The 113,141-nt window shown below is 43.9% G+C and overlaps 1 protein-coding gene across 2 annotated transcripts; it reads left to right on the top strand.

The window, feature by feature from the left end:
* The first annotated feature begins 16,950 nt into the window (after positions 1-16,950).
* On the top strand, positions 16,951-109,220 carry IQSEC3 (IQ motif and Sec7 domain ArfGEF 3). Of its 2 annotated transcripts, XM_056510310.1 has the most exons (14): positions 16,951-17,447; positions 60,113-60,193; positions 76,037-76,325; positions 82,317-83,395; positions 87,379-87,540; positions 96,602-96,724; positions 97,317-97,483; positions 99,591-99,730; positions 100,543-100,668; positions 101,759-101,858; positions 103,759-103,920; positions 104,660-104,752; positions 105,211-105,254; positions 107,453-109,220. In XM_056510310.1, exons 1-14 carry the CDS (start codon positions 16,951-16,953, stop codon positions 107,888-107,890), a joined length of 3,501 nt encoding a protein of 1,166 aa, XP_056366285.1. In that variant the 3' UTR covers positions 107,891-109,220. The 2 variants fall into 2 exon arrangements, with proteins under 2 accessions (XP_056366285.1, XP_056366289.1); XM_056510314.1 differs by lacking the exons at positions 16,951-17,447; positions 60,113-60,193 and having other exon boundaries at positions 76,120-76,325; positions 107,470-108,005.
* Positions 109,221-113,141: the final 3,921 nt, after the last annotated feature.

Raw genomic sequence — 113,141 nt, 5'->3', positions numbered from 1 at the left:
CCACTGCTTATGTTTAGACACGGACAATTTAAAAGCTGACTTAACAAATATAGAATTTTAAACAATGTTGCACTAGCTTGTTACCATGCTGCTTTCACGCTTCCCTTTGTGCACACATTCCAGCAACCAAGGTCTCCCGCTACAAACGCTCATGAAAAATGAATTGTGAGAGCGCGTCTGTAAACATTAAATACACACTTTGAAGGGCTATGTGCTGCACATGACAGAGGTATTTGAATGCTTTTCCACTTCGGGAACAGAAACAATTTCTCAAAACTTATGTAAACAGCTACAACTTCACACCATTTGAATAGCAAATACCCGCTTTTGGATGCACCAGGGAACACTTGTGATTGATACACAGCACTAAAAACGGTGCATAGGAAAAAAATAAGGCAAGCCTCTCAAAACAAGGAATGCACTTGAAGACATCAGCATCCACTCATGCATATTCAGCTCAGGGGAAAAGGGTAAATTCATTACATATATTGCCTGTTGCAGATTGTTTGCTTGGTTCCACTCCTTTGCAGAGGGAAGCACAGACTGAAGTGGGGGAGTGATGTTGGACCCAGGGGAGTTGCAAAGGAGATCAGTAGCCAGCAGCAGCCATAGCAGCAGCTTCCCTGTTTCAGACCCTGCAGGAGGTGCAGTTCCTGCCCTTGTGATGTTTTAATGATGGGTCAGGTAAGACCCAAAGGTATGGAAAGCACAAGGGCACAAGGCCCGAGCACTAAGGACCAGGGTAGGAGCTACTGAAACTCACTCTGAGGAACAGAAAATCCTGCCAAAAACTCCAAGCAGATAAAAAAAAACAGTTCTATCCGAGTCTGAGCAAGGAGCATGTGTGTGGGTGTCAGGACCTGTCAAAAATAAAATGGGGTCATGGATGTAAGAAGCAACAATCCAATCTATTCTTATCCATTTTTATTTATATGCTCCTGATGGAAAGCCCTCCAAATGCTTTTTGCTACTTGGTGAAATCCAGTTCAACCCACGTACAAAATTCAAGAGGAAGTAAGAGGTGATGGTAGGCTGATGCAGTCCCTTCCCATGTCCCCCTCCCAGCCTGAGGAAGAGGAGCCAGCAGGTTTGCAAAATCCATCATTAAAGGACAAAAAGAGAGTTAACAGAGAGAGAGAAAAGGAAGACTGGATAGGCTGGGTGGGCAGACCAGCAGGGACAACACAGCAAGTCCTAGGGGAGAAGCAATAGCAGGGTAGCACTGGGCTGGATAAAGCACTAGGAAGACCCCAGTAGTGGGAGAGATGCTGTAAGTGGTTGTGAATTCCTGAGTAATGCTGTCATATATCAACCTTCTTTCCTGTGCAGACAAGATCTGTCTAACCAGGCACAAGCAGGTGTGGACAACAGCACAGAGTCTAGAGGCAAATCAGGAGAGCAGCTGCCTGACACTGTTTAATTCAACTGCAAAGGCACCAGTCTCCATCCGGCTGCATGGCTTGGCTCATGGAACTGGCTGGTGGAAATGGAGCAGCTCCATTCCCAGTCAGTGGAATACTGGACACAGTTTCTTCTCTCTCCAGAAAAATGTTTACTGGATACATTTCATAACCTTTCACTGGCTATTTTTGGTGTTCCTGAGGACAGGACCCTTTTAGTTCAGCAAAGGCCACTCTCAGGGAGCCGAGCGGCACCTCTGACCACCGAGCTCACCCTTGCATTGGCAGGTTCCAGCCACCAAAGAGTCACACACAGTATCTTTCTCCTCCAACAAAAGGAACACTACTGTTTAGAGTCTTCTTCTATCTGTTAGCTTTTCCATTTCTACAATATTCAAGTGCTTCCACCCTGTCCAGAACTCTTGAAAAACTGCATTTTTTTCCTGTAGGCTAGACCCATTGCAACTCTCTATACACAAACTGATCACTCATCTATTGTGTCACAGCCACAAATTCGTGTGCAGCAGTCAGCCTTTTTAGATTCACATTGTATTTGAACTCATTTTCACATTTCTGAAGCTGCATTTTCCCACCAGAGTGCTTTTTCTGAAGTTAAAAAAAAAAAAAAAAAGGGCAAATCAAAACACTCAACCTTCAAAACATTAAATTAACTTGCTCTTTCGTTATCTTTTACTGAGCGAAATCACCTTGGGCAGGTAATAAGTGCCTCATTTTCTTGCTAGAAAAAGGGAAATGATAGTATTTTTTTCCATCTTTGATATTTTTAGGATGGAAAATGTTGCTGCTTAATATTTATTATAATGTTTTATACTAAAATTTAATAACATAAAACTCAGAACCTGAAGGAAAAATATAAAAAGCAAAGGTGAGGAGAATACAGAGTGCTGCTGTGGTTGTGTTTTGAAGGTGCTGGAAATTCTTGTAGTCTGTTGAACAGTGTTTGTCAAACATTCAGGCAGAACTGTGTTGCTTTTGCACAAGGTCAGAACACAGATCAGCTCTTATTCCAGACATCCCTCTTGTTTTGTGGGTTTTCAGATCTGAGGAATGTTTTGCTATTGCAGTTGGATGTAGGGTTGAGCTCACCTAACCTTCAGAATTGTTTGGAGCTCAGATTTTGCTTCAGATCTGACTATAATGCTTTGCTTGTAGCAGTGCCTTAGAAGAATAGGCATGAAGGAACTCTGTCCCTTGATCTGTGTTTGGTGACAATTAGCACCTCGTCTGAGTGCACACTAACGATCAGTACGTGCTCGCTAGATGTTGAAAGGAGACAAAACTAAGCACTGTTTTGTCATTTGGGAGTGAAAAGTAAAAGGCAAAGTACATTTATTTACCTTTTTTCCCCCTAGGCATATAGATGCTCTAACTATAACATGAATACTTGTATTACCTCTGAGATATTCTCTCTGCAAGGGGATAAAATAAGGGCCAAGTGCACCGCCCCTTCCTTTTGCACAAGCTTTCTTCTGACTCAGGTATCTGGAGACACTTTTCCCACACACTTCCTCACAAACATGTGGCTTTCCTCTTTCCCTAGAAGTGGCCTTTGGGGTAAAATGGAGTGGAACAAACTAGAGCGAGCCCTTCTCGACCACTTTTGTTTCTCCTCCTAAACTCCCTCAGCTTCTACACTTTCTCCCCTGTCATCCAAGCCTACTGCTGAGCCCTGGAGTTACAGCTTTAAACATCACTCCCCAGCATCACATTAGTTATTCCTCATGAGTGCCAGAGTCCCTCTGATGCTCTGTGCCCATCAGACTGTAAGTTCCCCAGGGCACAACGTGCCACAGTGTTTCACATAGGGCTCAGGCTGAAGCACTGCTAGGAGCCACACCACCCCTCTGCCCCAATAAAAAATAAAAATGCAACTTCTTCAGTGTGCACACGAGTGTAAAATGACTCTGGTATTACTGGCACAGGGTAAAATGGTACATTTTTGTATGACTGCACTGAACTAGTGTCTCTGCCACACCTTGAACTGGTTGGTAAGGAAAGCTGGATTGCAAAGTTCTCTGTCTTAAGTGTCGCTGGGAAGACTCTTAGCTGTCAACTACCAAGTGCCATTTTTCACATTCCATCCACACAATTCTGCACGCTCACAGTAATAACCTTTGTTGACTTAAAAAAAAAGAAAAAAACCACGTTTCTGAAATAAAGGTATATCAGTGAAACAATAAAGAGTAGAAAGTCCCTGGAGAAGAGCACAGATGAGGACAGTGTTCCATGCATATTCTTTTATTCTGTGGCTCCTTTCCACACAGCCCTGAGAGTCCTGAGTGGGGCTGCCCTCGCTGCCCACGTGAGATCTGTGGGAGCACAGCACAGCAGTGTGGCTGCAGGCTAATGCTTTTATTTCTGTAATGTGTATTCCTCAGAGCATGGTTACAGGAGGTAGGGATCAAATCCATGCTTCTTGCATAACTGAACAGAGTATTCCCTCTAGGCTACCTGGCAAGAGATCAAACCTCCCATACCAGGCCTTTATAAAAAAATAAATGAAAAAGAGAAATACTAAGAACAGCATGGCTAAGAGAAAAGCAACAGGTATTCTAAGGTCATCCATTTAACCATGCTCCCAACAGGCCCAAATTGCTTGTTTAAAGTCACCAAATACGAGACTCACAGAATCTGCAACATTCTATTAGATCCTCACATTCTATACCAACCGTGCACACAATCCCATACTCACATTCTGTGACACCCATGCAATCCCAGCTACCATTTGGTGTTCAAGCCAGAAGCCAGCTCTCCAAAGCTTCTGCCCTCTGCTGCAGCCACGAGCCACTGCTGGCTGTCCCTCTGGTGCCATAACAAAGTCAGCAGTTCACAAATCCTCCATGAACCCAAGGAGGAAGGAGCCAGCCACAACTCCAGCTACCATGTTAGTGAGTCATTTTGAAGATCACTGTTCTTTTGATTCTGACATCCATTAGGTTTATTTAGAACAGTGTGGGTGTTAAATATTAGATGTTGCTTCCAAAAAAATGGAAGATTGATTTTTTTTTTCCATCCTGAAAGTCTCAAATAAAAATCAGCATTCTAATGAAAATTCACTGCACTCCCTCCCCAGCTTTGGACATTACTTTTTTTGTTGTTTTGTTTCTAAATTCTTCTGGACTTTTAATTCCTAACAGGAGAAGAAAAAAGATGGAATTCTCAAGAACATTTCTTCCTTTTTATAAAAATAGCTCTTTTAAAAATTCATAATTTCCAAATCACATTATATTTAAACTAGGAACTTTAATAGTATTTTATCAGTTTCCAACATTGACTTCAATGTTTTTAAATGTACATTTTAATGCTTCAATACATAAGTCATTGCTGGATACAAATTAAGGGATTTCTGAATATATTTGGAAAGTTAATAAAAAGAGAAGCATGAAAAGAGATGCAAGACCCTACATTAAAGATTAGGACTAAAAGGAACTGGAGAGAAAGATGTTCTATTAAAAGCCTACTGAAAATATTACTATGTATTAAGACATTCTGACAAATGCTTGTCTGAATACTGACAGCAGGACTCTCAAACTGTTTTAGGACAGTCTGTTTCCAAGCAGAATAATGAGAGGTAAAAGCAAAGGTGGAAAAAAAGAAAAAAATAAGCTTTCAGTAAATAATTAATTTTCATTATTGTCACCATCAATTAGGACTTAGTCCTGAACCATTTAATTGTACTTTTGATATTGCCTCCTAAAAACATATTTCAGAAAATTAAGTAATATGTGCTTAAGAAAAATTTGCACTTAAATGAAATTTGCACTTTAATAAAAGCATGTTCCTGCAGACTTAGTTTCAAGCTGGAAACAATTTTTCATCTTTTCAAACATAAAAACTAAATAACAGAAATGAAAATACCCTGGGAATAAGACTCACACCTGTGAAAAGTTCATCCAAATTCCCTGCTGTCAATAGCAAACTCCTGTTTTAGGATTTAAGGGGATGTTCAAATTGGTTGGTTTGTGCAAATAATTGATTATTTGGTTTAGTTGTTGTGGTGGTTTGAACCAAAAAATTAAACCCTGGGTTTTTTTCCAAAGACATGCCCAAAGCATTTTTTCAGTGTATTTGGAAAATAATAAAACTTCCATAGTTTCAGGGTAAGTTATCTGTTATTTTTTGTTTGGAACCAACATTAGTTCTTTTTGTAACCTTTTTGCAATTTAAGCAAAGGACTGGATTCATAGAAGAGCCTAGGCATTACATTCAGAGATTTTTTTCCCAATTTCTACTCCAATGGAAGTTCAGTGAAAATTCAAAACTCCTACCTGAAATATTTTCTTTCTGAATGAGCAGCAAAACGCATGTTAAACATGTCCAATGAAACTATCAGTTTTGCATTTCAGTCTTTCAGATGCTTTTTATTGCTCTTCAGTATTCACATCAAGGTTACTATATGAGGTTATTATAATATTTCACATCAAAGCTTACTGTATGAGGCTATTATAATCCCCCTGTGCTGCAGGCCAAATTTCCTGGTGGTCCTTAAAATTATGCCATATTAACAGCCTTGTAATAGCTGCATGCCAAGGTAACATGTTAATTCCACAGGATTTTTCTCTAGAAACATGACATTTTTTTGCATTTGTGTTATAACATCAGGTCTCTACTTAATTCTAAGACCTACAGATGTAATCTTTCTTTTCATTTACAAAGCAGTAGGATACATATCTCCCACTCCAGCCTTTAATTCCTCTTCCATTTTAGAGTGATGTAAAGAGGCCAAAATAATAGTGTGCAACACAACATGAATTTCAACAGCATTTTGTCATTGTTTCATAATAAAAGCAGTACCTTTGTTTATTAAGTACTTCTATTGGTATTTCTACATGCTAGTTAAACTGCATAGCTCATTTTAAAAAAAAATAGTAGACCTAATTATCTATAGATTACTCCAGGCTTAAATTTTTTACTGTCCCTGGGAGAAGAAAAAGGGCTTAGGAAAAAAAGCCCAACAAAATGTTATCCTCATTGTTTTAAATCTCAAAAATATTCAGTGAGTGCATCCCAAATTCAGAAATAATTTTTCGTTGTTTATTTTGACAAATAAACAATTTGGGACTACATCCATTTTATCATGGCCTTCAGTTGTAGGTGAGCACAGCCACTAAAATGAGCCAGAAACCAAGAATTTTCATCAGGAAGACATGGCCACAGCCCAGCTCCTAACCTCCCAGATCAGGCTGAGCTTCAATCAACAACAAAAGATGTGTTCTCAGAACTACACAGAACGTGAATATATGGCCTTGATTCTATCACTGAGTCCTGAGCATCAGGGTTGAGCCCAGAAATCCTGTAGGTTTGTTTGAGGAGGCCTCTTTGTCTATTTTTATCCAAGGATTTTGCTGCCAGGCAGAGGTGCTGAGCTGGATTGCTGAAGACAGGCTGCATCCTGCCCTGAACAGGGAGACAGCACCCGTGTCCTCTGCCTGCAAAGTCTTTGGGGCACTCCTGCCTTTAACACAGGGACTTGACCTTTCTGGCATGCAGAGAAATAGGTAAGCACAGAGATGGCCAGGACAGGCCGGTCCAACAGCATTAGGAGCAAGAATCTGGCTTGAGGAAAGAGTCACAGGACCTTCACAGAACAACTGCTGCAGGGGAGAAAGAAAATCTGAAATAATCCAATCATATAAACGTAAGGAAGAGAAGCATTTTGGAGTGTACTCAAAATGAGTATGCAGCACTTATCAGAAGGAAAATAAAAATATAAACCAGCTACAAGAATATCCCTTAAAATTCAAATTGGTCTAGTATAGGTGGCACTATATCTAGAGGACAGTTGGGGCAGCACCTACCTCTTATTATGCTGACTGGTATTTACAGTTGAGAGCTCCTGACTTTATTTTGGGCTTAATTCAGAGAATCACAGAATGGCTGGGGTTGATAGAATCTCTAGAGATCACCCAGCCCAACTTCCCTGCTAAAGCAGGTTGTACAGGATCACATCAAGTTGGGTTTTGAATATCTCCAGAGGAGACTCCACAGCCTCTCTGGAGATCCTATTCCAGTGCTCTGTCACTCTCAAAGTAAAAAGGTTTTTCCTCATATTCAGATAGAACTTCTTGTGTTTCTGTTTGTGCCCTGTGTACCTTATCCCGTGGCTGTGCACCTCTGAGGTGAGTCTGATCCCATCCTCTTGACTGCATCCCTGACAGTCATGCAAATGGTGGCACAGCATTCTACCTTGTCTTCATCATTGCAGAGAGGTCCATCTGGACCAGCACTAGCAATGATGAGGCAGTTTTGCTCCTTTTCCTCTTTGGAAATCCAACCTGGACAGACAGACTAGCACTTTAAGAGTTCCTCCCTTCCCCCTTTGAATATAGACAGCAAGAGCTTAGCCTTGAGTACGCACCATTACCTTCACAGAAGGGAAGGAAATACAAAAAAATTTATTCCATGCCCAATATTGTTTCAGTCACATTTGGTATTTTATAGACCTGTTTTGTTCAGTTTGGTATAGTACTGTTTATGTCCTGAAATCTACAGTCTGAAACACAGGAATGTATGTTATGGAAGAATTGCCCCTGCAGCAGAATCTCAGCCTCTCCATTTCCAGGAGCTCAGGACAACATGACAAACAAGTCCCAGGTTTGCACTAAGAACGACTGGTTTTATTTAAGTCCTCCTGAAAATTAATTTTGGCCTTTTTAAACTCACTGGCTTCATTCCACAACCACCAGAGTTAAAGAATAAATATAACATTTTTTTTTTCATGGTATCAAAACTCATGCCATATCAATAAAATGCTATCTGCATCTAAAAGACTGGCAGAAGGAGGGAAGTGGAAGCTGCCAGCTGATGCTTCGGCTAGACAGACTTTTGTGCTTGGCTTGAGCTCACTGATTTCAAAATGAGGCCTCATGCACCTGCTTGCCTGGAGCAGCTTATAGGATTGGGGTCAGAACTGCAGCTACCAGGGAAGCCTCTCCCTCAACCCTGCCTCCAATTTTTTCTTATCATTGTCATGCTTATATCATGTTTAGCAGCATTAATGCAGCCTGATCTCTATAAACTATGTCATACTATGGAAGATAAAAAAAATGCTTGTCTGCCCTCTCTTTCTCTGTACTCTCCTTCTTTTTATTTATTATTCTTGTTATTATTATTTTTAAAAATGATGACTCTGTGAGAATGCCAGATTTATTTTGGCAGATATGGCTGTTAATTCATATCTACTATAACTGAGAGACATGATCTGAATTTGGAATGTTTCTCTATTTATAATCCATTTGTTATCTTAATAAATATTTGTGATTTGTTTATCTGACACAGATGACATGTTTATTATTACAAATAAGCTTCTTGGTCATGATTCACATTGGTCTCTATTATTTTGGACTGTTTTCATTTATCTGTAGGCAGCTCATTCTGTTTTATATATTCTGTCACAGTTGGTTGTGTTTTGCCTTTTTGTGCTGATCTCTGTAAAAAAGGCCCAAAACATCACATAAAAAATTAAAACCCAATGAGAATGTGTCCACAATCACCACTCTATGACATCCATCCAGCAGTAATTTCAACGGGAAACAGAGTATAAACCTGAACAGATGGGAAGCTTTAAAACAAATCATAATTTAAGTCAGCAGCAAATAGCTCTGGCTCCTTTAGAATCCAGACAGATACGCTCTTCAAGTCTTACAAAGTGGACTTCAGCCCAGTTTTCAAGTTTTGAGTCTTCCTTTTGACTCTACTCAGCATGTCTTTATAACAAACATTCAGTAATTCTCTTCAGTTTACTGAGAGCACTAAAGGTACCCTTCTGCCCCCTTTTGCCCATTTGCTTTTCTTCCACAACCTCCACACCAGTCTTGGCTGCAGACAAACATCTGCCTTCCCCCTGCCTCAGTTCTGCCCAGCACAGTGACTGACAGCCTGTGCATCCTCAGTCCCTTCTGTCACTTCCACCAGTTTCCCTGTTTGTCATGTTGCCCAATTCACATGCACCCACTGTTACTGCTCGTGGCTTCTTAGCCCTCCCTCCTTCCAGGGACAAGACCCTTTGTCCTTTGCCACTTCTTTGCTTCCCAAGGTGAGCACTGCAGAGAGTGCTGCAGAGGGAATGAGTAACTGAACTGTTATCTCTGCGAGGGATGGAACGACAAAGCAGTGATGCTGTGAGCTCTGGGGATTGCTTTCTTTTTTCCATCTTTTAAAAATGAGTGTAGTGTTGTTTCAGAAGATACTTCTGCTCACTGTCTGAAAAGATCTCCTAGGCTGCTCTTACTTGAGAGGTGTACAAATAAGGTAGCTAGAAAATCAATGGGGAATTTCTCTCTGGCCAAGGTAAATATTGTAAGTTTTCAGCTGCTTGCCTTGTAACCGGATTGGCTTCAACCATTGCCAAAATCACATCAGTTGTGAAGAAATTCGCAAGACTGAATGGCTTGCACCCAGAGCTCTAACCTTATGTTAAGCTAATTCATGCAACACGAACACTAGACCTGTGATCTGCCACCATTTGATCTATCTCCTGCTCTTTACAGGTCTCCCAAAACAGAGGAGTCTTTTGTGTCCTTTGCATGAGGCAGAGGTTCTACCCTGTGGAGTCAGTTGCAGCTGTGTGGATGGTGGTGGATGTCTGAAACAATTCCCTTGTGTCCCTCAAAGAAAAGTCTGGAGCAAGTTCTTTCAGTTTTGAGTTTTGTCTCTTAATATGCTCCTTGAAATTCTTTCAGACATCAAAATAGAACACAGAAATATTTGTCACAAGTCAGCATGTCTGAGCAGAAGGAATCCTGTCTACAAGCATATTTGAAGGCAAAAGCTGACCTGAGCAAAAGCCTGATCCTATAAATAATGGGCAAGAAGAGATAGGAGCACATCTCAGCAAACATTTGGGCTGCCTCTAGAGTTAAACCATACTTTATAGCAGGAAGTCTGAAAGATTACCTCAAAAGCCAAAAAACCTCAAAGATTCAAGTTTTTGGAAAATTACATCATTTAAAGAGATCAATCCATTTATCTTGCTAAAAATAATATCATCAGGTGATTTGATCAGTCACCTTCAAGGAAAGAAAAAAAATTAGGACTAAGGAGCTCTTTACCCTGGTAGAGAATGGCATAATTACTCATATCTGGAAAATGAAAAGAATAACTTCACATAAGAAAAATATTCCAACTTGTCCACCATGACAGAGATTAACCACAGTGACAAAATATAATGGAATGAGACAAATTCTCTACCTTTTACTGTCTTCCCAGTGGTACTAGAAGCATTTCTGGAGATACATTTTTCTTAAACTCATGTTCCAAGCTGCATGAGATTATACAGTATGTAGCACATCAGGCCAGATGCTTTATTGATTTGTCCTGGCCTTAATTTCCCTGAGAAGTCAGCATCTGCTTACCTCTGTTATGAAACCTGTGCACAGACCAAGCAAGCCACACTGCCAAGGTGAAACAGGACTGCACTGAGGGTTTGTAATCAGAAAAGGCTCTCTCTGCTGCAGATGAGGATTGAGTAAAGGCAAGAAGAGTCCTCTGATATCTTCATCTCTGGTCCTGCAGCTAAAAGCTAGGTATTATCTTCTTTAAGCTGAATTCTGCAATAAGGTGAACTTTCTTGTGTTGAATTGTTAATTCACACTGATAGCACAAAATCAGAAGCAAAGGGAAAATGTCTTCTATATACCAAGCATAAAGAGTTGAAATGTGGTAAGGACAAATGCTGCTGCTTCTGTCAATTTTCTTTTCTCTTCAGTGGAACACAGCTAAGCTGACATAAATATTTTAAACAGCTGCTCGTCAGAAAAATGCTGTATTGTAGCCTGAGCTGAAATGCATCCTGTTCATGAATGTTTTTGTTTTCTTGACAGTATTTGATTTCTGCCACTGCAGAAAAACCTTCTAGTTGGAGTATGAGTACACTTAACATTACTCCATTTCTTTTTATGTTTTATCTTTTTTTTTTTCCCCTGTATATCTGGTGCAAGGTCAGGTCACACGAACTTGTCCCCTCTGAAAATCTCCATGTAATTTGGAGCCAGTGAGATGATATTGGGAGAATCAAGCTCATATTCTGGGTTGGTTGTTTTTTTGGTTTTTTTTTTTTTCATTTTACTGCAGTATTTACAAAAGATTGAACAACTGTCAGCTCAAACAAAAACCTGACTGACTCTGAAGAAAATGTCTCTGTGTAGCTTTTGCTCTCTAGAATTAATCAATTAAGTGGTCAAAGCTTAATTTCATGGAAAAGGCAGGAGATAATGTAAAGGGGAAGTGCTGTCTGAAAAGAGACCTTGATTCCTTTTAATTTGCAGTAAATAACAGAAGGCTGCAATAGCACAGTTCAAATACAGTCAATATTTTAAAATGTGTCAAAACCACACATCTCAACTAAGGCTACAATCCAGAATTTGTACCTTCTCCTGATGAGCAGCTGTTTAAAATATTTATATGGCAGTTTAGCTGTACTCAACAGAAGAGGCAAAAAACCCAACCAAAATTGAAAGAAACTGAAGTATTTGTCCTTACCACATCTCAGCTCTTTATATTTGATTTATAAATGGAGATGTTTACCAATGCTTCTGGCTTTATGGTACCAGTATGAATTAACAATTCAACAGCCTCAACAAAAGAGAGACAGAGATTTCACCTTGTTGCAAATGTCAGGACTGCAGACCACAACACCTGGCTTTTAGGTGCTGGACTAGAGGCTGCCAGAGAACTACTCCCACCTTTACTCAGTGTTCACCTGAAGCAGAGGAAATACTGCTGTTGATTCCAATGTTTTCTAATGACAGGCACTGAGTGGTGTCAGATAGTGACCTGGCTTGGACACAGGATGGTGAAACATCTTCTCATTGATCTGAATAGTTTTGGATGCAGCCTCAAATGAAAGAAGCCTGAGTGAAAGCAGCATTCAGGAGATGCACTTTTTTTTCCCCCACTGTCCATAAATTATGCATGAGAACATTATGATTGTCTTGATTCTATCCTCTATTTTGAAATTATTCATCTAATTCCTGCAGAATTTTTTTGGTCTGCAGGCTGTTTGCAAGCATTTCTGAGACTCCTACTTGAGCAGCTGCTAAATTCCAGGTGAGACTAGAAATGTCCCTGTCTTCCCCCAGAAATTGGAATAAAAGATGGAAATACAGGACCATGATTATTGCATCTCTTATCTCCCATATTTTACTCTACTTCTGTGGGTTTTATATGGTTTTTGCTCTGCTTCCTTGTGTGTTTGCCTTAAGAATTTACATCTGATGGGACATATAGCTGTGTGGATTTTACTTGCCTTTCTGACAGGAAGAAGGGGAGAAAATGATAGGTTAATTAAAGCAAGTTGGCCAACATCAAATATGCCTTTCCTTAAATACCAAGGACTTGGTCTTAAAAAGCAATAGTCTTTGTTGTATTCCGTGTCCTTGTATACACCTTCCTAAATTCTCTTTCTCCTCAAAGACAATGGAAATGCAGATCTTATAGAAGTATAAAAACCCTCATCATAAGCTTGTGATAATAAGTCCACAGAATCATAGCTGGGAACCTAAGCTATATGCTCTGCTTCTCCAACCAGAAGCACTTTGGATACTGAATTACCAGGGCTAAGTTGTTACCTTGCAAGGCTGAGGCATGGAAGGTGGAGGAAATTGGGATCAAATGCAAGAAATGAGGAAAAGACTGCCTGGGTTTGCTGTGATGACCTCCTGTCCAAGAGGAGATAGAGTGTAACTGAGAAGGAAATGCCTCAAACAGAATTTCAAATGGAAAAACATGGGAAGTCTCTACCTGTCAAAAAGGCTGGAGTGATTTGTTTGCATCAAGTTTCAGTGAGGTGCTGAAAATTAAAGTGAGATTAGGGGAAAATGTTACAAGAACGTTTTGCAGTGAAAGTTTTTCTGCAGTTGAAACACCTAAAGCTGTTACTATCCTCCCTATCATGTATTAGTATACCTTTATTTATGGATTAATTTTACTCTGAGTTAAAAAGCTAAAGAAATATAAAATTAAATCATGTAGTATTAGACCTTTCCATTAAATCCTGAGGCCTGACTCATTTGCATTTTGTTGTGGCTTTATAATGCATGCTTATTTTAATTACTACTGCTACACTTTATTTGTAATTGTCTGTGCAATGCCCAAGCACCTTGCTAAGTGGATAAGGAAAGCACTTTATTCCACAAGAACATAATTAATCCATTATTATTCATTACTATTTTTTCTAGAATGGACTGAAAATAATCAGTACTTTGAAAAATACAATACCAACAAATTATCTATGACAAAAATAATTTTAACAGAATTCAGGCTTTCCTTATCTTCACCATTGTTTCCTTCCAGATAGTATCTCTCCTAAAGAGAGAAGCAGCAGGATTTAATGACCTGAAGTTTGGGCTAAATGCCAAAGATGCTTGAAATCCGAGATCTGTTGTGGTGTGTGTGTGCGGTGTCATCATGTGTTCCCCCCCATCGTCCCTCCTGCTGCATCTTCTCTCCCCAGCTTCCTGCATGTCCTTGGACAAATCATTTAACCACTCTGTGTCTGCATTTTCCTTTTTCTGATGGCTACAATCCCACCATTCACCTACACAACAGCACTTCACCAGTGTGCAGAGCTTTGCAAATGATGTGTGCTCGGTATTGTGGCAGCATAATCAAAGGGCCACAATGATGGCTGGATAAAAGAGGAGGTGTTTTCTGGCTATGCAGGATCTTGCAGAGAGAAAGAAGACATTCAGTTTCTGGTGATGTGCTTGCAGATTCCTCTTGGATGGAGGAATTCCTCCCCATCTTTGCTGAATTTTCTTATTACAGAAGATTATGCAACTCTATTAACACTCGAAGTTTTGTAAGGAGATCCTTGCCTAGTCCCTCGTATTAGGCATAAAAGCATTCTGCATCTCCCTTGGCACAAAAGCATTCTGCATTTCCTTTGGCACGTGCTTTCTTTAGAAACCTGGAAGGTCAGGGCTGGTTGTAGCATTTTTGCCCACCAGTCACCACACCTGCACAGAAAACAGGTTTGTTTCTTATTCTCCTACTAATCTGCTTGGTTTTAGCTTACCAATACATGGCTGTAGATCTCTGTTTAATTTATGACAAAGATTCATTAATACAAATTAGGCTGGTCAAGCAACTTAAAGGTGCAGAAAGAATGAGTGAATACATCAGGTTCACTCTGTGCAGTAAAAGTCACATCTTCTGACAGGCATTGAAGCACCATGACAAAAGAATTCTAAGCTGTTTTGCCCCAGCCCAAATCATCCAAATTTGGACTATTTTTTTCTTTTTAGTTAGTATTTCCTTAAGAATACTTGCCACGACCTGGCTGACTTCACCTGGATAGGCCAGTGTGATGTCTATGACCCTTATTTCATCTCTTTTATCCAGCTGAGCTGCAAAGGAACGTGATGTCCACTGCAAAACCAGAACTCTGCACAGAGCTTGCCTTAAGATTTAAAACAGCCTCCTCTGTTCTGCCAAATGAGCAATCTGTGCTGAAGTCTCTCCTAACAATGCTGTGTGTACATACATGTATGAGTGTGCACACAGCCACCCCTGTTTGTATCCCAGAATCTACCAATGCCCAAAGCATGTTATTTCCACTGCTGTCCTGGACTCTGTTCCTGTGAGGCAAGGCTGAAATACTGCTGTTCAGTGCCTTTAAAAGCAGACAGCATGCCAGCACAATTTCTCAAACTATCACTTCCACTCTTCCCCAAATATAGCTTAGGTGTTTTCACCTACATGTGCCTTTTTCACATTCCCCTATAACCATCCCTTTCCTTGCTAAATAATGCCAGTTTCTTAATGCTCAATCTCCTGTCATAAAACATTAATGAAACACTAGGCAATGTGATGGAGAAAAGTTTCCTGTACAATTTTCCAATAAAATCCTAACTGTGTCAGATTCGAATGCTCATACTCCTTAGAGTTCACTCTGGAGTCTTCCCCCAGCACACAGGGGACATGTGGCAACATTTCGTGATACCGCAAAGCCACTTCTATGTGTTTGGAAGAGAACTGTGAATAGCAGCTCTGATTTAGGAGGAGTCTGTGAACAGTTTCTAATCCTGATTCTGTTTGCATCAGTTGCATTCCTAAGGCTATCTGTGAACAGAAGAGACTGGAAATACACCTTTCAGCTCATCTGAAACAGAGACTCTCTTTCACATTTCTTCTTTCCTCACTTTATGAAATCCTTGCTACAGTGCAGGTTTTACTGATCTGAAAAGGCAAAATGAGAGTAGCACTACACTCAAAATCACTTAAAACCAGTTGCTTTTCATTCTGTGGCCTTGCACTTTTTGTACAATGAGTCAAATCTATTGGCATGCTTGTCTAAAACCTGAATGCTTGTGATGCCTCTTGGATTTTCCACACTCACAGTGATTGGATAGGATTTTACCCATTACAGAAATAACCCCATGGATCTACACAGAAGTTCCTTAAAATAATTTTATTATCCTTAGCCAGGTTATTTACTGATTAATGTAATAGAAAGCACACAGCTAGTCTCTAAGACTTAAGGCTGTAAGTTTGCAAATACTTATGGCTATGAATAAACAAGGGCAAGAGAAGGTGTATCTTGAAAAATGAAGAAAACCTGCATGGAGTCTAACAGCAAAGGCCTGCCTGTGAGGTCTCACATCTACAGCACCTACACCACCAGCAAAAATCCACAATAAGCCCTAGGTTTCTTCCAAAGAACCTAAAGGACACCAGAAATTCCAAGCAAGTTCCTTTAACATCCATTTCCCTCAGAAACTGCTTCTGAGGGATTTGACCCTGCATTCAGATTACACGAAGGACATCGAGCTGCTGGAGCAAGTTCATAGAAGGGCAATGAAGGTGAAGGGTCCAGAGCTAAAGCCAAGTGAGAAGTGGCTGAGGGAGCTGGGGGTGTTTCACCTGGAGAGGCGAAGGCTCAAGGGAGACCTTACCACTCCCTACAACTCCCTGAAAGGAGGCTGTAGTGGGATGGGGATCAGGCAACCAGCAACAGGGCAAGGGAGAATGACGTCCAGCCACTCCAAGGGAGGTTGGATATTACAAACAAATCTATTCACTGTAAGAGTAGCTAAGCATCACCACAGGCTGCTCAGGAACTTTGGAAGTCCCAAATATCCCAAATACAAGCAGACATGGCTCTAAAGGCTATGGTGCTGTTTGGTCAAAGGTCGGACTTCATCATCTTGGAGAACGTTTCCAACCCTAATGACTGCATGTTTCTAACCAGGTAAGCTAAAATCAGTGACGTTATCATCACGGCTAGACACGACTAGACCCAACTAGACACACGGAACACACGGGACACACGGGACCCCCGCCCGGGGGCCCGGCGCCTCCCTCCCGCGCGTGCGCGGCGCGGCGGGGGCGGGCCCGCGCGGGGAGCCCCTCCCGCCCGCTCCCGATCCTGCCCCTCCGCGGGAGCGCGCGGCCGCCGGCGGCGCGGGTGCGCGTGCCCGTGCCCGTGCGCGCGGGGCGGCGAGGCGCGCTCCCGCATCCCGCACCGCTCTCGCCGGAGCGCCGGCGGGGCTGGCGTGCGGGCGGCGGGGCCCGCGCCGGCGGCCGGGGCATGGAGAGCCTGCTGGAGAACCCGGTGCGCGCCGTGCTCTACCTGAAGGAGCTCACCGCCATCGTGCAGAACCAGCAGAGCCTCATCCACACCCAGCGCCAGCGCATCGACGAGCTGGAGCGGCGGCTGGACGAGCTGAGCACCGAGAACCGCAGCCTCCGCGGGCAGCAGCAGCAGCAGCAGCAGCAGCAGCAGCCGGCCCCCGCCGAGCCGCCGGCAGCCCCCGCCGAGCCGCCCCAGGGCCCCCCGGCCGAGCAGCCCCAGCCGCCGCCGCCGCCGCCGGGCCAGTCCGAGCCGCTTCAGCACCACCAACAGCTCCCGGCTCAGCCGCCGCCGCCCGCGGGCAAAGCGGCAGCGGCGGGGCCCGGCGGCGGGCGGGCTGCCGGCCACCAGCACCCCGCCGAGAAGGACGGCAGGGACAAGGGCTGCTGCGCCGCGCTGCTCCAGCACAAGACACCCCAGGCCATCGGCAAAGGCGTCCTGAGCCGGAGAGCGGAGTAAGTGCCGAAGGGGAGAGGGGGCGGGCAGCGGTGGCGGCGAGCAGCGGGAGGGCAGCGGGCTCTCTGCGGGCCCGCACCCAGCAGGGCACTGGGCTGTACCCCCCTGCAGCCTTGCAAGGAGGGAGAGGCAGTGTGTGGGTGGGTGGGGAATCCCTCCCTCCATGCGTTCTCGGAGAGAGCAGGCAGAGTGCAAAGAGAAGCCAGTATGCTGCTTCCAAGATGCATCAGCCTCCCGGTTCACCGCGCTCATTCCTGGGGACAAGTGTCTGTAGCCCGTTCGGAGCCCCTCGGGCAGCTCACCCGCGGTGCTCACACACGGCATCGCGCCCTCATTGTCTGTCAGAAATAAGTAAGTCCGTGATCGACCATGAGTGCGGTTTCTCCGAGGCACGGAGAAGCCTCGCAAAGCACAGCAGCGTTGTGGTCGCTTCTGCTTCCCTTAAGTTGCTGGTGTCTGTCAAAAACCCCCATCATCCCCGGAGTGAGCTGGGGTTTTCCTGCCCTCACTGATGTAAGGGGTGCATTATATTGCACGTGATGTGTATAGGTTCATAGAGATACAGATGCTGTATTTAGATTTGACATTTAGAGTGCTTATCGCCCTCGTGTGTGGGTTGTGTTTTTTTCCTGTTTTGTTTTCTTATGGTTTTTTTTGTTTGTTTGTGTGTTTGTTTGAGTGGCACCTGACACTGATCCAGCTCTCCAAAAGGAAAAAGTATTTTTTGTTGATTTCTCATCTTCAGTGAAGAAAGCTTGACTGCTAGTACTGGATACTGAAATGCATTACGTGTGCATGAATGTATAGTAAACAAGGATCAGCATTCCACCACTATAGGTGGTGGAAAGGGCTACTATTGAAGAGCAACATTCTCTTGGATTATGTATTCAGTATATGCCATCAGTTCACCAGCTGGTAATTACAGCTGCAGTCAGTATTGTAATTTCCTTTGTTTAGGCACTTGGAAAGCAGGGGGATGTTTTCTGGTTGAAAGCCAGAGTTAGTAAAGTTAGAAGGACAAGGAACATAGTTTCTGCTGTGGCTTCTTTTAGATAAGAAAGAAACTAGTATAAGCAGTAAATCTAGATCAAATGTCTTTCCTAGAAATGTCTCTATCGTCTTGGTTATAGTGATGTCAAAACCATTGAAGTGCACAACATACAAGTACATACGAAGCACAGAAATGAATACACAAGCCCAAAACATCTTCCTTGTCTCTTCTGACAATTTAACTAAAGCCACCCTTCTCTTTCGTGATTGTTTGGAATACACAAGCAGAACTACAACATGGAGCTGCAGTAAGTAGAGTTACACCACTTTGTAACAGCTCAGCATCTATCATGCAGTTCTATGAAAACCAGTGAAAATATTGCTATTGAAAGAAATGCTATTAAAGGAATAGGTACAGTCAAGGCATGATTGAATCCCAAAAAGCATATGCTTGCTTCTAAAATACTGCACCGTAAGACTCAGTTTTGCAATCACAACTTAGAGGAAGTGAGTGGGCTCCTCAGAGTATTAATGCAGGTAGTAAGCCTTTGCAGGATCTGGCTCTTACTCATCATGAAATAGCTGGAGTCTAAAAATGAAGTGGGGCCAGATCCTGAACTCATGCCAATTGGTGTAAATCCAGAATAGCATGGTTTGAATCCCTCAAGTCAAACCAGTAAGAAACCGAAATAAAAATGCATAATCAACCTGACTGTATTTTCAGGAGTGACTCCCTGCAGTGAAGGCTCTGTAAGAAACATCATCTCGGCAAGGGCTTTCCTTGCTTCTGCAGAGAGTTTCTAACATACGTCATTACACAGACTGAAGAATCAATTTCTATGCATACGCCTAAATACTTCCTCCTTATCTGAGCTCTTTTTGCAGTGCAGTTTGACTGGGGGAAGAGCTATAGAGTTTTTTTCATGCCAAAATTTTTTCTTCATACAAAGAGAAATGCATTAAGAACACAACTGATTGCTGGTATATTGTATGATGATCTTTCTAATTTAGATAGATAGATAGAGAAGGTTGGATGGAGCCTTTTTTGTGGAAAGTCAGGGCTGCTGCTGGGGATAACAGAGCAATCCCTGCAGCATTCTTCACTCAGGAAGATTAAAATAGACTGCTTCTGTTTCCTTCTATAGCTTAGGCAAACTAAAATCTTTGTATAGAAAAGGAAATATGAGAGATGCCAAACAGTCTACATTTCTCACTCCTGCAGGTTCTTTTTTTTTTTCCCCCAACAGACTGTATATACTGAGTTTCATACTCTCTCATCTCTGACCGTTAGAGGGAAATCAAAGAGACTGCAAAATCTAACTTAAGGGCAATCTGGATGGAGGGTGATGGGTCTTTTACCACCTATTGACAGGATGCCCAATATACCTTATGATTCAGCTTGCCAACCTGCCAGTTGTATTTTTGCTTTTGTGTGACAGCAGGGAGCATATATGTTAATGCCTGTACAGACCAGGTATCTGCTCTCTCTTCCTTCCTCCCCCCCAAGTCTAAATTTCAGAGTTTGTAGCCAAGAGTAGAGGACTGACTGCTCACTACAGAAAATGGCCAAACAGAACAAAAAGGATATTTTAGCATGTTGGGATACAGTGGCTAAAAGCAGGGATTAAAGCAGCACCCAGGCAGTGCCCCACCGTCTCTGCCCTGTAATGGAATTTCCTCTGCTCTCACAAAACAGGAGGTTCTGGCAGCATGTTTAAGTGTGGACTCGGTCCTTCTCACCTCAGACACAGCCCAGGGATTTTGCTCATTTTGAGTTAGGTTTGAGGTTTTTTTGCAGTCCAGCTTATCTGAGGCTCTGGATAGAAGTGAAGACCTGAGCTTTTGGACACATGTGACTATTCATGTCAGCTGGGACAATCTTCTGCAAGGGATGTCTTCTGCAACAGAAGCATCTCTTATTTTAAAGAAAACTTCAGTCTTATTTTTGTTGTTAGTTTCTGTAAAAACTGTCAACTTTTTTTTCCCTAAAGCCTTTAAAAGAAAAACCAATCCAAATAAAACCTGCATTTTAAAAGGGAACAAAACCAAGCCTGTCTCTGGAAATGGAAGAATTCCTGACCTATGAAGAGACCCCTAATTGTTGTTACATGTCTTTGTGTGGGAAAGGTGGTACTCAGCTTACCTATGAAAGGTGAGGAGGAAAAAAAGAAAGATTTTTGCAGAGATTTTCAGCAAGAATTAGGCTGATTATTATTCCACGGCATCTGTCTCTTTCTACCTTAGGAGGCTATTGCATAAGCACCTCACAGCTTTAAAAAACAAAAAAATAAGGTCATTCATGATGGAATGTTTTGCTCCAAAAATACAGGTTGCCAAATTAGCATTGCTCAGATCACCCTTACTAGGCAGCCTCTTGTCTTAAGGGACCATCCCAAAGTGTCGGCAAATCCTGCGAGTATAAATTTTCCATCCCTTCTTTATCAGAGCACAGCCTTCTTTGCCAATCCCCAGTACCCTTCACTAAGTATCAGGGAAATGCCACAGGGTTGAATTTAGCAGATTACATCTAAATGACCCAAATCCTGCTGCTTTTTATCATGGAAACTCTCAGTAGGAGCTGTCTATGGAAGGACTTCTGATTCTGAGCCCAGGCATTAGCAGGAAAACTTACTCCAATAAATACAGTTAGAATAATAGCTAATAATCCATTATAGTTCCTTCCATCAAAAGACATGTCTGAAATTCACAAACATTCTGTATTAAAGTGGTATTAAAGTCTTCTTTTAACCATGTCATCAACAGTGAAAAGAAGACATAGAAATAGTATTTGTCTAGCATGACATAATGGATCTAAGTATTGTCTTTAAATTATGAGCCTTTGTTTGCTCTACAAGATATCTCCTCATGCAAAACAAACTCCATGAATTCTTAGAAGAATTTTTCTAAAATCACATTTTCCCAGAGGTCTTAAAGCTCATTTTGGATTTGCGTTGGACTGAAATCTACCTTATTTTATTTTGCACTGATTTAGGGTAGAATTTTTTTATCTTAGTAAAGAGGCACATTTTAAAAGATGATGTTAAAGTCACTTAGTTTCTCTTGTGTTCTGAGACTGTTTAATGTTTCTTTTGTTAATTTCAAAAGCTCAATTATGTAACTTTAAAATTAAGATATTGCATATGCAGAGGGGCTATTTTCCATAATTTTTCCTTTTAACTATGTGTTGATATTCTATTCTATGAATTATCTCCAGGATAAAGGCATTAGAAAAAATCCTACCGATTTCTCAATGGGAACTAACAATGACTGTAAATATTATGGTTTACCATTAACATATTTTGCTATATTTGCGCATTGCACCAGCACAAAAAACCCTCCAGCAACTAAAAAAAGAGATCAGAACAATTCCAAATGGCTCGTGTACCCCAGATATCCATCCCTTTCACTGGGGACACAAGGAATGCTACTTTTGCCCTCTTTCTTTCAGTCTCTCAGATTTCCTCCAGCATATTTCAGGGTTTAACTCCCTTGAGCTTTCACACACCAGGAATAGTTGCACTGGTGCTGCCCTGAGTTCTGCAAATCCCTGCCAGCAATGTACTGTCTCAGCATCAGAAGTTATTTGGAGTCGAGTGCTGTAAGCAGGTTTCAAATGACAGAGGTCTGCACTGGCACAGCTTCACAGATGCTAAAGTCCTGCTTAGATGATTTTGGCATAAAGAGCATACTGAGAGGAAAACAGAAAGTAGACTCTCCTTGACTACATCTAATTAAAGATATATCAAGACTGTTTCCATTGCAATCAGCTAAGACATTCTTTACAACACACACCTGCACTGTACCTACAGCAGGGCCTGTCAAAGAGGAGTATGGAGTTGGTGATTCACAACAATATTTAAGAAATAATAGATGAAGTGAGAGATGGAAAAGGACATAGCTTAGGAAGGGTTCAGGATTATATTCTAGGTATAAAATTGCTGAGTAAGGACAGTACAAGGACTTCCTCCCACAGGAATAAGACTTCAGTAGGATGCTGTATAAAGTCCCAGACAGAGCAATAGAGGGTCAAGGCTGAAATTTCTATTGTGGGAAATATCCCTGCTAGGATGGGAGAATCAGAAAGAAGTATCAAGGAAGGAATTTTTGTGAAGCAATGTCTAGCAGTGCTTTGGACAGACAGCTCCTCTCTCTCTGTGTCCTGAATGCAGTTAGAGCAGTACCTGGAAGAGCAAAGACTTATACTAATCATTTAGCAAGAGGAGCTGGGGGCTGAAAACAACAGCAAAAAACTGAAATTTAAAATACTTAAATAAGAAGGGATGCAAATGCATTATTTTGTTTTGTTGTTGTTTTTTGGATTTTTTTATAAGATGCTGATATTTTTGTGCCACTCAGCTGTATGTTCTGATGCAACCAAGCTGCTCTTCTGTGGTGGCAAGGGTACCTTACTTCCACATGCTTTGTATCAGCCCATTTGCTGTCACTTCCCAGGAAGATCCAAGGTAAGGCTCTATGGGAAGGCTTTAGGAGCAGTGGACTGATGTGGCAACACTGTTAGCATTCAAAATAATACACATATGGCTGCTTGGAAAAGTATAAAGGCAAAAATGTCCCAGATGAGTAGGGGTTAACAATGCCCTTGAGAATTTCTGCCAGGGCCTCAGGTGACTCTTGGGCTGGCTGTCCCCCTCTTCACAGCTGCTGGCACTTCCACATCCTTCATTAAATTATGTGCACAGGAATTTACAATTCAGGCATGGTTCAGATCGTTTATGCATGCAGCAGGTGGCTACTTATATGAGGTAGACTGTACACATTCCCACCAATGCCATATTTGAAATTATTTCCACTTTTAGTCAGAATAAATCAGAGAAATCGCACCTCAGGATGCTCATCTGGTCTTTAGATAGTGTCAGAACAGATCCTGTAAGCTGGAATTTGGGTCTTCTATTAATTATATTAAATATAATCTACTTATTCATTAAAAAAAAAAAAAAAGTTCTTGTGATAAAATGATGCACACTTCTGCAAGCAAAAATACCTCTACACAAATATATATATATATTAGACTGTAGAAATTTCTCAGCTGTATTTTTTTCCTTTTGCCTTGGAATGCAGGTTGAAATAGGAAAAAAGAGTTACTGTCTGCCTTCCATAATCTTTCTGTACATAGGGTTTATTCATCTCCTGCTTTCCTGTTATTTTCCCTATAAATGCCATTTTAGGTTGCTTGTTTTTTCTTTCCTACTTCACCAGTGGTTTATTTCTCTTTTCCAGTCTCAGTTATGAAACCTTTTGTTTTTCTCCCTTAGGAAAACGTTATAGAAAGCCAGTAATAATTCTCTGTTTAAGAGATGGAGTTCAGTTTAGAATTACTTGTAGCTTGTGCTTGTTACTTGGTCCACATTCAATGGAACCACATAAAAGCAAATAAAGAAAAAAAGAAGAGTCATTTATAAAGACAGAGTCTGAAATGTGATCATTTTCTGGTTTTTTTACCTAATTTTTTTAAAAAAATAAATATATATATATATTCCCATTTTTCTCCTCAAAGAGATGTACCTTGAAACGAACTAGTATTATTCTTGTATTCATCTATTCTGGAATATGTAATTTCATTTAGTTAAGCTCTAGGTGAGAAAATGAGAGTCTTGATTGTTGGATTTGTTCTGCCCAATGACTCTGTTTAAGATCTCAGTTCAAGCATTGGACTAGCAGTCCTAAAATCAAACTTTAATGTCTCCTAAATTTATTTTTAACACACTTGTCATGCTGGACTGACCCTTTCATCTCTGTATATTTTAAGATCTGTGACAAAGCAGTTGGAGATCTCTTGTTATAGACAGGAGTGGGCAGGTAGATCAGGAACAATCCTTTTTCTAAATTCCAGCATAGAAAGCAGCCTAAAGCTCCTGTCCTTGCTTGCAATGTATGCTGCAAGGCAATATGTATATTTGCACATAAAAAAGAGAATGTATTTGCATGAGCATTTGTCTACAGAAGTGTCTCAGAGCCAAGCTGAAGCAGCACCTAGTTTCTGTGCTTTTTACATACAGAAAAGCAAATCATCTGCTGGAGGAGGAAATCAGTGCATCTTTCCTGACGTCAGTACAGCCATGACAATTTACATCACCTGAGGATCTGTACCAGATTTTGTGTATCTGTCCTCACATACAAATACACAACCTTCCACTGGTGTAAATGAGTGCTGATAATAGCAATGGATAGCAATGGATAGCAATGCATAGAGATAACTGAACAATGAGAAAACCATTAAGCAGCATTCTCATTCTCCCTGTAATTGGTATGTGATGTTCTCTTATGGTATTTCAATATAAGGTGGTAGGAGTTTTGTTGCTTCAGGGTTATAAAGATATATTTGCTCTTTTGATAATGATTTTTTCTTTTTTTCTGTGCTGTGTATGCACAGCCTGCTTTTCACACAGGTATTATTGTATTATCTTCATTGTTTTTGCTAAGATGATGCTCATTGCTCAGCTCTTATTTTGATGTGGTCTGAAGTTGCACTTTCTGAGAGAGACAGAAGTGGATCAATATCTTCCATGATTAGTCACATCTAAGAGAGAACATTTTGATGAAATTGAAGGGATTTTAAATACAAAATTAAAAATGGAAAATCTTCTCCTTCCTGCCCTCTTCTAGCTGAAAACAAGGGGATCTGTGATCTATAGAACAAATGAAGCTTGACTTCCAGAAGATTCGTGTCACAGTTACGTTTTCTGATGCCTAACAAGATGAGAGTTCTGATCTAAGCTTCTGGTGTTGAGGCTTTTATAACATCTCGCTCCAACATGGAGCCTTCTTTGTGGAGAAATGGCTTCAGTTCACTCAGCAGCCTTTTCCTCATAGGAGAACCTACAAAGTTCTCTCTGTTACACCCTGCCAGTTACTTTTATGGAACTTGCTAGAGGTTAGTATCTCTGAAATCACTGTAACTGACTCAAACTTGGTTGAAACTCTCTGTGGGATTTGCAGTTACAAAGCAGAAACCAAAACAGACACATACACACAGAGAGAAAGAGACACATGCATAGGAGGAAAAAAGGAAAATATGATATAATCACAGAAATCACGTTTGCTTAGGAACCCAGGGACTAAAGATCAAGTCCTAGATCTTTTATTGAATCAATGTACATCAGTATGGCTGAACAGTCCACTCCAAATATGTGACCCTGTCTTGGAACTGGTGTTCTGCTTTTAATAGCTGCCTAAAAGTCTTGGAGTATTAAAGTTATGAAGAACCAGGGAATTACTGTAGGAATTCAGGGGACATACTGGTGGAGGTTCACCACTGGCAAATGGAGTCTTGCTCCTGCTGGCTTTGCATGTGAAGTTGGTGGATCATCTTGTTCCACCTGCCAACATTTGCATGGGCATGGACTGTTGCTGAGGCAGTTACTGCTACAGAGTTTATATTTCCTGAAGCTCACTGAAGCATCTATGTCATTCTCAAGAGAAGTAGAAAATTGACACTGAAATTATTATAGATCTTAAGGAGGCTTGAGATTTTCTTCAGGTTTTGCTGTACTTCGGATGTTTCTTCAAATTCTGAACTTTCTATTAAAATTCAGGACATTGCTGTCAATCTGTTTGCCATGTTGCTTTCTAGGCACTCCTCTGAAGTGGTTCACATTATGCTGCTCCAGTGTGAGAATTGCTCGAACACTGTTTCTTCTTTAACCTCAACATCCAGCATCTTGGTATTGTAGTGCCTGAGCAGAGCCTGCCTCCATGGAGCATCCTTGGATCTGCCTCCTGGAGCAGTGTTGTTTGGCCCCAAGGTTCTGCACAGACTTTTCAAGTGATAGCATTTTTGAAAACAGAGGGTGTCTCTCTATATTTATAGAAATTATTTCTTTTTACCTTAGTTATGGAACTGAGCCCTCTTTTCTTGATTTTTTTCCCTCTGTGAAGAATCCTCATTTTGCCTCTTTTGGGAGGTTCAGCTCTGCAGTTAGTTCAGAATTCTCACAGATGTCCTTGTCTTTAATTTGCTGTTTTTTAATTTGCAAATCCATTCCCTGTAGGGCACCAGTAAATTGCCTGTGTCTGCCTAGGTACTCACATGGCCCCTTCACTATAGTAACTGAGTATCAGGACTTGTCCTGATATCCACGGACACTGGACCACTAACCTTCATCTGAACTAGCAAGGAATCTGAGGAATTCTCTACCTTTGCTCTGAGGATTCACTGATTCCCATGCCAAAGGCCTCTCTTAAAGTAATTTTCTTCTATAATGTTCTGTGCTAATAAATCTATGTCCAGCCAAACTTCTGAAGTAGGTAGATTGCATGGCTCAGTAATTCATGCTATTTTACAATCTAGGTAGGTCTAAGAGCCAGATTCTGTCACCACTTAAATGCAAATCTGTGTGGCTGAATTCACTCAACGAGGTGGCTTCAAATTGGAAGAGACATGAGATAACATCATACACATCTTCTGATGTTCTGATCTTCTTGAACTGACTTAGAGTTAGTTCTGCACATTGTTAGATTCTCTGCATGCTTGCCATGACATTCATTTGGGATGGCACATCCAAGTGCTGTAATGCTTCCCCCAAGAATTCTTTATTACTCATATGGGAACTATGATCCCCATGTTAGCTTCAGTAACATCCATTGCTGTTCCCTTGTTTCTGCTGAGAAAGGGATGTTTCTCCTTTTTGTTAAACTGAATACAGAAATATTTTCCTCACTAGACATGCTCTGACTGGAACTATTATACCACTCTTATCACCTCATTTACCATGGCTCCTACACAGCCATGTGTATAAACTGATAGGGAATACCAGATTATATCCTTGTTGGATGGAAAGTGTTGGCAAAGAATTTGAGTCTCAGACATTTAAAGGCATTTAGCCTCCCAAAAATGGAAGAAAGAATCTACTAGTTTTTAAGGCAGGGATCAACTTCTGCCAAACTGTTTGCTTTCAGCAAGTACTTTTACAGGCAGGCAGAAGAAAGGAAGTACTGTGACAGGGGAAGAGGAGAAGAAGAGGATGAGAGGCATTTGAAGTGTGTCTCTACTCTCTGCTAAGGGCAACCCTCAGGCTTGCTTTAAGTCTATTAACCCAGTCTTCTAATCCCAAGCCTGGAAGCGCAGCTGGAGCGTTGCCTCAGGAGTACATCCTGGCAGTGTGCACATCTGCATGCTCCCTGAAGCCTCTGCAGCACTCAGAGATAGGATATACCATAATCTGGGCTTCAGCAGAGGTTATCTGTGCAGGTGGCTGTGAGGTGGTGGAAGAGTGGACAGCAGTGGGAAGGAGTTACAAGGGTAAGGGGAGAGGATTCAGTGAAACTGTAGAATGCAGGAGGGGCAGGAGCCCCAGCAGAAGCTCCTATGAAGGTTTTGAATGCGTGGTTCATTTACATGTGCAACCATAATGATGCCTTGGCATAGCTGAGGGAGAGAAGGAGTGACAGGGATTTATGTTCTGTTTTTATGAAGCCTCTCACTCAGGAGAAGTTAACAATAAATAGCAAACACTGAACATTATCTTTAACAGATACTGACTGGTTGAAGCCCAGTAGACAACCCCTAAGCATAAGGAAGGAGCCAACTACTGTATGCCCAGAGTTTATGTGACTAGTTCTCATCACTGTGGAGTGAGAGCTTTATCAGATCTCATAAAGCAATGCAGTTTAGCCTGACTGGGCAATGCTTGGGAGATCTCCAAGAAATACCCAGAGTGCTAGGAGAGGATGGTGGAGTATGTCTGCACATAGCACAATTTTTGGGATGTCTCTGCCTGCCATTAATACCTCTGTTTTTCAGGTTAAATATTGGGGGTCCCCTCACAGGATACACACACAGAACGAAGGTGTCATCCCTGTTCATATGCCAGAGTAAATTCGTCCTCACACACCTCTCACTGTTTTGTTGCATTGACAACAGGTCTCCTTCATTGTCTTCATCTTGTGAAGTTGTTTGCATTTGTGTGATGTAAGTTTGAGATGCAGACAAATCCTCACTAAGCAATTTACACCCTGCTACCTCAAACATAAATAGTAATATAAAATAAAAGGAATCAAAGCCCATAAAAAGCTGCAGTTTTTTACAAGGCTTCATTGCAGTCTGCTATGGCCAACTCTCAGATCTAACACCAGAAATACTTGCATTTAAGAGATGAACACAAATACACATTAATGTTACATTTTAAATGCTTTAGGAGATAATGCACTTATTCACAGGTGGAATATTGCTAGTAAATGTCCCTACCAATATCTAAAAGTGCATCAAGTAGCAAGCATGTAACCTTTTTCTCTAGTATGCCTCTAAGCATGGGAAGATCTTGTGGCAGCATGAATAAGAGAAATACCATGCAAACCTAAGTAATAATAACAATAATGCTTTTTCTGCATTACTGTCTAGAAGTAGACCCTTCAGCCCTTACAAAGACAGTTCTCATTTGACAGGAGTGAATGAAGACATGGAAAACATTTTGCTCGAGTTCACCCAGCCAGTCAGAGCTGAGAGTAAAAACTGTGTCCCAGGGCTCTGATCTGTCAAGCAGGTACAGTGCCTTGAAAGAAAGAGACAAACGGGACAGGAAGTGTTAAATGTTATGAGCTGCACCAGTTCTATTGTGACAGATATAGCTGGCCTATAGCTGCACATTTAATTTGCCCATAACAGACATTTACTGGACCAGCCTAGCTCATTACAAAATAAGAAGTAAATAAGTCCCCAAGCATGTTAAGGATAGGTGGGTTTCAAAGTCAAACAGGGGACTTCAACCAATGCCTCTGATGTATGAATGCACCCATACCATTGGGCAGTGGGCTGGGCACAGTTAAGTCTCTTACTCAATCACATGTGTTAGCATGGGAAATGCAAAGCCTCTGTGGAAGGGGGCACACATCAATAAAATTCAGCTGTTGCTGCATGAACTTGATGTGTCCATGTTGCATTCCTGTCTCCAACATCAGCAACATTCTATGGCATGAATAATGTTGCACTAAATCATGAAATCTGATTTACTCCCTGGACAACTTGATATTAGAAATAATTTTGGCCAATTAAAGATCTGTAATTTTTGTCAAAAATCCTTAACAGACATTCATGATTGGTGTCAGTTTTGTACACTGGAAAGAATGAGCAGTGGAGGCAGGAAACATAACTGAATATTGAATTTGAGGAGGAACTGAGACACATGGTGTATTACATGCAAGTCCAGCAAGGTTTCTTGTAGCAATGAACCATTTATGAGTTGCACAGAATGATGAGGGGTAGAGACAAAAGGTCATTTAAGAATCTATTGTCTGTGGTTTCAGTCTGCTTTGATGGCAGAAAGCTCAGCAAGCACATGGAAGACACCAGAAATATTCCTCTCATGGAAGCCAAAGGAAAAGTCTCTTACAGAGGCAGGCACTCCATGCAGCCTGGGGAAGCAAAAAGTAATTATCACACACCAAAGTGCACTCTAGAAAGTTGACAGAGTACCTGTTCAAAAAACACTGCCTAGCAAGACACAGTTTTTTCTTCCCACTGCTGTATTTCCTCTCCCCCTGCTCTCCTATTAAGTATAGAGCCATAGAGGGGTTGGCAGCCTTGTCCTCTCATCACCTGGCACAATCACAGCAGTACATGCAATCACCAAGTCATGCACACAAAGTCTTGCACTGTCAGATCTTCCCTGCCTCACCCAAGGAGAGCTCTTGTATGATGGATATGTCTGCCTTAATTGGATTCTGGGCTGAATTTCAATGTCCAGTAATAAGAACTTTTGTGTTTGCCCATCCTGGTTGTGCTATGAGGTTTGATGGTAACAAGTTTCATTATGTTACCCTGATTAGCTTTTACGCAGGGACATCACGTTGAAATGGATCCTCCATCCTGCCTAGTTTTCCATTCTGTACTGGGGCAGACCCAGTGGCTCACAGACCCAAGTGCTCTGTGGCACACTCTGTTGCATGGATGAGAGTGGGAACACCCTGGGAATTCTTACAGAACTTGTATCACAGTCAGTGGGAGTATTCAGTGTAGACCTCTAGGCTGCATTTGTTAACAGCAGAGTTGGCAAGGAGGGTCTGGAACAAGGGCTAGAAAGCCTTCAGGATGTGAATGTGCCTTGGATGTTTATGGAATTTCTTACCAGCAAGGGGTTATTTGTGTTGGTTACTTTTTTCTCTCAGCTTGTACTGTAGGAGGATACTGATTTCCTCAATTTGAAAAGACTTAGGGTCTTGGAGTATCATGATCTCACTCTCTCTTCAATATCTTCCAGCTCTATTTTTTATTTCTCCATTCTGGTGTTATTTGCTGCTGCTTTGAATTCTCTGAGGTGAACACTAACCAGAGGCACAATTAGTAACTGTTCCCTGGGGATCCAGTGTGGCACTAGTTGGAGATATTTCACAAAAAATAGTTCAAATATGACCAATTTAATGACATTTCTCTATTACTAATCCTTCTGTTAGAGTCACAAAGAAAAGTTAGGACCTGAGTGCCTCCTTGTAGTACAGTGGCATTTGCAAAGACAGCAAAAATGACACTGGCCTTCAGAAAAGACCTTAGAGCCCTTCTCCAAACTTCACTGGCTTCTTCCAGACAGCACCTCCTTTTTACTCTTACTGAGTTCACCTTTGTTCCTCTTCCTCACTTGCAATTTTTACCTCTCTTTGCCCCAAACCTCTGTTCTACAGTTCTGCTTTGAGAGCAGAGTGTGAGCTACACTGTAGTGGCTGTTTGAATACAGCAGTGCTGAGAACAAGGCTGTGAGGAAGGTTGCTGCTGCTCAATTCCCAGACAGCTCTTGGGAGGACAAGGAACATGGCATGCCAGCATGTACTGACAGTAGGATGTGTAGGATGAAGGGGTATGTGGATGATACACCTGCATCCTTATTAAAATATCTCTTCCTTTCCCTCTAGATATACATCTATCTCTGGCAGGCAAGTGAAGTCTGAAGGAATGAGGGATTCAAAAGTACATAAACATATATAATCACTCACTATTGTCTATGAATTGTTTAAGTGAGATGTGCTTTGTGTCACCCCTATTCAGTTTTTATAGCTGGTGGCTTACATGCATTTCAGAAACCCACTGAATTAACAAAATCATCAGTAAGGAAAGATGGAAGGGAATATTTGCCCAATGGTTTTTTAAAAGAACTTCACATTTAATTGTTTTATTTAGTGGTACAGTGATGAATACAGAAAAAATCAGCTCTTTTGACCCATGTTTTCTGCTTCAAAGAGTAAGTGAGCACATTCTGAACCTGGGACTGAAAATGCCCCAGAGATAGCTTAGGAGAAACTCTGAGTAAGCAAAAAGGAAGTCATGCTACAAAAATGAAAAAATAAGTAGAGCATTCTAAGCAAGAGGAGTCAAGCTTGGGAAACTTCTGACAGAGCACAAAAAAGCACAGGTGGGAGTTCTCAGTAGGCAATTAAAATGCAGACAAAGCAAGCAAAATGCTGTTTACCTGTCATGCAGTTCCTGCCCTACACTGAAACAAAGAGCCACAGTTACAGGTGCTACTCAAATCAAGTGTAGCCTTCCTCAGTATCAACCTTCAGACCACAGTCTGTGGAGCTAAAAGAATCCTCTTTTAGGAGGAGTCTCTGTCTCTCACTCTTCTAGATATCCTCTTTTGCCCCATCATTCCTGCACTGTTGTAGCAGATAGTGTGGCAGGTGCTGTGGGATGAGCAGCAGCCATGGCTTTCCTTTGGCACAAACTTCAGAGATGTATTTATCAATACTAATGCTGCAATGGAGATGCTCCTATTTAAACTGAAATAGTAGATTTTGTCTACAACCACTACCCTCTGCTAGCTGGGTATAGTATGGGGACTCCTATGGCAGTCTGACCATGGAGTGGCTACCATCCCAGTAGGCAATCATGTGTTTGAATTAAGATAAACTAAAGCGAGCTTAGTGGTGTTTGTCTACCCTTTATGAGGGTATTTCTGTGGGTGGCAAATCCAAGTTTACTCAGCAGAGATGTGTGAAAATCCAAAACTGCATTTGTGAGATTGGAGTTGCTGGGCAGAATTGAGATGAATGCAAGAGGTCTGCATTTTAAAGAAAAGACATGGGGAACTGGAGGAAGTGATGCTGCAGCACTCAGATGAAGACTGAGTGTTGTGCAAAGGACTAGCAGATGCTGCATGTGGCAAGGTGGGTGAAGGAGAAGGACTGGAATAGCGTGAGAAAGAGTAAGACAGGGTTCCAATGCATCTAATGCACACTGGAAGAACAAGCAGTAAGTTACACATCTCTCTGCATGAGCAGCAGAGCTATGTGGATGAGTAGGTCTGGGCTAGCAGGGTTTGGGGTGCTGGCAGCAATATGGGTGCTCAGGACTAAGCTAAAGTAGGTTCTGCAGGTGAGAAGAAGCTGCAGCGCTGCACAAAGGAAACCTGCCACACTCTGCTTGCCACAGACAGTTGCTATTAATCTTTTGCTTCCCCAAGTGCTGATATTCATGTAAATTATGAAGGAAAAAGAGCAGTTCCCCAAGTGAAGAGGGAAAAGCTCTGTAGCTTCATATTTATGGACTTAGATAAAAAAGAACTTGATAGGGATCTGGAAAAGTGACATCTCAATTTTATCCTGCCCATCATGATGATGAGTGCAAGCATTGGCTGATTACTTGCTACTGACTCTTCCCTTTCTCTTGTCCTGTGTAAAGTTCTGTTTCTCAAGGGCTCCTTTTCACTGGACAGTTCAGGCTGTTCTTTGTCCTGACAGCCTTGTGATCTCTACTAGCACCAAGCCAGAAATCGCCTCTTTTGCTGATAGGTGTTCCTGTTAATAACAGCAAGTCCATCTGAGGATATTCCTGGCTTGCTTTGCAAGACAGGAATGCTGTTTCAATGGCACAATGCTGACATACGTGTGGGGATGCTTGCACCCATTTGTGTACCTGCAGGGTGCACACAGCCTATGCACTCTGAGAACTTGGGATGTCCCATGATGCTCACCAAGCTGTATTTATAATGGGGGAAAGAGCATGGCAATTCCATAACTGGCTGAAAATCTCCTGGGTAGAAAGCCTTGCTGAATTTCCATGCACAGGATTCCTGTCTGGGGACTATGAAGAATCTAAACCAATTTTCTCAATCAGTCTTTTGATGTTGTTGTTTTAATTATTAATTACATAAGAATAGGTTTTCAAGAAAAGATAGATGAAGCTATCGCCCAAACAGCATTCATGCCAGTCTCCAAAATAAAGATTTTCCAAAAATAAACTATAGACCTAAAAAGAAAATTACTCATGTATTTCGCCTATTTCCAGTGTCTTCCAGATGCTTAGTGTGACTTTCCAGTACTGATACCTTGACATAAATGGAGACTAACCATGGAAGGCAATGAAGCCAGCCCAGTGGAAGTTCACAGACAAACAGGCACAAGTGAGGAGAGAGCAGGGGCCCTTGATGTTCTAGTGGACCTGCAGGCAACAGATCCAAATTTAATTAAAGTTTTAGTAGCTGGATTGAGCAGTTAATAGCAAAAGTTATTTCAGCTTTGGTAGAAGTGCAGGCTGCATTGCTAACTGAAAACCAGATCTTGAATAAACAGACAAGAAGAAGGGTAGCACTGTACCAGAAAAGGCTGTTGTCTGTGTGACAACAATTAGCTGTAGTAATGATGTGGCATTGGTCCCAATGTCACAGCAGATTTCAGTGCACTGCTGCATATCTCAAGGTTCATGCCCACCCTGGTTCTAACCACAAGTGAGACAAAGATGCATGGGTAAATATTTTTGTTCTTTTAACTTGTATTTTAACTTTTAGCCCCAACAGATTTTTATTTCTAAACATGGTAAGTATGAAGTCTTTGTTACCCTATTTCCTCCTTTTTGTTTCATTCAGTCAAGGTTACTGGAGAATCACAAATAGGAAGGTCAACACACTTTTCTTCCACAGTACAATATTTAAATTAAAAAACCTCGAAGAAACTCATCATCATCAAGACCCTCACAAAATGGAATGCAAGTTACTCTGCCTTCATCCCTCTTCCCCTACTTCTTCCCTGACACACACTGCTGAGAACAAGAGCCCCAGGTTCCTTTCAGTAAGGACCTGACACAAAAGAAGAAGGTAAGTTTGAATAAAAACTGTGAGAGGAAAGGAGATGTGAAAATAAAATACAGTGTCATATGAAGGCATCCTTTAAAAATGCTACAGAAGCAAAAAGCAAAACACTGTATTATACCTTGCATTTCCCTGCCAAGTATTTAGAGGGACACAGGAGAGCAACAGTCAGTCTGTTGTAATACATGCATATTTAATCAGTTGCCTGTGTTTTGCCTCCTCCTCTAACAAACTGAGGGTCTTGAGACAAGACAGCAAGCCTTCCCAGGGAGAGATAATAAAGAGAACATTGATACGAGAACTTGTTAAGAAAAAATGAGTTTCAGGAGAGTGATTTATGTAAAGGACCTGGTAATCACCCCAGCCCCAACACTGACAAGGGGTTTATATGAAGGAAGTTAAATACCAGAATGACTGCTGCATGGCCCTTTCCTTCAGAAGGCTGGCTTAATTAAACAAAGCAAAGCAAAACAACAAACAGCTGGAAGGAGGGGATGAGGTAGTAGCTAATGCTGCATTTCAGAGGCACATGCCATCCAGGAGCCACAAAGCTGCAGCACATTGTGCAACATGACAGTCATCCAAAGTTTCTGCTCCTGCATCAGATGCACTTGCTGCTTTGCATGTGGAGCAGTTCATTCTCAGATCCAGCACTGTTGTTTTGAGGAGAGCTACAGGCAAGGTGGCAAGTTTCCAATGCTCAAATCTGTGAGTATTACTTGATCCCAGAGGTTCACATTAACCTCACAGCCTATGGAATTTCAGATAGAGCACATTAATGGAGTAGCCTCTGGATTTGTTTTTGAGAACCAGCCTCCAGATGCACTGGAATTTCAGTTTGGTAAGATTGTACAATTTAATTTTTTTCCTTCTTCTTGACTGTATTCTCCATTTCCTTCCATTATTAGCAGTTCTTCATCTTGCCTTTCATTGTAGTGCTCCTTGGATTGATGTAAAAGCCCTAACTTTATTAGTTGCCAAGGCAGAATTAGGGTGCCAAACCCTATTTTAACACTCCCCATCCACCTCTGGTACTTCCATCACACTCTTTCTTTCCTTTTTTTGGTTTTTTTTTCCCTGAAGGTTTTTCTTCCTATGAATCTCCCATTGGTCAAAAATATCACATAGTTAGAAAGACAGAGGAATTTGATTTCATCTGAGGTCAAACAGTAAATGTGTCATTCCCTTGATCTTTTTGAGAAGCAGAGACTGCCAGAGTCTTTCTGAACCATTAGAAGCAAGAGAAAGGCTGAGGAAGGTGAACAAAATGCTGGCATCTCCTAATTTCATCCTGACACTTGGAGATCTCAGTACCAGCTGTAGAAAAGTTACTGGTTCTCGTTCCTTGCAGACAAAAGCAGCCATGCTGTAGATGTCTAGTGACAAAAATCCACAGCACTTCTATTATGTGTGCACTGCAGGCAGCCAAACCCTCTCCAACAAACTTGGAACCTCCAGCAAAAGAGCAAAAGAACAGAAGCCAGAACTAGAAAATGTCACAGAAAGAGGGCAAAAGAAATAAGAATATTACACAAGCCTAAACTATTGCAAAAATAAAGTATGATAGCTCAAACTCAATGACCCTGTAAAGCAAGCCAAGCTGTCTGCAGGAGAGAGTAAGGTTTAAAAACCACAGATAAGCTGAGGGACAGCAATAAAGAATGCAGCAAATGCTTTGGGTTTAGAATGTCCCAGAAAACAAATGGAAGAAAGGCACAGACTTACATATGTACAGTCAAACTAATCCCTCCCAAGCCATAACACCTCAACAGCCCACAGTTAAAGTACCTGTCTATTTCTAGGCAGCCCTAGAATTTTATTCAGGGCACTCTGCACGTGAAAAGATCAACCTGATGAGTTGAACTTAGATTCTCTGCATCTTTCATATCTGCTTAGAGACTATGAAATTTTGAGTAGTGTATAAAAGAGAAAAAAAAACCCAACTCCATAAAGATTCAAAACACTATTCTTCAAAACACTTCTCTGCTTGCTAACACCTCATTGGCACCTCCTGACCTCAGCTGGGGTTTAGCTTCTAAAGGTTGAATGAGTCTAGTTGCAGACATACCTTCAGAGGTTTAAGAGTAGATTATGGAGAAGCAGGTGATAGGAAAGGTCATAAATAATTGTCTTTCCCATTTTAAGGATCATGCCAGAAAATTTCAAGCTATGACACTGAACTGTGAAGAACATAAAAAAATATCTTATCCATTCCAGCTAGCCACTGTTAGATATCCGAATCGGTGTAATATGGAGCTGTACACAGATGTGAGAGTTCACCCTTATTCTCTTTGCTGTTTAATATTCCTAAAGAAAATCAGGCATGCATTTCCTTTCCTCATGGCCCTCAGCAGTACCCAGCCCACAGGACATCCTCAGAGCATCCCTTTGACACAACCAGGCAACACCACCTACTCCAAGCATGCTCTTGAGGTGCCCATGACAATTCCAATGGATTCTACTTTTCTTTCTGTATGATCCCAGATCTATGGTCTGATTTGGTTTGCAGTTCACAGGGGATCTTATACTGTAGTGCATTTAAATTTCCATGTGTTTCCAATAGTTGTGTGAACTTTATCAGGGTGATTCTTGGCATTCTTAGCTTGCACTGAAGCAGTAGCTGAAGCAGTTAAGGAATTCTCTCCCTCTATACCCTGCCTTAATAAGGTTTTTCAGAAGCTCTATTCCCCTTAGAAAAAAGAGTTTGTGAATTAAGGAGTTCAGAGTATATGTAATTGGAAACAGTTCCATCAAATAATGGCTGTAGACTGGAATTCCCCTCTTGCCCTGAGGGACATACTACTTTTTTTTTTTGCAACCCAGAAGAATATGAATTTCCATTTACAGAATCTTTTTCCTTTCTGAGCACTCAGACTGCCCATTATTTACCACTGAGACACAGCTGCCTCTGAGACAGAAGGCAGCAGTTCCCTGTAATCAGAATTGCCATTTATTCCACAAAATCTGTTGTACAGGTGTTGGGCTGCTGAACTGAGACCAGACTGTTACTGGTGCTCCAGTGAATTTTGTTAACCAAATGGAGTTTGACAGAAGACTCTAAGTTTAGACACACAAGCACTGAACAACAATAACAACAACAAAAATCCATTTAGTCTTACCAGGAGTTCAAGTGACTTCAGCATTCCATCTTGCTGGGGGCACTGAGCCCTACAGCACCATGCCATGGCTCAGCATGCCTTTGAATGTGGCAAGGATACAACACAAGTAATGCCCAGTCTTATGCCTAAAACATTTCTAAGTGCCAGTCTTTAACTAGCTGAGCCTCAATCTGTGCCTGTTTCCAGGATTTTTCTTATAAAAAGGTTTCTCATGCTGCAGTTCTACTGGTGAAAGGAAACAAAGCTATCAAACACAAATGAAAGGGTAATTACCCTTTTTCTAATCCAGTAAACTGCAACAACATAGTCAGAAGTGCAGAAAGGCTAGTGCAAAGTGATGAACAATCACAGAAGCTTATGGAGGTCTACAAGCAGTAGAATGGCATACTCTTGTGGGAGCTCACAAAATCCAGCCTGTACACTTGCTTTAGGACAGTGAAATAGTGTTAAGGAAACCAGACATCTTTCAAGGAACGTTGGTTTCTGAGAACTTCTTGCTGTCATGTGTGGTATCTTTGGATTACCTGCAATCTACAGTCAATCTGGGCAGCTCTTAGTTCCTATCCAAAACCTCCCACCTATCTGAGCATTTATTTGCAGAGAGAGTTCTGTCCAAAGGCAAAGAAGCTCTCTTCTTGGGGGCTCACAGTGGAGCAGCACATCTCAGATTTGGAATCTGAACAGCAGTGTTCCCATTTGCTCTGAATGACTTTCAAAGGGTCAGTCTTCCAAAGTTACCAGGACATTTCAGGTGCTCAGTTTTCATTAGCACTCATGTAAAAAGAGCAGTTAGATCTTCTGGGAATTACTTAAATCCTTAAATAATCTTCCAGTATATTTTGCAAGAGAAAGTCTTTGGATGTTCCTGGCTCAAAGCTCCTCCTCATACAGCTCTGCAGCATACAGACTGTCAGATCCCACCTAAGAGATGGGTAGGCATTAGTGGTACTCCCTCTATTTTTCTTTCTCCACAACTTTCCTCATAAAGCACTTAGGGGATTAATGGAGTATTTTAAAAGTTGCCTATATTTCTTATTCCAAACACCTGCTCTACCTTAATTTTATGAAATGTGTTAGTAGTGCCACCAAGGACAAGGTAGCTTTACTGCTTTCTTTGACCAGCTATGTTCCTCACACTGGTTGAAGACTCAAGACACTCAAGTTTAGCATCCAGGCATTAATTTTTATCTCTTTCACATCTTCTCCAGCAGTCAGGTTTCTAATGCCTCCCTCTCCCTAATACAAATGCAGTCACATTTATACCCATGGGCACCACTGCTGAATGAGGAAGACAGTGTCATGCCCCAGATCAGAGAATTGTTTTCCAATATCTTTCCCATATCTAGGCATGGAAACAGACATCAGACTGCCAGTAGATGGGATGGGGGTGGGAGGGGAGGTGAGTGTCTTCACAGACAGTTCTGAACTGTACTAACACCCTTTTACAGGAAAGTAGACTTCATTTTCAGGTGAAGTTCTGCTATCCTAAGCGAAGCTGGTTCTTGCTGCTAAATGAGGGACAAAACACTGCACTCAGTCTGTGATGATGGGACTGTGCTACCAGAATAACAGCACCTAGTGGCTAGTCTCCAATAAGATAAATTAGAATTCAGAATCCCTTTCTACTGAGCACAAGCATAAGTTCTTGTAATCTCTCTCTGGCAACATTTGAGAATATTTATGAACACTAAAACTGGCTAAGATACTACCCACACATTTTCAATGTATGATAAAGTCTCATGAGAACCTGTATCTTTCAGTAAAATGCAATGCTTTAGAATCAGCAAACTGTTTTTTTTTTTTTTTTTTTTTTTTGTTCCAGTATTGTTCATTGGAAGGTCATTTAAAAAAAGTTAACCAACATTTAAAAGTCTTTTAGTGCTCCTCTTTAGCCAAACAAGCACTTCTTGTCAGGAGGTTGTTTGGATTCTAGCAATTTTTGACTCGTTGTTGTTTAATGAATTGTCATTTAGACAAAAGCCTGAATACTTTGACTTCTTTTGCTTCACCCAGAAGTGATATGGGTCATGGAGCAAGCTGTCAGAAAGCAATTCAACAATTTTGCCTCTAATTGGACCCATTAACAGAGCAAGGAAACTTCCTACTCATTATTCTGAGAATAGCAACAATGCCTTTTGAAAGAGGATTAGCGGAGTAATCAAGTGTGCCAGTACTCCTCAACTCTGAAAGCTCCTCCATTGATGCCAAGCTGCATGATTAGTCTGCAGGAGGAGGGAGCCTGCACAGCACTGCTGTGCTGGTGTTCAGCATGGGTGACATGAATGGGGTGAAAAGTCACAGCTATTCCATGTGAGCAAGCACAGTTATAACAATTCCTACTGGTGGGCACAGCAGAGGAATTCCCATCTGCAAAAGCTAGCAAACTCCTCGAACCTAAAACCAAAGACAAAGCAAAATTCTAGAACAACATGGAAGGAGGCTGCTTTCCATTCTATGTGCATGGCAGAGCCTGTCTCTTTCGTGTTCCTTCCTCATACTGTGAGTTCCACACAAAGGTATATGTATTGGGATCAAGCACAGAAGAGGATAAATCTCATTATTTGAGGGCTGTAGTTTTGGAACCTGCAAGGTCTTAGAATAGCAATATTGTTTGTGTGAGTTGTTTTACAAGGAGAAAATGTCTCAAATGTTTATGTGGAAATTTGTTGGTATTTGTTCCTGTTGGCTGGGTGAGATTTCCATTTTGCTGGCTCTCCATTTTATTTCTCTCTTGGCTTCCAGTAGCTTTTAGTGAGAACCAGTTAGTAAAAGAGATTTGGTGTTGCCTGTTAGGGCATGCTGCAACTTTTCAGTTTGATCATTTTAGTATATCAACCCAAATTAAGTTCCTGCATCTTGAGATACTTTCTGCCTGAATGGAAGCAGGCAAGGTGTGAGGACTCAAAGCATGTTAATGTGTGCCTTGGGAAAAGTAACATTTTCAATGATCCCATGAAATAGACCTGAGTTCTAGACAAACCCTTTATTTCTGGTTTTCTTTGAGCATATGTGCTATCTGTTTTTTGCAGTATAGTAGAATAGATAGAGAACATTTGGTTGAAGTAAACCTGGAAACTGGATGAAATAATCCAAATGACACCTACACAGTCTCACAGAGATCCTCTTTTATCTCAATCAGGAAAAGGTTCTTTTTCCATAAGAAGACATTAGGGGCTCCACTTCTCTACTCTCAACCTATAAGCAGATGTTTAGCCTCATACTGTTCTGCCTGTTTGTGTGCTGCTGCAAGACTTCCATGAGCTTTAGGGGTGATTCCAACAAAGTTATTGCTTGCTTGGTGTGCTGAGGAATCACTGGAGGTTCTCACTGTGTTATTGGGGTTCTGTGTTGTCTTCTGGAAAGGAGACTGGTTATAAGTCAGTGAAGCTGGCTGTTAGTAACAACTAGCACAGGTCAGCTTTGTTTCTGCTCCTGTGGTTTATTAGTGGGATGAACAATTTCATTCCAGTTCATGTTGTGTCACCTTTGCTCCTTGCAATGAATGGCTTGCTTTGCCATCAGCCTGTAAGCCCAGGTTTTCAGTGCTCAGGTTCAAGGCCTTTCAATGGTTATGTGAGCTCATTTGCTCTCCCACTGGCAGGTTACACAGCTTCTGCAGCCCTGTCTAAGCAAGGATAAGGCTTAATCCACACAGACACAGCACAATGCTTTTGAGACAGACATACTCTGCTTGGACCACAGTTTAGGTTAGGTAGTACAGCACCAGATGCCATTCTTGTCACAGAGAGGTGCCCAGTTCTGTTCCCTGTGCCCACCATCCAGTAAAGGAACTTACTTCAGGGAGACCTTTAGGGGAGCTACTGGGCAGAAGTGACTTGCACTCTGTTCTATGGGAGGTTTCTTCCTTGGTTTAAAGATTCTTTTTGGTCTGCAAAGTATCACAAATCAAGGCAGGGGAACGAGTATGGGAGGGCTAGATTTGACAACTACAAGCTTTAGCAGTTAAGTGTAGGTTGTTTCTGTCTTTTAAGCAGCACACAGCTTTTTCACCCCCTGACTTGTTTAATTCTTTGTGCTGGTTTCTTTCTCCTGTGAAATTAATTCTTTTGGCTCCTGTTCAATATGGTGTTAAGTGCCTACTTAATCCTTTGCAGTAGTTTAAGTTGCTGAATAGAGAGGAAGCCTGAGCTATTGCTTAGAAACCAGGACTGAGCTGTTAGAATGATAGGAGCTTCACACTACAGACTGGTTTGCTGTGTGACAGTAGGCAAATAGCCTTGCCTGTTTTCCCTTCAGCATCCCCCTGTGTGCACAGATGAGTGTTCCTCACTCCCCTTGCAGGGGGTAGCATGAGGTGTCTGCCAGTGGGATCTGGGGGGGCTTTGAGAACTGCCTTTGAAAGATGAACATTGTCACTGCAGCGATGGCTGGACACGTTTGACAGCACTCTGTGGAGCGAAGAAATGAGTGGGACTGAGCTTTGTAACAAAGGGGAGACAGTTTCTCAGACAGCTTTTGAAGCTCAGGTCTATAGATAGTTTTAATATATTTTAATTTAGACACAATACAAGGTGCCACAACTTCAGAAGTTAGAGCATGGACTGAATCAGGCAGACCTACTGGAACATTCCTAGAACTGAGATGTGGAATTTGAGAGCCTCAGAAAATTGCATACTGTGCTTAACAACTCAGTTTTCTCTTTGAGTCAGTTTAGGTGGAGCAGCTTGACTTACAAACACTGTTTGGTGAGAGAACTCTCAGGAGGGCAGTTTTAAATTGCTTACACATAATTCCTATTTTTCCAGCAGCTCAAAGCAGCAAATATGGGTGACAAAACTTCCTCTCCCAACAGGTGGAAGATGGAGCCTGAAAAGAGGCAAGACTCATAAGAGGAAGGCCAAGGAAAGCAAAAAAAGAGATTTTTGCTAGTCTCTGACAAAGACTGATATGATTTTTGGTATTTTTTATGTTTTAATGATTAGATCTGTAGAGATGTAGGACACTCCAAATGAAATAGTACAATTTGCCAGTGAGAATACTAAGAAAAAGATGTGGAGGCTGAAATTCAGATCCAGCTTAGCACTTTTTGCAGTAAAGTTTTTTGGATTTAGAGCTCATTTAGGAAGGGAGAGAGGGCACAGGTGCAAGTTCCCACTGATTCAGAGCAAAGGTTTTCCTCTCCAGTCACTCAGAATTAGGCAGAAGAGGAACACAGCTCACTCATCCTCATGCCATATCAACAATCAGAAAATCCTGTTCTGCAGGTCATTTATACAACAATCAGAGGTCTCCTTTTGGCCTTCTGGCACACTCTTGAGAGGATGATGTAAGACAAGGCATGAGATAACTAAACACAGAGATCATTCCTACTGATCTTTTCCTTTCAAAGGGAATTTAGCCCTGCTGAGAAGTTCAGAGTTGACATCACTGAGGTCTGAGATTTCCAGTTTACCTCAGAAAACAAGTATAGCACAGGCTGTGGTGGCTCAGGCTTCCATGGAATGCCTCAGCAAATCATCATCACCCCTCACCCAAAGGGATGAACCACAGGAGCACAGGGATGTGTTCCTGCATCCACCACTTCCTTCTTTCAAAGTGTCTTCAGCCTAAGAATCAAAGGTCTTTCCAGACACTCCTAAATAATGTTCCTGCCACCCATAAGAAGGTCACTGATCTCAGTAAGGAAGTGGGGCAAGTACTTATTTTTTTTCCCTGAAAGTGAAGTACTCACCACCTGCTACTGCCAACTGCTCCTGCTCTTATCATTGGCTTAGTGGGACACAGTAAGTCAGGTAGGACTTTGAAATACTGGCACACAAACTGAAGAGAGATTAGGTGGGACAGTTGACACCTCTCTTGCTGTTGTTTCAGTCTTTTTGTGGCTCATGCTGGATGAGATTGGCTCAGTTGGTTGGAGCATGGTGTTGAAAATACCAAGGTTCCGAGCTCAACCCCCATATTATATGAGCTGTTCACTTAAGAGTTGGACTTGATGATCCTTGTGGGTCCCTTCCAACTCAGAGTATTCTATGATCTGGAAATAAATATTATGTATTGTGGATTCTATGTGAGTCATGGATTTTCAGAACTGTGTGCCTTGCACACATAATCTCTCACGAAATATTCAAGATGAAATCATTAGGGGCTCTTTAGATCAGGCTGTTGATTATGCCACCCATAGTAAAATATTTCTATTTGAAAGGGTTTATTTACAAATGTAAAAAGATTGAAGACAGGGAGGACAACATAGGCATTGCTACAAGAGGCCGCTGTGTGAGACACCATATTGTTTATTGATTCTCCCACTTGCAATGGCAATAAAAGACATTTCTCATGCTATAGATAGAAGAGTAAGGTCTGTTCATAAGTAAGAAGAGCCTTCATTTGGATGCAGATAGTTAGCATTTGAGTCAGGACAGCCCTTAAGAGCTGAATTGGCTAGGATTCACTGCATAAGACTTGAAATCAGATTATATACAAACTCAATGGAAATACTCTTTTAGTGGGAGCTGGAGGAGATCCCAGATGAATAACAATCAGCTTCCCTTTCAACCCCTTGCTCTTGGACAGCTGCTTCTTTTGTATGTGCTGGGAAAGATTAAAAAGTTTGGAAACAGTATTCATATGGTGCCTTATCACAGTTCTGGGGCATTCTCTGTCCTTCTCACTGCACAGAAGTGCTAGCAGTTTAGTAAGACCAAGGTTTGGCATTCAGGAGTGTGATGTTAAAGGATTGTGTACAGCCAGCCAGGGTACATTCTGTTTCAATCAAACCTGTTCTCCCTTGGAAAACTTAAAGGACAAAGGATGATTAGATGTAGAATCGATGCCTACACAAGCAAGTAGGTGGTCAAAGACACTGCAAGCTTTATTTACCCTTCTCTGGCTGGCATATTGACAGCAGTTATTATATTTTTCCTCTGAAAAGAGGAAGAATTCCATAGAGGCCTCCAAACTCCTTCCTTATATTCTGTGCCTTGGATTCAACATTGAGGTGTTGCTGTGTGTCATGGGAAATTCTTCAATCCTCTGAAATCCTTGCAGATTTTTTGCTAATAGGCAAACTCTCAGTACATGTATGTTTTCTTTATGTTTTATTTATGGGATAACTTGTAATATGGTTAACCTTTGCTGGAATCTCTGATCCTGTGAAAAGCAAAGTGCTCCAGGCAGTACCTTAACAATGGTACCTGAAACATGCAGTGGAGTCATAGCCAACAGTTAAACCCCACAGCTAAAGCAGAAAAAAACCCTATTTTTTTCCTCTACTGATGCCTTCTATACAGTTCAGCATTGTTTTGCTAAGAGACTTGAGCTGTCCTATGGCAGTAATAACTATGAAATCTCAATAAATGCTAAAAAAAGTGTGGTCCATTTAAGTGCAGCATAACCACAAGACTCCAATCTGTAATGCAACCTGTTCAACAAGATGGGAAGTTCTGTCTGCATTGAACTGAGAGTGGGTCACGGTTTGGAAGTGAGCATGGAAATAGAATCCAAGTCCTGCTATCATAAGGCCTAATGAGACAGAGTCTTCTACTTAAGTTATTTCAAGAGCATAAGTTTGGCAAGGAAAAATATTGCTATTCTAAGACCTTGGAAGTTCCAAAATAACATCCTGCTAGAACATCCCAACGTACTCTTCCACTGAACCTTGTCTGTGCTGGATCAAAACTAGCAATATGATCTTCACTGCCTTAGTACTGTATTAGTGTAGAGACACAGGAATAAAATTGTTATGGCAGTGGTTGTTCCTGGAGAGAAAGGAATGAAAGTACCTAGCTATGAGGCCATAGAAACAGGGTCTGTAATGTTTTATGTATTCCAGTTATTCAGGTAAATTACTTTGGGAAAAAAAAAAAAAAAAAAAAAAAAAAAAAAAGATGGTGATTGTCAAGAAACTTAAAAGGGTGGGAAAATTCAATTGTTCTGCTCAAAGGTATAAAGCCTGATGACCCCAAGTTAAGTGGGAGTGTTGATCTGCTGGAGGGTAAGAGGGCTCTGCAGAGGGGATCTGGACAGGCTGGATCCACAAGCTAAGAGCAGTGGTGTGAGGTTCAACAAGGCAAAGTCCTTGCAGGGTCCTCTCCCTGGGTAACAGCAACCCCCTGCAGTGCTACAAGCCAGGGGAAGAGTGGCTGGAGAGCTGCCCATTGGAAAAGGTCCTGGGGGTGCTGGTCAACAGCAGCAGAACATGAGCTTGTGTGGTCCCACGTGGCCAAGGAGTTCATTTTTTTATTAAAAACTTATTTTGATGAGGTTGTTTTTTATGTGAGAAACTTCACTGTCTCTTCAGAACGCTTTTTGTACAACTCTGGGATCTCCTCACGCACTACACACCTTTTATACCACACAGCTGCTGCCAAAACTGGAATTTCCCCCACCACACAGCTTCCAAGGCTAAACTAGAGTCTAGGTAGAATGTGTTCACCAGTTCAACAGCTCCAGGTGCTAAAGCAACCACAGATGCAGATGCAGCCACTGGTGTTGCCTTTTCCCAGAATGGGAAGTATTGTCACATGCCAGCATGCAGGATCTGGAACCATCACTGAGGTAGCTTCACAGCTGAAGTGTGAAAGCACAAATAGCACTGCCAGCTTATGCTGAGCCACATGGTGTTAGCTTATGCTACAGCCCTGCTGGCACCAGCGTACTGAAGAGAACTTGTTAAATCTCAGTTGTTAGAGGAGATTGCCCAGATGTAAGTACCACAAAGTTCAAAATGTCTGCATCAGCCATCTTGTTTCAGGAGCAGAAGCATAATCAATTCCACAGCTCCTCACTCTGAATTCTAGTATTTATGAAACTTTCCTGAAATATCTCTGCAGAAATCAGGCTCTTGCAGTAGAGGAAAATCACTTATGTTTCCAGAATCACACCTTATAGGTATTTTTTTTGTTCCAAATACAAAGGGCTCCAGCACATGGTAGGAAGTTCCAAGCTTCTTTAAGTACAGATTAATTGTGGTTTTGTAAGTGAAATGCTTAGCAATTTGAGTCTCCAAAAGGCACAAGTTAGCTGGAATAAGGCATTACAGAGATATCCAGTAGTACAGACAGACATAAGTAGCTCATCTAGTTCCAGGGAAACTGTACATATGGTTCCAGGTGCAGGCTGTATAGATTCCCACAGTCATCACTGACTGAAGCACTGCTCCTTTGGCCAGGTATGTGTATATATCTTTGGCCAGATATATATTTATATCTACCTATCTAAATATGAGTGTTGGCTGACATTGGTATCTTGCTCTGAGATAGGGCATGGATGAACAATTCCTGTATGCAAGGGTAAGAAGAGATGCCTTCTCCATTTTTGTGGGTTTTTTTTCCCAGTTTTGCTGCACCAGAAAGAGTATAAAATAATCCAGCTCCTGGGACTAGGACTAATCTAAATTGTCATTGTCTTGATAAATTGACTTGACAGAATATTGTATGTCCTACTAGTTATAAATTTTAGGAATTATTGAACAATTAAGATGGGCAAAGGGAACAACTTTTATACATTTTCCAATTCTTAGAACACCTCATTAATTCCATCTGTTCTTCTGCAACTTTAGCAAGGTCAGGATTTTATGAAGCTGTGAAATCTCCTCTTAACTGAAATTCAAGTATCTGTGATGGTCATGTGCTGAGCATTCAAGTTGCATCCTCTCCCTGTTTGCATTGGTGCCAAATGGTACTTTCTTTCCAGGGCAATTACTTATGCAAATACAGCTGGCCTTGGTGTCAGCCAGCTGCTGTGTCCATAACCAGCCTCGAACACTGCCTGTTTTCCATATGTCAAGGCCCTGGTGGAAGCATGTAGGTGTGTGTGGAAGGGAAATGGGCAAATTAAATTTCCTCTGAAGGAGTGGTGACTATTGCTATCTGTCCCTTGAGGTATTAGAGTCAGCTCTGCAAGTGGGCCTGCACTTTTCCTCTGCTCTTCTCTTTCCCACAGCAGAAGCAATTCAGCTCTCTATCGTCAGGGAACAACGCCATTTAGCTTGGGTATGCCAGCAGGCAACCTATGTCCAGTTCTGCATTCCTAATTCTCCTTGCAGTCCTTCCCTGTTAGGAAATCAGTCCACTTTCAGTTATGGGGTCATTGATGCTGCAGCCCCAGATACCTGTAGGTGTGGTAGTGACTGGGTTTCCACAGCCAAAGCCCCAAACCAGAGCTTTAAAGCCTTCTGCAAGCCAAGCCCTGATCTTCCTCACTGCCTTCAGTTGCAGTCCTTGTATTAGAGTTTTGTGTCAAGCCTCAACAGCAGAGCTGGGGCAGCTCAGCCCCTGGCAGCAGGATTTACTGCAAAGAACAATCCTGAAAATGCTTGTTGAGTGTGCAGTATAACATCACCACTGACATTTAGTGCATCAGCCCAGCGTGGTAGGATCGAGCTTTTCAGCTTGTCTTTAGTTGCTGGTGCAATTCACTGTCATGCTGAGCTGGTTTCCAGCGTGGAACACAGAGCTGCCTGTGGGGGCACAGAGCTGCAGGGGAACCAGCAGCACATCTGGCCATGCAGGGCCAGCCAGGGACAGGTCTGCAGCAGACAGTGCTGCCAAGGGCCACAGAGAGCTTAGAGGTGAGCTATGGATGGAGCTGATTTACATGTTTATGAGATTCTGCTTTACTGAACAGCACTCCTTCATTTACTTTTGTGTCATTCTCCTGTGCTAGGCACACTTTGATTTTAGCCTCTGGAAAATTCCAGGGCTTTCTTCCTGTACTAAGGGGTTAAGCATAAGTGAGAAGCCAGTAAAAAGTGTAAGTTTGATTAAAAACAGATGAAATACTCAGTCATAATAAAAATCCTTTTACTGAGTCCAATTCTGACGCATTCAAAAAGTAGAAATAATTTATTCTTACTGAGGAAGAGACCTAAATTCTGTTTATATCTCACAGTCCCAGTAATTATGAATGGGTTCACCAATTCCACAAACACAAGTCTTTCGCTTTTTTTCAGTGTTCATACATATTGACCCAAAATAGGACAGAAGGAAAAAGGTGTTTGCTCTGCTAGCAGAGCATTCAGGCAGAGTGCTGGTTCTGGATCTCTTCAGAAGGACCACATACTCATTGGTATGAGGCTGGCAAACTATAATTATTATATGAAGTCCTGGAAGGGATTTGGAGAATGCTTATCAGTGTATTTAAAAGTGAACTTTTGCCGGTTATTTTCACTTTATGTAATTATATATCTATTATTTGAACAAAGAAGAAAGGCCTTTGCATAGTACAAAATAGAAGAGGTATGAGAAGATGTTTCAAACTCCAGAAGATCTCTATCAGCATGCGTTTACTGACATGTAATTATTCAATTATTATATAATCTTTTAAAAAACAATGATATTGGTGATACTTGGAAGAGACGAATGTTGTCTTGGAAAAGGTCACATGCTATCTTGGAAAAATAGCTTTCTATTAAGAAATTATTTGACACAGTTTCTGTTTAGGGTAATTATTTTACTGAAATTATTTCAGGAACTTACACAAACTCCCCCTCACACATGCTTTGGATTCTTAGCAGCTTCCTAGTTGTGATATCTGAAGTTTAGTTTTGGCTACAACTTATGAAACCTCTCACTGTAGTGAGTGCTGCATGTGTCACCAGAGGATCCCCCCGGCATGATCAGATGTGCACAAACACACACACACACAGAGTATCAGACTGCTCTTTCATACAGTAGCTTCTTTTCCTGAGTGGCTCTACTCAACCTTCTAGAAAGCCAAAGAAAATGACATTGTGGCTTGTCTAGCAAAAAAAGTCATCAACTGTTTCCACCACTGACAGAGGATCTGAAGAGGCTGAAGGTGCACATTGCACTGCAGAGTCCAACATACAGTGTTTCCTCCTCCCATGGCCACTTTGGACTCCTCTTTTTTGTGCCTACAGGCACCAATCCAATCAGCAGACAAACATCCCAATTTAAATGGGGTGAATGGACTCCCAATTGACATGTGATTCAACAATATTTCAGACACAGGCCCCCAGTCCCTCTAGTAGCTGATGACAAACTCTCTTCTCCCCAGGAAGTTTTTTCCTGAAAATTGATTATCAAGTTCTATCATCTCCTCCATCCCTGTCCCTACTGTCCCTTAGGAAAGAAAAGAAACTTCTGAGTGAATCACTTCCACTGGACACATAGGTGAGCATGAGACTCACCCTCCATAAACCCAAAGAGTATTTCATCAACAAGTAATTGTGTAAGTGGCACCAACACAGCAAGATCAGATATGAGTACCCCTCTACAGAGAGCTAGCTAGCTTTTCCCAGGCCATCCAAATCTCCCAAATTGGAATGTTTTGTTCTGTCCAATTTAAGTACTATTTCCAAGTCCCTTCAGGCTGCTATCTTTTATGACGGCACTGCATGTGGAATATATTACATTTAACTACTTTAAGGACCCAACTTTATACAGTAGATATTGGATCTTGAATTTCCTCCTATGGACAATTTCTCTCATCTAGACTGTCTCTGGTTATATTATTATATAGAATTAGTACACAGATAAATTTATCCTCCTTAGTTCACCTTGTGTAAGTTATTTCATCTGATCATAGCTGAAGCATCAAGAGCCACAAAGCTGCACAAAGTAATGCCCTAGCTAGCATGAGAAATGCTGAAAGTGGGTCCAAAACCTGGCCCCAGACTTTGCTTCTGTCTGTCACAAAAAGACATCAGTCAGACTGGACCCAGAAGCCAGTATGGACTCTCCCCCTGCAGTTGATTCCTGAGCACATCACATTCCTTTTGTCACTCTTGCTCATTTCCAGCATATAGGAAAACCTGGCAGTTAGACCAACCACACCTGGTAGACTTAACAAATGGATGAGATTTCCTTCAAGTGTTTCTGGGTAACAAAATGGACTTGTCAGCAGCAATTTTCATTGAATACAGTGAATTCACAGGAGACATTTTAATGTCAAGTGGCCTGTCACCCAAGAGAAAACGGTGTGTTTAGGTCCCTGGCAGAGGAACAGGCCCTGCTGAGCCAGAGCATGAGGCCACAGTTCATTTTCACCATTTACCAGACACATTGCTGACTCTGATCCCAAGCATAAAAATACCACCTTACATTAAAGAGGGTCTATCACTACATGCTCAGACCCTCTTTGTACACATCCACATGCTTGTGTCTACTGGTCATGTTCTTTGCACTGAAATTGGTGCAAAGCACCACAATTTGTTTCTGAAATCCATGCACCCTTCTGCCAGTCATACCACATTTTCCCCCAAGAATTTCTTCAAGGTGAAAGTGAACAGGAGAAATCCCCATCACTTATATGGACTAAAGTAAGCTGAGAAACCAACTGTTCAGGAAGATATGGCATTAGTCTCCCCATCCCTAGAAGCAGATGGTGATAAATGAATGGCACATTTGACATATCTGCTGTAGTCACCCAACGAGTTAACCAAAAAAAGATCAGATCGCAGCAGCATTGGCTCAGACCCTCTTCCTCCAACACAGGAAATTCCATTTCCCCAGCACAGTGCTCTGTGCTTATCCTTCCAAGCTGTGCTGTTCTGAAACCCCCACAATAGCAATAGCTCCCAGACACACATTTGCGTCAGTGTCACATTGGATTGTCACTTCCCAAACAGTAGTGTATGCATATGATATTTTATACCAGCAAGGGCAACTTTTAAGGTATTTTATAGGGTCTCTAAAATTGACATATTCTAGTGAGAAACTGCAAATACTCTGGAGATGGGAATGCTATCTTCATCCCCTCCCCAAAACTAAAAAAAGAAATGTATAGTAATGCTATGCAAAGGGTATGACTTAAAATGGATTTTTGTACCAAAAAAGAAGATGATGATTAAGCAGGGACTAGATAAGTTTTAGAGGATGAGCACTGATCTTTTGATAATCAAATTTTTAGAGATGGAAGAAGACATTTTCTCCAACACTCATTAGATGATCAAGGCAAGCCAAGTTCCAGACTACAAAACATATTTGATTTTTCATTTTTGGCAGGCAAGCAGAGAGAATAGATGCTCCTGGCAAGTTCTCCCCTCTTCTTTCCTCCTAGCATGACTTTGAGTGGTGGAGAAAAGAAGGAAGAACAGCTTTCAGAATTCTGAAGAGCTGTAGAACGACAGGCACTCAGGTGCACTAAAAGAGGGGCTACAGTGCATCCTGGCAAGGCTGGGCAAGTCTGTGTATGTCGTACATTCATCCATCACTGCACAGGGGGGTTCCTTCAGCAGTCTGCCTGAGATAGGCAGGACTGTGTGCTGCAATTCAGACATCATCGAGACACATCTTCCTTTTTGTCATGCGATTAACAGGCACTGGTCTGAAATAAGTCAAAGAAATTTTTGATCCCTGAATCTCAGCAACACTAAGGTTGGGATTGTAGTAGTTGAGGGAATGTAAAATAAAATGATAGTGATGCTGAAAGATTTTTAGCTTTTTATATTTTTCATATATTTGTATCTTTGTAGATTTCTAATGCATGGCTGTAGCTCCTATTACTTTTAATACCCTTTCCCCCTACATTTTGGAACAATAAGCTAACCTTCTAACTACATTCCTGAAATACTGTTTAGTCTTATTCCAAGAAAAGAACTAACTACAAGAATGTTCTGTTTTCCAACCAGAATCTGGAAAGAAAAAACAAAGTGGGGAAAAAAGCCCCTGGACCAATTCCAAAGGGGCAATATTCTGGGAAATTTTACCTAACCAACTACTCTCCTAATTGGACAATATAAGATAGGTCAACTAACCTTATAAAAATTATAGAATTACTGTACCACATGCAGGTTTTGTACCTGAAAGCTTTCAAGTAAAGGTTTTCTTTTATGTTATCATTCTAACATGTTTGGGAAGGTTTGTTCTATTTCCATGCAACAATAGTTTCAGGCTTGTTGCACTCTCACACTTCAGTATCTTGGTTAATAAGGCCCATGCCCCTTAATACACAATTTTCTCAGTCAGTCACTTTTGTGGTTCTGGTTTGATAACTGTTTTACTGAGATAGCCAACATCAAATGTTCAAGAGGAAAGAGTAAAAAATGAGCTATGGGCTTTCTAATGCTGGTTGACTCCTATACATTTGCTTTGGGAATGATCTGTATTAAATATTTGAATATGATAATCTTTAAAATGTCCAGTTCCTCTCTGAATCTTATCAAATTCTTGCCATCAACAGTATCCCGTAACCATGAGGAGGCCATCAAATTTACAGGAACTTATTGAAGCTAAATTCCAGAAATTACTTTGAATTTCTTTTTAATCACGCATGTTTCCTTACAATAGGAGCCCTGCCCATACTCAGCTGCCTCCAAAACACCAGTCTAATGCCCTACAATTGAGATGAGACATTAAGACAGTAGAAAATGTTGTGGTATTCTGCAGTGAAGAGTGAAGAAGTGGGGAGAAGCAGCTAGCTGTTAGACAGTGCTCTTGGAAACTGTGCCTTTTTGAGATCTTCAACTCTCAGTTCCAGGTTGACTGGAATCAAAAATAGATCTATCACAGGAGGGAGGTGATAGAAGGAGTAAGGTCTGCAGCTAACCTTAGCTACGCTGTGTCACAGCTCCATTGGCAGGTAGAGGTAGCATCGAGCTTCATTTTGGGGGAGTCAGGGGACTGCAACTGGCCTTTCGTTAACTTAGGTTTGCTAAATAGTTCCTGTTTGTGCTTCTCCAGTGCTTATCTTGTGAAAGATAACAGCCAGTAAAACTTCATCTGTGATGACTTCAGTTCTTCTTTGACTCTTTCTGCCTTTAATCTTCCCCTCCTAGGCCATGATTTTCTGCGATTCCATCTGTTCACTTGGCAGTTATCCGAAAAAAGGCAAGATAGAGACAAGTGGCAAAAGACTCCAGGAAAGCTGAGATATCCAGCACTAGAAACAGTGACTTTTGGTCAAAGCCTCTGGCTTTTCATCAAAAGGTGGAGTTTTAAAGAAAAACCAGAAAGGCTTCATGAGTTGGACTAGTTATTTACTGATAGAACACTACTTGTTTCACATTGTCAGATTTCTAGGAACTGCTGTGTGCTTGGGCCAAGGGCAGGGCTATTGGATATGCAAGCCAGTAGGGCTCAAGGATCAGAGTCCAGAGGTTAGCAGGTGCTGGCAGTTGGGGAATCCAGTGATCTTCATTTATGGAGCATGCCAGCAGTCCTACACAACTGACCAGAGCAGTGGATGGGTGCAGGGGTGTTGCACCATGGCAGAGAGAAGTACAGGTATACGGTACACTCTGTGTACTTGTAGCAAGAACAATTTTCATTCTGTCTTGTTTTGACATGTCTTGTAGTCTAAAATCATTCATGCAGAAAAGCACAGAGCTGCTCTCTATCTTTGGGAACAGGTCACCCAGGATATATGTTTAATTAAAGCTGACTGCTGGAGAGCAGGGAGCACCACCATTTTCTATATGCTGTCTGGGCCAGGGGTTTGCTTTTGTGGGGGTGCAGGAGAACAAAAAGAGATTAGGTTTGTTTACCATGACACAGCTCTCAGCAGAGGGGCATCTCTATTTCAAGACAGCCCTCATCAGTGCTAAACTAGTGGGCACTGATGCTTAGGGGGCAACACTCACTTAGCAGAAAGCCCCAGGCACTTGTCCAAAAGGAAGATACAGCATTAAAAGACTTTTAGGAAAGTTTGCTCCATTTGGCCCTGTGATGTGCAAGCTACAGAGACTTTCAATTTTTGGACTTCAGTTGTTGTTCCCTCTACAACACCAGTTTTTAAGAAAGAAAAAAGCTTATCTGCTTGGGATCAACCAGTGAAAGAACAAGGCAGCATGAGTCATGGAGCCCCTTTGCTGCACAGTCCAACTTTGTGAGAAGCCAGAAAGGTAGAGCTAGCTCCTGAGCTGACTAGACAGCTTGTGCTAGCCAGGAGGTTTGGCATAAACATCTCTGAAGTTCATCACAGAGCAGGAATTGCTCTGGCTGGACAGTTCATTCACAGATACCCCTATCGAGGCTGCAGGACATCTCTTGTCAGGAGCAATGTTAAAAACAGCTGAATAAAATTCAGTCAGCTGTTTTCTCTCAGAGGAGAGAAGGCTAATGTTTCAATTGACAGCGTGGGTAACTTCTGAGCCAAGCTATCTCTGCATTTAAGATAGGTCTGGACTGTCAAATCCTTGCCTCTGGAGCAAGCTAGATGGAGCAAGGCTGACAGGCTCAGGCTGTTCTCAGTCCTCCCTTTGCATCTGTGCTTGCCCTTGTCCTGTGCTGCTGCTCCACACACTGGTATCATGCTGGCAGCAATTACCCCAGCATGCCTCCTCCTCCTCCTCCTCCCCCCTGAGCCCCTTCCTCTCTTGCACCATCCAACTCACCCAGAACCTTTGCTTCTAGCTGGTTGTCCCTTCCAAGCTTTCAGAAGTGTACACTCCAAGAGATAATAATTTGTTTATTTTTAAAGCAATAAATTGGAAACAGAACAGTTCAGTGGTGTCCTGGCAGATGGGGAGAAATTATCTCCACAATCACCTGCCTGATCTGCCTAGGATAGTGTGTGCTAAACTTCAGTCTCTGTAATGGTTTGAGGAAGGAAAAGTAGAGGATGAACAGAAAGATGCAGGCAAAAGAACAAGCCCTTTTAATTGGTTGACCATTGCCACCTACCAGAATTTTAAAAGAAATAAAATTACAGGTGCATACTCTATAGTAATGAATGAAGTTACATTGCCTCCCTAACTGTTTTTCAATCATGCTTTCTAGGGTTTAACTTCTCAGAGGCCACATATTCAAGTTATGAGTTTCTGGCTTATGAAGTAAGATTTGTTTTAAAACACAACAAAAAGACATCATAGAAAGGAAAAGAAAAAACAACAAACCACCATCAAAAGCATTACCCTGACTTATGACAGATACTAAACATCTCAAGGCTCACTTCAAACCTCAAACTTGCAAAAGCTGACAAGACTACAGGAGGATAAAATCCAGGTAGCCACCAGACACCACAACCCTGCCAGGCCCTCTTGAATCACAGCAACAAAAATAACATCTTACCTGAAGACTTCACAGCATTAGGAAGACAGTTGCTTTCCTGGAGCACTTCCTTGAGGCTTAGAAGTGGCAGTGAGGCTCTAGGACACTTGCCTTTTGCAGCCAGATGAAAGCTGCTTTGCCCTGGTAACACACAACCTCTTCAGATGGGAATGGGTCAACTTCTTCCACAGGTTAACCCTCTCCCTGCTCCTGCCTGAGGGGCACAACTATTCCAGAGATCTTAGGATCTCAGAGGTTCAAGACAACTCTGGTTTGGGCAGAAAGCACCCAACGCTGGTTTTGAGCACACATTAGAAATCATGAGAACAAGAGCCAAGAGCTGACTGCAGCTGTGGTGCTCAGTGTGTGCTCACTCTGAGGATCTGGGTGATGTTTTCTTCTTAAAACACCCACAGGTGACAGAGCCTAAAGTCTTGAAACTTCACACCACTCTCCCTTTTCTTTGTGTTTTTCTACCATGATAATTAACTAGCAAGGCATTTCATCTATATACAAGTTTCTGTTTCTCAGTCTTTTGTCCATCCTTGTTCCTTCCTCTTTTTCCCTATGTTTCCCTGTGTTTTCCCTCCCTCTTGTTTGCTTTCTTCATGTGCAATTAGGAATGAAATTGTGCATCTGCTGTTCGAATAAAAACAGAGAACACTTCATTTAAGGAAATGCATGAATTAGAAATGGCTGAAATGTGGTGTGTCTATTTTTTAAAATATTCTATTTGGTAGTTGTTGAGGGCTCTGGAGCACAAATCTTACGAGGAGCAGCTGAGGCACAGGAGAAAAGGAGGCTGAGGAGTGACATTACCACTCTCTACAACTCTCTGAAAGGAGGTTGTACCCGGGTGGGGGTTGGATTTCGCCCCAATAACTGTGGCAAGACAAGAGGAAATTGCCCAAAGTTGCACCAGAGGAGGTTTAGATTGGTTATTAGGAAAAATTTCTTCACTGAAGGGGTGGTCAGGCATTGGATCAGACTTCCCAGGGAAGTGGTGAAGTCACCATCCTTGAAAGTAGTCAAAAGACATGTAGATGGGGCGCTGAGGGACAGGGTTTAGTGGTGGGCTAGGCTGTGTTGGGTTAATGGTTGGACTCAATGATCTTGAGGGCCTTTTTCAATATAAATGATCCTTTGTAAATGACCAGTGTGATAGGATATAGCAGCTGTAGAGCTGTATGCTTGTATGAGCCTGCTTGAATATGGACTCAAATATGATCCCACCACTTGCTCAGTCTCTCTCACTGTCAACATCAGAGGGAAAACAGGCTGCCATCACTGTGGGGAGAATTCACCACCACTTCAGGTGAGATGAATTCTCCTGTTCATTGCCTGCTGCCTTCTCCTACCTCGAGTGAAGCTCTGCTTGTGGCAGCAGCCATTGCACTGGGAGCTTATTAACTCCCTACCTCATTAAAAAAGGACCATACACCCCCTGGTCAGGTGCCTCAGGGGAAACCCTGGGACCTTGAGCTTTTTTCCCTCCAAGGGAGCCTCTCCCAGCCATGTTCAGGAGCCAGGCTGCAGCCGCCCATCCCCACAGTTCCTCTGCCACTGCTCTGGGTTTTTTGGCGCACGGTAGCCACGCACTACCTACCTGTAGGGGCACCTCTTGGCTCCTCCCACAGCTGAGGAATTTCTGCTGCCTCTTGCTTGCTGTCCTGGGCCAGCCTGAAATTCCGAAATTCCTGCTGCAGCCCGTCTTCCCCACACAGCCCGTCCGCCATCGCAGCGTGAGGCGCGTGAGGGAGGCGGCGGGGCCGCAGCGCCCCCTGCTGGCCGTGATGGAACTGCCCGGCCGGCAGCGCCCCCTGCTGGCCGTGATGGAACTGCCCGCCCTGCCTGGCCGGCAGCCAGCAGCGCCCCCTGCTGGCCGTGATGGAACTGCCCCGCCCTGCCCGGCCAGCAGCGCCCCCTGCTGGCCGTGATGGAACTGCCCGCCCTGCCTGCCCGGCAGCGCCCCCTGCTGGCCGTGACGGAACTGCCCGCCCTGCCCGGCCGGCAGCGCCCCCTGCTGGCCGTGACGGAACTGCCCGCCCTGCCTGCCCGGCAGCGCCCCCTGCTGGCCGTGACGGAACTGCCCGCCCTGCCTGCCCGGCAGCGCCCCCTGCTGGCCGTGACGGAACTGCCCTGCCCTGCCCGGCCGGCAGCCAGCAGCGCCCCCTGCTGGCCGTGATGGAACTGCCCGGCCGGCAGCGCCCCCTGCTGGACGTGATGGAACTGCCCGGCCGGCAGCGCCCCCTGCTGGCCGTGATGGAACTGCCCCACCCTGCCCGGCCGGCAGCCAGCAGCGCCCCCTGCTGGCCGTGACGGAACTGCAGCCACAGGGAAGCGCACGGAGAGCGGGAAGGGACTCGCTGGGCTTTGTGTGCTTGGGAGGGTTTGTGTGCCTTGTTGTGAGTCAAAAGTTCATCAAAAGCCAGGACAATGAGGAATGCCTGACATTTACTATGCTTGTAAAAATCAAGAGGAGAGGCAGACTGGTTTGTGATAAATGGAGGCAGAACTTGCAAACAGGGTGAGGGGTGCAAGGCTGCCAGTGATAAGTGATAAATCCAAAACCTTAAACCAACAAGAATTAATCTCAGGATCTGGAATGTGCCCAGAAGGGTGAGACACATGCTCTGGAGACAAAGTTGAAAGGTTCAATTGCAATGAAGAGTTTGGGAGCCTTCATCAGAGACCCCTGATGACCTCTGAACTGGAGAGGTGCAAGCCCAAAAGGACTTTTGGTTCATTTTAATACAAAGCAAGAGTAGGTGAGACTAGGTGGGGTTAGGACATGAATATGTATTAGGCATTGTGTAATCCTAGGCTTTTAAGGAATAAATAGAGCAATAGTTTGAAGTGTTCGTGCTTTGGGACAAATTATCCCCCAGTGCTGAATAAATGCATACCTACTTTATTAACTCTCATTTCTCACAAGTTAGTGAGTCTTTCCTGTGTATCTGTTGTGCACACACAGTAAAGAACTGCTCTTAGTCCTTCTGATGCCTTAAGTTTTAAGTTTTTCTGTTCTGCTTGGGTATGCAGCTTTTAGTTATTAAGCTGCTATTAAATTAATATTATATTAAGGGTTACTAGGATCTTTTCACAGGGTGGTGAAGAATAAACAGTCCTATTCCAGCTGGGGACTCAAGGACAATCTCTTCAAACTTCAGGCCCTAAACATAAACAATGTGAAAAGAGGAGGGCAAGCAAGCAAGCAAGGAGGGTGAAACTTCATGATTTGAGGCTATTAATTGGACAGATGACTTCTGTATGCAAATGGACTAAAACCTCTAAAAAACATGAGATCTCATGACCAAGCTCTCTTTTGCTTCCATCTTGGAGCCACCTGGGCAGGGCCACAGCTGTGGCACTGGTACTGCCAGGGTGTGGCCCTTGAAGGCCCCTCAATAAATATCCATTTTATTTCTCTTAACTCTGTCTAGCCTCTGTTCCAGCTCCTCTAGGCATCACTTCCCCCATGTTTTTGGCTGAAAGCCCCTCAAGTTCAAAGTTCGAATAATTTGGAGGGAAGGGGGTCATGTTCTCCATTCCAAGGGAGGCTCCCACCTTCCTTGGCAGACATTTGTCTTTTAAACCAAGACACATTAACTACAGAACTGACCAAAACCTCCACTGAAACTGATTTAAGGAGGAAATGAAGAAGAAAAAGTGGGAACCATTTGGTAACAAAACACCAAACCAATGAAGAGCAAGGAGACCCCAGACCCCAATAATGCTGTTGATCTGTCACATGAGGTGAGGGGAGTTTAAATCATGAGGGTATAATTGTCCAGGGGATTCTTTGGGGTCCCTCTTTTGAGGCATCAAGCTCAAGATACCGAATACCATAACTGACTTCTTCCAATAAACCTATCTAATGGAAATGAGAGCCCAGTATCTAAAATTTCTATAACACAAAGATTTCTTACTTTGGATGAAATATTTTGTCTTTCTTATCTAATAAGCACATTTTTTGTGTTTTGTTTTCCTCTTTTGCTCAAGTTGGTTACTTCTTAGGGTTTTGCTTTTCTATTCTATGGTCTCTTTCTCTTGTCATGGTCTCAGTGCCCCTACTTGTGCTTGTCCCATCAGTGCTCCACTACTATTCCTGGTAATGCCCAGTAGTGATGTTCTAAGGCCATTTCTGTGCTCTAGGGAGGCTTCACAACAAATGTCTGCAGAGCTAATTTAGCCACCAGTAAGAAAACTTCAACTACTTTGCAATCTATAGCAAATATATACAAGAAAAAACATTTAAGGACATGTTTCTGTCCCAAAAGAAATAGAATTAAAGACAGACAAAATCGTTTTTCATTAGATGCATGGGATTGTGAAATAAATGCTGCTAGAAGGAAAACTTTCGGTTTGTGCACTTTTGCCCCATTCTCCAAAGGTTGACATTAGCAGCAGAACAGGTAAGGTAAGGGAATAAACCTGTTAGCCCCCTTCTCTCTGCCTCCCTCCACCTTGGAGTAAAAACATGTTCATATAATAATTAGACTACTCTTTCAGCATCACTGGGAGTCACTGTCCCCTTGGAACAGCTCTAAAAATGGCATTCTCCCTTAAGCTTCTGCTGAGTGAACACTGACCCACTGTGGTTTGTTTTTTCTTACAGGAATGAAACAGTTTTACACCAGTTCTGTTGCCCAGCAGCTGATGCAGAGCAGAAGCCTTCATCTCCAGACTCCTCACCAAGGTGGGAAATTGTTGCCGGCAAGACCTTTATTTTTTCTACTTCTTTATCATCCATCACTGATCTTCCTGCCACAGACAAAACTCACATATAACACATATGCCAATCCTCCTCCATCCTCCCCTACATCCCATGCTCCCAGCATTGCTGTCCCTCTCTTTTCCCTCCCAGAGATTACTGTTTGTACTGTTGTGTAATTGCCTGTAACCCCTCCCTGATCTCCACTCACACACATACACAATATGTTTCTTCAGCCTCTCTTCAAACATCCACTTCCATCAACCCATAATCACACTTCTTCCTTTTCTTACTGTATGTGACACTGACACATAGATGCTTCACTCTTCTTCAAATTATAAGGTTCCTATAACACATCCTATAACATTTAAAATACAGCAAAAGTCACCCAAAAAACTCAGGGTTCTGTCTCACACCCTGAGACAAGGTGGGGGGAGCAGTTTTACCTGTGTCAAATGGTGTGAGCTTGCTGTAACAGCTATAGACAGGTACAAAGCAGTGAGGAAGGCAAAAGAATGTCAGAGAGGGAAAAACACAGAGTCAGCATGGAGCTCATATCTGTATGGTCTTCTGGAATGGCTCAGTAGGCTTCTAAGAGAAGCTCATCTTATCATTTAGAGTCTGTCACCCTGCTCAAATAATGAACAGGTTCACCATTGAACCAAGGAAGAACAAAAGTCAATCAAGACTGAAATATGTTGGTCAGACAGCCTGAATAGGCAATCAGATCCTGGGTGAGCCAAGCATATGAGCTAAATCTGCTCATCAGGGCTCCTGGTGGGAGAGCCTGGTACAGAGGTGCTCCCTCTGCAGCTCTTCTGAGTCCCACTGAATGGACAGCCAGTCACAAGTGGTGCTGCTGTGAATTCTGATAAACCAGCTCGGGTTTATTCTCTTTTCCCCTTCCCGATGGTTTCTCTAAATGAGATCAATCCTGTCAGAACTGATGCCACTAATAACCATCAGCCATCTAGTTTTAATTAGAGTTTGCTTCATTAATGCCCCAACTCCTCTCTGCACAGCAGATTAAATAATGTACTTGCAGCTCATTTACACAAACCCCCAAACTGCAAGGCTGAGCTGCAATCCTTTAATTAAACAGCCCGGCTGATCCCCACCGCTGCCTCGGCTCATCAGTCTAAGCCGATTAAAGAGAATAGGGACTAATAAAGAGCATAAACAGGGAAGTGACTCTCAGCTCTTCAAGGGACTTGGAGACTCCAGTGGTGATCAGTTGCTTTCTCCTCCTCTAGCAGGAACTGTACCTCAGCCCACATCCCTTCTGTCTGGGACCAGCTAGAATGGTTCTGTTTTCAGCAGGAGCTCAGACTCATCTTGTGGGACAGGAATCCTTTGGGAGACAGGAAAAACACAGCAGAGAAGGAGAAAGAGAAGTGACATCAAAACAGTGAGATGAGTGACTGTCTGACAGCAGTCAGAGACCAGCAGGAGCAGCCATGCAGCTCAAGAGAGGGGCAGGAGGAGAAGCAAGTGCAGGGAATAACAGTTGGAGGTTGACTGCCAGGAACAATCTGGGACAAAAGATTGTCTCTGCTTGTAGTTTGTGATGGTCATTATTGTTTTTGTGTGGTCTTCCCTAACATTTCTCTGCAATATTTTTCGCTCTTTCTTTGCTGCCCGCTAAAAATGCCTTGGCTTCACATGGATGGGAATGATTAGGAACATGTCAGTGTCTAACCATTCAACAGAAGCCAACTCAATGAGGTGGTTGAGATTATTCCCACTCATCTTGTTCTGCTTTGCTTCACTGACTGCCACAAGCAGAGCCAGCCCCCTTCTCTCCTCCAGCGTGTGAATTCCTTGTGGGGAAGTTGCAGCTCCATGAGTTTAGCAAAGCAAATTTCCCACCTGGCTGCTTAGCTGGGTTGCACCAGCAATTAGCAAAGCTGGTGCTGTAGGCCATGAATATTAAGAGACAGATTTGATCCCAGATTCTGTCAAAATCTCAGAGCCAAAATACAGGATGAGGTGATGGCAGCAGCAGGCAGATTTCTGTTTCTGAACTCTAAGGGCTTTCCCATACTAAAGACAGTATAAATCCTTCACCATTGTCTCTGCTGGATTTGTACACCACTGGCTTTATGACCATAAGCCATCTTGCAGGTTGAGTTTCCATTGGGGGTGCCAAATATCAGGTTGAGAGATATGAAGAAACTCCAGGGATGGCAGTAGGAGCTAACCCTGCTCCTTTACTGAGTTACTGATTAGACTCTAATTTAGCCAAACCCTGTAATTTCATAAAGCAATGGCTCTTTCTCACTGGCTTTTGCCTATTAATGGCAGGGTTTCATTCTAGGGATTTGAATAGCCTAGTAATTGCATTTCCCACTTCTCCCAGTCATATAGAGTGGAGACTGGCATCCCAGAACAATGACCTTAAAATGTGTCCAGCAGCAGCCCAGTTCTAAAAGGATTACATACCATTTTCCATTGTGTGAGGTAATAGGGCTGAGATGAGAAAGATTTGTTTCTATTAGAGTAATGAGAGGAAATGATGGAGTCACAATTGGAGGGAACAGTATATTCATTCAGTTGCCTTTCATAGGCTTTTTGGAGTCTGCCTCTGTGGTGCTGAATAGGAAATCAGCAGAAAATCACCTCTCCTCCTGTGATGGGAAAAGTTCTACAGAAAACTTTAAGCCTCAGGGGCAGGTCTGCTCTGGTAATGGACTTGGGAAGAGCACTGGAGTGCTGAAGCATTGTGGAAGAAGTGCAGATGAGACCTGACCTGCTTTTAAGGCAAAGGAGACAGAGTTCTCTCAGGAAGAGAGAGCAGTCTTCTGGAAGGGCTTGCATCTGAAATATCTTTGGAGAAGTTGGACAAGCTCTGTTCATATTTTCCACACTTTGCAATAAGGAGACTGATGCTTAGATCAGGGTTAAAATATGATTAGTGCCACAAATTTGCAAAGTGTATACTTCATGATTGTGGACCAATGAAATAATAACTCAGTATGGTTTAAACTTTGAACCACTGTGGACTCCTTTCTAAAGTGCCTGCTAGATTAGTCACCATAACAGATTGGCTACTTCCTGGCAGCAGTTAGTGGTAAGGAGACATGTGGACCATTGGCTACTTCTCCAAGCAGCCTTCCTTGCATTTCTGGAGAAATTCCTGCTTGACCTACTTGTGACTTACCAAAGTACTGAAATGGAAATGTGTGTTCTTGCTGGAGGAAGCCCTTGGTGCTGGTTGTTCCATTTTTATATGTGAGAGGCTGATAAGTGGATGGACAGATTTTGGACAGTTTGTTCAAACCTTCAAACATCTTTCTTGATAGCTCTTCAAGCTGCATGAGTGTGCTGCACCCTCAGCAGCACATGCTTAAAGCTCAAATTCTGATTTCATTTACTTCTGGACATCTCTGTCTCTGAGTCTTCATGACTTTACCTGAACTCTTTGTTTCCATTGAACATGCATTTTTTCTTTGTCCTGTGAAGATGCATTTTTCTTTGTCCTCTGTCCATCTTCATGTTGGAAGATGTTGGCACAAAGGAGCCATGAATTTTATCCACTGCACAGTCACAGCATCATGTCCCTCTTTGACTCCTCACTGCTGTAACACAGGAACACTTCTCCTTCCACTACAATGCTCTCACTTTGCCTTTGGGTCACTTTAGGTTCTCTAACAGTTAGATTCTCCTGAGAAATCCCCAAACCTTGTTTGGGCTGTGATTGTAATGTCCCTTAAGGCTGAAGCCCTTGAAGCAGTTGAGAGCTGAACCACTTAAGTGGATGCTCACTCTGGACATTACTGAAGTACCTTGGTAAACAGGTGGACAGTGATGATTTTCCACCAGTATCCATCACTCTTTAAGCATTACAGTTAAACAACTGAGCTACTTAACATTTTATCTGAACTTGTGAAAGACTGACCATGCCTGACGTGACAAATGCAAATCTAGTTCATAAAATGAGAAATTATAATTTCTGATTTAGGATTGCTGGCAGGATGTTGTATATATAATCTGGAGGTCAGTGCTTTGTCTCAGCTCAGAGCTGCTCTGTGGCTTTGGCTCAGGTGTGAAGCATGATGATGATTCTAGCCTGTATCAAATCAGATCTATAACTTTCCACTTAGAGAAACCTAACAACTCTGCCTAATTGGCCCCCAGCTGGTAGTGTCAAGTGCCTGTTCCTACAATTAGTGGACCATGGAGGCTGAATTCTTCTCTGATTCTTAATGAAGAAAACTCCATCTTAATCTTAACCAGATGTGGACACGCCAGTGCAAAGCAAGCCTCTGCATCCATGGTCTTGTGTACTCTAAGGACAAATGACCATACACAAAGCCCATGAATCTGATTTCTTTCACTCCCCAGAAAGTCCCCCAGAGCACTGCTTTTGAAGTTTTGTTGCATAAGTTTATGCAACATTTCTGCTTTGCTAGCACATCCTGTTTGTGCTTCTCATTTCTTTTCCTTATTGAGGTCATGGGCATGAAGTGAAGATTTTTTTTTATTGCTTCTTAACAGCTCATCTCTTATTCTTCCATCCCTGTAGACTTAATAATCCTGTTCCAGACAGTACCATTGGAGGTTGCAGGGAAGCTGCAAACAGGCAGAGATGGGTCAGCAAAGTTCACATAAATATTCCCCCAGCTCACAGTTTTCAGAGTTTTGATTTCAGTCTGACACAAATATGTGGGCCAAGAGTAATGTCTAGACCCAGAGTTGAACTCTTCCTAAGCTTGGGAGTGAGCAGATTCCTCAGTTTTTGTGGGAATTTTGTACAGTGAGTTTTTGCAGCTTCAATTGCTTTGCAGGAGCCTAAATCCAGAATCACAATGATGTTTAGTGAATGTAGATTTAGGATAAATATGGAAACACTTGGGATTACAAGTGAAAAATATTTTAGAAAACATCCTTAACATCATAATTACCAACAACCTTGGGAATCTCTTGCAGGGAGGTATAGTTGGGAAATCTGGTACTAGGGTCTGGGAGGAATGGCTTTTTGGAAGCATCCAAAGAAACAGGAGGTCAGTTTCAGATGCATTGTCTCGGTCCTGTAAAGGAGCTCCACCAGGACATTTTGGCACTCTCTCCCACACAGGCATTTCCCTGCTCCTCTCCAACAGCTGGTGCAGCTACTTTCAGGCAAGTGTGGAGAATATGAGGGTGTGGAAGTAAAGTGAGGAATAGATTGGCTCTTCAACAGGAAAAAAAAATATTTCTGATGGAATGTGGAGTCTCCCTGTCACATTGGTTGCTTTGCTTGCCTCTATCAACATCTTTCTTCAGGAAGGTGGAAGATGCTAGGAGAGAGAGGCTGAAGAAAACATGCTTGAAGTATCCTGTTTTGAAACTGCAAAGATGCCCATCAGACACATTTTCTGACAGCCTGAAGCTGTATGCAGCCATTGCCTGGCACATGTTCTTCCAGCTCTTTATTTTCCCCTGTTGCTTCTGTGGGTCCTGCCTTAGAGGAATTTAGAGCTGGATTCAAATGCTTTTCTCCCACATGTGCCAGTACTTGCTGTTTCTGGGGCCATGGTAATATGTGTGAAAGAGGATCAATCATAGCCAACTTTACAGCTGTGGAAGCCACTTTCAACAGCTGTTGAGATCAGTTAGTGGCATTTATACCAGGCAGTTCACCCTGGATTGCAGATCATCCTCATGTTCTCTCTCCTATACTGCAAAGAATTTCTTGCCCATACCATGGCAACTTTTTGGTACCAGGCCAGGAGAATGCAACATAAACACATGCTCTATCCTGAGTTTTCTGTGTGATAATGCTACAGACATGCATGAGAAGAAGCTGTGCCAGCCTTGGAAATTGCCCTGTATCTTAGCACTAGAAAATGGGCACAGATGCTTTGTAAAACAATGGCAGGTGGACTGTGGTGGAGCTCACACCATTCATCCTAATCTTCTGCTAGTATTGTCTGACCTGATCTGCATCAGTCAAGATGCACCCACCCCAAAATGGAGCCATTCCAGACCTTTTGTACACCAAGGTGTGTTCTGCTGAACTGGACAGGTGATTTCTGTGGACCCTCTGTCCACATGCTTGTTAATGGCTTACAAGGCAGAGACAGATAGAGCAAAGAGATGGAAAAAAAGAGTCAAGGAGAAAAAAAGGGAGAGACACTCATCCCAACAAATGTTACAGTGCTACTGTAAGAGGAATGGGTGGCAAACATACTATACAGAGAAAAAGAATAATAGGGAAAGCAGAAAGATGAAAAATAGTGTAAATGAAAGAAGGAACTGTAGGGAACAAGAACATATGAGCAGGAGATAAATGAGCAGGTCTCTTGGCTGGAATAATACTGTTCATGCCAGCATTCTTTGGCAGTGACACAACGAGACTGTGGCCTTTATTACACATTTTCTTGTAGTGTGATGTCAATCCAAAGGCCTTTGTCTTTTTGGTGCTCTGCAACACTAACTCACTTGCATGAAGGTTCTGTTCAGCCCTATGGGACAGGCTCTGTGCTCAGATACATTAAACTCTGCCTTTGGAAAAGCATGTCTCTGCACTAGAATTCCTTCTCCTGCAAGTGGCCCTGGCAGATTTTAATATGCTTCAGGAAAAGCTGAAGAGTCTGAAATGCTGAAGATGAGTACACTGTACAGCTGCTCAGGCCATTCTGAGTTCTGCATAGAAGTTGGGAGGTATTTTGGACTGTCATCTCACCTGTTGAAAAACTGCAGAATAGTTAGAGACTACTCCATCTTCTGTGAGAAAACATCATCCTGAAGTAAAGTGTCAGTGAGATTTTTCTTGTGAGACTGTGAAATCCAGTTGTGGCCACATCACTTGGAGGTGTGTTCCACTAACTTTTAACCATTTCTGCTTGGCACCTCGATTCTTTAGACACAGAGATTGTATCATCATCCCACTGGAAACTAATTGCCTGGTGATTAGAACTGTGTGTTACCTTTGTTGTGTCCCACATTGCTTTCCTGTAAGCAGGTTATGATGCTGTTATTTTTGTCTGTGTATCTGGGTTAACAGCAATATCTCTCATTCCCTCTTTTGAAGAAAAAGGGAATATAGGGATAGGCTACCATATCTATACACTGCTAGTGCTTGCTTTTTTCCACATGCCTCCAGAGGTGATTGGCAAAATATAACCAATTCCTGTAATTTCCCAGAATGATATGAGAGTGGTAGGTTGAGATGCACAAACCAGAATGGTGCAGAATGGTGTTGTGAAAAATATCTCTGTGCTGTTACAGCACAACTGGATCTGGTAAGGATGCTACAGAATGTCCTAAAATAGAGCATATTGGCCTAGATCCTCCACTGAGGAAGGTGCAATCCATGGGAATAAAGCCATTTATAACACCAGCCAGGATACTGCAACACAGTAGGATTGGTTGAGTCTAGGCAAACTTCATGGGTTTTTTATGATCTTGCCCCAAAAGTTCTCTGTCTGAGTACAAAGAATAGGGGTAGGAATAATTTCCATTCCTCATAGGTAAGAAAAGTTGAGGTGCCATAGGGAAAACTGAGCTTGTGTGATCAAATGTGTAAGTTGCTAAGTCATCCTGTTTTCCAAATGGGAATGAAAAAAAGATAGAAAAAGAAATGGGACCTCAGGGAAGAAATGTGACATGAAGTGGATCAGAGTGTAAGTGAAGCAGCAGAGACAAAATAGGTTAAAAACTGGAAAAGTAGAGCTTTGTGCCTACTGCATAAGGCTGTGGGGGTGGTCACTGCACTGGGGAAAGGAGGAAGGAATGCTAACCCTGCTGTTTCTGTCTTGGTCTTCAGCCAAAGGGCAGTGCAAGCCTCTAGATCTGAGCACAGTGGCAAAGTTAAAATATGGATAAAGCTGGTGAATGCTGTTTGGATTGTCTGTATTGAGAGGGATGGTGATGTATGGCTGTGTTACTCTTTATGTTGAGGAGAACAAGGCTTCTTTCTGTTTGGATTGACACAAGCAATGACCTTCTTCTGGGTTGCAGTAATCACAAGAGATTAAATAGCTGAGATACTTCAGAGTAGAAATAAAATTTATCTGAGTTAGACTAAGTTCTACCTGTGAAGTGGCTCACTCACTGCCTTCACAAATCAATGACCCTGATCCCTTAGGAAATAGCCCAGAGGTGCAGTCCAACCTGGAGTCTGCCACAGCAGGTAAAAAAAGAAGATTGCAGAAGCCCTTGCCTAGGTTTATAAATGCCAAGAGCCATGTCCCTCACCCAGCTCACTGCTGGATTGGGAGAGAAACAGGCTGAGGGACATGCAAGCCCTCCTTGCCTTGCAGAGACACTGCTGCTTCCCAGTCCTGAATTCATCTCATTTTAGCAGTGAAATTCTATCTTCTGCATGATTGCACCGGCAGGCTTTTATCAGCGAATTTGGTGATGTTCAAACCTGCCTCAGGGATGGAGAGCCAAGAGATCTGACTCAAAGTGGCAGAAAGACTGCTGCTGAGAAGCCAAGTTTCTCTTTCCTGGGGTGCTGAGTGGGCAGTTACACTAATGCAGGATGCCATCTGTTTTTTCCTTCTCTAAAAGGTCATGTTTACCAAACATTGCAGAGGCAAGAGAGGTCTGGGGTTAAAACAAAGGTAATTAAACCCTGCAGAGGAGGACCTTCTATGCCTTCAGTGTCCACTTGGTGCTCTTCACACCTCAGTGAAGCGCAGGTGTCCTGTTCAAAGCTGCCACAAGTGACCTTGTGTGCAGTGCCAGGCTGTGGGACTTGTGTTTAACCTGCAGAGACAGCACAGCAACCAGCCCGGGGTGCCAAGCTCAAAAAGGAGCTCCACTTCCTGAGCTGTACCTTGTGCTCTGCAGCTGGTGAAACAGGAGGCATGGATGGGAAGAGGAAGAAGGGGTGTGCCAGAGAGATGGCCCAAGTGCCATTCTGAGGTGGCATCCAGACACATGTAGGAACTGTAAGAAAAAAGCTACGACACAGCCACCCACACCACCCAGCACAGCCAGCCTTGCACCATGAACACCACTAGCTGCCTTAGCTATTCCAAACCACCCTCTGGAGGAACCTGTCCTCTTGGAAAACAGAGATCTTAGTCTGGTAGATGAAATCTGCCATGGAGAGCCAGGCCCTCAGACTGGCAGCCAGCCCAGTCTGACACCTGGACAATCATCTTTGCACCAGGAGGGCAGGGGTGCTTCAGATATATTTAGTTAGGATGTGGGAATTACACAGCACAAGGGGATCAAGTTTAAAGACTAAATCTGAAAAGAAGGCCCTGACTTTGGCATGTTGGTCCCTCTGGGACAGGAGGCTCTTGCCAGTATTATTATATTCTCTGTCTGCTTAATGTACATCTCACCCGAACCACTTCGAGTGATGCTGAAAAGATGTTGCCTGGTTCAGTCCATGCTAAAGAATGTTAAATTTAATTGACTTCCAATATATTTACTGTACCATGCTGTCAAATATATTTTACAGGTGTGTGTGAAGACCTTTTATAAAATAAGTAATATATTCTGGGATGGGTGATGAGCTTGGCTACTTACCATTAATTCCTCCTTGGGTAAAACTAGTGTGAGAAAATGGCTTGATGCCACTGCTTTGCAATGTGTTATGTGAATGTAGACAAAATCAGAATATTGTTCCTATATTTGTCTTTGTTGGGGGAGACTGTCTGAGAAAAGTGCAGCTTGGCTGGCAAGGGATGATTTGCCAGGATTAAGTTCCAAGTTCCTTGCCTTTCTGACAGGAGAGACTTTTGCCTTCCATCAGTTTCAGCAGACCCCCAGGAAGCATTGCCTCCAAATCACCTTAAAACTTGAAATTATAACCAAATCAGAAGCAATTCTTGTGCACTCAGGCCCCCTGCATGTCAGAAGTCTCTGAACCTTGAAAAGATCCCATAATATATTACCAAACCTTTCTCAGCCATTTTTTTTCCCCCATTGAATTCTGATGAACCCATTTACACCATGGGTGTCCTAAGGGAACGCTGAAATGAAATAAGCTGAAAAGGCATTTTGGACCCTGCTAAGTCAGCAGTTGATTTTCCTTCTTTTTTTTTTTTTTTTTTTTTTTTTTTTGGCTGAGCAGGGAGTTTAGGAAAGACAGAGGGAGGACAGGTTCTTGCAAACTTGGGGTCTGGACTCCATTCTACTGACATTAGCTAGTGAACTCTTTTTCTAATTCTCTATGTTGTACTTTGTAGGATTTATTTTATTCTGACATCTCTGAAGCTTTGAAGTCTCATGTAAGGCCATGAGAAGCAATTAATCAGGCCATTAATCACTTACAGCAATTTAAGAATGGTATGTGTACAATAACCAACCAATCCTCATAAGAAGCACTGTGAAATGGATGCATAAATTGTGGTTTTTCACAACTAATCCAGGTAGCTTTGGCCTCAGTTACAGGTCACAATCCTGCTCACTGACCTTGAATACCATGAAGAAGGCATTTGGTAAGTTATACATGGGAAACAGAAATATGGGTTTCTCCTGGAGTGACACAGGGACACAAAAAAGAGCTAAGATTAGCCTCCACAGTACTTTTGTACTCACCTCACAGCCATAGTTTGCTTCTGTATGATTAGCTAGACCTTTTTGCATGACCACTGTACCTGACAACAAGAACATCCTCTTCTTCTTTCTCAAACCACTCACCAAATCCAGAGCTGCTACTGCTATTTTCTGTTACTCTGTTATTGCTCTTATTAATTTGCTACTTTTTTTTTTTTTTTAATTGCAAAAGGAGTGAAGGCTTAAAGAGATGAGTTTTGTGTGGTGACCACATGTGAGCTCTGTAGCTCTGAAGTGATCAGTGAGAAGGCTCAGTTTTAATTTCTTACAGGACTAACATTACTGGCCTTGAGAAGAGTCACTCTTCTGGTCCTTGAGCCCCTATTTAGCCACTCAGCCATCCTGCAAACACTTTTCTGAGAGCTCTGAATATTCCTCTCAGACCATGAACTGATTCTGGTGTTTGACAGTGGTGCAATGGAATGTAATTTCTAGAGCATCCAACCTGTGTGTTCCTGCCTGCAGGTCTGCCTTGAAATTGCCTTGAAATGTTTCAGGGGAAGGGGCTGCTTATTGTTTCTCAAGTCATGAAGCCTGACAGTCAAGATGCAAGAGATAACCATAGTTCCCCTCCCCACAGCTGTCAATTAGAAGTGCAGCTGTTTCCCAGCTGTACCATGTATTTCCAGCAGCAAAGAGGTGATGAGGAGTATGCAAGGAAGTGCAACACCCTGATGCTGTAGCAAGAGCAAAGCAGTCATATCTCTCCCAGGACAGACAGTGACACAACAGCCCTGTGCAGACATGGGGAGCTCATATGGCTAGAAATGGGAAAGTGGCTTCTCTAGCTTGATAATTTAATATCATTGATTTGGTCTTTATGCTTCCAAAGGAGCAGGGAGGGAGAAAAAAGAGAGTAATAAAAATACCTCACTGTTATAACATTTCTCCTCCATCTTCTCCCCTCATCCTTCCCTTACTCTAATCCTTATATAAAATCTTCATGAGAAACCTACACATAAAAGCTAAGTATCAGAAGTCTGATTTACTTGTGCTAAATAAAAATATTTATGGGTGCCAGCTGAATTGTCTCAGTGAGAGCCTTTTCACCATCCTGCCTTCTTGAAACAAGTACTGGGATTTAGCTCACAACCCTGATATTCCTGTTTTGAAATGCTAGACTGGGGATAGTACTTTATATAAGCCCTGAGTCAGATTGTCTGTGGTAACCATTTCTGTTAACAAACCTGTCTGTAGCAGGCATATACAAGTCAGCAGTGCAAATGAACAGGACATACCTGAAACACAAGAGGTATTTCTCACAGCAGATGGAATCTGTTTGTAGCAGTGACCAGGCTCGTTATGGGTCATAAAAGTCATGTAGGATCATCTAGGAAGAAGAGAACAGCTGAATTTGTAATCTTCCTTTTACCTGATTGCAAGCAATTTACATTACTATTGCAACTGTGAACCAAACAGAATTCAAAGAAATTACAAACTTCCTCAACCTGATTGTATGACTGTGAAAGCTGTGAGTACTGGAGGCATATGACACTTGAGGATAGCAAGTAAAGAACACTTATTACAGCTCAAACTGCAGGGGTGATGCTGGGATTCAAACTAAACTGACCTAGTTGGAGTTTGGCCAGGGCTTTGGGATTCACACCTTGGACTCTGCATGGGACTTTTAATTATTACAGTTGGTTACACCAATTTTCTCATCCAAGAAACAGTACATGCAATAGCTCCATTCCCCTTTTTCATCCCACAGCCAGGGAGTCTGACTGCTTACTGGCCAAGGGAAAGCAAGTGAATCCCCCTAATTTGCTTAATAACATTTTTTTCCCCAGAGATCTTTCATTCTATACTTTCTTTCCTTGCCCTACTTACTTTTTTTTACTGTTTGTTTTATAGTTACTGTGACTATATTAGCTCCTGAGCCGTCTTTTTTTAACAATTTTGTTACCAATGCAAATCAACTGTGTCACCCAGGACAGAGGGAAAATGTAAGAATTGTTAAGTTTTTATTTATTTAATTGTAGCATTAGTTTTGATCTTTAGCAATGTATTTTATTTCTTATGTGGGGCTTTATCAGTCATTGCTACTAAAGAACAAAGAATAAGCCTTCCCAAAACTCTTCCTCAGAAACAGGTTCAAGATGAGAGTAAACCTGGGAGAAATACAGATTTGGTAAGTGGAACCATAGGGCTGTAATGGTAATACTGAGACTGCTAACCAAAACCAGCCTATACCCCTTTTTCCACTGCTTATAAATCACTGAAGTTACAACTGAAGCTGAAATTTCCCAGGTTTGTTCAAAGGTTAAGTAAGTCTGCTTTTTTTGTTTTCCTCCAGATTTTTTCACACTGAAAGAACTTAAAAATGGTTCAATGGTTCAGCCATTTTTATTTTTTTTCCCCCCCCACAACAGAACATGTAGAAACTATTCCCACTTCAGCAGGAGTGTTTGCTATTGCATTCTGGATAGCACCACAGCCAAATCAGCATGGGGTTAAAATCTTTATATTTAGCATAAAAACATCTAGCTGAAAAATGCCTTTGAGTGCTCCAGTGGAATCTGATTTTGATGTGACTGAATTTTGACCCTGAGGAAATTCCACACATAGGCACAGTTCATTCTGTATGGCTGTGTCCACTGGGCATGGAGGAGGAAGGCAAGGTTAATGTGTTTGTGTGCTCAGCTGATGTCCTTGTCCAGCACAGAGTCTTTAGGGGCCTCAGTAATGCCCTGGGACAGCAGTGCTGGGGCTGTGGCTTCTCACACATCTGTGGCTCAGTAGTCCTTGCAGTCTTAGGGCCCTGCTGTGTCTTGAGGAATGACCTCAATGCCTAAGGAGGTTAAAGGAGGCTTCTTGAGCCTGTGCCTCATTGGCCAGGGTCAGAATTGACCTGGGGAAAGCTGTGGCTGGGCTGGAGACCAGCACCCTTACAGTCTTGCTGGGGCAGGGATTGATGGCTCCAGGCTGGGGGGAGAGCCTGGGAACCTTCATGTCTGGAAGTATTTAAGACCTGCCTGGAAAAGACTCAGATCAACCTTATCTGCCTCTGAAAATGGCCCTTCTTTGAGCAGGGAGTTGGAGGAGAGACATCCAGCCTTCCCTCCCAGTTTAGGTTAGTCTGATTCTGCAAAGCCTGCTGGTTTTAATTCTGTGTTGGCAGTGGATGCAGGATATCCTGTCACTGTGAATTTTGCTCACTCAGGCTCTGCACTGTGTGTGACAGAAAACCAAGCAGAGAGATGCACCCACCAGAGGTGACATCCTCCTTACAGAGCAGTGGGACTGAGCTCTGAAAACTCTTACACACACTCCATGCTCTACCCAGAGCAGCCAGTGGAGTCCTCAGAAAAACAGTGAAAATGTGATCAAATCTATGGCACCTGATCGTCCCTTAGGCTGAGGATAAAAATTACTGCTCTGCTGGTTAAAATCAGAATGGGTATCACAGGGGCTGCCAATAAAAATGTTACAGTGAGAGATGTAAGGGAAAAGTCCTTTAGTAAGTTTTCCTGCAATGTGGGTAGACAGAGAAGAGAAATTAATTAAATTAATTAAAATGAATTAAATTAATTAAAAATATCTTTAGGTGTGGAGAAAATTGTAGCATCAGGAATAGAACAATGCAAACTTTGATAGGTGTTCAACCTAAAAGAACAGTTTTATGCCTCATTTTAATGTCTTTCCTGATGATGAGTATGCAAAAACGTCATTTTAATGTGTTTTAACAAAATTGGTTATATAGCATTTATGTAAGAGAATGATTTCTTCTGTGAATTTTTTTTTAAAGTCTAACTGGTGACTGTAGGCATGTATATAAAAGAAGAAACTTTCTAAATTTAAATCCTTCATCTTTCTTAATTCTGAAGTTGTGGTAGTGTCTGGCTCATCAGATTTGGAGCCTTCTTAGAAACTGTGGGAAAATTTCTAAATTTGGTTGTTAATCTATTGAACAGAAAAGCTCCCATTGGAGAGAATAAACTTCTACCAGTACTTCTGAAGTACTAGTAAGTGTGAAAAAGTGCTCAGAAGCTTAGGAGGCAAGATCTATTTACAGCTAGAAGATTTGGACTCTTAAGGGCTTACAGCACTTTTGAAAATGAGATAAGTAATAAGCTTCTGACTAATTTGGGCACTATATAAAATCATATCTAATTTCCCCCTTTTTGCTCTGATATCAACACCAATAATAAAATTATTTAGTATCCAGTTGATAGCAGAACTGGTTTTATGTGGAACAAATCCAAGAGATGTTTCAGAAGTGAATGAAAGAATTTAATAGTGTTTAAGTATGGGAGGCAATACACATCCTTGGTTTCAGTGAAATTAAATGCACTGGTTCTGTAGTAATTATTTCCAAACTGGATGTTGTTCTCAGCTGAATGCTCATCCCTTGGAAAACAGTGGAGCTGTGTCTGATGGACTTGGTGCAGTGGCAGCCAGAGTCCATGTAGGATTGCACACTCTCAGAAATCATACATTACTCCTCTGTAGCCACAGGAAGGAGGCTAAGGTAACAATGAACAAACACTCTCATGGCTCAAACAGAACCTCAGAATAACAAAATCTTGTTTGAAATCAGATGATTTAGGAATATACTTGGCAAGAAGGGTTCCTCACCACTTCAATGGATCAGACATATGCTAATCCCATCCTGCCTGGAGCAAGATAGCTCTCTTAGAGTGCACTGTTGTCAGGCCCTGGTTTCACACAACTGCTGCTGTGGCTGACAGGAGAAAAGACAGCTTTACTTTCTAGAGAAGATCTCAGTGGCACAGCAATTTGTGGGTCAGAAAGAGGCAGCTTCTTTCATGGAAGCTCTGAGTCTGCTGTGGCTGTATTGGAGACACTCTTCAAAGGCTCAGGATCTCCGGGCTGGCTGGCTCTGCTGCCCCTTTATAATTCTCAACTCTACAAGAGTTTCTCTGGAAACTCTGCAACATTCAGCTGCCCCTGCCCCATTTCCCACATGCCCTTAGAAAGCCCAAGGGAAAACTGGTTTCGTGCCAGATGGAACTGGGACGTGCAGAGATGCTGAGCAATAGGCAGCAAGTGCACAGGGGTGACTGCCAGGAGAGATGTCCACAGGCCATGAACCCTCCTTGGCTCCCCACCCCGTCCAGCTGCAGCACCAGGAGCAAAGGCAGCCAGGCAGCTCGAGGGCTGGTTCATGCAGGGGTGCCTGCCCTCGGAGAGGGATCAGCCTCCAGCCCTGATCCATCACTGGAGGAGACCTCTGACAGCCCAGGCTCCCCAGCCACTTAAAATGCAGCTCAGGGTGATGAGTGTAGCGAACAATAAACATGCTGATCCATCACATATAATATAAACAAATAAACCAAGCGAAACGTTGCGTTCTGTTCACAGTGACGATCCCAGCGGTTCCAGCAGCACGAGGGCCGGCTGTGAAACGGAGGATCCGAAGGAGGCCGGCAGACAGAGTGGCCAGGAAGGCAGGTCCGACACCCTGACGCTAAAAGGCCAGCGGGAGGAGCTCCAAGAAGAGCAGGCAGCGGGGGGTTCCCCTCTGGTGCAGAAGGCGAGCCTCCACCACACGGGCTCCCCTGTGCGAGTGCAGCGCAGCAAAGGGACGGCCTCGTGTTCCCACGCGGCTGCCTCCGATTATGAGCTCTCCCTTGACCTAAAGAATAAACAGGTACCGAGGCTTCCTCCTCCTCAGGCTGTGGGAGAAGGGGATGGGACGGGTGGGACTGCATTTGCACCGTGGTGGAACGACTCTCAGCAAGCACATTAGCCTTTTGTTCACCCGGAGCTTTTGCCCTTTGGGTATGTCAGGCTGATGGAGGAAGTAGCTTCCCCACCTCTGGCTGAGTCACCCTTCCACCCTTGCTGGTGTCTGCTCCTCCTTGCCTGGATTCAGTGGTCCAAAATGGACCTAGAAACCCAGTTGTGGCGGGTAGCCAAGAGCAGCAGCATCCAAGGGTAGTGCCTTGCTCACAAGTGTCCGTAGGGCTCCCAGCAAGTGGTTGTTCCAAATGACCTCCCTCATGGGAGAGTCTCCAAGAACCATCTTGCCATCTTGGATCATGCAGGGCAGGCCCCCAGCACACTTCTGCATTAGCACGAGCTTTCAGGAGAAGTGGGGTTTATTCCATGGGTGTCCTGCACAGCATCTACCACGATGTTTGAGCACTGCTGCCACTACTGCCCTTAGTGCAGAGGAGGATGCTGAAGAGATAGGCAAGTTTACCAGGCTGAGAGAAAAATTATTCAGTCCTAGAAGTTGCAAGCCTTGCCTTCTGTGCCTGAGGCTACAGCCTAACTGCAGAGCACAAGCATGCCCATGTCTAGCTGCATCTCCCAATGGACTCCCAGCAGGAGACAGTGGGACAGGCTGGCCTCCTCCCTCACAGGGGGAATGTGTTCCCTCCTCCTCATCTCTGCAATTACAGTCCAGGACAGCTGTTGTGCAAAACAGAACCAAATGCACCATTTGTGCCTTTTTCCTGGGAAAGCAGCTCAACCAGAGGCTGTAGGGTCTGCTGACCCTGCAACCTGTGAGGTGAGGACAAGTGAACACTAGTGGCAGTGTCCAGATTATGTTCAGGGAGAGAGTTCTGTGGAAGCTGTGCTATTGCAGCTGAAGGGTCTCAGCTAATGAGATTTCCACAGAAGAAGCTGCTACTTCTGGGACATCTCTCTACCACTTCACTGAGTGCACAGATGCTGCCCCTAGACATACATGTCAGACCAGTGACCCAATAGACTTCTGAGCAAAAGAGACACCTTGACTCTCTAGCTCTGTCTTTCTCAAAACACTGCATACTCAACTCAGACAGAATTCTTGCTTCACACCAGGAAAAAAAAAAAAAAAGAGAGACTAATTAACTGGCTTCACAAGCTTATGTGACATATCTTCAGGGTGGGCCACATCTTGACTGCTATATATGGGCTTAGCCTCCTCAATATCCTAGAGCTGCTCTGGTTTATCCTGGGGATTGTCTGTCCTGTGTTATTTTAGCTTTAAGGTCATGTTGCCATATCACTGTTCTTGCAGCAGAGGCCAAGTCTGCCCTGGATGCATGTGAACAAGACAGACATGTTTAGCTGATTGTTCATTAATGTCTGGTGCCTTGCAGAACTGACCTTGCAGGGACTGAGCCTGTCTTCTTGGTGAAACCACTTTTCTCACAGCAAAGGGGCCCTACAATTTGTGGGACCCTCCAGACTCATGGATGAGTTCAGTGAATTGCCTCCATCTCTGGCAGGGGGGATTTTCAGGCAGTGAAGAGTACTAATTCTTCCACTTTTGCACTGTAGTATACCTAGTTTATGTTTTTATGGGCATTCCTATCAATTTCAAGGTAGCTTACTTGAATGGGAAGAAGGGTGATAGGACCTGCAGAGCCCTGTTCCACTAGAACCCTACTTATAGCAGAGCTTGTAATACAGGAATAAAACTTACAGTAAGAGAAATGGGTGGAAGGAGACATTTTTAGTCTCACTGCACAACTAAAGTCACATTTACCTTTTGAGAGAGGACTGAGTGCTAGTATGGAAGGAGGGTAAAGTGCAGCCTCCTCTCTAAGGCTTGGACCAGTTGTTGCCCCTCAGCATCATCCTAGAGAGTTGGTGAGTGGCTTCATGGCTCTCCTTGCTCCCTACCAGAGAATTCTGACAGTGCACAGAGCAGAAGTACTTTATGCTGGGAGGCTGGAACAGAGACTCACATACTAAAGCTCCCTTGTGCTTGGACTCTATGGTAATGTTGGGAAAATGCAGGGGACCACAGGAAAGAGGAGCATGCTTTCAGTCACACATACCTTTGGGCTGTGCTGAAGGGCAGCAGGTGTCCCATGGATGAAGGAAAACACTCCATTAGCAAATATCCTTTATAGCAATGTCCTTCCATTGTGAGAAGCTGGAGGGAGGGAAAAGCATTAAGAATGAGTGATAGAGAATATGTATGCTTTGTATGTCTTTTTTTTTTTCTATTTTATTTTTTTTTAATGATGCATGCATTGCCTTGAGTGACTCAGATTCTATCCCTGAGCCTGATTCTTTTCTGGTTGTAGAATGGTGGCACATCACCCTGCTCTGTGGCAACAAGGGTGGAAAACCAGTGCTAACTGAGAATAAGATCAGGCCGTGGTCTCTCCTGGCAGATTAATAAATTCATGCCTATGGGCAACAAAGCCATGGAGAGTGCACCTCAAATGTCTGGCCATATCCAGGCCTGCAGTTTGGCTTGCCTTTTGGCTTGCTTTGACCTTGTTAAATCTCCCTTCATATGCAATCCCTCATGGCAATGAATATTTCGCAGCCATTTCTAATTCAAGGCCTGAATTGCTCAGAAGGAGTTTTCATACTGAGGCCAGAAATGTATTAAGCTAATTATTCTTTGAGATCCCCCTGAGCCCCCTCCTGCTTTTCCATTCCTTTGGTGCTGGCTGTCAGATCATTCCCCAGAGAAGAGTAGCTTTAAGTAGGCAATTACTTGTGATTCATGGGGTTTATTAGGAGCCAGAGAAGGCCAATCATGCCTGGCCTTTCTTGCCTCTCAGATGGGAAGAGAAGGTTTCTCCAGCCATCCAGACATACATCTCCATTACCCATGACTGTTGTGCTGCTCACAGATGCCCTTTCCTCCTCTGGAGAGGAAGAACACAGGTTACAGCTGTGTGAAAACCTTAATTCCTTTGGACTGTCACTTAGCTCAATCTGACAGTAAATGAGTATGTCTCAGTCATCAATAAGCAGCAAAGAAACAGAGACCCACTGGTACCAAACAAGGGTGAGGAGGGCACTTCTCTCTATGGGGATGCACATTTGGTCCTGCCAGTCTTCTCAAGCATCCCTTGCAACAGTCCCTGTCCCTGTTAAGCCTGCTGAAAGATACTGTGGGATTCCCCTTGCTGAGAGTATTTCCCCTTGCTTTGGACAATGCCAGTTGGCAGTGGACCAGTGCAGAACCCAGCCCTGCACCCCTGGTATGAGCTGGAAAACACTTCAGGTTAGTTCTGCTCCTTAATGCCTTAGTCCTTTGGGAGGACTGAGATTATAGGCTGCAAAAAGCTGGTGATTTTTTTTATTGAGGTACTGATAGGTACTCTGTTCCTTTAAACTTTTAGAAGGATCTCTCCTCACTAGCTATTAAAGTCTGCCATTTTTAGCACTGTCCTTGCATGAGATACACTGGCCTTTTACTTCAGATCAGCAATGACATCTTGTCTTGGCCTCTAATAAGATCAGAGCATATGAATTTCATGTTTTCAGAATGGCTGTCACCTCCTTGGAAACCTCAGATAATTGTAAGGCTCTTGCTTCTGCTTTATTTTGCATTTTACTGTTATTCTGTCCCTCCCATTTGTTCTCCTTTCCCTCCTTACACAATTAGCTCTACATTTTCATTAACCAGATCATTATTTTAAGTGCTCATGGTCGGTTGTCAGTAATAACTGTCTGGGTTGGACCTTTGCAGCTTACTGGTTTAATTTACATTTATCTACCTGAGACCTCCTGCTCAAGGGATAGTTCAGTCTCTTTCCAGGCAGGCCAACTTTAAATACATGTGTCAGGAGTGTTGGTTTCATGGCAGGATTTAAGATGTCCTTGTTCATCCAAAACTGACAGGTCTTGTGGTAAATGACACTGTATCCAAGATTATTGTGGGGGTGATTTTAAGCAACATTTATGCAGACCTTCTCTGGGAGGGCAGCAGTGAAAGTATTAGTCAAATGTTCTTTAAATTAGGGGTAAGCAGAGCTCTGAGCCAGCTATCTCTGCAACTGTGGTGGCCAAGCCCATTGCTAAGAAAATTGCTGGTATTTCTTAGTGCTGGGTTTTGATGTTCACCTTGGACAGACTGCAAGTTCAAGGGCAAGGCAGACAAAAAACAGAAGCCTACCTCATGTCTGAGCACAAGGGAAAGGTCCCTGCTTCATGTCCAGAGAGGGAAATATGACAGGATGTGCTCCCCATCCCACTCTCTTCCATAAATGTCAGCCTCCCAGTACTTGCTCCATGGCCAGGATACCAGTGCAGGCACAATAAGGCTGGGTTTATATTGGTCCTCTCTGCCTGCCATCTCCCAAGGTCACATTATCTTCCTCTGCTTCCAGAGGAGTTAGTACTGGAAAGATGCCAGGGGTCATTTACACTTCTCATAGCTGTCAGACCAGGTTTCACGTGTAGCTACATCACTCTCTGATGATTTTATCTGCAACTTACGTCACGTTATGAAAAAGAAGAAGGAAGCAGGTGACACAACATGACTCTGTGAGCAGAGGCTCATGCCTCATTCTCACTTTGTGAAATCAATTTGCACTTAAAATCAGATCTTGTGGGCCAAGAAGGCATGGTGAGGGACAAGTGGCATGTCTGGGGATGAGGATGCAGTCAGTAAAACTCCTCCTTTGGTTCTGCTAACGAGCTGATATTCACCACATGACTGATGCAGTGAATCCTCTGCTAATTCAGGACTGACTTCACCAGCACTCTCAGTCCTGCCCTTCATCTTTTTTTTGTTTTTCCAGTTGTGTGCACTCGCATATTAGCACTACAGTCTGCACCTGCACTCTGCCCTGTAGGGTACCAATGATGTAGAGTTTAGCTCACAGTTCAGCCTAAGCCTCAATGAAGGTAGTTTGAGTTCATTCCTTTTTTTTTTTTTTTTAACCTCATCTTCCACCTTCATCCTCACACTGTCCCCCTTGTCCTCTGTCAGCCACTCATTGGAACCAAATCATCTATCATTCTGGAACTTGTTAGTGAAAACCCAGCTGCAGAGAAAGAGTGGGGGGATTACCAGTAAGTTTAAATTCTAGACTACAGGAACCACCATACATACCTGCTTTGCTGAAGACAGTTGAGATGGTGTGTGCTGATGTATTTACATGTGTTTGTCTTTATCAGTTCAGGTAAATCCTCCTTCTATGTGTTTTTATTATCTTGTCTCAACATTTAAAATTCAGATTTTTTTTAACTGTTCAAAACTGAGAGTCTTTCTTCTTCTGGGTATTTTTCTTTTCATTGCTGGCTGACACCTGAAAAACTCAGATATCAAAAAGGAAGACACTTTGAGATTCAGAGTACTTTTTAAAAGACACAAACTCAGAACAAACCCAGCCTCTACTAATTTAAATGGAAGTTTATATTTCTCATTAACTGCTAGATCAAGCCAGCATTCTCAGCATTTAAAAATTAAATTTTCTTCCCTTTTTCTGAATGATTTCTTATTTTGATGAGATTGTTTCCTAAGATTGATGAGGAGGGGATAAGCATTAGTAACACTCTGAGAGAAGAGATAATGCTTGATAATTCCTGAGCAGGAAAACACATTGCTGGAATGTTGTATTTGCAATGATGAACTTGCCCTAAAGGCCACCAGAAGTGAGTCTGCAAGGGAAGGGCACCTGCAGACTCCAGTTTTTATGGCTGGCACTCTAGGAAGGGGCAGGATCCCGTTACAGCTGTGAGGAAGCTCGTGGTGCTGATGGTTTTGCCAGTCATGCCCAAATAGGAACCTTCTGTTGAAATCAGGGGTGTGGCACTGCAGGCAAAAGCTAATTCAGTGTCAGAAGTTCCTTTGACAGTCGTTGAAGACTAATCAGTGCAGGAGGCTGGGCAACAAGAAGCCATCAGGAGGCAATTAGCAAAACCTAACTCTCTGTTGTGTGTTTTTCAGATCGAAATGCTAGAGCACAAATACGGCGGCCACCTGGTGTCCCGCAGGGCAGCTTGCACCATCCAGACCGCCTTCAGGCAGTACCAGCTCAGCAAGAACTTCGAGAAGATCCGCAACTCCCTGCTGGAGAGCCGCATGCCGCGCCGCATCTCCCTGCGGAAAGTGCGCGTCCAGAACTCGGAGAGCTTCTCCGCAGAGAAGGCCCTGGTGGAGGGCTACAACTTCGTGGGCATCCCGCTGGTGAGGTCCCCGTCCCTGCCAGCCACCATCAGTGGGGCGCTGACTGAGCTGGAGGACTCCTTCACGGAACAAGTTCAGTCCCTGGCCAAATCCATCGATGATGCCCTCAGCACCTGGAGCCTGAAGACCATGTGCTCCCTGCAGGACGGGGGCTCCTACCAGATCAGGGAGACCTTCAGCGCCAGCTCCATGCAGCCAAACCAAGACTTAGAAGCTGAGCTGCAGGATCAGGAGAAGGAGGAAGGTCTCCTGCCAGATACTCTACCCAAGAGCAGCAGCACTCTCATGATGGCTTTTCGAGATGTCACAGTTCAGATCGACAACAAGAACATCTCTGTCTCATCATCTACCTCGGTGTCCATGGCAAACTGTCTCAGCAGCAACGACCAGGCTGGGCTCTCTCCAGCTACCAAGGCTGAAGAAAGCCCAGAAGAAGGGGAGGGAGAAGCCAGTGAACTGCCCTCTGCCCCAGAGAGCTTACCTGAGAACAGCCTCCCTTGCACCGAGGTGGATGTCAGTACCAATGGCACGGGGGACAGCAGTGCTGAGCCGGATCAGATGGCCGTGCAGAAGCTCCAGTTTGATGCAAGCAATGAGGCAGGGCAAAGCAAAGGCTTGGAGTCTGAGAATGCAGACAACTCAGAGCAGCTGAGCAGCAGCAGCACCTCCACCTCAGCCAAGTCAGCCTCTGAGGTGTCCTCAAAAGAAGCCCTGCAGGCCATGATCCTCAGTCTGCCCAGGTACCACTGCGAGAACCCCGCCAGCTGCAAGTCCCCCACACTTTCTACAGACACCATGAGGAAACGCCTTTACCGCATTGGACTGAACCTCTTCAACATGTAAGTGACTCTTCCTCTGTTTCCCAGCCTGTGTCATGCCTCACAAGAACAGATGATGGCAGGCTCTTGGTCTAGATCCATCTCCAGGGAAGTTCATTCCTATTCATCTCAGTATGCAATGTACAACACAGGTTGACTTCCCAGAAGCTCTTTCCCTAAATTCTTCCAAGTACTGTCCTCTTTTGCCTAACCCAGGAACAAGCCCATGAGTAGTGCCCATGCTCTTACAATTCACTGAACCTTCAGTTCCAGTTGCTGCTCATTTGGCATCCACCAGCTGAGCCTGGGATCACTCTGCTCCACTCTGTTGCAAAGGAACATATAGAGCTGGGACTGTAAACCCAGCACTGGTTCCTTAACACAGGGCAATTCCAAGTAAAGAGAGAGAGAGAGAGAGAGACAGACAGAGGTAGGGCTGAGCATAACTAGCCCAGTATGAGTCATAATGACAAATTTACATCCTTGGCTGTCATTTTCCTTCAGATATTTGGGTAGGTTTTCACCTGACAGACCAGGTCTAGTCATCTGTCTCTCACATACCTGAGTCTGACATCCTATGAGAAGGCTGTAGGTGTGAAAGCAAAAGCAGAGCAGAGATTACCATCAGAAGAGGTTAATTCACAGGGTCATGTGTGCATTGGCAGAAAATAGCTGAGCTCCTTTAAGGAGATTTAGATTTGCTCATTGCCTTCTGATGAGACTTTTCTCATCTAAACAAGCCATGAGAAGTACTGAGTTTTGCTTTATTATCACACTCTCATTTCTCTGTCTTTGTTTCCATTTGAGTCCCCTAACAATGAGGATGTAATGTACCCATACTAGGAGAACGTTTCTCCACATATTAGCGTGGGCATTTTAGTCAAAGCAAGGACTGATCATTATGCAGTCCTAGGCAGGAGTTTTTCACAGACAAAGGGGCAGTGTACAGGATTTTTGTACATGTACCACGGAGGCTGTGGATTCCGGGAGGCAGGAACCAGGAAGAAAGGTTTTTAGGATTGGTCTCAGAGCACATCCAGAAGTGAAGTGATGTTAGGTCAAACAGATTTGGCACTCTTACAGAGCATATTTCCAGTTCTAAGTACAGGCTGGAGGACAGGAGGGAGGAAAATAAGCTGTTAGCTCTGGGGAATGATTCCTTTCTTCAATCTCTGAGTAGTATCTAGGGGACATGCACCCCTTGTGACTTCCTATCCAAGGGGCTGGGAGGGCCATTAAGCTTCTGCAGTTATTCAGTTGTTGCTTTCCCTATCTATTTCCAGGAAGAAGCCAGTTTACTGTTGTGGGGTTTGGGATGTGGGCTCTGATCCATGGGACATGGAGCTGGGGCTGTGTGTGTGTGTGCACACATCCTTTTTCCTGGCTTTTGGGAGCACATGGATTTGGTGGTGGCACTTCCCCCATCCCTGCTGCACGGTGAGGGGGTGAGATCCCTGGAATGGCGAGTGCTTCATGATGCAGCACTGCTGTAATAGCTCTGTGTGTGGGCAGCTGGCTGCGTGGGCACAGGGAAAGCCAGCAGGAGCTGAGGAATCCCACAGCATTTGCTGGCTCTGCTTAACACCCCTGCAACACCAAAAATGGATAGCTCAGGAGAGAAGGGAGTGCAGTTGTCTGCTGCCCATCTGGGTAAAAGCTACATGCTGCACTACATGGGATACACTGCAGGTGTTCAGTGGCAGAGATGCTGTATTGCTATCAGAACAAATTGAATCCTAAAAAAACTGATGAAAGGCTGCTGTTAGTGGAAGAGTATTTGAGTTATAGTCTAGGCAGTGCAGGAGGGCTGTCACAGCTGGACTGTTCTATCCTGCATCATCTGATGGCATTGTGTGTACCATCTCAATTGAAACCTGCACATCCATGCCAGTGTGTGCAATTTCTGGCCATATTCAGCTCTCAGCTCCTCTGGAGTGGATCCAAAGTCAGTGCAGTCACTTTGGAGTCACACAGGTGTAACTGAGCTCATCCTCGTGTTGTGAACACCACACTGTCCCTTGCCAAATACCAAAGTGTGCAGGTGCATGTGCATTTTATGAATCTCTATTGCTTAGTTTGACTTGTGTCCCAACCATATCACCTTTGCACTTAACTTTACCTGTACTTTTCAATGGTGAACCAGGAGGTCTGTGTGATAAGAAAGATGTATTTTTTCTTTGCTCTGAAGAAGGCCTGGAGTTTTCTGTAACAGATTCTGCACCTCTCCTATTTACAAATTTAATGGGCTGACCTGTTCTTGCAGACCTCTCCCCAGGGATGCCACACTGCCCAGGATATTTTCTTTTGACATTACAGAGTAAGCAGAACTGTTTCAAGCCCATCTACTTTTTACATGCCCTTGAGGCCCCTGTAAGGAGCAGGCCATTCTGCTGAATGCTGATCCCCTTATAGCTAGACATATGTTGCTCACCCACATACTTCACCACCTGACAATGTCACAGTCTGTGCCTGTGCATATCACGCATTCATGTGCTCTGAAATTTCATCCTATTCTTTCCTCACCCCAGGAAACTGCCTGAGCAAACTCATTCCTTGAGCCTTGACAAAGAATCCTGAATTTGGATTAATGATGGAAGCATGACATCATTTCATTAAGTCACCCTCTTACCTCTCTCCACCCACCAGCTCAGAGAACCAAAGAAATGTGGCAATCTTCCTGCCACTGCAGTGATTCACCTCAGCACAGTGCATCATGATAGAGACCCTCCAGTGGGACAGACTGAAATATAGGAGGAAAACTTCCTGCACAGTACAAATGTACCTTTTGTTCCTCTCTGCATTGTGAGACAGGCACCATGGAGCATCACAGCCACTCTCAGGATACACAGGGTCTTATAAACCAGGACAGAAAAATGGGGACAGGTGTTTTCTCAGGGCCTCTGGCAATAGACTCAGGGTTAATGATGTTACACTGAAGGAGGGTTGGTTACAAGTAGATGTAAGGAAGATTTTTACAATGAAGGTGGTGAAACACTGGCACAGGTTGTGCAGAGAGGTGGTGGATGCCTCATCCCTGGAGATATACAAGATCAGGTTGGAGGGATCTCTGAACAGCCTTATCTAGTTGAAAATGTCCCCACTCACTGCAGGAGGGTTGGAGTAGATGGCCTTTAAAGGTCATTCCCAACCCAAACCACTCTGCTTCTGTAAGAGCTGTATGTGCAGGCACAGAAATTGGCACATTGAGAAGCACAAAATCACTCCCACAGCCAGGCAATCAGGCCCACTCAGCACCAGACCTGCTCTCAAAGAGATGCTCACAGCCACAGAGAGAGAAAAGCCCTCTGTCTGGGAGCTGCACATTGCTTCCTCCCTTCTCACAAAGCATTTTCTGGGTGTCTTCTCTCACACATGAAGATATCTGCCTGAGGGTGTCAATCAATAGAGGAGGGAAGAAAAACATAGCTAAGGGTGGGAGAAATGGAGGAAGAGATAAGCAAATCTGAGTATGGGATTTCTGTTCAGGCAGCTAACATCAAGCTCAGGTGAGGAAGGTAAAATGTATCACTCAACAATGAACATTGAAAATGTATGAAAAACAAAATTATTTTTTAACAGGAAAGTGTCCACTTTTGGTTATCTCCCCTGTAGTCTTGACCCTGGTTTGCCCATAGACCATGACAGCAATATCTCCTAAGTTTCTTCCCAGAGGAAAGAGCCTTTGACTCTGGAGCAGATTGATGGCAGAAGAGTCACTAAAAAAGCATGGTACAATGCAGCAGAATCCTTTGTGGCAGTAGGATGCCATTTGTGATTACCAGGTGACAGCAGGTGACACAGCAGGTCCTATGACATCCTTTTGTCCCCAGCAGCAGCTAGGGGAGCACACAGGAAGATACCTTTCCTCACCCCAACCAGTCCCACTCCTGACATGCATATGAGCTCATAGGAGCCCAGGCACACCCCAAGGGCTGCACTGATGCAAGCAACAATGCCTGCAAGAGATCATGCACACTCACCATGTGTCTGTCCTTCCCTTCCAGAAACCCAGACAAAGGGATCCAGTTCCTGATCTCCCGAGGTTTCATCCCAGACACCCCCATTGGGGTAGCCCATTTCCTGCTCCAGCGGAAGGGCCTCAGCCGCCAGATGATCGGGGAATTCCTGGGCAACAGCAAGAAGCAGTTCAACAGGGACGTCCTGGAGTAAGTGTGCAAATCTCTTCCCCTCCTCCCTGCACTCTAAAGGAGCTGCCAGCCCACTCTGCCCCTGGCTGCACTTTGTTATCCTCCATACCCCTTCACCCCTGCTCCTCTGGAGCTGCACCACTGCCAGTCCCTGTCTGGCATCCCACATTTCCCAGCTATGTGTTTCACCCTTCATGTCATCAGTTCTTTCATTTCAGTCCCTCCTCAGGAGGCCTGTGGTCACTTAGCAGGTGCTCAGCACTGTCAGGTGGTAGAACTAGGGATGCTGCCACGTTTGGGGGCTGGGAAACTCTTTGGCTGGGGTCTCATTCCATCCATATAAAGTACCTCCGATGCCTTCTGGGAAGTACTAAGAGAGGAGAAAAAATATCTGCTTGTTGCTGTGAGACCAGCAGGGAGAAATGAGTTCTGGCTACATAGTCTTTCTGTCCAGGTTGAAAATTGGTGGCCCTTTGAGTTTGTCCAATTGCATTATGAGGATAATTACGAGGTCCTGTTTGTGGTGATGAGGTGATTACAGTAGCATGCATTACTAAGGGCTCCTCATTGCCACAGCAGCCACAGAGCACTAAGGAACATCCCCACTCCAAAATCTCCAATGAGCTGAGCTGCCCCTTTTCAGAACAAAATCTGAGGTTTCCTTCCTGCTTCTGTTCAGTGGCTGCTTTTGCTGGATTGTTACCTTCAATTCTCTCACCGTGACCCTTTCCTGGTCACAAGCCATGCATCTCTCAGCCTACACCTCTCTCCTCTTTCAAGTCTAGCTCGTTCAGAGACCCATTTCAAGGCATGACCAGCACTCAGCTGTGTCATTCTTTTATTATGCAGAAGCACAACTCTTAGTGAGAGCTGCCTTTCCATTAGGCAGGCAGTGCTTTGCACTGGGTCCTTTATTGCATTCTCCCATTCTCCAAAATGTTCTCTATTTCCCTTGAATTTTGCAGTGGTTTCTCTTGAACTAAACCATAAAGAAACTCCAAATCCCATCCATATACCACTTCTACTCCAGAGAAAGACTGGAGGATGCCAAAGTTCAAGAGCTAAATCTAGGCGTAAATTTTAAATTTAATTCCAGCTGCAATTGCTGTTTCTTATTGCTGCAGGTACCTACCTGACCTTAGGCCCATCTCTTTTTTTAATATACTGTGGAAGTATTGATTTGTCCAGCAACAAGACACATGGGCTGTCCAGTCTCTTCACACTGAGAACTACAATTAAAAGTAATTGCCTCTTTTTCTCCAGTAAGCATTGTGTGGGCTGCTTTCCCTGACAGATAATCTGCTCAAGTCCAAACCTATCCTCTGCACACACAGGGAAATATTGCAACAACAGTAGGCTGACACTTCCTTTTGATCCTAAATTTGGCATCATCCCTGCAAATGACCATGTTCTTCTGCCTCACATGGGACTACAAACTCAGTGTCAGCAGCACCTGGGAACAGTCCCTATTGCAAATCCTGGTGTCAGCCTCAGTGCCCAGGAGCTGCTACACTGGGGTTGCCTGTCCTGTTTCTGCATGGGGGCCATTGGGGCAGGTGGTCCTACTACATCATGCTCATTACTCCAAGTTTCCACTGCCCCTCTCATGGTTACACTCCAAATGTTCAATGAAAGAGTGACCTTGCCCATCCTATTAACATCTGTAGAAAACAAGCTCAAAGATGGGGACTGAGATATTGAGGCTGTGTGTACATGGATACATCTTGGGCAGGGACTGTGTGTACCTGAACATGTATCAAACAGCTGGGGTGAGTTCAGGGTTCAAACCTGTGTCAGATCTCTCCAGGCTACAGATGATATGCTTGCTCTAACAATCTCTGCTGCCATCCCCTCTTCACAATAAATGGCTGATTCGTCTTCCTTAAAGGCATAAAATATATGCAGGATGTTCTAAAACAGGAAGAAAAAACCATGCATGTTCAGCTGTTTGTAGATGCACCTTTTCAAAGTACTTTCTTTCTGAGCTTGGGGGTATGGTTGAGCAGGGTTGGTGGGTTTTCAAGCAAATTTTTCATCAGCTGCTCATGAGTGCTGGATGGGGAATGGCTGCACACCCAGCAACGTGCCATGCATGGAAACAAGGCATTGAAAGGAGAAATCATGGCCCAGAATTATAATCCTGGGTATTTTTCCTGTCCATGCTGCAGGAAGCAGAGGGCTGGCAGTGTAGTGTGGTGTGCTGGCATTTCCAGTGCACTGTATCTCAGGGGCTGGTCACAACTTATGAGCTGTTTCTATGGGAACAAGAGGCAGATCAAAGACCTTTTGGCATTTTAGAACCGTCTAAGACCTTGTCTGGTTCTCATTCCCCATCCAACTCCCATCAAACTAGCTCAGGAACACTGACACAGGTTGGAGAACAAACTCTGCAAGGGCTGTCTTGCTGTCCCCACATCCACCCACACTTAGCAATGTTAAGGTACATGGTATTCCCTGGAGAGCATGTGGCAGACAGGAGAGCTCATACAATAGCTTTTTCACAATTTGCCCAATACCACAGTCATTTTTGTGGCCCAAACAGGCAGAAGAAGAACAGGCACTTGGCCCTGCTGAGGTCAAATGCCCAGGCAGGGTGACCACGAGCAGGCAGCAGTGCTTGGGCAGGCTCTGATCACCTGCAGTGAGCAAGCCTGTATGCAGGCAGAGATATCTGCTCTTTCACACCCCAAACCTGACCCTGGAGCCTCCTGTACCTCCCAAAAGCAATTTCAATTATTGATGCCACTTGCTGTGTTAGTTCAGCTCTCGCTCAATGTGAAAACTTACGTTGCAATTGTGTATTGTGAACAACATTTCTACTGCAGCCAGGCTGAATTAAACCAGCTGCATGAATAAATAATAGGTCAGCTTTTAAAACATCTGCAAAAGTGTCAGGTCTCCCTTGTGCATTTGGAGGCAGGGCAGAGCTGACCAGGTTACAAACTCCAGACTCAGCTGTAATGTCCAGCCATAAGTCTGCAGAGTTCCCTTGGCTTCTGCAGGGACTGAAGCTGTGCTGACAGAGAAGCCAGCCTAAGCTCTGCCTGTTCCTGCTGTCAAACAGCAGAGCTCAGGAGTGCAGAGCAGCATCTGGCACTGTGAAGATGATCCCACTTTACTGCTCACCTAGAGAATGTAAAACTTCAGAGAAGTGCTATGCTGGTTGCAAAGCCTTTTATGTTAAAGGGCAAGGGTTTAGGTGAGGTAAGCATTTTATGAGGATTGAGCACTTTGGTGTGCTATTTTGCCTTCCCACACCTTCATGCCCAGCATCTAAATGCCCTGAAATTATAACCTCCCTTCAATCTTCCTGCTCTTATCTTTCAACCTTTAACTCACTTTCTTGTAACTCAAAAAAGGTGTCTGGATAATTCAGAAGTACTCTACATGCTAGCCTGAGGAATAACAGAGAGGAGGTGATTTTCTGACAGTTTCTGACTATAATTGACACACATGCATTGATAATACTGAGCCACTCAGGTCTGTCACTTTAGGAAGATGCAGTATGTAATTTTCTTGTTTAGAAAAGATGTCAGTCTTTAAAACTAGCATTTATCTCACCTGTTGTTGGCCATCACCAAGTTTAGTGTCTTCTACAAATTTATTAATTCCTTTTGTCAATGCAGAGACATGGGGCCCTCAAGAGTGTTGTTTTTCTCAGTGTGCTAGTTTAGGCTGGACATACAGCTTTTAAGCATTTTGTGTTACAGGGCATAAATCCCATTTGTAACCTATTTTAAGCATCCCACAGAGTAACCATTCACTGTGATTAGCATCTGTAAGATCCAAGAATCTCCTTCCACTGGCTGTCCTGCAGTCAGCAAGAGGGAGTTACTGGGGACCTGTCCCAGGACCTTCCCAGTTCAGGGAATACAGCTGGAGAGGAATAGCCTGGCCCATTAAAGGATCTATGTGGTACTGAGCAGTTTTAATCAAATCTGTTTCTCAAGTACTGGAGAAAAATAATTCTGTTGCTTTGAAAAAGTCAGGCCCAAGGCATTAACACATAGCTTTAATGTGAGACACATCATTCTTGCATCCTTTCTTCATTCTGTGTTTATTTGTTGCTTTTCTTCTCTTTCTTTCACTTTAGTCCATTCTTCCCTTCCACCTGTTCCTGACTCAGGAATTGCTTCCATTTATAGTTCAGTCATGAACAAGATAATGTGAGCGATTTCATGAATGGAGTCAGCTGCTGCTACTGGATGGTTTGTGTTCAGCTCGTGGGACTTGGAAGTGCAGATGTCCTGGTGCACTTGCTGTCAGAGCAGAAATGGGCAGAGATTCCAGCAGAGGAGACATTGTGCTGAGTTGGGGTCTGCTTGGTGTTAAGAGTGGAAGTTGCTGTTGGAGACATTCTCCCTGGGGGTGAGAGGTCTTCTGTCTGCCAAGCTTATGTTGTCTTCTCTTTCTGTCATGGAAGGTCAGGGAGAGGAAAGCTGCTCTCAGTAAGTGCAGAGCTGGGAGCCCAGCAAAGGGACTGTCTCTCAAAGAAGTGTTAGGTTCCTCTTGGACAGACAGAATGGACTTGTCAGGTTAGCACAAACTAGCCTTCTTTCCCCTTCTCACTGAGGATGCTACAGAGGATCAGAAAGGGACTTACATCACAGGAGGGTTTGAGCTGGAGCAACAGATAATGATGTGGTGAAAACAGGACAGAGGGAAGAATGTGTTAGGCAGTTCTGACCTCCTGCTGCAAGCAGGGGTGTAGCACACCCCAAGTGTGAGTAAGAACAGCCTTCTCCTGCCAGGCCTGTACAGGCAGAAGGTGCAGCTCGAGCCTGCCTAGGCCCAAGGAAGCTCAGGGAGGAGTGGATTCCCAAGTAAGCAGCCATGTGAGCTGCCAACAGCCAAGGGAGAGTGAGCAGGCATGACAGACCCAGGGAGAAACAGGCAGTACATATCCTGTAGCATTCTCCAGAAAGGCAAGAAAGGGAAGACTGGTGCTGTCTCCACTGTAGAGACTGGGACACACACCTATGCCACTGGTACATGGAATTGGAGAGTCCTGCTAACTTTTCTTTCTGTTCAGTTCACACATGCCTTCCTGGCAGCTGAGCTCATCTACAATTCACCCAAATGCTGATTCACCCTCAGAAAGCTTGCAGAATTAGAGAGGCCAAGAAAAGGGAGGTTTCCATTAATATCTTTGTGCCTTGTGATTTTAGACTTTCCACCTGGCTGCCTCATGCCTTGCTCCCTCCCTGAGTAGAGGCTGCAGGTTCATTACAGAGGCTTTTAGCTGCATCCCAGCTCCTGCTGCATTGTCACCTGAGCAGAAAAGCTGGAAAATAGGTCATTACACTTGGGTGAGCAGATCCCAGCCCCACATGATACAGCTGCTTCCTGTCTTCACTGAACCCTTTTGCCATAGGCTTTTTTTGCCATGCTTAGGCCTGTGCTAAATCCTCACAGCTCTTCTGCCATTCTGTCCACCCACTTTTGGGGGGATCTTTTCCCTGTAGCCTAGGAGGCTACAACAGAGACAATAGCTAAGCATAATAATCCACCTAGGAGCCTTCTGCTCAGTCCTGGAGCCTGGTGTAGAATTCTCTGATTACTGTTATGAGGTGCATCAGAGCAGATATAGCTCCTCATGTACACAGGTAGCACAAGAGTCCTCAACCCCCACCACCTTGTTTATGAGCCTGGGAGCCAGCATTTTTCCTGCTTGCTATGATCCATAGTCATATCCTTGCAGACAGTGGGCTAAATGAATCTCTGGATGCACTGCAAGCTCAATTTGTGTGGGTTGTTGCAAGTTCATGGGCAGGAAGGAGTTGAAATATGAGATTTTATAAGGTGATTACTGTGTCCCTGCATCATCATCCCTCAAGCCTCCCAGCAATCCTGGAACAGGCATCTCACAGGTGTCCAGCTGTTTGTGGAAAAATGAACTCAGCACTGGTTTTGGCTTGTGCATATAAGCTGTTGGTTTATTCCTTGGATGCAGACATCCACCCACTTTCATATCCTTTGTCAGCTTCCAAGGTCTCTAGCTTGGAAAGAAAAGATCTCCTTGCTCTGGTTTCACAAAGAAAAGTTGTGCTGCATTTCAGGGGATGTCTGACACAGTTACCAGAGTACATTTGGAAAGGTAATGCAAGTCTGTGCAGGAATCTGAAGTCAGGGAAGGCTGCAAAACTTCCTGTCTAGAAGAGGAGCAGGAACATGGCAAACCCACAGCACAAGGCAGTTTGCCTCTTTGGACTTTGCTGTGTCAAATTTGCACACAAAAAGTATCAGATAAGTTTGATCCACATTTCTTTCTACCTGTCTAGCAGCAGAAATAGCAATTTGGTACCTGATGGCTCCTGTAGGTTCTTCAGACCTTTGACACAGGATTTGTCAGATAAATCAAGTCCAAGCACAGGCTGACTTTGCTTGAATCAAACATTCTTCCTAACCTGTCCTTCCTGCATGGTCAACTTTTCTCAGTAAGCAGGACAGGGGACACTGTTCTTTGGGCTGAGAAGAGACTCCCAGGAGTTAGAATTTACAAAGTAAACCTGCATCAGTCAGTCTATGAGAAAAACCCTCAAAGGAGAATCTGAGCATAACTCGTATAGCAATGCCTACTTGAGCTTGAAAAGAGCTGTGAACAGCTGCCTTGTCCTGCTTGTCCTAATGAAGGCTCCATGCTTTCAGTATTAAGGGCATTGACTTTATTACTTGAGATTTGTACACAAATAGGGCAGCCTGTGTGGAGGAGGAAAGACTGATCAAAGAGGGAAGGAGTAAGCAAAAGGTAGATGATTTAGTGCTGGTGGATTTGGGTTACTGGGGTGACCTTAGTGGGTGTCCCTGGGGTGTGCAAGGACTTGGTGTTCACATGTCTGGAAGCAGACAATAGCAGGAAAATCACTGGGGTCAGTGCTGAGAAGCCCTGCTTGCTGGAAAGGATTAAAAAATAATAACAAAAGCCCAAGTGCAGAGGTGGTTGCAGCTGTGAACACAATAACGACTAACGAGAGGAAAACTGTTCTTACTATCAAAGATAAATTCCAAGAAGCAGAATGCCTTGATGTTAACCCAAGGCACTGAGTATAAGTATGAAAAAAAAATAACAAAGGAAAGAGGAAAGTAGAGGAATTTTTTCTTACTGCCAAGTGTTTCTGCAGTCCACCTCATGGAAAGATTAAAAAATATTTCATGGAAGATTTCCTGTGAGAACAGTCCCTTTGCTTCTCTTTCCTCGCTCCCTATTTGTTTCTGAATTTTGATTTGTGCAGAGAAAGAGCCCAAAATTCCTAGCTGAGGTTGTTAGCTAGTCCAGTCTCAGAAGATACAAAGCACTTTATGTTCAGTCAGAGCTCTTGGTAAGTTATTCTGCAGGTGTCACCCCAGTTAAATGATGATTACTCCTGAATCAATAAGGCAATGGAGGAATGCAGAAATGTCTCTGAGCATTTGAACTCTGTCCTTCAGCCATTTGAGGCAACAGATTTTTATTCCAGCAAGGCTGCTCATGGCACTCAACAGCTTAGCTCACAAACCACTTCCCAACAACCCACAGCAAACTACAGCACTTAGAAACAACCAACAGACCCCAGTTTATCTCAGAAAGGAAGAGGAAACTGGTAACAGCACATCCCTTTATTACTAGATGTTTCTTTGGCAAACTTTCCAGATAATCCTAGGAAACAGAAGGATCCAGAAGAGAGATAATCTCCTTCCTCCCTCTCTTATTTCCCTGTACCACTCCTCATAAAATCCCAGATAACCTGTCTTGGGAAGAATCTCCTCCTTAAATTTGGGATCAGTTTATCCTTTACCATATGACAAAGCAAACCAACCCAATACAAAGAATTAAATAAAGGGATTAATGGGCTAATTGAAGTTACATCTAAGGTACAGAGAAGCAGAAAATATTAAGTTCTTGAATTTTTAATGCACGTCCCATTAGCAAATTAGTAACTTTGTATTTAAGGAAGGTTCAAAGAAAATAGGATTTTAGCACCTGTGATTTTCTTCATCTCTCAGACAGAATTTCAGTTTTGAGAATTTATTTCTGGGAAAGAATAATGACAAGCAGGAAGGTAAATTTTACATACCAAAGTCAGTGGAAAGTAGATTAATTCAATATCTATCTTTCTTAGAATAATTTGCTTTAAGACAGGGGACAAAGCTTTGGACATGAGAAACTTTTTGCTGACAGTGGTAGAGAGAGAAATTAGCAGAGGAATTATAAACAGGGGGGTGAATTGGCTGATACAGACATTAGTGCCTACATACTCTGCTGAAATGGGAAGTTGGGCCTAAGGGACATAATTTCTGAGTCTAGTCTTTTGATTAATGCTTGCAGTAATGACCTGAGCACAAAAGGTAGGAATATGCTAACAGAATGTGCTGAAGCCACATGGGAAAGGTATTGTCATTACCAGTGACTGAAATACCATGCAGTAAGAATAAGAACAAGTAGATTATTTGACTAATACAGAGAGCAAGAACTGTAGTGGTAGGTTTTGGGAGACTGACAGCAGGGCTTTTATCAGATGAGAATGCTTTAGTGGGAAATAAGAGAGATGTCACCTCCTCCTTGGGATATCTAAACTGGCCATGAATTTCCAGTGACCAGTGAACCACACTGAAAAGCAAAGTGACAGCAGATGAGCAGGTAATGTTGCATGTTATTTCTGTACAACAGCTTCCATTTCCTATTTTCTCTTAGATGATTCTGGTCTTACTGATACAGGTGTCTAAATATCTATGTCAATATAGATGTCTAAATATCTATATAGATACATGTAAATATCAATACATGTGTATAAATATATATACATACTTTCTCTGTACATGCATATGTGAATGTATATGCTGTCTATGGTGTGATATGTATATATCATGGTGTACACACACACATATATATATATAAACATATAGTAACGCACAAGAATTGCTCACCAGCTGTAGAATGCAGGAATCACTCGAGTGAAATCACTGTCCATGGTAAGAAGGATCCAGGAAGGCACAGTGATGGGATTTCCCTTGGGGACTGGGCCTCAGTGCCACAGTGGAGGAGCCTGCCTGATGTCACCCATGGGAGGATGATCTGATGAAGGCTGTGTCCCTCTCACAGCTGTGTGGTGGACGAGATGGACTTCTCGGGCATGGAGCTGGACGAAGCCCTGCGGAAGTTCCAGGCTCACATCCGTGTGCAGGGGGAAGCACAGAAGGTGGAGCGGCTCATCGAGGCTTTCAGGTAAGAGAAGGAGCCCTGCAGCCCCACTGCTGCAAACAGGGCAAAAAGCAGCACTCATGGAGAGAATGTCCATGGAGTTCCCTTCCAAAGAGGAGGATCATGGAGGGCTCCTGAACGATGGAGTCCTCTGTGCCACTGCTGTGTCACAGCTGTGGCTTTGTCAGATGTTCAGGGGGCAGAGTGAGGCCAGTCCTGACATGGCTGCCAGCAAGGGATTCCCTGTTCATGGGTGGCTCACAGGAGTCACCAAGAAGGGCTTGCAGGGCTGCTGGATTCTCCCTTGGTGCATCCAGAGGAGTGCTTGGGCTTAGCAAGGCAGGCTGGAGCAGACCCCTCCTGTATTACATTCCTGTACTGACATACTCTGAGTGGTCCTCTCCAGTCTCACTTGCTTTTTTTGGTTCTTGAGGACAAGCAGGCTAAATTTCAGGCATTGGTGGGGAAATTTGCCTTCAGAGAGCAGTGGGTTCGTTCTCTTATGTGTGAGAGGTGGAGTGAAAGAGGAATGTGATCTGCTTGTGATAAAGCCATTGCCAAGCTGGAGCAGAGCTCCCACGTTCCTTGTTAAGTGTGTGCATCCCTCCTGCTGCAGCCAGAGGTACTGCATGTGCAACCCAGATGTGGTCCAGCAGTTCCACAACCCGGACACCATCTTCATCTTGGCCTTTGCAATCATCCTGCTCAACACAGACATGTACAGCCCCAACATCAAGCCTGACAGGAAGATGATGCTGGAGGACTTCATCCGCAATCTGAGAGGTGAGGGTCCTGCCTTGATGCTTGTTTGGTTTGGGTGCTTTGGTTTTTTGTTTTTTTTTGCCCTCTTGCTTTTCTAAATTCTGCCTAGATGAAGGCAGGAAAAACCTTGTGGAACTGCCTTTCTCCAGGTCTTCTGCTGCTTGCCTGTGAGCCCGAGATGGAAGGCCCTTTGAGATGCCTTCTGGGGTGCTGGGAAAGGGAAATTCTAATTAGCTTTGTTTTTCTGCAGAAAGCTGTCCAGCCTTCTCAGAAATCAACCATTTTCCTTTAAGAGATGTCTTCATCTTTTAAGATATCTCATTGCTTGGAAAAATCCATTGTGTTACATTTTCCTATTGTTCAGCTCCATCCTTCTTAGACCCTGCTGGGTTGTGCTAAACAACCCCTACTTGGTGCTATGAACACATTTTCCTTTTTTTCAGACTAAATCTTTCCCTTCTTAATTGCCTGCAATTACTTATAGTAACTGTAGGCGTGACAGAGTTCATGCATACATTACCTCTTTGCAATTTCTGATACATCAGTTCCCCAAATCAATTTTCTTCTCTTTTCAAGGTCGGTCCTTTCCATTCTGGTAATAGGTTGTTAAAAGCACTTTTTCAGATGTGGTCACAACATACCCATATATAGAGCTACTGCTTTCTTCTTATTTTCAGATCTACTAGTGCAGCTTAGTATTGTTTGGCCTTTTTGACATCATGTCTAGACAAATTATTGTCTAATTTCCCAGCCATATTCACTCCTAGTCATCCTAGGTCAGCCATTTTCCATGTTTCTTTTCCTGCACATCTGCAATTCAGATAAAGTTCCCTCAATTTTTTTCCAGCATAAATTCCTGTCTTTTCTGAAGATTTTTTAGTTTTCTGGGTTCCTTTGACTTATTTCTTTGTCCTCCTGGCTGTTCAGAAAACGTCATCTCAGCCTCCCACACCTTCCACAATTTGTCACCTACTTCAGACTGGTATAATGTGACACTGAGGCCCTCTTTCAGGTTAATTCCACAGATACTGAATGGGGCTGCTACCTGCCATCATCCCCTTTTGTATTACAATTGATAGCACTAACAAAAGAGGGAGTTTTTTAATGTTAACTTACACTTAGAGTTGCCTGAAAATCTGTCTATTCACACCACAGTGAATTAAATCAGCATGAAGGTCACTCAACTCCAGTGTGCAACACACCACAACTCATTAGAGTGAGTGAATGTCACCACATCACAGACAAGGAGGGACAGTTCAATCCAGACTCATCTACAGGCCAATGCCCAGGCCAGCAGTTTCAGCAGCCTGTGTTTGAAATGTTTTTTGGGACACATTTGCAAGGATGTAGGTAAAGGAGCCAGGACATCTCAATGCCTTTCCATTTCTCAGCAGTTCCTCACCAGCATCACTCAGGATAGTACCTCTCAGACCAGGGAGCTGGAGAGAATGCAGAGAAAATCAATATAAAATGACTGGAGGAATTCAGTTTGGAGGAAGGACTGGTAGCTTGGTTTGCAGTGTTTGGCTCAGGAAAGGGTGAAGAAAACCTTTTCTGCCAGGCTCTGAAGGGTCAGTCAGCAAAATCTGGAGAATTATCTAAGGAGATGTAAAAGAGGAAAGGGTCAAAGCAGAGATAGCACAAAGAGAATAGCAGGAAAGTATTATTCCTAGGAGACAACACAGAAGGAAAATGGTGGAGTTCACCAAGCAGACAAGGAGAGCTGATGCTTGCATTGGCAGGAAGAGCTGCTGAATCCCATCATAGGCCTTCTCCACATCTAGCACTTTTGGTGATACAAAATCAATGCAGGGGTTGCTGCTGAGCAGCCCAAGATATATGAATGTGAAATTGTGGCTTTAAAACCTTAGGGGACACATGGAAAGGAGCCACCATGCAGAGCAATGGAATAATGAAATCAACTGCATTGGCCTTAGAGCTGTCAGTCTCTCCTGCTGGTGCATTCGATGCATTAGAGAAACAAAGGAGACAGCCTAAAACTGCTATTCCTCTTCAGCCTTCCCAGCATGGCACAGTGCAGAACCAGTAGGGACCTGCCAGGGACCACTGGTTCTTCCCTTTCCTTTTCTCTCTGACTAGCCTGCCCTACATTTTCTGTGTTTGGCAGGGGTGGACGACGGTGCTGACATCCCTCGGGATCTGGTGGTGGGGATCTATGAGAGGATCCAGCAGAAAGAGCTGAAATCTAATGAGGACCATGTAACTTATGTCACCAAAGTGGAGAAGTCCATAGTTGGAATGAAAACGGTGAGCACCATAACCCCACTGGCACCCACTCAGCCCCTCTTCCCCTCTTCCCTCCCTGCCCTCTTTTTTGTGTTTTTTCCTCTATGCCTTTCTTCTCTTATGTAATACTTTCTTTGCTTGTCTCTACAAATTTACTCCATTTTCTCCAAACTCTTTATTTCCTGCTATCTCATTCCTTCCTAATTTTGAGAGATATCCTTGGACAGAGTTTACAATATCTAGTGCAGGCATTGTTTGCCCATGAATTTTACTGCAGATCCTGCCTGCCAGTGCTCAACTGATAGCTCTGCAGTGTTTCAAACTGTCAGGTTTTTTAAGGGTGTAGGAAGTGAAAGGCAAAGAGACAGAAAATAATTTTATCCATCTGTCTCTAATGAGTTCCCTAAAAATTGCTGGGGTTAAGGGATCCCCAAATGCACAGACAGCTTCTTTGGCAGTAACCAATCTGTAGTGCAAAAACGTACATACTGTTTATCCAAAATAAAGCAGAATGATTTCTCAAAGTCCAGGAAACCTGCAGATGTCCAGTGGGGTGAGAGAGGATGAGCAGTGGCCCAAGGATTGGTAGCCAGAGTTTGGATGTGTGAGCAAGAAGGCTATGTTTAGCCTGCCATCTGATTTACCCAGATCACAAAGGCTTTCTCTGCTACTGCACCAGCAGGAAAATTGATGGCAAGGAGTGGTGGTGAGGTGATTTGTGTGGGCAGAGTGGGTGGAATGGGGTCAGTGGGCAGGGCTGTGCAGTGTGAGGGTGGGGCAGACCCAGAGTGGCCCCTCCTGCAGCCCCTGATGCCCCTGTGTGCTCTCTGCAGGTGCTGTCGGTGCCCCACCGCCGGCTGGTGTGCTGCAGCCGCCTCTACGAAGTGACCGATGTCAACAAAGTGCAGAAACAGGCAGCTCACCAAAGGGAAGTTTTCCTCTTCAATGACCTGCTGGTGGTGAGTGTGCTTTGGCAATTAGCCACTGCCCTTTTATTACCCTGGTTTCTGTAAGGGAATCTAAAACCAGCACACAACATCCATTTTCCCCCTGTTCTAAGGGCAGCTCCCAGTTCATCAACATTGTAAGACACAGCTCTGGACTCTTCACTGTTAAAAACCTTCTAAATCTAAAACTCCAGTAACCCTTGAAAAACTGTCACATCTCACAGCCATCCAAGCAATGTCATTGCTCTCTCTCATGCCTTTAAGGCATGAAAGGGAGGTTCATTTCTTTGTCTGTTTGTACTATAGTAGACCGAGCCCTTTCATGCACTTTAAATCTTTTCTGCCAGACATGTTAAAATCACTGCCTTCTAACATGGAAAAGGCTGTAGCAGCCTGGATAGTACTTACTAGACCTCCAAATATGTAGAGTATTTTTGAAAGTATCCTGCCTCAGCAATGGAATGAGGCAGGTACAGGAGAGCAGAGTTACAATGAGACTGGAAGGAGGTCAAACAAAATGGAAATTTGCTGAATTTAATAGCGAAGTGAAACTGTGGTTGTAGCAGATGCAAGACTAAACCCAAACTCATTTGTAGAAGGAGAGGATAAGAGAGCTTTACCCACCTATTCCTCTGCAGCCATTTGCACAGTTGTGAACCTGGGGAGAGGACCTGCTCCTTGCTGTCCCTCTACTCCATGGGATAAACACATCCATAAGAACTAGTGCTGAGGTACAAGGGTAGCACAGCATTCTCATATGCTCATGTTCTCAGCTCTAAGGTATTTATGACAGGCTTCCTTTTGCCTTCTGATCTGTTCTTTGGTGAAGATAATTACCCTTTCAAAGTCAGAAATGTGGTCATCAAAAGCCAGCACCTCTAGGAGAGAGCTGAGTGGGCCCAGGGTGATGCCTACAGGATTCCAGAAGTGTTGTTACAAGAGCAGCATTCCAGGCAGCTCTCCAGCAAAGAGCCAGTCACACCAAACATTGCTCCCATGTACACTTAACAGAGCTTGCAGAAAGCTTTTTTGCTTTGAGCAGTTTGTATCATTCTTGCCCCACTGCTCCCCATCACCAATGATGCTTCTCTCCTTCCAACAGATCCTCAAGCTCTGCCCGAAGAAGAAAAGCTCCTCAACATACACATTCTGCAAGTCAGTCGGCCTGCTAGGGATGCAGTTCCATCTCTTTGAGAATGAGTGTAAGTCCACTGCTCCTGGGTTTCCTGGAGGGGTTTGGCAGGAAAAAGGAGAAGGAAGGAGGGGGCTGTGTGAGTTTGCATTAGGAGAGAGATTCTGTCAGAGTAAAAAGTGGAGGAGAGAAAATTGAGGCTTGGTGCCAAGGAGATCACTCTTTAGGTACACTGTGATGAGAAGAAGCTCCTGGTACCTCTCCTAGGTCTGTGCATCTGCAGAAGGGCCTCATTGAAGGATCTGGCTTGTCATGGTGGCAGGAACAATGCCAGTGGTGAAGACTGGAGAATCAATCCCCATATACATCCTACTGAGCTCCCAGAAGCCAACTGCAGGTGCAGAATCTTGCTGACAAAACTGCTGCTGCCAGCTTCAGCCCCTCTCCCCTCATGACCAAAGTCACAAGCCCCACTGCTGCCTTTGATGCTGACAGAGGCTCAGGTGCTGCTGCCACCTCCCTGCACAGTGCCATGCTGTGCTGGTAGCTTCCCAAGGCAAAGGCAGAGCCCTTGGAACAGCAAACACCAAAGCATGGCGGGAGGCCAGCCCTGGTCAGCCTGACCTTGATGGTCTGGGAATAGAGCCACGATGTGTCATGATTGGAGCTGGTTGTGCCGTGGAGGAGTTCCAGAAATGGGCTGGCTTCCTGCTGGCACAGGCAGAGGGGCAGCACAGCAGTCCCAGGCAAGCATGGCTGATGTCCCTGGGGCTTTGTGAGCACATGGAGAACATGCTGCAAGGAAGGCAAAATGTAGCAGCACTGTGGCTAGACTAAGTTTTTTCCATCCCTCATCTACTCCACTGGCAGTGTAAGTCACTCTCCCAACACCCTACTCTGCAGCATGCAGAGGCTCCCACATCCCCGTGTGAACTAAAGGGCCATTCTTACCTGAGCATCCCCAGGAGGCACAATCAGAGCTGGAATCAGCTTTCAGGGGTAGTGTGACTATCTGGGAGTGCCCAAAGATCTTCTGGCAAACAGATCTTCTGTTGTGTATCTCCTGAAGAAACAGAAAAGCAGATGTCACAAAGATCTTGTAAACTGAAAGCAGGACAGGGGATGACAGAAATTAAATTTAGAGGAATGTGAAAGGAAAGAAGGAAAGGGATTGAAACCACCAGCCACTGAGAAAATGATAGAGGAAGTCCAGCCAAAAGCATGGCAAGTTCTCTGCACTCTTGTGTTCTCCTGATTCTGTTGGCTGAATCTTCAGTCATCGCCTCCCTGCACACAAACCTGATCTTTAAAACATAAGGCCTTTGCTGTTATATTTTCACTCTCTGGGCATGGCCTTTCACTTACATCCCTGTGTGTGTTGCCTGTGGGGAGTACTAAGCAGAGACCTACAAACACATCTTTCCCTTTACCATTCTCTCTGCACAGTTAAATGAGCTCCCCACCCATGCTGTGCCAATACGCCTCCTGTGTCCCCTGCAGATGAAAGGAGAGACTGGGGACAACTCCTGCCACTGTGGGTGCAATGGCTTTGATCCCAGAAGGCAACCTCTCCTGCTGCATCTCTCACAGGAGAAAAAGTGTCATTGGCCTCATAAACACTGTTTACTCTTCACAGATTGAGAAAGGCTTTACATTCCTTGTGTAAAAAGAACCTGTGCTCAGGTTCCCAGGGCCAGTGCTGCACTAAGAGTAACTGAGCTAGAGTTCTCAGGTTTTGGCAGCACTGTGGTGCTGGTGACACTTGCCTTGCTGCTGCAGCTTGGTCCTTCTGTTCTCTTGGAGGGCTGCATTGTTGCATGTTCCCACTGCTGGCAGTGGGTGTGCACAAACTGGGTGTGAAATTCCATTGGACTCATGCTGAAAACTCTCTTTCCTTCAGACCTACCAAACAAACCTATTACTCCATCAAGAATGCATAACACCTCTTTATTTTGTTGATCTTCTTTCAGATTACCCCCATGGCATTACACTGGTGACTCCAGTTTCAGGCTCAGAGAAGAAACAGGTACTACACTTCTGTGCTCTGGGTGCTGAGGAAATGCAGAAGTTTGTGGAAGACCTGAAAGAGTCAATAGCAGAAGTGACAGAACTGGAACAGATACGAATTGAATGTAAGGGTCTCTCCTGCAATTCACACTCCAATGCCATCCCACTGCGTGTGACTACAAGGGAGAAAGGGTAAAGGAAGAGTTCTTCAGGAACAGGGGCAAAGAGGATGAGCAGCACAAGTCTGCACAGGATTGTTCTGGGCTCACTGACAGGATGAAAAAGCAGTCAGGCTCTGTGATCACTGGCCAGCAGGAGAAATGGAAAGACTTTACTTATGGTGCTTATGAAACAGGGAGTGTGATACAGTGGCCTGGAATAGGGCTGTCACACCCAGAAGATTCTTCTCTGTCCCATACTCCTTTGACTATGCAAATATGATCTGTAAATAGCTGGGATAGATCTCATACCTTTAACAGAGCTGTCCTGAGGGCAAGCAGTCTGTCAGTATGGGCCTTATACAGACAAGGTGTCCATGTAGCCTTTGATGGCCTTTCCATGTACAAACTGATGAGCCAAAGTTGCTCAGCTTCAGTGGTCCCCATTTGTGCAGCACTAGCCAATCCTGTATAAATGAAGTTCATATGTAGAAGGTCCTATGGGGATACATAAGTTTCTCCACATGTCAAATCCTCTCCAGTTTCTGTTTTTTTTTTCTTGGCTGTTCCTCTCTCCCTTCTTGGCACTCACTTGTGATTTCCTTGCATTAATTCTCCTTGAATTTTGCTCTCATTTTGCTCCTTCAATATGTTGGTGACCTTCCCTCCATCCCTCTCCTTATTTATTTCCATATGTCTTTTGCAGGGGAACTGGAGAAACAGCAAGGGACAAAGACTCTCTCCTTAAGGACCAATGGAGCCCAGATGGAACTGCAGTCTAAGCAAGGCTCTCCAACAGGTAAGAGGGTATCCAGTACCCAACTTCTCTTGGTCAAGAAGTGCTGCCTTTGCAAATGTGTTCTCCCTGATTCCTGTGAGAATAACTGCAAAAAGAAGTGCTCAGCTTTGTATCCTTAAGCCTTGACCAAATAGTGGAAATATGAGAGTGTATACATTCTTCAAATACCCTAGAAAAACCCTTGAAGTCTCATTACCCAATCTGTAGCTCTAATACCTGGTAAAGAGGTGTTACTGATAGAGCATGGCTAACTTCTGAAGAACGTGGCCCAGTTTTCTTCCTTGAACAGGTAAAACCTACCCCACTAGCAGCTAACAGGTTGCAAGAGGGTCTGGACTGGTCTTGCACCTCTCCCTTTAACTCTCCAGTCCGTAGTGTGAGGGCCAGCTCTTGACTAGAGTGATCTCATGAGTGATCATCATGATCTCATGAGTGAGATCTTTTATTTTATTTCAAAGGCAAGAAGGATTTGGGGGAGAAGGTCTCGGACAGCACAGTGGAGGTAAGTAGAGTGCAGAGCAGCTGAGGTAAGTAATTCTCTCTCACTTCAGCTCTTCTCACATTCTCTGTTGTTTCTTTTCTCAGGTTTTAATCAATGCCTCCCCAGCCAGACTGACAATTTTACCAATTTCCAGAGATACAATTAAAAGTTACTGCTAGGACGGGTAATACAACTTTCAAATCCAAACTAAACTTCAAAGCATTTTCAATCCGTTTTTATAACTGTAACATCCTTCATGGACCAAGCTCCCAAACGCTGTGGACTAAACCACCCCACTGCTTCTGGGGAGACTGAGAGCCCCACTAAGGACTTCCCTGACATGCTAACTCCATGCAGCATCACATGCAAATTCCCCACAGCCCAGCTTTCCTGCACAATCTCTGCAGCTCTGTCTCTCCATCCCCCTGAAGGGGATCAAGCATGGCCTTTGTACACCAGACTTTCCTTAGAGCTTCACTTTCCTAGTTAGGGAGCTTGGCTGTCCTGTGTACATCTATCTTTGCAGGAATGTCTAGCATCCAGTGGGTTGCCTGTTTCTTCACAGACACCCATACTCCCACTGCCTGTGAGGAAACAGGGAAATGCAAATCTTCACACTGAAAATCTTATCAATTACTTCCTACTCTCTGTCTGGAATATCTCCATTGTCCTGAACCTGACCTTTTCCAGGGTAGTTCTTTCCCCTCTTGTCAACATATATTTACTTGAAGAATTCAGCTTCTCTGTGGGGAGTAAGTGCTGCTTCTTCTCCCTGGAGAGCACCCTATTTCCCTTCCTGGGAAAGATGCCTCTGACAGCCAGTTTCCTATTCCTGTTGGGAGAATTGTCTCCCTGTGTAGAATGGCTTCCATGTATCCTAACGTCATTGGCATTTTATGCCAGATTTTCCTGTGGGATGTTCCACCACCTGAATAAATATTGACACAATATTATGCCCTGCTGTGCAGTGAGTCTGAGCAACCTCCATGCCTGGATGGGGACAGACAGCTCATCCTTGTTCCAGCATGGTGGGGAGCTTGGTCACTTCACAGACTCTCCTTCCCAATTGCTGGTACTGCTGCTGTTTCTGCCAGACTCTCAGGGCAGCCCCACTGTCCCATCTGTACCCCTGCCTGGCTGGAAGTGCCACACCAACCTGCGAGAAATGTTTCCTACCCAGGGCTTGTCACTTGACTGATATTTTGTTTTGAGCCAGCAACTTAGCTCTGGTTTGGAGTCTCCATCAGCCTTCCTGACAGGAAGAACTATAACTTCATCCATCATTTGGGAAGCATTATTTCCCTGCTGTACTTCCCTTGCTAGGGACCTCCAGTCCAGGCCAGCTCCTCCTTTTCAGATGGTCTCAGTGAGCTCCTTTATTTGATTCCATTATCAGCATCTCGATGTGGAAACCCTGACGACCTCCTGCTTCCCTACCTGCTTTCAGCTGACCAAGTATTACTCTGCCAGCAGAGGAGCATTTCCATTTCTCTGAGATTATCTAATCTGCTGCCATTTCATCATGAATTTCTTTTATCATTTTATGAGCTAGATGGACATTTTTTGTTTCTTTTTTCTTTTTTTTTTTTAATATCATTTCCTTTCACTGACAAACCATCAAGTGGATCAGAGGGAGTTGCCTTTTGCTAGACTGCGTTAGGTTTCTGTTTTTTCCTTTATAAACAGATTAGCCAGTCATGTGGTGTACCTTCCTACTTAGAAAGGCAGGGAGCTGGGAAAGGCTTGAGTTTCTCTGTCACTATCTCAGATTCAGCTGCTGTCATTTTGCTGAAACATACAGCCTCGATTATCTGAAACCTTGTGGTCTGGTTCCCCTCTCCTTTTTGCTGCTGGGAACAAAGGCATGACCTCGAGGTCTGTTCATTACCATGAGAATTCATGGACACTTCCACTCCTAGAGTCGATTTGTGTTCCCTGTGCCGTTTGGATAATCAAAGTTGTGCTGCATTTGGGAACACAGGCTCTGCTGCCTTTGGCACGATGGAAAGGACAGGGACACTTAGGCTAGATGGGGACAACGGGGCTGTTGAGGGGGACTGTGCAGCCAGGGTTGTACCTATTCTGGTTTTTCGAGGGAGGGAGGGAGGGAGGGCTGAATGCATGGGAGATCGTCTGGTGGCGGGGTTCAGGGCAGCCAGTAGCAGCAGATGGGAAAAGTCTTGTAACATTTAATGCTTCTTTGGCTGTTTCTAAACTAGGTGTCAATTCACAACAGGCTTCAAACGTACCAGCACAACTCCGCCCTGGGGCCCGAGAGTGGAATGCAGCCCAGCATGCGTCTTAACATGCCACGGGAGCGGCTGGAGACAGCACTGGTGCCCTCACACCCTGCCTCAGCAGGGACACTTGTACAGTGCCAGCAGATTGTCAAAGTCATTGTCCTGGACAAGCCGTGCCTCGCTCGGATGGAGCCGGCCCTCAACCAGACTCTGACACGCTACGTCACCTCTGACTCGTGCACCTCCACCCCCTGGCGCGGTGTGGGCAGTGGGCTCCCTGGGACCCCCGTGAAGCTGGTCAATCAGCCTCCCCTGCCACCTCCACCCCCTCCCTACAACCACCCCCACCAGTACTGTCCCCCCAGCTCGCTGCTTCAGAGGCGCAGGTACTCCAGTGGCTCACGCAGCCTCGTGTAGCCACACCACCAGCACCAAACAGCACAGACCTCCCCACTTCCCCTCCCCACCGCCTCCCAGGGACCCTTTCTGCCTACAGAGATCTAGTTTGTGATTTATTTTTTAGTAAAATGAGAAGAAAAAAAAAAAAAAAAAAAAGCCAACTGACCTAACTCTTGCCCTGTCTCCCCTCAAGATGATGCTGTTTGTGAGGAGCCATCTATAGAAACTGCCAACCTTCATGCTCACATGCCCTGACACCCTGCCAGCCCCACTGGCCTCTGTGCTCGTGCTGTCCCCATGTAGCACTTTGCTGCCCTGCTCCTCAGAGCCTTGATGACCTGCTGCTTTCTAGGCACTGTTGTCTTCCGTTTCCTACTCCTCGACTTCCTTTCCTGCCTTGCGTTTACCTGGCCACAGGTTTGTACCCACTCTGAAATTTCGCCAGTCTTTGAGAGAAATGGACTCACCCATGCCTAGGACTGACCTTGGGGCACTCCTGGGGGTGGAGTTCTCCCTGCCACCGTCTCTGCCACCTGCTAAGCTGGAGTGAGAACTTGCACCACTTGCCACGCTTCCTCCTCATCGCTCTCCAAGTATTATCTCCCTGCAGCAGCCGCTTCCAAATGAAGGAGTGCACGAGTGGAAGAGAGCTTGAGAGGAGGAGGGGGGACTGTCCTGAGCTGCAGTACAACACAAAGATGGCCTCACTGAACACCAAAACTTTTTCTGTTGTTATGTTGGAGCATTGTACCAGAGACCTCTGCTGAGACCTAGCAGACCTCACCACATGTAAATACACCTATATGGTAGCATATGTATGAGCATGCTTACTAAGGAAACACCAAGCAGTTCTGAGGGAGCAGAAGGGAGGGCTTCAGTCCAGGGATCTTCCTGGAATGGATGTGTACTTTCCCAAAGAGATGGCACTGAGAGGTGCCCTCCCACCTCCACACACTCACACACACACACACACACACACACAACACTGTCTTCTCTAAAACAGACCCACCTCTGCTTTCCTTCTTCTGGCTGGTTTTCTTTCCTGCCCACCTGCATTTTTGTACTCTGAAAGCAAAGCTGAGTGTTACTTTCACCTTTCTGGGGTGAAGTGTTCCATTCACTTGGGCTCTTCCACCTGTGTTAGAGGGAAGGGACTTTTTGGAGACCACTCATGTGAGATCCCATCTGTATCTCTTGCCTGGCTATATTCTTATCTCCATCAGCCCTTCCTATAGGAAGGCTGCCCAGATACCAGGCTCCAAGGCCTCTTCTCTCTCCCTCTCTATCTCAGCTTCAAAGTGAGAGGAGGGGCAGATCCTGAGATAGACATGACAGCTCAGCTCCTCTGCTTTACTGGGGACATTGATGTGAAGGAAGACAGCATTAAAAATGGGCTGTAGATGTATTTTTAGAAAAAAAAAATATCTTTGTGCAGTAGGGAGGGGAAAGTATTAATTAGCTTAAAGGCTTTAGTCTCACTCATTCTATCTCCCTTCAAGGTTTAAGAAGATCAACTTTAGGATCCTAAAATAGGACAGAATCCCTTTTAAGGCCTTTATTTTTATTTTATTTTATTTTATTTTATTTTATTTTATTTTATTTTATTTTATTTTATTTTATTTTATTTTATGAGGGAAAGACAGAAATGCTCTTCCTTCCCATGTAAGGCTGAGACATGAGCACTGAGTGCTGATGATGTAATGGCAGGGTGAGGAATGGCAGGAGTTGTTGCCAGTGGTGGGGATGTGCAAGATGTCAGGAAAAGGGGGGCAGCGAAGACAGAAGCAGAAAACTTTTTTTTTAACCTTGTGGGATAAAATCCACACAGGATTTTAGAAGCTGTGCCAATGTGCTCATCTCTGGGGCTGTTGCCAGTGACAAAAGCCACAGTGCATCAGGGACAGGCTCAGCTCCCCTCAGTGCTCCCTGGATACTTGCTGGCTGTGCTGGAACGTTCAGGGAGAGAGTTCACATGTGTGACCTGGGCAGAAGCCCAGCTGGAGTTAGGGAAACACACAGGGGCTGGAGTGACTGGTCTGCACTTGGCCAGCCCTCCAGGGCAGGAGCCTGCTCACTTCCAGGTCCCTCTTGTGTCTGAGCCTGAACCACAGACCCAGCTGTGCCAAGAGGTCTGACTTGTTTGCTTACCTGGCCATCAGGCTGCCACTTTTATCTGTGATAGCAAGAGGAGTCCACAAGCACAGCCTCAGGGAAGACTGCAGAAGCAGATGACAGAAAAGATTGTAAGAAAACCCTGAATAGAAGCCCAGTCTCCCTCCAGACCACAGAAGCTTACTCCTAGCCAGCCCCCAGGCCAGTTTGGATGCTGCACATCCCAAACTGGATGCTGGGAGAAGCCCTCATCCCTGGCCAGGGCTCAGCCCCTCACTCCCCAGCCAGCTGTAAGGCACAGCTGGTCTGGTCTGCTGCTGACTCCCTCCAGGGAGTCCCTGCTGCCTCACAGCAGCCAGAACCTCATCTGAGCTGCCCATAGCTTCCCAAGAAAGTATGTGTGGCATCTGCCATTGTCTGGTCAATGCAGTGTGTGGCTGCTGTTGTTTGTGCTCACTGCTGCAGTGGAATGGGTGTCCAGGAGGCACTGGCACTGTCCCCCCTTCCCAGTATTTATTTCACTGTCTGAGAGGAATGGCTGTACTAGTTCAGGGTTTTTCCAGAGTGCAGTGAGCCAGTGAAGCCCTGTGTGTGTGTGTGTGTGTGTGTGTGTGTGTGTGTGTGTGTGTTAAAATAAATAAATTAGATTTTACTTGACATTTAACACAAAGTGACAACAGCAAAAAACCTTAAGATACTTGAGGAAATAATTTTTTTAGATAAAATATTTATAACAATGCCTATGAAGATCCTACAAAAGATATTTGCTGCTTTAATAATTTATTGGGAGAGCTACAAGAATCTAAAGAGGAAATAAGGAAACTGCCTTGAGACTCCCTTCTCCTTGCTGGATGAAGGGTAGGAGTGAGTGAACTGAAGTGCTGAGGTACCTGAGGCACAGTATTCTCTCAGGGCAAGCTGGTTCTGTTCCCCTGACCTTGCAAAGGCTGCTGCTGGCCTTGAGCTTTGGACAGAGAAGCAAATGTAGATAACCCTTGCTATCTTCTAACCTGCTGGCTACCACATCTTCTGTTGGGTTTAGCTGGAGAGGCACAAAGCTACTCTGTTCCAGATTGTCATGGAACAGGTTGGTCAATAGCCCACTGTGGAGCCAAGCCCTTCGGACTTCACTTCAAAATACAGATTCTTTTTTTTTTTTTCTTGGAAGGTTGGTCTCTAGGGATAACAAGCACTTTAAAACATATCTGCACCTCATCTGATCTATTGTATTGTCTGCTCCCACAGTCCTCCCACACACCAGTGAGACACAGACTCAGCTTAGTTGTACAGCTGTGAGCAGACACCCTTGCACACAGACTGTCAGGGTGCAGGTAGAAGGAGCATCTCAGTGACAAGCTAATGAAGGACAAAATGTGTACCACAGCCCACCTGGAGGGACCAGCCCAAAGGAAAATCACCAGCTCTTGACAGCAGTGATTCTGATCATGAGCCTAGCACAATCTTTCAGGTGGAGGAGTCAGGCAGGAAGCTGCTGCAGAGATTAGCTCAACCCAAATGAACCAGTGTCTTTTTGCTGCCAAATTCATGCCCTTCTATATTAAAAAGGAGTGGGGGGAGAGAGAAAACAGGAACCTCATGAAAAGTGTTCTGCAGTGAGTGTTGGGCAGTCAGTGGCCAAATGAGAAGGTGGCTTTGCTGAACAGTAGGAGAGACTGAGCTGTGTTACATCAGGCTCTATCCTAATGCTTCCTCATGCTGGTGCATTCCCAGTGAAATTAATCTGTTTCCACCAATAGCAAAGGGATTGAAAATGTGACAGGAGAATTGAGCCTTGCAAACAATTTGGGTTTAATGCAGTGTTTTTCTGCTGCTGTAGTAATTTTTAATGCCATAGTCTTGGCTGCTGGGTTAGCAACACTTAATGCTTTCACAAGACTTTCAAAGCATCCCACTGTTCATATTTTCTCTCCTTCCTGTAGATGAAAGGTGTGAGTATAGTCCACAAGCTGAATTTCATCAACACTCATACTGAAAGGTACCACCAGGTTTGGAACATTTGAGGGCCTCCAAGCCGTAAAGGGTTTGAGTTTTGTTGCATGTTTCTCAGAAGGCTCAACCTGCAACTATGTGCACATCTTTCTGAGGTTTCCAAAACCAATCTGAGCCCTAAACCAAGGATGCTGCTGCTTGGCAGAGTCTCTGCTTTGAAATGCAAGTTGCTGAGCAAACCCCTCCCCGTCTCCCACCCCACCAGCTGCCTCACTGTGCTAGTGTAGGCTCCAGGGACTGCCGGCAGTGTTTTGTGAGCTAGAGCTGTCCTTGTCCTCTCGTTCACCACCACGCCTGGGACAGCAGCTTTCAATCACCCAGCTCTTCAACACTAGTCACGACCCCATCTGAATGTGTCTTTTTAAAATCTAACAACAGAAGTGTTACCTTTGCATAGGCTTTTGAAAGCACCTGTCTGTCTGTACCTGTCTTCTGCTGTAAATATCACCAACAAAAGTTTCCTTTGGGAAAAGTGGTATGGTCACACCTAGCAAAGAGTCCAAATGGCTAATATTTTGTAACAAACATAACAAAAAATAGATCAGAGGTATTTTATCTGTTCAATCAATAGAGTTTTAGAAATTATATTGAGATAATGTCACTTGTGCTCCAATGTCTTCTTTGCCTGAGCCCCTGCCCCAGTGTCCCTGGGCTCCAGCGGCGTGTGCAGGCGCACAGCCACGCACCAAGGGATGCTCCTGTGGAGTGCTGAGCATCCTGGATTCCTGCTGGCCTCAGGGGCAGCCTGCTCACTGCTCAGGCTCCCTGAGGATCAGACCCAGAGGAAAGCAGGAAGCAATAAACTTGTTCAGGAGGTGGCAACTTAATTGTGAAATTCATCCCTGAGATGAGGCAGAGAGGAAAACGTGAGGGGAAGGGAGAGCACAGCTCGTTGCTGTCCATCTTGCTGGATGCTCTTGGCTGTGCAGGCTGCACCTCTGGGGTGGGAGGCTTCTACAGGATGTGCTGGACAAAACTATGGGGCATAGCACCATGTGCTGCCTGAGCAGGACAGCTGTGCTGGCCGCAGCATCACCATTGCAGCACATCTCACCAGCTACATCATCCTTGGGGAGCATTTGGATGGGAGACACGTAAGGAAAATTCCATTTCCCCTGCAGATCAGATATAAGTGCATATTTACACA

The sequence above is a fragment of the Oenanthe melanoleuca genome, chromosome 1A, assembly GCF_029582105.1.
Source record: "Oenanthe melanoleuca isolate GR-GAL-2019-014 chromosome 1A, OMel1.0, whole genome shotgun sequence".
NCBI classification, from domain to species: domain Eukaryota; kingdom Metazoa; phylum Chordata; class Aves; order Passeriformes; family Muscicapidae; genus Oenanthe; species Oenanthe melanoleuca.
The sequence above is the reverse complement of the archived record's forward strand: the minus strand, read 5'-3'. Positions and strand labels throughout refer to the sequence as shown.

What these genes read in the sequence shown, in the direction of transcription:
- IQSEC3 (XM_056510310.1), top strand. Translation starts at nt 16,951, where the DNA reads ATGGAGAGCCTGCTGGAGAACCCGGTGCGCGCCGTGCTCTACCTGAAG. An exon ending in GTCCTGAGCCGGAGAGCGGA is followed by an intron (nt 17,448 to 60,112) that starts GTAAGTGCCGAA and finishes TTTTTCTTACAG; the next exon opens with GAATGAAACAGTTTTACACC. An exon ending in CGGCTCATCGAGGCTTTCAG is followed by an intron (nt 96,725 to 97,316) that starts GTAAGAGAAGGA and finishes CTCCTGCTGCAG; the next exon opens with CCAGAGGTACTGCATGTGCA.